Source organism: Ailuropoda melanoleuca, chromosome 2 (genome assembly GCF_002007445.2).
Source record: "Ailuropoda melanoleuca isolate Jingjing chromosome 2, ASM200744v2, whole genome shotgun sequence".
Classification (NCBI taxonomy): domain Eukaryota; kingdom Metazoa; phylum Chordata; class Mammalia; order Carnivora; family Ursidae; genus Ailuropoda; species Ailuropoda melanoleuca.
Window position 1 is genome coordinate 27,088,002 of NC_048219.1, and position 144,179 is coordinate 27,232,180.

The following is a 144,179-nucleotide window of genomic DNA, read 5'->3' on the forward strand; positions in this document are numbered from 1 at the left end:
GGCCTGAAGATGTCCTTATTTGACAACAGTAGGACGACAACAAGGACTTTTCTAAAGAAGAATTTTCCAAGCAGAGAAGTGAAGCTAAAGTATTTTGGCAGAAGAAAGAGTTTTTGCCATTGAGTGCTCCAAAAGAACTTAAGGAATGGTAGAAAATGGGAAATGGGTAGGTGCCGAAATTAGAAAGAGCTTCAAATGTTGTGCTATGGGGTTTGGACTTTATCCTTTTTTTTTTTTTAAGGCTCCATGTCCAGCACAGAGCCCAACGTGGGGCTTGAACTCATGACCCCAAGATCAAGACCTGAGCTGAAATCAAGAGTCAGACACTCAACCGAGTCACCCAGGCACTGCTGGACTTTATCTTTTAAAATAAAAGATTTTGAGGCAGGAAATTAACATAATTAGATCTGAATTTTATTTAGAAAGATCACTCTGGCTGTGATGTGGAGAATGGACTGGAAGAAGAGATAGGAAGCAGAAAAGCTAGTTAGAAGGTCTTTGCAGTGGTTCAAGTGAGTCCCAATAAGGATTTGAACTAGAGTGGTAGCATTGAGAATGCAGTAGAAACAGATTCAAGAGGTATTTAAGAGGTGAATTGTAGGGCATGGAGATGGATTAGAGGTGAAGAGATGAGAAATCAAAGATAACAGTTATGTTTCTGGCAGGGCTCATTTTCTCCATGTCCTCAGCAATTCAGCTCTGGCCCAGACTTGCAAAACCTTACTCAGCAAAACAAAATCTGTACTTACGACACCCATCATCTTTGGGGAGCATATAAATCTCCATCTCCTTTTGTTGAGCATGGTCTTTGGGTGTTTTACTCTTCACCTCAAGCAGCTTATCAAAGTATTCCTTCTAACCACATACAGTACTTCTCCCTAAGAGTTCTGGCAGATATAATTTTCTCCAGTTCAAAAATGAGTGAGCAGATGAATGAATGAATGAATGAATGAATGAAGAGATGGATGAGTGAGTGAACACATAGCACTGGAAATTTTAGGCACTACTGAGAGAAATCATCAGTTTGCCCTATCTACGCAGAAGCTTTGTGTGTACCTATGGAACACTTCAGCAGTATTTGATCCACCCCACCCCCACACACCCTTGCCTCAGCTTCCTGAGCTCCTCGGAGTCAACACCACAGATGAGACTCTACCCACCCATCTGTAGGCCAGGCCCCAAATCTTGCCCTGTAGGGTTTAGAATTTAGCCAACCATCCAGAGTAGTGATTTAGAGGCCCAGGAAGGATTTCTGAGCAGCTGCACTGCTAGCGAGTCTCAACTCTTCTCACTCCATCTGTGTTGTACCATTTCCCTGTGAGAGTTTTTAGTCCCCTACTTCTGACTGGAGCCTGGCCTTGTGCCCCAGCTCTTTGACACCCAACTGATGTCCAATGAAGCCCCATATTGGGTATAGAGATTACATAAAATAAAATAAATCCTGGTATGGAATAATAAATGAGCTTGGACATGGAATCAGTTTCATTTCTGTGCTCCTAGTACCCGGCACAGAGCTGTGCATACAGTAGGGATTCCATTACCACTTGCTAAACAAAAAGGCCACGTAGTTTTGAGATCAAGAGCATGGTCTCTGGAGTTTTGACTCCTGGGTGTGAATCCCTGTTCTACCGCTTACTATGTGGCTATGGTAGGCAGCCTCTAAAATGCCTCCCAATGATCACTGTCTCCTAGTATTTATGCTCTTGTGTAATACCCTCCTTGGGCAATTTGCTTTTTTGAGCCATATTCCCCTCATATATAAAGTGGGAATAAAAGCCGTACCTACTTATTGTGAAGATTAGGAAAGTTATTATATCTAAAAGGCTTGGAATGTTTGCAGTACACAGTAAGTGCCACAAAAGAATCAGAATTATTATTTCTGCACTTCCAGAGTTAGCCCCAGGAACATGGCCAGCTTCCCAGGGTCTGCCCAGCTGGAGTAGACGAGCTTCATGCTATGTGTCACTTCCCACTCATCAAACCTGCCCAGGACTGCCTCCAGCCAGAGTCTTAATATGATGCTTCCCTCAAAGAGTAGCAAATGGCCTGACAGAAAGGGAACAGATGAGTGTAAAAGTTGAGCAGGGTTTGGTCTGACTCCCAGCTCTGCATTCATCAGTTGTGTGATTTTGGAAAGCTTGTTTTTTTTCATCTTTCTGAGACTCAGCTTCTTCACATCTAGAACAGAAATAATAATGTCTACATTGTAGGCTGTTTGCAATTAAAGAAGTTTTTTTTAAAATGTCTAGCTCATAACCGGTACTCAAATATGGGAGTACATATCATTTTCATTATTACTTTACTCTTCTAAGCCTTAGTCTTCTCATTTGTAAAGTGGTGATAATAATACCACCCTTGAAGTACTTGTGTGACAATTATAGATAATGTATTTGTAGAGCCTGGCAGAATGCCAGGCACACAGTAGGTGCTCAGTAAAGCTCATAGTAGTTCCTGCTACTACTGTTGATACTGTTGTTATGCTTATTTCACTTGAAGAAAAGCAAGGTTGGAAACAACAACAATCCAGCTCTCACTATCCTGTGCTCAATGGAAAGTAGCCCAGAGAATTGCTCCTGAACCTCCCTCTCTCTTTTATTTTTAAAAATCACTTTGACAAACATTGATTCCCCTCCTACTGATGAGAGTCAGAAATAGAACCAAAGAGGAGACAGGAAGGAGGAGAAAGAAAGAGGCATGACTCACTGGCTACTTGAGGAAGGAGACCATGTCATCAAGAGCAATCAATTCACTTCTATGAAACAGGCATTCATTGAGCTCTTTATATGGGCAGAGCATTATGCCAGAGAGTGGACACCAGGTGAGCAAGCCACTGCCCCAGCCTCCAGCAGCCCCATGTGGCAGACAGATACATAGGGAAGGGGGAAAACAGCCAACATCAACTGAATACCTACTACGTGCCAGACATTTTGATAAATGCTTTATATATGGGATATCATTATTTACAGTAACAAAATAAAACTGCTAGTTGAGCATTGTTATATGCCAGGCACCATGCTAAGCACCTTTCCTATTTTATTTAATTATCAAACAGCCTTGAAATACTGCTATCTCTATTCATAGATGAGAAAAAGTTAAATAACTTGCCTAAGATCTTGCAACCAGTTCGTGGCAGACTGAGATTCAACCTGGGTCTGTCTGATACCAAAGTTTATGTTCTTCCCAGAATGCCCTGCATTTCACATCATTTCTCTTAATTATTACAGCAGCCTAAAGCAGGACAAGTTTGTTTGGAGCTGAGGATCACAGAGGTTAAATAAATTGCTAGAGTCACAAGGAGACAGAGTCAGGATTCAAATTCTGTTTTTTGACCACAGCCTGTGCATTTTCAACACAACCTACAGCCCAACCAGACTATGTATTCTTGATCCTCTCTTGCCCCCTAGGACAGGACCCAGCCTACTCTGTAGCAGCCCCCCACACCCCATAGGAGGTCCTCTACGTCTTCCTGGGGCGAACAATCTCCCCTCCACTAGAGGGTAAGGCTGTATATTACCCACAGAGCTTAAATGGTATCACTAAGCACTCAGGTGCCTCTCACTCAGGTGTTCAACCAATATTAGTTATCTTCTTTATCTTCCACTGAATCATCAACCCAACACAGACCCTTCATTTCTTTCTAGAGTTTTTTCATGGTCGCCCACACATGCCGCACTCATTTCTGCTCCGTATTTCTGTTCATTCTACTCTCCGCCACACCTGCCCTCCCTCAGCTCCTCCACTTGTCTTGACTACCAGACTGTTGAATTCTAAAGTTAAAAGGAAACTTTAAAAGTTATTCAATTTACCTTCTCACTCAAAATAGGAATTCATTCCACAGCATACTTGTATTGAGTGTTTCTAATGTTGGATGCCCACCACCTTTAAAGGCAGCGGTTCCACTGATGGACAGTTCTGATTATTAGAACGTCTCTTCCTTCTGTTGAGCTGAACTCTGCATGTGGTAATTTCTATCCATTGATTTAATTCTGTTCTCTGGAGACACAAAGAATAAATCTAATTTTTCACTCATGTGGCAGCCTTCCAAATATTTAAATCCTATGTTTGTTTAGCTCTTAGAGGTTATAAAGTTTGTTCTTATTATCTCAGTTAATTCCCGAAGAAATCCTATGAGAGAAGAACCAAATCCCCATTCCACAACAGAGGCAACTGAAGCTTGCAGAGGCGAAAGACAGTGAATGATGGAAAGGGGCTTAAATAAAACTGGGTCTTTTGGCTCCAAGGCTACATCTCTGTTTTAAATCACCTGTCACAGAGACCTGGACAATTAGTAGAAGGACCAGAACAGTGACAGGAACTTGAAACTGTATCACGGGAGGAACAACTACACGAAGGAAGATGTTTAGTACTCTGGGGAACAGCACTGCTCTCTTCAAATATCTAAAGTGCCTAACAGGTTTTCCTCCTATGCCTTTCTTTTCTTTCAAATCTTCACTGGGTGTGGCAGTGTTGGCTGGCCCTGAAGATCAAACGATGAATACAACACAATACTTGTTCAAAATTTGCAGGGGAAGGTAAGCAGGCATTGGATAGGATTCTGAAGCCTGAGGGGCTGTTCCCATAGAGCTTTCCTGCGCCTCTCCTTGAGGCAACACTCTTCCTTTGGAGCTCAGCTCAGCTCAGCAAAGAAGCTGCCCTGACATCCCGGCAAAACCAAATGTTCCAATTACATGCTGTCCTGGCACCATGTCCTTCTCCTTTGTAGCACTCATCCCCACTGTAATTTTGTATTTATTTGTGTAATTATTTGATTAAAGTCTGTCTCCCCTGCCAAACTGCAAGTGCCACAAGAACAGGATGTCTGGTTTTGCTTACTATTGTGTCTCGGTGCCTGGCATAGCACTAGCACATAAGGTGGGGGAGATTTCCAATAAATACTTGTTGAAAGGATGAATGTATTGGGTGTCTGCAACATTTTCAATAGAGCACACTGAATGTCAGATGGGTCTTTTCTAAAATCCAAACCCCATTATTTCCCTCTTGATCTCAATCCCTTCTCTGGCCTCCCACAGCCCACACCACAGGGTCCAAACTTCTCAGTAGAACACAGAGACCCTTCAGGATCTAGCTCAGGCTTCTCTTCCAGTTTCTTCCCTCTCTTACCTCCACTGAACCCATGAGTTCCAGTTTTGCCTAACTACTTGTGTGTCTTTTGCTGATTTGCAGATGTTTGCCTGGAATCCCCTTCTCTTTTATAATTCACAAACTCATTCAAAGTCATATCCTCTCTGAAGCTTTCCCTGACTCCCTCTCCCCTGACAAAGTAACTTCCCTCTCTGTTCCTTTATGCTTTGGCATTATATCACTAGACACATCACATTTATTATAGTTACTGGTTTATTTATCTGTCTCCTCTTTCAGATTATGAGCATCTTAAGACCCAATCTTATATTTAGCTAAATCCCAGGCCCTGGACTATAGAAGCTAACACATAGCAGGCACTTAATAAGAATGCTGAATGAAACTCAAGGGCTGACCATCTGCTGGATAGGGAAAACTTATTTAGAACTTCGAGATTGATTATAAAAGGGTCTGTGAGGTAGTACAAACCACCCCCTCTCACTGGTCCCTTTCCATGCTATAGACAAAGGGGGAGGCCCAGAGCAGTGACAGAACTCGGAAGGTCACACAACTAGTAAGAGGTCACTTCTAGGGACTCCAACCCTGGATACTGCCCGGTTGCATACTTTCTCCCCCAGCCAGACTCCTCCCTCCCCCCTCCTCCCTCTTCAATTCACTACCTCTGGGCCATGTTGGGAGTTAGAAATAATGAGCACCAGGAAGGCAGGTAAGGAGAGCTTCTGGACTGGCTTTCCCCACACCCCACCCTCTGACCCACAGCTACCAAGCTCCAAGCTCTTTGTATTTTGCAGCAGCAGGGAGCCGAGGCTTTATGTCCCATGGGAATGGGAGGAAATCAGAGGACTAAGGAACAGAGAAAGTGATCTCTTGGAGCTAACTTGGTGTTAACACCCATCTGTCCTCAGCAATACAGACCACACTATGGAGCACCTACAGTTTATAAACATTTTGGTGCATCATCTCACTGGACCCTGGATGCAGACTTTTTAGAGCCAAAAAAATCAATCTTAGCTCATCCTGACTCCTTTACTTTGCAGGTAGGGAAACTGAGACCTAGAGAGGTCTTTCCAAGGTCATATGGCTACTTGGCTGGTCTGGGACTCAAATCCAACTATTTGGATTCCACAGGATGTTCCTTCCAGCATACCACGTATTATTGTCACTACTGGTTTACAGGTGAGAAAATTAAAGTCTAAGGGCATATAGGTAGTAACTGATAGATCCTTGAGGGTGAAGGGCGGGAAAGAGGTCACTGGAATCCAGGACTGGGGATTATACAGTACTTCCCTGTCTAATATAGTCCTGTCTAACCTTTGAGGTCCAGGTCAAAGGACATCTATTCCAGAAAGTTCTTTGGGATCCGGCATCAAAATTTGTCATCATTCCTTCTAGGCTTCCATAGAATGTACATGGGATTTTATTTCAGTGACAGCAGAGTACAGAATATTAGAGCAGGAAGGCCCTTACGAGAATAATCAATCCCACAAATACTTATCAAGCCCACACTGTGCCAATGAAAACGATCCATGTAATCCCTGCTCTGAGAATTCTTGGTCTAGTGGGAAAGTTACCTCACACGTGACAAATCCCATGATAGGTACATATAGGGTCAACTTGCTCATTTTACAGATGGGAAGCCAAGGCCCAGAGAAATGAGTGCCCTGGATTCTTATTTTTGGCATTGGTCTCTTACACAAAACCCTCAAAACCTCAAAGCTCAAAATCTCTCAAGGATGTAACTATTGATTTCCACAATTTCCATTAAAATATAGGTGTTACATTTTACTTCAAGCAGATAAACTAAAGGTCATAGGACTTCCTTTCATTGTTCCTCAATATATCTGGCATGTCTTGGGTGTTCAATAAATATTTTCTGAATGAATGCACCCCAGCACTTATATCAGGGATTTGTTTCCACTCCCATCTGTATCTCCTCATTTAGACTGTGGGTTAGGGGCTATGTCTTTCATTTCTGTACCTTCAACAATGTCTAAATCAGTGCCTGGCACCTGACAGATATTCAAAAATACTAAATGAACAAAGAAATGAATGAAGGAGAGAAGGGCAGATAACGTGATCTCTCTGCTGCCCTAAATAACAAAGATAACATCCCCCAAACACTCTTCTTGAAACCCCTCCTTTCCTCTGTGTCTATGAAACCTTGCATCTCCAGTGTATTCCCTTTATCTCCCCCTGCTCTTGCTCTATCTTCTACATTGGCTCTTTATCCTCTCCTGGGCCCCTCACTTCCAAGTTTCAGATGGAAATTTCCAATTATCTGCTGAACCTCTCCACTTAGTCTGAATGCCTTTGAAATGTACCTGGTTGACCATCAATTATGACCTATGTCATTTGTGCCTTCTCTAGTTAATAAGCCCTTATCAGTACCCAGCACAGATCTGGGCACGTAGCAGGTATTTTAAAAGATACCTGCTGAACGAACCATCATCCATAAAATCCCAGTGCTTTGGCAAGGACAAATTTAGCACCAGAGTTGCCAACCTATTTCCTCTTCACCCTTTTCGCCTCCAAATTGACATCAGCACCATTCAGAGCACTCTAAGAAATCTCTCTGGGGAATTCACTTAATTTTTCACTTCCTGTATCTTTTAGGTGACTCACCCAACTCCCCTTCAAGACAGGAAGAGGTGGAGGAAGAAGTGAGGTAGGGAAGGGCCAGGAGGAAAAAAAGAAGCTTGGAACAAGATTATACTTAATACAATCCCAGGTCACAGCAAATAAAAGGAAATGAGAGTCAGACCTTGTACTGAGAAATTGCCAGTGATAAAAATAGGAATCTTGTCAAACAATTTGCTAAAACAAATGGTTAATAAATATATAGATGATTGTTCAATAAGTAATCAGAGAAATACAATTTGAAATGATGAGATAACATTTTCTACCTATTGAATTAGCTAAAATTAAATAATGTAATATTCCATGCTGGCAAAGATAGAGTGAAACAGGAATTTCACTATAGAAAATCTATTTAAAGGAAATAATCTGAAACCTAGGAAAAGTTTTACACACAAGGATGATCACTGATCACTGATAACATGATTCATAACAGTCCCAAACTGAAAAGTAGTTAAACGTTCAAATAATGGAGAACAACTAAGCTTTAAGAGGCCAGAGACTGTGGCTCATTCTTTTACCATGAGTTAGAGTGCCCAACACATGTAAGTGCAACAAATACTGTTGAATGCATGAATTAATGAAGGCATTTGGTGCATCCTCCCTATAACATACAATGAAGTCATTAAAAACATATTCATAAAGATTATCTAATAATGTTAGTTATACTTATGCTATAATGTTACATTTTTTTAAAAAGCAGGATATAAAATTGAATGTACAGTATGACTACAATTATGTTAAAAACTCATAGAAAAGAAACTGGAAAGAAACCAACCAAAACACCAATAATGTTTTCTTCTTTATGCTTGTATGTAATCTTAAAGTATTTTTTTAATGAGCATATATTACTTTTATAATTAAGAAAAATTAAGCCCATTGTAAGTAGTGGCAGTTGCTATTAATACTAATAGTCCCAGGAGAACAAAGTATGGAGAAAACATGGAGGATAGACTATAAGTTGATAATTGTTGCAGATGGATTATGGAAAGCATGTAATATTTAGTGTCCCTACTCGAGTGTGTGTTTGAAATTTTCCACAAGAAACAGTTAAAAAGGAAAAAAAATGAATAAATGAATAAACAAATAAATAAATAAANAAAAATGAATAAATGAATAACTAAATAAATAAATAAATAAATAAAGCCTGAAACAGCATGGCGTCTGGGGAGAATACAAGCGGTTCCATTTTCACTGAAGTATAAAATACTCAGAAGGATTCTAAGATGTCCATTTTTTCACATTTTAGCTTCTCTGAAATAAGAATACAAGTTACAATTGATAACATTTTAGATTCTCTGAAACACAGTACTTAAAATATCAGGTAGGGGATGAAGGAAAAAGCAAGGCTGGAGCTAGCTAGATCATCAAGGTCTCGAACACCAGGCCAGTGTCCAATGTTGGACATTGTCCTGAAGAGAACAGGGAGCCACTGAGGGGTTTGTGGTGCCCAATATATAGGGCCTATCACCTGGAAGACATTCAGAAAGTGTGTGCTAAAGGGTGAGTCCCCTGGGGATGGGGACACTGCTGCTTATGCCACGGGCCAGGGAAATTGCCCTTTGTGGGAAAAGTGTTTGAGGCCTTGCTCTGTCCCCCTCATCACCTCATGTCTCAATTCTCTTCAGCTCTGCAGGGCAGAACCATTGGGTTGTCTCATAAAGTTGTCTTTCTCCCTCCAATCCCTATAGTACTTCCATTTTCCTGAAAGGAAGAATCATTTCTCTAGAACCTGAGCCAGCACCACAGCTGAATAGCTGATGTGAATGTCCACAGGCCTGGGTTCCACAACATCTTCTGTCATGACATTTAAATCCCAAAAACTCAGCTTGGAGCCTGGCCAGAGACCTACTTATGAACTCATTTCCAAATAGAGTCACAAAGAGTTAAAGTATAGATGGCAGGTAAGAGATTAGAATAAACTCCCCAGGACTTCTAGGACTTAACAAGAAAGATAGTCCAGGACCTCTGCCCTGCCCTGGGCTGTGCTTTCTCTTTGGTTTCATAGCTGCTTTCTTTGGGGAGTTGGCCCAAGTCACCATAGCAGACAAGTCCCCTGAGGATCATTTGCATACAGGTGCCAGAGAGTTCTAAAAATAGGATAAACACAAAGCAAATGCCTTGAAATTTATTTACAAGGGAGGGGAGACAATCACCTGAAGAGGGAGGGAGAATCTGTCAGAGGCAGCCTGACAATAGTAAGGGAGCCACATCACATGGAGCAGGCTGGGAGTCTGGAGGCCTGGGTATGATTTAACTCTACCACTAACTTGCTTTGTGGGGTTATATATATGCCCCACTTTGGGTCTTGGGTTTTCCATCTTTGTTTTTTTTTTCTAATTTTTTAATTTAAATTCAATTTAGTAAACATATAGTGTATTATTAGTTTTAGGGGTGGAATTTAGTGATTCATCAGTAACCCAGTGTTCATTACATAAAGTGCCCTCCTTAATGCCCATCGCCCAGTTACCCATCCCCCCACCAACCTCCCGTCCAGCAACCCTCAGTTTGTTTCCTAGAGTTAAGAGTCTCTTATTGCGGGGCACCTGGGTGGCTCAGTCAGTTAAGCATCTGCGTTAGGCTCAGGTCATGATCTCACAGTCCTGGGATGGAGCCCCCACATCAGGCTCCCTGCTCAGTGGGGAGTCTTGTTTCTCCCTCTTCAGCACTTATTTGTCACTTAATTAAATATCATAAGAATTTAATGAGTGGGTACTGTGAGGGGCAGCAGTAAGAGGATGGATTTGGGGGTCGAAGACACCTGAGTTCAGATTCCAGCTCTGTCACTTCCTGGCACGTAACCTTAGACCAGTTATCTGACTTTCTGAGTTGATCTGTTAGCTGCAAAATGGGGCTGGTAGTAATAACCTTTTCCCTACACTGCTGGGAGGATAAAGTAAGTGTTGTGACAGAGCTTGGGCAGCTGTAAAGCTCTGTATAAACATTAGTCATGTTCATTCAATTTACAGCTTGCCCTCAATTATCTGCTGTTCCTCCTGGTGCTGCCTCCAGGGCCAGCGTCAGATTCCCGGAGAGCTGGAGGTGTGGGAAAGTGAGAAGGGGGAGGAGCCTGAGAAAACAGGGCTGGTGACTACCTGAGCAAACTTCCGCTGGAAGGAAATTAAAAGGCTAATTATGCCTCCACTGGCGGTAAATTTCCAGGCCAGCCTTTGGGCTCAATCAGTTGACACAGCAACACACCAGTGGGGGAGGACAGTATCCTGAGAGAACATTGTCTCTCCTCACCTCATAGGAGCCTGAACACAATGTCCAACCTTAGAATCTCCTCCGATTTCCTCTGTTCACTCTTTCTCTTCTCTCTTACCTCCCTCATCTCTTCCTCCCCAAGTCCTAGCTGAGGAAACTGAAGAGTTCAGCGCAGTCCTCTTTAAAACAGTGCCTGCAGAGGAGGCAGGGAGGTCCTGGGGTGGCTCCAAGACAGCACAAAGTTGTTGCTTGGGGTTAGATTTCATTTTTTATATGCAGAAACACTGTGATCCAGTGAGAAGAGCCCAGGTTTGAAGGTGAGTCACAAACGCCTGGGTTTGAGTACAACTTGAACCATTTACCAGTTGTGTGACCTCTGGAAAAGTACAAACACTCCACCTCCCTAGGCCTCACTGTCCTCTTGTGAGAGGATGACAAGACCTCCTCTCAGGATCAAATGAGATCGCTGATGCATCCAATGATCTAACTGGACTGGTGTCCACATGGCTCTGAGAGGAAAGCACGTGAGAAAGCAGTGTGCCTGTTCTACAGAGAGGCTAACCCAAGAGGAGTTTCTGACCTCCCAGCCACCAAGGGACAGAACCGACTAGAGGAGTTTCCTGGGGGAGGCAAACTTAATCTGGGGCCAAAAGAGGGGTCAGACATGCCAGATGCCGGGAGAACGACTGGCCTTGACTCGGAGAAGTATAAAGCTATGGCCTGAGCACTGACTTCCATTTTGCCAAGCTCTACTGAATGCTTACTCTTTGCCAGGCCCTGCTGGGCAATGGAATTGTAGACATGAATCAGACCTGAGCCTGCCCTCAGGGAACTTGCAGTCTGGGAGGAAGACCAGCGAGTCCCAAACACTTGGAGTACAGCTGCTAAGTGTGGAAAGTAAAGGTTGGGCCCTTAACCCAGGCTAGGGGTGAGGGGGGTCAGGGAAGGTTTTCCAGGGGAGGTTATATTTGAACTGCACCTTTAAAGTCAAATGGAAGAATGCTGGTGGAAAATGAGGGTCAGGGGGTGGGGAGGGGAGAGATGGGAGGGTAATCCCTAGGGAAAGGGAAAGCAAGACGCAAAAAAGGGAAAGCAAGACGCATCCTAACAGTCACAGCCAAGAGGAACCTAAGCAGGCATGGCAATTGAACACAGTATGGGATCTTGGAACAGAAAAGAGATATTAGGTAAAAACTAAGGAAATCTGAATAAACTCTGGACTTTGGTTAATAACAAGGTATCAATATTTGTTATAATTAGAACAAATGTACCATATTAATGTAAGATGGTAATAATAGGGGAAAGTGGGTGCTGGGTAAATGAGAACTCTTTGTACTATCTTTGTAATTTTTCTGTAAGTCTAAAACTATACTATTTTTTTAAAGATTTTATTTATTTGTTTGAGAGAGAGAGAGAGAGAGGGAGAGGGAGCATGACCATGGGGAGGGGCAGAGGAACAAGTAGACTCCCTGCTGGGTGGGGAGCCAGGTGCAGGACCCAATCCCTGGGATCATGACCCTAGCTGAAGGTGACGCTTAACTGACTGAGCCACCCAGGCACCCCTAAATCTATTCTAAAAAAAAAGTGTTTTTTGAGGGGCTTTTTTGTTGTTTTTGTTTTGTTTTGTTTTTTTAACTATCCTGTGTTTGGATTGGGGGTTTGAAGTGTGGACTGCCTGAAGGGTGAGTGACTGAAGATGGAGCTGGGAAGGCAAAAAAGGGCCTGGAGTGCCAGGAAAATGAATTTATTGGGTATCAGTAGGCAGCCCTTACCGAGTTTTAAGCAGTGGAGTGACAGTAATCAGAGAGCATACGGAGCGAGCAAGACTGGGGTCAGGGGGAGCCACTCGGGCTGCTGCTACGGTCTAAGGGGGAAATAAGAGGAATCTGAGGTAGGAAAGGGGCAGAAAGGAGGTTCACAGTTAACCCTAAATGTTTATGGAGCAGAACTGAGGAGGGAAATTTGGGAGACAGAATTGATAGTTCTCGTGAATAACTGGATGACTAGGACAAGAGCTGAGAGGAAAAAAGGAGGACCCTCCGTTTTGAGGTAGAGGCTCAAAAAGAGAGGGAGTATAGATACTACCTTGGACTTGGCCTCCCATCCTTTTCCCCTCTCGTCCACCTCCACCCTGGGGCCTGAGCTCAGAGCCTCTGCGTCATTAGCACAGAGTTGACAGACTTCACAGAGGAAGGTGAGAAGCACAGGAATACAGACAGGATAAGAGTTTCCAGCTGTCCCCTGGCAACCCAAGGTGTGGGGCAGTGGTGTGGGGGAAAGGGGAGGCTGTAGAAGGAAGGAATTATGAATTCTCTGCAGCATGGCCTCCCCTCCTCCTGCCCCTGACCTCAGCAACACATCAGGCAGGATCCAAGCAAACTAGGAGAATCTTTGAAGGCTTCAAATGCAACTGGGCATCTTCAGGAGCAGAGCATTGGGGTCTCTCTATCCCTCACTGAAAATGGGGGTAAAAGGTCCACGACTCATACCTAATTTCTCTGCTGACAGACTCTACCCTGTAAACCCCATGCCTTACAATCTTTGAAATGGTAGTAACCAAGATCAGTCACAACAGTGTGGCACAATAGAACACCCATGAATTTATCCCAGCTCTACACTCACTACGTGGCTTTGGGCAAGATTATTGAGCACCTAATATGTGACAGTCACCATGTTAGGTCCTTTCCTTATATTATCTCATTTAATCTTTACTGCACTACTGAGAAGTAGCCATTAATATTATTCCTATTTTACAGCCGAGGAAACTGGGGTTCAGAGACATCGTTATTTATCACATTGCTGGTGCCGTGTTTTCATTCTGCTTCTACCACTGCTGAACTAACCCAGCCCCACCCTTCCTTTCACTCTGCCAGAATGTGCAGCAGCTCCTTACAAACTACTGTGCTAAGTGCCAAGTCACTTACTTATATACATCAGTGTTGCACAACTTTGGATGCCCATCAGAATCACCTGTGAAGTTTCAGGGCGTGGAGAGAGGGAGTAGAGGAGGGCAGCTGGAAAGCTAGGAGGAGATAGTTTACAACACATAACCTCATCCCTTTCTGGGTGTTTGCTTGGAGGCTCCAAATTTCAGCCATGATATTGGCTCCCTATCACCCGTGTGGTCTTTGTGGTATCACAGGGCAGTGGGAAGATACAGGGGAGCTGGCTGTGAAAAGAATACAGGCTCTGGGACCCCTGGGTGGCTCAGTCAGTTAAGCATCTGATCCTTGGTTTCAGCTCAGGTCATGATCTCATGGGTTGTGGGATTGAGCCTGGATCCAGCCCAGATGGAGCCCTGAGTCGGGCTCCACGCTCAGTGTGGAGACTGCTTGAAGATAATCTCTCTCTGCTCCTCCCCCCACTCACTCATATGCGTGTTCTTTCTCTCTTTCAAATAAATAAATAAAACTTAAAAAAAAAAAAAAGAATACAGGCCCCAGCAGCAGATGGCCCTAATTTTGAATCCCAGCTGTGCCATTTACCAATCTTAGTAAGATTTGGTTAAGTTCTTTAACTTTGAATCTTAGTTTTCTCATTTGTTCTGTGCATTATAGTTGTCATGATTTTTTGAAAAATGCATGGAAAGCATTTGCACAATATATAGTTGCTTCCAAATAAACTACAACTCTTAGCAACATTTTCACCATCTATTGAATATTTTCTAAGCACCCAAGTTCTTACCCATGTGAAGATATAACAAGGAGGGTAGGGGCACAAAGCATAGGACATACAGGGGTTTTGAAGACAGACCTCAGTTCAAATCTGGACTATGCCACTTGCTACCTATATGAATTGAAGTAAGCTACCTAACTTCTCTGGACTTCAGTTTACTTATCTGTAAAATAGGGACAATAGCAATACCTAGCTCACAGAGTTTTGTGAGGATGAAATGGGTTGATAAAATCACTGAGCACAGGGGTACCTGGCTGGCTCAGTTGATGGAGCATGTGACTTGATCTCAGGGTCATGAGATTGAGCCCCACACTGGGGGTAAAGATTACATTTATTTATTTATTTATTTATTTATTTATTTATCTTATTTTATTATTTTATTTTTTATTTATATATATTTTTATTACATATATATATAAATATATATTTTTAAGGCACTGAGTACAGATGGCCATCAGCCAGTGCCACTGGCAGCTCACACTAGCCCTGTGAGAGGTATTATCAGCCCCATGTTACAGGTGAGGATATTTCACATAAATGGTGGTTGGGGAATAATTATTGATGTGTGAAATTGAGAAGGAGGCATTCCAAGTAAGAATGGCACCTCCACAAGCCTCTTTTTTTTTTTAAGATTTATTTATTTATTAGTGAGAGAAAGAGAGAGGGAGACCAAGTGCATGGGGGGAGGAGCAGAGGGAGGGAAACAGAGAATCCCAAGCAGACTCTCCACTGAGTGTGGAGCCAGATGTGGGGCTCGATCCCACAACCCTAAGATCACGACCCAGTTGAAATCAAGAATCAGAGGCGCCTGGGTGGCTCGGTCATTAAGCGTCTGCCTTCACCTCAGGGCATGATTCTGGAGTCCTGGGATCGAGCCCCACATCAGGCTCCTCTGCTGGGATCCTGCTTCTTCCTCTCCCACTCCCCCTGCCTGTGTTCCCTCCTCTCGCTGGCTGTCTCTCTCTCTCTGTCAAATGAATAAATAAAATCTTAAAAAAAAAAAAAAGAAATCAAGAATCAGATGCTTAACAGACTGAACTATCCAAGTGCCCCTGCACCAGCCTCGTGACCTCTAAAAGCAGGGATCAAGAGAAAGCAAGACCCTATGCCCCCTTGCCCCACAACCACTGTCTGTCTTGGTGCATCGGTCTGTATTTTAATTTTTTATGTTATACCTTTTATTCTTCTATTCATGTCAGTCATGACAAGCAGCCCAAATCTCTCAAGCCATCCTTGATCTCTGGACTCTAAATCCCATACAGCTCTGCACTTTGTTTTTTCCAACCCAAACCCCTTGCCTCCCCAGTGACACCTCTCCCTGGGCCTTCTGAAACCCACATTCAGTCATTAGAGAAATCTCTTTTTTCCTCTTCTCTAACGTTTTCTTCACCTCCTTGCTGTGACCAAAACCTGGCTTTCCCTGAGGACACAGCTTCTCCTAAAGCCTCCAATCTAATGGCGACTTCCTCCCTCACCACTTTTGAATCTTTAGGCCAGGAGGTGGAATAAATATTGCTGCTTTTCACCCCTGCTTCTAGATCATTCTCCTTCCCTTCTTCAAAAATCAAAACACCTCCAGCTTTGAATCTTACATCATGACAGTATGCCACCCACTTATCTGTCTACTGACCAGTCAACAACTCGTGGTTCATTCATTATTCTCTCCATAATTCTTGGTGATTTCAATGTCCACAGAAATGAGCCTTCCAACATCTTGGACTCTTATTTCCTTGAGCTTCTTTCTCTCAGTGATGTTCATGTCTAACCCCTCCCAGATCAGCCACTCACCCTCATACCTGCACCTTGTCATTGCCAATAGTCATTTCCCACCTCCCATTTTCAGGTCTCTATGATCTTTCTAGTTCATTCCTTCAATGGTCATCAGCTCCTGTGATTTTTCACTGTCCTTTACCCCCCTTATGTCATCACCTCCCTCTCTGCTCAGCTTGAATCTTATGGCCAATTATATAATGACTTCCCTGAACACACTCCTGACTCCCCTGGCCTTCTATTGTTTTGTCCATACTCAGAAAAACAAGACTTTCGTTAAATCCAACTCTCTGCCTATTCTATGACTGTATCCACAGAGCAAAACATGGTTGGAGAGAAACACACAACCATGCTTCAAATTCACGAATTCATGAATTTAAATTTATGATCACTAATTTGAAGTGGAGCCTTAATGAGCAATCAAATTACATTTCCCCAATCTATTCATTCTTCTGCCTTCTTAGATGATATTCTCCTCTCTCCTTGAATCTCCACACTTCCTGCCTCCCATCCTCATTCTCAGCTGATGACCTTGCTTTCTACTTCATAGGGAAATTATATCAGTAAAACTCCCACCAGCACATGGAGCCCCTAGCCATACCTGTGTCCATAATCTCTGTTCTTTCCTGTGTTGATGTGGATGCACAGCCTATGCTCCTAGAAAGGGCTCACCCTCTGCTTGTGATGCTACGTTCTCTCATCAATTCAAGGATATTATCCCAGCAATTCTCCCCTCTTTCCTGCAGCATAAGTTTTGTGTTGTTGTTTCTTCGTTGCTTGCTTAGTTGGTTGATCTCTATTGGATTATTCCACCAGCACACAAACATACTAGTACTTCTACCATCTTCAAAAAACAAAAACTTTTTCTGATTCACTTCCCCCTTCATCTTCAGCTGCCATCCATCTGACTTCTTTTTCCAAGAGCAAAAATCCTTGGAAGTGCCATGCATACTTGGCATGTCTGTCTTCTCTTCTCCCACTCTTATTAGGCTTTCATCCCTACTACTCCAGCAAACAGCTCTTATCAGGGTGACCACTGAACTCCATGTTGCTATATCCTGAATTCAATTCCCAGGCCTCGAATTCATGACTAGCAGTAGCATTTGATACAGTTGGTCTCTGCTTCCTCCAAAACACTCTATCTCTACTTTGGCTGCAAAGACACCATACTTTCCCTTTTCAGTTGCTCTTTTTCAGCCTCCTTCACTGCTTCTTGCTCATCTTCCAAACATCTTAGCATTGGAATGTCTCTGGGCTCGGTCCTCAGAGCTTTTCTTCTTTCTATCTTCTTTCTATCTGTTGATTTTGTTTGGCTTCATGGTTTTAAACACCACCTCTACGCTGATAACTTGCTAATTTAGATCTCCAGCCAGGGCTTCATATACTTATTCATCCAACAGCCTATTCTATATCTCCACTCAGTTTTCCAACAGGCATCTCAAATTTAACATAACCAAAACTCAGCTCCAATTTTCTCCCTGAATCCTGCTCTCCCTGCAGTCTTCCCTTCTTAGTCAGAGGCATCTTCAGCCTTCTGGTCACTCGGCCCAAACCCTCAGCATCATCCCTAATTCCTCCTCTTCCTTCTGTCTCCACGTTCAATTCGTCAGCAAATCCTGTCAGCAATATTTTCAAAATATACACAGAATCTGACCACTTTCACGACCACCACAATTACCACTCTACTTCCAGCCACATCATCCCTGGACGGATTCTTACAAATCCTAACTGATCCTCCCTGCTTCCGCCCTTTGTCTGTTTATAATTTATCCTTGAAATAGGCATAATCCTTCCTCAGAGCAATCCTATTAAATATTGAAGTGTAAGTCACTAAGATATTCTGGAGTTAGTAGTGATGGTTGCACAATTTTGGGAATACTAAAAAATCACTGAACTGTAAACTTTAAGAGGGTGAATTTTATGAGATATGAATTATATCTCAACTTTTACAATATGTTATTAAATATAACATGAATTGGGACCTGGAACAGTAAAATGACATTATTTGAGAGCTAGTGAAATCTAGATAAAGTCTATAGTTTAGTTAATAATATTGTACTAATTTTAATTTCTTAGTTTTGACAAATGCACCATGGTTATGTAAGATGTTAATATTAGGGAAACTGGGGGGCGCCTGGGTGGCACAGCGGTTAAGCGTCTGCCTTCGGCTCAGGGCGTGATCCCAGCGTTCTGGGATCGAGCCCCACATCAGGCTCTTCTGCTATGAGCCTGCTTCTTCCTCTCCCACTCCCCCTGCTTGTGTTCCCTCTCTCGCTGGCTGTCTCCATCTCTGTCAAATAAATAAAAAATCTTTAAAAAAAATATTAGGGAAACTGGGTGACGGATATATGAGAACTTGCTGTACTCTCCTTGCAAATTTTCTATAAATCTAAAATTATCCAAAAATAAAGTTGATTTTAAAAATGTTAGTTAGATCATGTAATTCCTCTGCTTAAAACCCTCCCAACTCATTCTGAGTAAAACCTGAAGCCTTTCCTTAATTTTTTGAGGAATCTCCAGATGGTAGGAATGCACCTACATTCCCACCAACAGTGTACAAGGCTAGAAAAGTGTACAAGTGGAACAATGGTTCCAATTTCTCCACATCCTCACCAACATTTGTTATTTTTTTTTATAATAGCCATCCTAACATATGTGAGGTAATATCTTGTGGTTTTGATTTGCATTTCCTTGATGATTAGTAACGCTAAGGCTTTTTCATGTATCCATTGGCTATTCGCATGTCTTCTTTGGAGAAATGTCTTTACAAGTCCTTTGATAGAACTGCCACATGATCTAGCAATCCCACTTCTGGTATGTACCCAAAAGAACTGAAATCACAATCTCAAAGACGTATCTGCAAGAACCATGTTCACTGCAGCATTATTCACAAAAACCAAGACATGGAAACAACCAAATGTCCATTGCTAGATGAATGATAAAGAAAATGTATTATACACATCTGATGGAATATTATTCAGCCTTTGAAAAAAAGGAAATTCTGCCATTTGCGACATACGAATGAACCTGGAAGACATTATGCCAAGTGAAATAAGCCAATCACAGAAAGGCAAACACTGCATGATTTTATTTATATGACATAACTAAAGTAGTAAAACTCAAAGAAGCAGAGAATAGAAGAGTGGTTCCCAGGAGTCGGGGGGAGGGGGAAATGGGGAGTTGTTTAAATGGTATAAAGTTTCAGTTACACAAAATGAGTAAGTTCTAGAGATCTGCTGTGCCTATAGTGCCTATAATTAATAATACTGTACTGTGCCCTTAAAATTTTTAAAAGGGTAAATCTCATGTTAAGTGTTCTTACTACCAAAAAAAAGATGTGGGGAAGGGGACACAAGAAAACTTTTAGATGTGATGAATATGTCTGTTATCTTACTTGTGGTGATGGTTTCACACATGTTTGCATAAATCCAAATTCTTCAAATGGTATACATTAAGTACGTACTGGTTTTTTGTGTATCAATTATACATCAATAAAGCTGTTTTTAAAAACCCCAAAGTCCAGTTATGGAATAAATAAATCATGAGAATAAAGGACGCAGCATAGGAAATATGGTCAGTGATGTCATGACAGCATTCTGTGGTGACAGATGGTAGCTACACTTGTGGTGAGCGTAGCATAATGCGTAGAGAAGTTGAACACTATGTTGTACACCTGAAACTAATGTAACATTCTGTGTCAGCTACACTCAAAAAAAATTTTTTTTAAACACCCAAGTGTTTACAAAGGCCTCTAAGGGCCTGCATAATCTGTCCCTCCCACCAACTCTCTGGCCTCATCTCTGACCATCTTACTATTCCAGGAATGTGCCAGTGATACCCCTGCCTCAGGGCCTCAGGGCCTCAGGGCTTCTGCATTTGCCATTCCTTCTGTTTCTTGTGGAGGGAATGGCTACACCACATGGCATATGGAGCAGAGGTAGGAGCTGTGACTGGTAGGTATTAGAGGAGTCCAATCGTCTCCCAGCAAAAACATCGCCCAGAGCGCACTACAACTCATGCCCTCCCTTAATGTCAACCCCCTTGCTTGAGATGTCTCCATGACACCCTTCCCTCTTCCCTGTCCTGTAGTGCCCCCACCCCCCACCCACCACCTTCCTCCCAGAAGCCTTTCTCACCCACTCTTCCCAATACTGAACTCTTTCCTTTAAATTTCCATTGCATTCACTCTGCACCACACATTTTAGTTTTTTACGGTTCTCTAAATTGTTTTATCTCCCCAGCTAAACTGAATATGCCATTAAGGCACAGCTCTGCAAATGGGGTCAGCTCAGTACTCAGAAAGAGTTCAGGTGGACGTTCATCAATTCCTAAAAGAAATGCAGCTGAGATCACATCCAGACTTCGGGTGCCACAAATCAATCCCTGAGAGTACCAGAGTTAATAATAGCAAAAACTACCAACCCATGATCATTTACTATGTGTCAGGGACTATGTTCAGCATTTTCTTATTTACTTCTCTCCACACTATGTAGTTGTTACTAAAATTATCCTTATTTCAGAAAGAAGAAAGCAAAGCACAGGGAGGTAACAGGACTTGAACAAGGTAACAATGGCAGACATGGGTTTGGAGCATGGGCCTGGCTCACCCCAAAGCCTCTGCTCCTAAGGACATGCTGCACTGCATCCTGAGCATGGAAATTATTCCAGGCAATACCAGAACACTGCCACTGAGTCAAAAACTGAGGTCAGCCTGGACCACAGAACTAGAAGAGTGAGACAGATAGCCTTGCCTCTGAGGATATTATCTGCTAGACCTGACTCTCATTTAAATAAGGCCACCTCCTCCATGAAACCCTCCCTGATGCTCTCAAGCTGAGAGGGAGCACTCCCTCTCGGAACTCCCTTAAAACATTCTGTATGTCTTAAGGCATCATTCATGTCCATAGCATCATTGATATTTCTTTTTTTTTTTAAAGATTTTATTTATTTATTTGACAGAGACAGCCAGCGAGAGAGGGAACACAAGCAGGAGGAGTGGGAGAGGAAGAAGCAGGCTCATAGCGGAGGAGCCTGATGTGGGGCTCGATCCCATAACGCCGGGATCACGCCCTGAGCCGAAGGCAGACGCTTCCGCTGTGCCGCCCAGGTGCCCCATCATTGATATTTCTATACATGTTATATCTGTCTTACTGCACTGAATGCCCCTTAGAGATAGGGATGTTGTCTCACCAGTCCCTGCAGAACCTATCACAGGCATATAATGGGTCCTTAAAAGCAATCATGCTTTTGCAAATGTCTTTTCTTTTGCTTGTAAAGATCTTCCCCAGCATTAACCTGAAAAACTCTGACTCATTTGCCAAGACCCAGCTCAAGTGTCCCCTCCTTTGTGAAGCCGAAAATAACTTCCCCAGGCAGAGGGTACATCTCCTTTCCCTTTCCTACAGTACTTTCTTTATCCCCTTATTACATCATTCACATTGTATTGTAGCTGTTTATTTGTCCTCTTACGACAGTGCCTGGAACGTAATAGGTACAGGTTTATTGAATGAATGAGTACATAAATGGCTTCTCCTACACCAATTAAGGTAGAGGTAAGGGGATGGTGGCCCCAAAGAATGGAGGCCCCTCGAATAGACAATAATGTCTTTCAGTTAATTCATTTGCAAATTACAAAGGCAGACTATGCTTGCGATTCTGATTTGCTTCCCATAGTCTTTGTTGTGATTTTAAAAATCAGATTAAAGCTCTCCAGCAGCTGGTTCCTACAGGCTTTGGGGAGATGAAAGTGTCAACATGTGTCTGCAGCCACACCAGGAAACTTGCTGCCTAGAAAAATCACTTCTGATTATCATAGAGCTACATATGAGATGTTGTACTCAGGAAGCATCTCCATATTCCTGGAGCCACAAGGCCCTGTCCAGTCTCCCACAGTCTCTCTGTGGGTCCCCAGTCTATGTTCAGGTGGCCAGATCTCACCTTCCTGAACTGGTAGGAAGAGCACTGAAAAATGTTAAGAAATCTCACTGTGGGTCCTTAATAAAGTCTACATCTCTCTCTGGACCTCAGCCTCCTGGTGTCTAAAATGGGAGCCTAAGATGGGATGAGCTCTGACCTCACAGGCATGTTGGCACCTAACAAGGTGACAGGTACTCTCAGCGGGCAGTGAGCCTAAGATGAAAACAGTACCTGTTTCAGGCAGTTAGCAGAGGGGACTCTCATCGGAGGAGAGGGAACTTGAGTTAGAGCCTTGAAGGATAGGGAGCATTTATATTAGATCTTTTCCGTTTTTTGTTTCTTTTTGTTTGGATTTTTTTAAAGATTTTATTTATCAGAGAGAGAGAGAAAGCACAAAGCAGGCAGAGGGAGAAGCAGGCTCCCCACTGAGGAGGGAGCCCGATATGGGACTAGATACCAGGACACTGGGATCATGACCTGAGCCGAAGGCAGATGCTTAACTGACTGAGCCACCCAGGTGTCCCTTTTGATTGTTTTCTTTTTGTTTCTTTTTTAGTTTTTATTTAAATTCCAGTTGTTTAATGGGGTATCAGAGTGGCTCAGTTGGTTGGGCGTCCAACTCTTGATTTCAGCTCAAGTTATGATGTCAGGGTCGTGAGATCAAGCCCCATGTCTGGCTCTACACTGGGTGTGGAGCCTGCTTATGATTTTCTCTCTCCTTCTGCCCCTCCCTGCCTCTTGCACATGCATGACATTGCTCTCTCTCTCTCTCTCTAAAAAATAAAGAAATAGATAGATAGATAAATTCCAGTTAGTTAACGTACAGTATAATATTAGTTTCATGTGTACAATAGATCTTTTCCATGTTATCAACAGATGCTGTTGTAGTCAGAGCAACAGCACCCCAAAAGATACTCACATCTTAATCCCCAGAACCTATGAATATGTTACCTGGCATGGCAAAAGGGACTTCACAAATGGGATTAAATTAAGGTTTGGAGATGGGAGATTATCCTGATTATTCAGTAAGCCCAAGATAATCATAAGGGTCCTTATAAGAGAAAAGCAGGAAGGTCAGAGAGAGAGAGCGAGTGAGAGAGATCAAAAGATGTTTTATCTCTGGCTTTGAAGATGGAGGAAGGGGCCACAAGCAACGGGATGCAAATGGCCTCTGGGAGCTGAAAAGGCAGCTTAATGGTTCTTCCCTAGAGCCACCAGAAGGAACACACACCTGCCAACACTTCAGTTTTTAACTTAGTGACACCAATTTTGAAACTTAGAGCTCCAGAACTGTAAGATAATAAATTTGCATTGTTTTAAGCCACTAAGTTTGTGGTAATTTGTTAGAGCAGCAGTAGGAAACTAATACAGATGTCCATGAGACAGCTGCCCAATCTCATATAATAATCCATTATTACAGATACTTAAATTCTTGGGAAAAAAGTCTCTCTCTCTTGATGTCCTAGTTTGTTTTCCTTTACAAGAACAAGAGAACTATGCTACTCATTTTATTTCACTTTTGGAGCTCAGAGGTAAATCCAGTCTCACTAGTTCTGGAGAGCAGAGAATGTGTCACTCTTTGTATTAATTTCTCTATCCCCAATGTAAGCCATAGTAAATATCATTAAAAGACTGCTTAAGAGTCACAATCCTTCTTAATGTAGGTTTCTAGTATGATTGTATTTCCCCACATTCCTAAGCTCCATTACATTTATTGCACTTTTCTTTTTTTTTTTTTTTTTTTTTTTTTTTTTTTTTAGAAAGAGAGAGAGAGAGAGCAGGGCTGGGAGAGACAGAAGGAGAGGAAGAGAGAAAGAATCAAGCAGGCTCCATGCAGCATGGAGCCCTATGCAGGGCTCAATCTTACTACCCTGAGATCATGACCAGAGCCAAAATCAAAGGTCAGACACGTAACTGACTGAGCCACCCAGGTGCTCCATATTTATTGAATTCTTTTTTTTTTTTAAGATTTTATTTGTTTATTTGACAGAGAGAGAGACAGCCAGCGAGAGGGGGAACACAAGCAGGGGGAGTGGGAGAGGAAGAAGCAGGCTCATAGCGGAGGAGCCTGATGTGGGGCTCGATCCCACAACGCCAGGATCGCCCTGAGCTGAAGGCAGACGCTTAACCACTGTGCCACCCAGGCGCCCCCAAAGCTAGCCTTTTAAATTGTGAATAGAATTTGACCCTGAACTCCAGCTGCAGCCCAGGGATGAGATTTAAGTCACAGTTCACTGATTCCAGAGTTCTGAGTCCCAGGGCCTGAGTTTGAAACAAGTCTATTCTTTTCCTTCAGGGCCCTTACCACAGATAAAATTCATTGTTTTTTTTTTTTTTTTAAGATTCTATTTACTGATTTGAGAGAAAGAGAGAGAGCACATGCGTGCAGGGGGGAGAGGCAGAGGAGGAGGGAGAGGCAGGGGGAAAGAATCCCAAGCAGACTCATGCCAAGTATGGAGCCTGACATGGGGCTCAATCTCACGACCCCAAGATCACGACCTGAGCTGAAACCAAGAGTCCGAGGCTTAACTGACTGAGCCACCCAGTCACCCCCAAATTAGGTATTTTTTATTCATGTACTCAGTGTCTATCTCCCCTCCTAGAGGGTAAGCTCTGTGTGATCAGGAAGGTTGTTTCCCCACAGCTAGTACAATGCTTGGCACAATGTCTACAGAATGAATTAAAGAATGAAGTTTACAGTTTGGCTCCACATAACGAGCTTCACATCTCTGACCTCAAACATCCATTCTTTACGGAGATAACTATCTCCCTGGGTCAGAGGGAAGGTGGGAAAGATACAAAGAATGACTGAAATCACGTACAAGAAGAATTCACACGGCTGACAACATCCACAATCCCCTGATCTCCTCAAGGCTTCAGAGTTCTCTTTAGGCTCTCCTTTGCATTTCCTCACTTGGTCATAACAACTCATGAGGCAAGAAGAACAAGGATTATTTTCTCCCTTTGATAGTTAGGGAAACAGGCCCAGATCATATGACTAGAGGGCAGAGCCAGGACTGAAACCCAGGACTCCAGAGTCCCAGGTCAGCTCAGTCCTCCTACAGACCCCAAGATTCTTCCCTTGACCAGCACCAGACCCAAGATTCCCTGCCGTGGGCCCCAAATGGAAGAAGTGGAAGGCCCTCTCCCACTCATCTCTTCCCACAGGCTTCCAGCCGTTGCTTGGCAACCAGCACCCAGCAGTAAATGGCCTCTAGTCAGGTCTGTTGCTGTGGAGTTACCAAGTCTCTCTCCCTTCACACCTGTGCATGCTCTCACTCTCTATTAATGAGACTTCTCCCCTACCCCCACATCCCCAGTAAGATTCTCTTCTCTGATCCACAATAATTAACCTCTCATGAAACAGAAGGGGCTCTCAGGGACCTATGTAGCCAAGGACCCCAGGGAACAAAGCACTCCAATACCTTCATCACCCAACATCCTCCAGAGATGACAAAAACTCCTTTTGTGAATGGTCCTGCTCAGCGATGCTCATAACCTCCTCTTACTCCCTCTCCACCTTCCACCCTGACAATGGCTTTCTGAAAACCCGAGAGATCAAATTGGCTGGAGGAATTTAATTGAACACTTCAGACGGCGCCTGTCCTGTTCCAGCACTCCTGGAACCACAGGTGGAAAACCTGGGAAGGGACCCAATCAGCCTTTGCATACGGATCAGAAGCAAAGGAGAAAAGAAACCTAACATTTATTGTGTTCCTAATACAAGCCAGGCACAATACTATGTTATCACATGTAGCCCCTCATCAACAAACTTGTGAGCTTTTTACAGTTGAGGATACTATTCATAGAAATAAAGTAACTTAACAAAGCTCACACAGTTTACAAAATAATCACAGAGCTTTTGTTTACAGAAGTAAACATGTGTAAGTAGATTTATATAAGTAGATACGTGCTCCCCCTTCTTCCTAAACAATTAATTGATCATCAAGTTCTGTAAATTCTAGTCCTAAATCTCTCTCCTCATTTCCATCCCTTGGATCATTTTGTCACTGTCTTATTATTATGTTCCAAATGCTGTATTCTCCCAAAATTTATACATTGAACCCCTAACCCCCAATGCGGCTGTATTTGGAGATGGGGATGCTAAGTTAGTGATTAAGGTTAATTGATGCCACAAGAGTGGGGTCTTGATCTGATAGGATTAGTGTCCGTATAAGAAGAGATACCAGAAAGCCCCCTCACTCTCCATATACAAGCACCAAGGAAGGGCCATGTGAACACGCAGCTAGAAGGCATCCATCTGCAACCCTAGGGGAGAGCTCTCTCCAGATATCAACCAAGCTGGCACCCTGATCTTGGACTTCCAGTCTCTAGAACCGTGAGGAAATAAATTTCTGTTGTTTAAGCTACTGAGTCTGTGCTATTTTGTTACCACAGCCCCAGCAGGCTAATACACTTAATTCATGCCTTTATGACTTACCCAAACCACTGACTTCTTTGCCTTGCTTCCATCTATCCTCCAAACTGAAGCAAGGGATCTTTCTGAAATGCAAATCTGACCTTGTTAAAACCCTTCTATGGCTCCCCACTGTCTGGTAATGGTCTCCAAATTTAAACCCCTGTAAGTAAGACCATGTGAGCACATACCCACAATATTCGTATATTTACTTAGATCATATGTACATATATAACTACTTCTGTACACAAAAGATGTTAAAATAAATAAAAATGACATAACTAATATTTCAGTGTTTATATTTTAATGTATTTATGAATAGTATAGACCTTTTTTTGCTATAGAAAACCACATATGCCCACATGCACAAAATCTCTTTGCTAAATTTTTTTTTAGCAAAAGCAATGTGATTGACTATGTCAGATCTAATTAGATCATCACTGATTTTACCTCAAAACATGTTTGACAATGAGCTTGAGCTGGGAGTCAGAGAAACATCAGTTCAGCCATTTTCCATGCTCACTTGGGTTCCCTATGATAAGTGTAGTCTTCAGGCAGAAGTTTCTTTGTAGGACACTTTGAAAACCACATATCCATCATAAAGGTTTATTTAGTTAAATTAGGTGATATAATCAGTAAATCCACTGCAAAAGCTCACAATGGCTGAACATAAGGAGTGAGGGAGCCACCATGGCCAATCCCTTAGAAGGGCAGAATGTTTTCCCCTACTTGAAAACTTTTTGAATTCGGGATATGTGACCACGTGATGTGGAGATCACATGAAGACATCTATGTCAATCCACACAGGAAATATTAGTAAATATGCATTTTATCTTTGTAGATAAAAATAAATCCTGATAGTTTCTTCAGCTCTCTCAACAATCATCAGGTAGGTAAACTCTGGCCCATGACAAGAAACTTCTGTTTGCTGTGCAAGGTCTCCCAGACCTTCAAGCTGCTGCCTGATATCCTCTCCAGCAAATTTCTCTCTCAGCACCCCTCCCTGCTCTTCGAAGCCGTGCTCCAGTTCCCTGTATTGCTCACCATGCCCCAATATCCTGTGCTCTCATCTCTCTGTGCATTAGCTGTGAAGAGGATGTTAGACAGCATGAGGGGAAGCACTCGGCACAAAATAGGTACTAAATAAATGCTTATTGATTCTCACCATGAGATCAGCAAACCAAACAGTAGTTAAACCAAAGTGGTTCTTCAATTTTAGCCTGCCTCAAAACCACCTGGAAGGCTTGTTATAACATACACATTTTTGGGCCATACCTCGGAGTTTCTTATTTAGTGGGTGCCCAGGGAGGGGCATGAGAATTTGCATTTCTAACAAATGTAAAGCTGATGCTGCTGACCTGGAGACCACACTTCTAGAACCAATGAACTAAGTAGTCTGTTTATCTTCTCACATTTCTAATAACTCATAATTCCTCAATACTTTTAATAGAGACTACATGAACAAAATAAACTTTTATCTCTATGTAAATTAATACTTAACATTATCATAAATGGTAGTATGGGCTCTGTAATACCTAACAGGCACAGTGTAGAGAAAAGAGCACATAACTTGGAATCAGAAGGTCTGAGTTGGAATCCCACTTTGCAACTGTGTGGTTGATTTAAGGTGAGTAAATTACTGAGTCTGAATTTTTTCCTTCTGTAAAATAGGAGTGAATTAAAATAATATTTGCCCCATGGGGTTAATTGTAAGATAATAATATATGGAGATAATTTCTAAAAAGAAAAGTATTGTATACAGCCAATAAGATATATGCACAATGTATAAATGTACATTTAACAAGTTGAATGGAAAGATAATAAACAACACATGCTTTGAATACTTTAAATCACTAATTTTTAAAATTTCCAATCCTGGTACTAATTCATTATTGAAAAGTATATGATCTAAATTTTACTATATCATCTCAAATATATATATATATATATATATATTTTTTTAGTACCACTCTACTAATAAATTGGTAGTAAACACCAATAATAGTAGCTGTGGTGGCCAAGCTTCTAAGATGGTCCCCAATGATCCTCACCTCCCAGGATTCACACCCTTGTCTACTTTCCTCCTACACTGAATCAGTGACCAATAGAGTACTCTAAGCCTAAGTAATAAGAGACATTGCCACTTTCTCTCTAGTTTCTTGGCTCTCTCCCTCTGGGGGATGCCATGAAGATACTAAAGCAACTCCATGGAGAGAACCACATGGGAAAGAACTAAGGCCTCCTGCTAACAGTCAGTACCTGATGCGCATGAGGAAGCAGCCCCACTCAAGCCTTCAGATCTGCAACCTGAGCCAATATCTGGCTGCAACCTCATAAGACGCCACAAGACAGAAACCAAGCTACTCCCAAATGTTTGATCCACAGAAACTGTGTAATAATGAATTATTGTTGTTTTAAGCCATCAAGTTTTTTTTTTTTAAGATTTTACNTGGCTCTCTCCCTCTGGGGGATGCCATGAAGATACTAAAGCAACTCCATGGAGAGAACCACATGGGAAAGAACTAAGGCCTCCTGCTAACAGTCAGTACCTGATGCGCATGAGGAAGCAGCCCCACTCAAGCCTTCAGATCTGCAACCTGAGCCAATATCTGGCTGCAACCTCATAAGACGCCACAAGACAGAAACCAAGCTACTCCCAAATGTTTCTCTATCCCCAATGNAGATTTTACTTATTTGACAGAGAGAGACAGCCAGTGAGAGAGGGAACACAAGCAGGGGAGTGGGAGAGGAAGAAGCAGGCTCATAGCAGAGGAGCCTGATGTGGGGCTCGATCCCAGAACGCTGGGATCACGCCCTGAGCCGAAGGCAGACGCTTAACGACTGCACCACCCACGCGCCCCTAAGCCATCAAGTTTTGAAGTGATTTGTTATGCAGTGACAGATTATGGGCACAGGAGCTAACATTTACTGTGCATTTACTACATTCCAGGAACTATGTTAAGAACCAACAGCCCTATGATGTAGATGCTATTATAATCCCCAAAGAGGAAAAGGGGTCCTAGAGAGGTTAAGTCATTTAGTCAAGATTCCATGATTAATAAGTGGCAGAACTGGAAGCTGAATCCAAATTTCTAACTCCAAAGCCCAGATTCTTGGTCACTCAATTGTATGGGCAGGCTAAAGTCTCTCAGACAGTTAAGCGGCAGAAGCAACTGAGCCCCCAAAGGAGAGAAACTTTTATAAAATCAGCAAGGGGCAGTCCAGGGGCCAGACTTTCAACAGCACTGGTGCTTGATGCCATAAGATCCAGAAGTTCCAAACTGGCCCTCACCTCCTAGCGCTTCTACTAGCAGACTAGTCACCCTGAGATAATCCTGTGCAAGGTGCCCAGGACTCACCCAGATCTGCAGCTTCACTCGCTTCTCATGGCGGTAGACAGTCTTCACCTTGAAGTCAATGCCCACAGTGCTGACGAAGGCCGGAGTGAAGGTGTCGTCGGCATAGCGGAAGAGGAAGGAGGTTTTGCCAACGCTGCTGTTGCCGATGATGAGCAGTTTGAACATGTAGTCAAAATTCTGGTCGGAAGCATCTTTGACTCCAGTTTTACTATCAGTCACTGAAGCCATCTGTAGGAGAGACCTGTGGTCACTCAGGAACACATTTCCAGTGTCATCAATCTTTAATGGTCACTGCACCGTTCACACACATACTCTCCACCCAAGCATCACTGAAGAAACACACACATCACAGGATCACCCCAGTACTGCACCTGCTCCAAATGTTGTCTCAGGGTTGGGGTGGAACCTGGTTCCTCCCATTCATTCCTTCTGCAAATATTTACTAAGCACGTTGCTCTGGGTCAAGCCCTGTGCTGGTTATAGTAGGGGTTACAAATATGAATCAGACATGGTGTATGACCTCTGAGCGGCCACAGGTTAGAGTGAAAAAGCATGTAAACACAGGGTAACAGGGCAGTAGATAAGTCATAAGACAGAGGGAAGCCTTGGCCCAGGAAGCCCACAAAAAACATCTAACATTTAACCCAACTTGAAGGTATGATGGTCAAGGAGAGTCTCCTAGAGGAGGCAGCTCCTGAGCTGAGTTTTGAAAAGGAAAAGCCAAAACAGTAAACACATGATTATTCCAGGAGAGGCTCAGCACAGGGCTATCATTCCCCTGTTCCAAAAACATTCACAGCTCCCCATGGCTCTAACGATCAAGCCCAAACTGTTTTCCTTGACAAAGAACCAAGTAACCAAAGAATAAACTCTCTAAACTTTATCTTCCACTAACCCTTCTCCCTACCAACCTGTGCCACTTTTATACCAAATTACATACTTTAAATATGCCATGTTATTTCTTGCTTTGCCCCTTTAGACTTGTATTCTTTCTGTTTACAACACTCTTCTAATAAACTCCTCTTCATCCTTATAGATCCAAATGAAGTCTCACCTTCCCTGTGCATGGCAGAGGCATGCCCTCTTGCCTCCATGCCACCAGAGCACACTAACAGCACTGGTATCATTTCAAAACTGTTTACTATTCCAGCTCCTCCTTCAGACCAAGCATCTTGGACTTGATGTACTTCATTTCTGCATCTCTAGCCTCCAGCACAAGTCCTAGTACATAATCAGCACTCAGTAAATGTGTGCTGGATTAATAAAATTTACATCATCCCTCTGGGACTCAATCTCATCATCTGGAAAATGGAGAGGACAATTTCTGCCCTGCTTTTCTTACAGGGCTGTTACAGCAAATGAGATAACAATAAGTAAGACCTTAATAAACTGGTAAATCCCACACAGCTGTGAACATAAGTCATTATTGTTCCAAATCCTTTAAAGCCTCGATCCTTTTTTTATTTATTTATTTGCTCACTCATCCATTCAGCAAGTATTTATTTATGTGCCAGGCTTTCCCTGAGATCCCAGCTCTCTCAAACCTGCCACTTTCCTAGAACACTTTGAATCAGAACCCCATAATCCAGCACTCGGTCCTGTAGTCCTATTGGAGTAGTAGGTGCCCTACTTCCCCACCTGCAGTCTCTCCTTATGCTCAGCACTGGGTTCTTGGACAGGCTGTGTAAGTGATCAGAGGTGGGTGGGAGACAGACCTCACATGAGATAATGTCCAGGGTGTCACTCTCTTTAGAAATTCCTGTTTTTGAAGGAAACAGTCAACAAAACCAAATGACAACCAACAGAATGGGAGCAGATATTTGCAAATGACATATCAGATAAAGGGTTAGTATCCAAAATCTGTAAAGAACTTATCAAACTCAACACCCAAAGAACAAACAATGCAATCAAGAAATGGGCAGAAGATATGAAGAGACATTTCTCCAAAGAAGACATACAAATGCACAACAGATACATGAAAAAATGCTCAACATCACTCATCACAATGAGATACCACCTCACACCAGGCAGAATGGCTAAAATTAACAAGTCAGGAAACAAAGATGTTGGTGAGAATGCAGAGAAAGGGGAACACTCTTACACTGTTGGTGGGAATGCAAGCTGGTGCAGCCACTCTGGAAAACAGTATGAAGGTTCCTCAAAAAGTTGAAAATAGAGCTACCCTACCACTAGTAGCCGCTGGTGGCCTCTGTTCTTCCTTCTTCTCTTTCCTCTCAGCTCTCAACCCTTTATCTGAGACCCTTGGTCCCATTCCTGTATCAATCTGCCCCATGACAACACTCGCTAGTGAGCGTGGAAAATGTGGACACATGGAGCATCTTCATGGAAAAAGAAAGTGAGATTGGAGGGGAGGGTGCCATTGCTTGCTTAAACTGTGTCATAGCCCTAACTTTTCAGCTTTTCATGGTACAAGATGCAGAGCCTGTTTCAAGAATTGGCCATTCAAAGGAATTATGCTTTTTTTCAACCTAAAACAAGGGAAGCAACCACAACAGCCTCACACCATCCTCTACTCTGCTGCCAGTCGTTTTTGTTTGTTTACAAGAATTTCTGCTTTGAAAGTATATATTCATTATAAAAAATTAGAAAAGAACACAAAACACGCCATCCACTCAGAAACTGCCATTGTTAACATTTAAATGTATTCCCTCCCTTATTTTCTTATGCAGCAAAGTACCAGCTGTTTTTAAATTACATTTTATTATTTGTTGATTTAAATAGTAGTACATACATTGAAAATAAGTCAAACTTTTACTGTTTATAAGAGTTATCTTATCACCATCTGTAGCTGGCATTATTTTCTTAGTTTTTACCCTGAAAAATAAGTAATATGTAACCTAAAGGTTTATAGTGAAAAGTTCACCCCTGATTCCCAGCCTCTGTTCCTCTCCTCAGAGGCAAGTTTGTTACCAATGTATGTATCCTTCAGGGTTAGTCTTTGCATATATATAAACATAGAGGTTTGTTTATACTTTTTATCTATGTGTAAATGATAGCATGCCATATATCTTTGTCTATTATCATCTATGTATATTCTAATAGCTGAGATCATAGTTTCCATTAGTTTTGTATCCTGCTCCTTTTCACTTAACATTATATCATAAATATTTTTTTCTGAGACTTTTAAAACTCTTCATAAATATCATTTCAATTGACTACATTGTATTCCATCCTACAGATGTGTCATAGGATCAATTCTTTAACATAGTACCTTTATTTTTCTATTTTTAGTTATTATAAATTAAATCAGAGTGGTCATGTCTTTATGTAAATATTTGTTCAGTTTCCTATTTATTTCCTTAAGAAAGATCCCTAAAGATGGAACTGCTGGTCAAAGAGTAACTTTACTGAAACACAGATTTGATCCTTACCTCATTTCACATCCTCTATCTCATTTTATCCTCTAAACCTGGGAGATAAAATTAGATGGACAGATATTATTATTCCCATTTAATCAAGAAAGAAACTGAGGACCAGAAATTAAGGATTTGCTCAAGCCTCACAACCAACAGTTGAGACTAGACCTAGTACCGTGCATCATTATAGGAAAGTTCAAAATCCCTGTTCCATTCCTCAACTGAATTTTTGGGCAAGTCATATCAGCTCTCTAAGTCAAGCATTTTTACTTTAAAATAGAGAAAATACTACCTACTTCTCAAAGTTGTGGTACAAATAGAATGAGCAGTTGCTATATGTAATTAATCTAGCATGGTTTCTTGGCTCTGAGAGGTACTCAATAAACATTATTTCACTGGCTCCTTTAATTCACTTCTGCAGTCAAATCTTGTTCAGCTGCTNGGGGGAGTGGGAGAGGAAGAAGCAGGCTCATAGCAGAGGAGCCTGATGTGGGGCTCGATCCCATAACGCTGGGATCACGCCCTGAGCCGAAGGCAGACGCTTAACCTCTGTGCCACCCAGGCGCCCCACAATAAACATTATTTCACTGGCTCCTTTAATTCACTTCTGCAGTCAAATCTTGTTCAGCTGCTCTCTTCCTATTCTGGACTATATTGTTGAAGTTTGTTTTACAATGAGCTGTCTACTTCTTCTGGATTCACCTGAGTTTTATCCATCCTTACACCCTGTTAACACTGGACCTATAGCAAATCTTTAGGCCATGTTAGTCCTTTCAATAAACATTTACTGAGCATTTGTCATGTGCCAGACTATTGATGTAAATGTCCTATTATTGGTCTTCATTTTTTCTGATGCAGCTGTTTACACTCTTAGATTTTTGGAATAAGAAGGGATTTGGGAGTGGCAGCTTTACCATAACAAGAAGCCTGGCTCCTGGTCCCAGCTTTCCTATAATTCAATGTATGAACTTGCGCAAGTCATTTAAACTCTGAACCTCGATGATCTCATCTATGGTATGAGAATATTATCTACTCCCAAAAGCTGCTGTGGATTTTAAGTAAGAGAATGCATATAAATGTGCTTCATACACTGTGTTGAGAAAAACGCATGTGGCCTCGTGGAGAATCAGTGGGGAAACCGCCTGACTTTATGAGCTATGTCTGCCACGGGGAGTGAAGGAAGAGTAAAAACTAGTTTTAGTCCTAATCTAATGCACTTCCCTTCATTTCACAGGTTTAAAAAAAAAATTGAGGCTCCATAAAGAGAAGTGATTTGTCCAAGGTCATACAGCAAGTCAGTTATTGTATCATGACTAGACCTTCTGTTATGTAATGACTCCCAGACCAGACTAGGCTTAGGAAAATTTAAAACTTTAACATTTTTAGGGTGAGTAAAGAAGCATCTCCAGCACCCTGCGCAGCTCTTTCCTACCACTTGCTATACTGTACTGTCAACATCTGTTGATGTGCACACAGAGTAGCCTTCCCAGTAGGTGGTGTGAGAATAGGGAGAGGTGGAGGGCAGAGAGGCTCGGTTGAAAGGCACATTCAGATGCAAGCCTCCAAGGGAATCTTTTCAGGAAGGTGGCAGGGGCTACACAGACATTTGGAAGAGAGGCAAAAAGTATCACAGCAGGCAGCTGCCTGAGGCAGATAGGAGCAGACAGTTTACTGCACAGTGGTGAGTGCAGAACGCATTTGTAAGATAAGTATCAATCAGATCTTCCATGTTTTTTGTGACAGTCACATAAATGATAGAGCTGGGTAGCTCACCGTCTCCGTGACAAGCAATAAAGATGAAGGCCCAGGGACCATCTGGGAAGTCATCTATGGTCCCAAGCTNTAAGTATCAATCAGATCTTCCATGTTTTTTGTGACAGTCACATAAATGATAGAGCTGGGTAGCTCACCGTCTCCGTGACAAGCAATAAAGATGAAGGCCCAGGGACCATCTGGGAAGTCGTCTCTGGTCCCAAGCTGGGGGGGAGAAGGAAATGGCCCCTCTGAGGATTGGTAAGAAAAACAAATAAGGCTTTCAGACTGATAGGCAGCAGAAATAAGCACCTAAGGAAGAAGCTAACTCCAGCTAGGAAAGAGAGGAGAGAGTAGGAGCTAGTCCTAAAATCTAGTAAGAGATCAACTCATTACATGTAGTAAACAAGTGAATGAATGAACTTCTCTCTCTCTCTTTTTTTAAATTTTACTTATATATTTGAGAGAGAGAGAAAGGGAGGGAGGGAGCACAAGCAGTGGGGGAGGGACACAGGGAGAAGCAGGCTCCCCACTGAGCAGGGAGACCGAGGCTGGACTCGATCCCAGGACCCCAGGATCATGACTTGGGCCAAAGGCAGACGCTTAATCAACTGAACCACCCAGGTGCCCTGAACTTCTCTTTTGATAGAGCACAAGATTGAGTCCAAGAGACCTGGGTTGAGCCCTGGCTCTCTCAGCAGTCGTGAAACCTTAGGCAGATCAGTTTTCTCATCTATAAAATGAGTTAATAAAAGACTTCCTGGCAAACTGTTTTAAGAATTAAAGCCAATATATGGGAGAGTGCTTTACAAACCCCTTAAAAATTTTTTTTGGTCTGTCTGCTTCATGTTTTTTTCTACCAAGTCATCCTAGGTAGTAGAAATAGCTTAGGGTTCCAAGTCAAACACACTAGATTCAGTTTCCAGGTCTGTCATTTATTAGCTGTGAGACCTTGGCAAGAATTTTTTTACATGACTAAGACATATTTTCCTAATTGGTAAAACAAGCATTGTTGGGAAAATTAGTCAATGTTGGTAAAGCATCTAGATAATATATGACATACAGCAGGTGCTCAATAAAGGTACTCCATCTTCTCATTGGAAACATTTATTTAGTGAGGATAGGAAAGGAGTTGAGCAAATGTGGACCTCACCCTATTATATGCAAACTCCTCCCTAAAGCCATACTCTACTAACTTTTCTAATTCAACCTTTCTTGAGACATTCCCCAACGCAGCCCAGCCAGTCTAGCCCAGCCCACCTCCTATTTCCCCAGGTCTCTTAGAGCCACAGAAACTGTATCATAATAGCTACCATTTATTGCACACCTACTAAATGCCAGGCACTCTACTAATTGCTTTTGATGCATTCTATCTCTTTCTTACACTGCTTTATAGTTTATGAAGCTCTTTTCACCCATGTTACCATATTTGCTTCTTACAACAATTCGGTGGGGTGGGGATGAGTGAATTGGAGGCAGGAGCACCAGCACAGGTCAACTGTTCACTGAATCAACATTCACTGAGCACCTACTGTGCACCATACCCAGTGCTGTACTCTGGGGAGATGGAGAGGAAACTTAAGGAGTTCTGAGATTAGGGGGGAAATCTTTAAAACATCCTCTGTAGGTTATTGGTATCTCTCTTCACATCATATTCTATAAGAAACTGGAGATTATTTTTGGATTGGAGATCATTTTAGAGTTTTGCCTTTTCCCATTGCATTTCCTCTGATAGGAACACATTGTCCTCCACTATTGGCTAAATCCTCCATGACCAGAAAGCCTTCCTTTACCCATCATCTTCTGGCAAAATGTCTTTTCTGGCTAACACAGTGCCAGGACTTCCCACTACCATAGCCAGGGCTTTTCATGGTATTCCATGGTCCTTCTCCCTTTATATGCACAGAACAGGCGGGCATCCACCTGTAAACACACACTGCTTTTACTGTCCTCAACCCCTTTCCATCTGAATTCCAGGAAGTTGGGATGGAAGGCCCTGTCTTTCTCCCACTCCCCTCCACACCTTTATTAGCTTCCAAAGGCTGCCACCCCGCCCTCCCCAAAGTCCTTCCCACATTTGGACTCAGGAACAGAGGCAGCCAGTGGATGAATTTTTTTTGTCCAAAATTCTCTTCTTGTCTGTGATCCCAGGTGGTGGTGTAACAGAGTTCAGTGCCTGTGCCCCCTCCTCAGCCTTCTGAGTAGCTAAGACACGTTTAGCACCTGGGTGCCCATGGACTCCATACCGGCCCCATTATCTTCCCGCCCTCACACAACCCACACCAGGTTCCTCCCCAACCTAACCCAATACACCCACTACCCTAATCTCTCCAAGCTCCCAGACAATTCCTCCACCCCCAGCCACCAGACCCCTGCTCTATTCCAGTGCCTCTCCCCCCCCCCCCCACCCCTAGCCAGAAGTCAGGCGCCCACTGCCCATATCCAAGGCCACTGCCCTCTCCCTCCACCAGCTCCCCGCCCCCTTCCTCTGCAGTCTGTGTTGACCCAGCCTCGCCTCCCACCTTTCCATTCTTCCAGGCTTCCCTCCTCCGAGCCCCACCCCCCAGCCGCCACTCACGGTTATCCCCAGTGCCCGCGCCAAGCTGGCCTCGGGCTCCGCATCTTTTTCGATCCCAGCTCTCGATTCAAATTCCCTCACCCTCTTCCCCTTTCCCCGACCAACACCCCCCTCTGCCCAGAGCCCCTTTCCCTCATCACCTCACTGCTCTCCAGCTCACCACGACCCTGCGGACCCCGTCTACTGCCCTCCACGCCGCCCCCTTGCCCTCGCTGTCCTCAGTGCCCTCGCTTTGGCACCCTCTTCACGCCCCTCAGATGCCTGGCACCCTCTCCACGCACTGCCTCTCTCAGTCCCTCCTTACATCTCCCCGCCCCCAACGCCCCGTGTTTCCCCCAGCGAGCCCCTACTGACTCCAGTGGCCGCTCCTGCTTTCCCACCTCCCGCCGCCCCCTGCCCTCGGAGCACCCCTCACCGCCCTCGCGGTCTGGTAGACCTCCTCAGCGCCCTTCCCCAGGCTACGCGCCTCCCTCCCGGCCATGGTGCCCCCTCCTCAGCAGCCTCCCCCAGCCCCTTATGCTCGGTGTACCCTCCGCTGCCCGCACTCCTCAGCGCCCGCTCGCTGTCGCCAGCGCCCCGAGCGGGGGTCGGTCCCAGATTCTCTTCCGGCGGGGTGCCCGGGCCGCGCCCCTTACCTGGGACTCTGGGTGCGGGACGAGCGGCTAGCTCCTGGCAAAGCGGCGGGACGGCGGACCTGGCGGCACGCGGCAGAAGGCGCAGCCGGTTCGCGGAACCGGGCGGTGCGAGTCGGTGCGGGTCGGGTCTGGTGCCCACCGCGGCTACTCAGGGCTGAGGCTCTGGCAACAGCTCGGCTCCGCCACAGCCGCGTCCAGGCCCCACCCACGCCCCGCCCAGGGGCGGAGTCCGCTTTCACTCCGCCCGGGGCTCCAGCTGCCGGCAGGTGTAGGAAATTCGTTATCTTGGGCCTCCCGCCCTCCCTCCACCCCCGGTTCGCCGATATCTGGGTGACTACCTTGATTTATCTTGTCACGTCTCGTTCCACAGACTGAACTTACTATGGTGATCAGAGAGCTTTGATAATAATGTAGAAGATGTGGGTACCCAGCTTTGCCACTCCCAAAGCACTCTCCTGTCATATTGCTTCGTGCTCACAAAAGCCCAGGGAGAAAGGCAGAACCTGGACCGCTGACTACAAGAGGAAACTAAGTCAGAAACCTGGGCATTGTCCTCTACCCTATGCACTCTTTCATGTCCCTCATCCCATCAGTCTGGTAATAACACCTCCTTAACATATCCTATCCCTGCCCTTCCTTTCTACCTCCACAGCTCTTACCCTGGTTCAGACCTCATCACTTCTTGCCTGGACTAATGTAACAGCCTCCTAATAGATCTCCCTACCTGCACTCTTCAATTCATCCTGTACACCAGCAGCCCGAGTGATTGTTCTAAATGTCACCATGTTACCATCAACCTTATTAAAACAAAACAAAATAAAAACTTTCAATGGCTCCCCATTACTGGCAGTAGCTTGGAGTGAGAAATCGTTATTGCCTAGTCATTAGGAAGTCCCAATTCTGTTAGAAGAGGCAGGTACAAGAGTCCAATTTGACCTGGACGTCACTTTAAGTCTTCCCGAGGTCATAGGGGTAGTTGCCAGCTTTGATTTAGAATCATCATCCTTCCCCACACTCTTCTTCCATTTCAAATCTGAGAGGTCTGAGTCAGATACCAAAACCATTTTCCCCCAAGTTCCATTATGACCCTATCTGCAATTTGTCTCTCCAGCCTGGGGAAGTGCCCGATTGATAGTCCCTCTTGTTGTCTAACTTCTCTCTCAGACTCACCCTTATACATTTCTGAGCTTCTCCATCCCCCTCCCTTTCACTCACCTTCCCATTGTCCACCTCCCTGGCAGACCTTTCCTCTGTGCCCTTTAGAACCCTGTTCTTTTATCAATAAACTCTCTTACGTCCTCTGTTTCTTCACAGAGTTTTCAGGTTACTTCTTTGCCTTTGTTGAAACTTGACCCTGACCTTCCAGAGGTCTTGTAGCCCTCTGCAAGAAGGCTTCTCACTTTCCCTCAGGTTCTCCCCCACAGCTCGTTCTCTCTCTCTCTTTCTCTCTCCCTCAAATGAATAAATAAAACTCTTTTAAAAATTCCTTCTCCTTTGCTCTTCAGCCATACCACCTTCTACTCCTTATCATCACAAACATTACTGGCCCCCAATTACTCCTTATGCATTGAAAATTTCAACCCCTGGCTTGTGGTTATCCTCATTAGCCCCTGTTCTGCCATCCTGACTTCAGTAGCCATGTGGTTTTCTGATCCTTCAGTCCTTGGTCTCCTCTTCACATCACTTTGGCCACTGGCTCCCATGGTCACATCCTGAACTTTTTCCTAACCCCAAACAAGTGCCTCTGTGATCTCAAAAATCAAATATCCTATACTACCTGTTCCCTCACTCCCTATCTCCCACAAGGCCCTAGTTTACTCATTTCAAAATGGGTGTAATGATAATGACTATTCATTCTTCACAGCAATAATGAGATAACATATAAAACTGACCTTTTAAAGTTGTGAAACAATGTGAGAACAGATGGTGCTGTCTTTATGTAGCCTCAGGTCTTCTGATTACTTTCTCTTTCTCCTTCTCCTGGAAGGCCATGTAGTAAAATGGAAAGAGCACAGAATTGGGGCCAGCTAGATCTGGTTTTCGATCCTTGTTCCACCAGTTGCTTGTAGACCTCAATACAATCATGCAATGTATGAATTGTAATCCCCTTTTTATAAATGAGGAAACAGAATTCAGAAAGTTCAAGTGACTTGCCAAGGGTATATACATGGTAAATGGCAGAACCAGATACCAAGTCTGTCTGCTTCCAAGTCTAGGACTCTTTCTTTTTTTTTTTTTTTAAGATTTTATTTATTTATTTGACACAGAGAGAGACAGCCAGCGAGAGAGGGAACACAAGCAGGGGGAGTGGGAGAGGAAGAAGCAGGCTCACAGCAGAGGAGCCTGATGTGGGGCTCGATCCCATAACGCCGGGATCACGCCCTGAGCCGAAGGCAGACGCTTAACTGCTGTGCCACCCAGGCGCCCCTAGGACTCTTTCTATTAGACCCCAGAATTAGGGTTGCTCAGTGAACACCACTGTGCTTGAGAGTCCTACAAACAAAATTTCCTTAAATCTTTTCTAATTGCCAGAGTAATCAGCCTTCTCCAGCTCCTGGTTTTTATATGAAATATAATATTGAAGCTTTTTATTGAATGAGAATCAATCACTTAGAAAAGGTAGTATCATGAGGGTGGATATCATTTAGAATGTTCAAATCTTTACAAGGTTCAAATCCACACCTCAGTGTGAGTCCCTCATGACCAGCCTAGGAACTTAGGTTTGTTGACAGGTTAAGTGTTTTCAACTGACTCTGTCAGAGGTTGCTTCACGCAATGAAGGAGCTAAAGCAGGTGCCAGAAGTTCACCAGAACCTGGGAAGCAGCTCTAGAAACACAGGGTTCAATGAAGAGGAGTGGTGGAAGACAGAACTGAGAAGGGGGGGGGGGGCAGATGATCTTAAGGTCTCATAAATCATGTTAAAGAATTAGGAATTTACCTGGCAAGCAAAAGACTTTAAACAATGGAGTAACAATGGAGTTACTGATTAGTAACATGGTTACTCCATTTGCATATAACAAAGAATGCTCTGATTGTGGTAGGTGTGACAAATTGAATGGGAAAGTAGGGAGCAGGCAGACAGCACTCAATAAACAGGGAGCACAATTAGAGATTGCTGTGATAATCTAGATGAGAGATGAAGAGGATCAGAGCTCATGTCCTCGCAATAGAGGAAAATGAAAAGTAGAGAGATTTGATATGTATTTAGGAAGGATTAAACATGAGATATGAGGGAGAGGGAACTGGCATAAACAATCAGGTAGACAAGGAAGCTATTTACTGTTAACAGGAGCACAGAAGTTGTTTTAGTTACCTATTGCTGCATAACAAACCACTCCCAAAAATTCATGGCTTAAAACAGCAGTCATGTATTGTTTCTCACAATTCTGTGGATGGCTGAATGGATTAGTCTGCTGGTTTATTTGAGATCTGTTGGAATGCCACCTGGACCGGTAGGTCTAAGACAGCCTCAATCATGGGTCTGGCCTTTGGTTCTGGCTGAGGGCAGGTGCCATGGCTCTTCTCCAATTCTAATCTACCAGTAGGCTAGACCAGCTTCCCTGGTGGTCTCGGGACACCATTCTAAGAAGGTAAATGCAGAAGATGCATTCTCTTAAGGCCTAGCCTCAGAAATTGCATAACATGAGAGGCGCCTGGGTGGCTCAGCCGTTAAGCGTCTGCCTTTGGCTCAGGTCATGATCCCAGGGTCCTGGGATTGAGCCCGCATGGGGCTCCCTGCTCGGCGGCAGCGGAAAGCCTGCTTCTCCCTCTCACACTCCCCTTGCTTGTGTTCCCTCTCTCGCTGTCTCTCTGTCAAATAAATAAATAAAATATTTAAAAAAAAAAGAAATTGCATAACATGACATGTACTTTATTCTATTGGCCAAATCAAGTCACAAGCACAGCCCAGATTCCAGCTGGGTGTTGGAATAATAGGTGGAGAAATAAACTTCACCTCTGATTGGGAAGTACAGCAAAGTCACATCACAAAGGGGCATGGAGAGGATACAGAGAAGAGAGAAATCTATTGCCTTTCACCAATCTACCACAGGAGTGGGAACAGATTTAGATAATGAGCGTCTCAAATGCCACTTCATGCACTAATCATTCCTTCCTTCTCTGTGCTTCAGTTTCTTCATTTGTAAAATAAATGAATGTGCGTGGCCATTCTCCCCAGTAGCGTAAGTTTATAAGTGAATTTGGTTAAAGTGTACATTGAGGACACTACCCCATCATCTGGGCATACCACAGTCAGCAGGAGTGCAATTTGAGACACACAGGGAAATATTCAAGATGTGAATAGTCAGAACCCAGGTACCACCCACTGCCCTCTCCGTCTTCCTTCACCCACCCTGTCAGTCCTTCACAGAAGCTGATCCATTCTACCTCCTGAGAGCTCTCCATTCCATTCCTTCCTCTTCTTTCCAGGGCCACAGCCTCCTCACTCTCCTGCTACCATAGCCTCCAATTTCCCCTGTAATCCAAGCTCCACATTGCATCAGCAGAGGGCTCTCCTGAAACCCAGTTTAAAATCCCCTACCACAGGGGTGCCTGCCTACATGTGACTCTTGATCTTGGGATTGTGAGTTCAAGCCCCTTGTCAGATGTAAAGGTTACTTAAATAAATAAAATAAAATATTTAAATAAACAAATAGACAGAACCTTGCTTATTGGGAGGTTATCAATCCTAGGAAGGAAGACAAAGGAATAAGTGAATAAAATACATAAGATAATTTCAGCTAGTGATGAGTGCACTTAGGGAAATAGTCTAACAAGATGATGGAATAAAAGTAACTAGGAGAGGGGATTATTTTAGAATGATTAAATAGGGAAAGCCTTTCTGGGGAAGTGACCTTCGAGCCTGTTGGAGGAGAAGGTGTCAGCTCATTTCAGAGATGAGAAACTTAAGGGCCAGAGAGGACAGGTGATTCTCCCAGGGTGAGACTATGGCTAACTGACCAAACTGAAAACCTCCCATCTTGCAGGATGTTTATACAGCAGTGGCATGGGCACAGCGATGGTCTGTGGTCAGGGTCTTCATGTCCATAAGCCCACTCTGGGCACAAAGTCCCCCTTGGTCTCATCGATTCTCTTTTTGGACCATCTCTGTTAAATAAGGGAATTGAATTAAAATAAACCCCAAGGCTTTCTAAGGTAAACCAGTGTGGAATGATCAAAAGTACATAAGCTTTGGAATCAAATCCAACTTTCACCATTTGTAGTTATGTGCTTAAATTTCTCTTGATCACACAGGTTGCTCATCTGTAAAAAGGGGGATGAGAATTATTTCACTGGCTCTTTGGGAGAGTTAAATTAAAAGTGGTAATGTGTGGAAAATAGGTAGTGTATAATAGGATATTCAAAAGACCAGCTACTTTAAGGGATCTGATAGTTCTTTTACCTAAATCCGTCATGCTTGCTGATGGTTTCCCCCTTCAAATACACGTCCAGGAACCTGAAAAACAGTTACCACTTACTTAGAATCTTTAAAATAAATCAGGTTGCTTTTCTAGTTTTGGAAGAATGTCTCCTCTATTTGTCTTTCTCCGAGGGCTTGGTAAGGGAGGCTAAGTCGGCCCTGTGACCCTTTGCAAAGGTTCAGTCTCATACTCCCTCTTGTGCTCTAAATGGGAACTGCATTCTCTCAGGACACCAAAAGCCATGGTGCTGATACCAACCTGATTATAGGGGCGAAAGAAAGGAACTAACATTTTTTTAAAGTAAAAAAAAATTACATTGGGGATACTCAGTGTGGGGCTCAAACTCACGACCTGGAGATCCAGAGTCACGTGCTCTACTGACTGAGCCAGCCAGGCACCCCCAAAGGGAACTAACATCTGATAAGCATCTACATTATTCCTGGAACCTCGAAGTACCTTCCATGCACTATTTCATGTCTCATCAGCCATTCAACAGAAAAGGAAACTGAAGCTCAGCAAGGTTAAATGACTTTTCCAAGTATCCGTGGATAAGAGACAAAGCAGTCCTAAATAAAGGAAAGAACTAGAAAAATCAGTGGTGTTTGTTGCACTATAGAATAAAATTCAACCCCTTTAGCGAACTGATCAGATCCTTCTTTCCATTTTCTTCTCTCACCACTAATGCTTTTGGGCCCTGCTCTCTGGACACACAAAATGACTTTAAACCTCAGTGTTTTTGCACAGGTCTTTTCTACCTTGCGCGTCTTCAATACCCCTCCTTTATCCAGAAAACTCCTTACTCATCCTGCCATCCATCCCACCCTTCTTACTTGGAGATAATTTAATCACTCCTTCTTTGTACTCTTTCTGGACCTTAGGCTTGCTGTTGGTACTGAGAGCTGAGGTAGAACGTTCAGCCCTAGGAAATTAACACTGCCCATGCTTTCATTCAACAACTATTCATTTATGGTATATAGGTATGGTTGCAGTCAGAGCACTAGAAAAACAATAATGAGCAAACAGATATAGTCTATTCTCACAGAGCTTATGTTTTAATGAGGAAATCAGACATTAAATAATCACATCAATAATTAACATTGTGATGATTGTTTTGAAGGAAAAGCAGTGGGTCTAAAAAAGAAAAGGGCATTGTGGTGGCATGATCAGGAAAGGTTTTACAAAGTAACATTTAGGTGGGATTTCTGAAGAATGAGGTAGGTGAAAATATGCGGAAGGACACTCCAGTGAGGGAAGAGCATGTATAAAGGCCACGAGGAACTCTGAAAAATGGAAAGAACACAACTGTGGCTGGAATGCTCGATGATAGAATGAGAGAATTACATGCATCGAAGATGGAGAGAGACATGGGGACCAAATTATACCATCCACTTAAACAATATTATTGATTTTGGATTTCATCCTGAGAGTAATGGAAGAGAGACAATAAAGAGTTTCAAGCAGGGAAATGATATAACCAGAATTTTAATATAAAGAGAGTAGTCTCTGCAGAGAACAGCTGGAGAGAGGGGCAAGGATGGATACAAGGACACCATCTAAATAGCTATTCATTTATTTAGCTGTTTCATTAATATTTATTGAAGGCCTGCTATGTACCAGATTCTATCCTAGGCTTTGAGGACATAGCAGCAAATGAGATAGATAAAAGCCCTTCCCTGATAGATCTTACAATACTGCAAAAATGTAGGCAACAAATGCTGCTGGTGGTGGTGATAGAGATGAAGAAGGAATGTATTAGTTGGCTTAGCCTGCCATACCCGAGTACCACAACCAAGTGATTTAAATAACCAAAATTAAATTCCTCACAGTGCTGGAGGCTAGAAGTCTGAGATTGGGGTTGGCTTCTTAAGGTCTCTCTTTTTAATTTGTAGATAGCCATCTGCTCCCTGCATCTTCTCAAGGTCTTCCCTCTGTGTGTCTATGCCTTAATCTCTTCTGTGAGGGCATCAGTTTTACTGGATTAGGGTCCACCCAACATGACGCCATTTTAATTTAATTACCTCTTTAAAGACCCCATCTCCAAATACAGTCACATTTTGAGGTCTTGGTCAACATATTAATGGAGGGGGGACATAATTCTGCCCACAATAAGGAGTGAATAGATTTTTAAAAAATATTTAGGAGAAAGAATGAACAGTAATCAATGACTAAGGAATAGGGGAGAAGGAGATGTCAAGGATGGTTTCAGGGGGCTCCTGGGTGGCTCAGTCTGTTAAGCGTCTGCCTTCAGTTTGGGTCAGGATCCCAGAGTCCTGGGATCCAGCCCTGCCTCAGGCTCCCTGCTCAGCGGAGAGCCTGTTTCTCCCTTTCCGGCTCCTCCCGCTTGTACTCTCACTCTCCCTTTCTCTCTCTCTCTGTCAAATAAATAAATACAATATATTTTTTTTAAAAAAGGATGGTTTCAGGTTTCTGACATGTAAAACAGCGGAGGGTGGTGTTATTTGCTTTGATAAGGAATACTGGAGGGAAGTTCACTGTTAGGCCCCTGGGATCCATTTCCTCCTTTTTCAGTGGTTGTGATCTTCTGTAAGTCCTAAAGCAATGTACAAAAATACAGTAGTTTGGCCAGCAGCATATCAGGGTATTTATTGGCACATGATATCAAATATGCATGGGGGGGTTGGATCAAGCATTATCCATGCAAGTCTGAATTAGAAAGAGAACTTTCAAAAAGAATTTTATCAGCCAAACTTCCCTCACTCACCTCCCAACCCCATATCTTCTCCCTTACCTTAATAGGAGCCATATAGGTGGCACTGTAAAGGGTTAGGCCAGAGTGGAGCAAGTAGAAGGTAGAAGAAAGGATAAGAGGTGAGGAAAGATTGACTGCACAGGTCAGGCTGAAGAGACACATTAAGTCTACAGATTGTTTTTATTTTTTATTTTTTTAAGATTTTTTTCCTGTAATCTCTACCCCCCAACATGGGTCTTGAATTCATGACCCTGAGATTAAGAGTTGTATGCTCTACTGACTGAGTCAGCCAGGTGTTCCCAGATGATTTTTTAAAAGATTTTTTCATTTATTTGAGAGATAGAGCACATAGGGGGAGAGGGAGAGAGAATCCCAAGCAGACTCCACACTGAGCCCAGAGCCTGAAGCAGGGCTCGATCTCCCGACCAGGAGATCATGACCTGAACTGAAACCAAGAGTCTGGTGCTTAACCAACTGTGCCATTCAGGCACCCCAGATGGTTTGTTTTTAAACAAGAAAACCAGTGTTTGTTTAAATGTGTATAGGAATGATCCAATAGAGATAGATGGATGCTATAAAAGAGGGGAAATCATTTATGATGGGAAAAAAAATCTGAGGACAAGGAGGGAATGGTTCCAGAGCTCAGTGGAAGGATTAATCTCTGTTCAATAGGAGCCATCTCTTACACAAACAAGAGGGAAGAAGGAGAAGATGGGACAGATGTAGGGAAGGTCTACAGATTCACCAGGGGAAAGTTGAGCAGGTAACATCAGAAGATCTGGATAAGGTCAAAGTGTAATAGAAGATGTCAAAAGGACAAATAGGTGGTTGTGGTCAAAAGGACAAATAGGTGGTTGTGGTCAAAGAATAGAATTTTTGGGTTGAAGATTTCAAAGGTAGAATGGTTTTGAGTGATAACAAGATGAGACAATTGGAGGGGGTGGCTGAGATAGAGTGGAGGTCATTGATGATGAGAAAGTCAAATAAATGAGAGGCTAAGATGTTAGAGGATGGTTTTTCATTGCTTTTCACAACAAGTAATAGGAAGCTGAGATTCAGCTGTATTAGATATAGGGGAATGTTACCTCACATATCTCAAAGTCCAAAACCAAAGTGGAATTCAAGGTTGACTTAATCCATTGGCTCCATTCATGTTTCACTGCAGTTTTCTCACTGTGTCCCCTCCCTCCATGTGTCAGCTTCACACTCAGTCTGCTAACAAGGACAAATCTCTTTCTTGGGAGACCTCCCAGAAGTTCTAAAGTATTCCTTTGAATTATGAATCATTCCAAGAGATACACTGCCATCCAAACTTAGTGAGCCATGGACTCTTTTTCTGGGAGACTAGTGTTCCATGAAATATACTTTTGAAGATGCTGCTATAACCTTTTATTTTTTTTTTAAGATTGTATTTATTTATTTGACAGAGAGAGACAGCCAGCGAGAGAGGGAACACAAGCAAGGGGAATGGGAGAGGAAGAAGCAGGCTTCCAGCAGAGGAGCCTGATGCAGGGCTCGATCCCATAACGCTGGGATCATGCTCTGAGCCGAAGACAGATGCTTAACGACTGAGCCACTCAGACACCCCCTGCTATAACCTTTTAAACAATGGTTATTGACAGCCGAATCAGTCACAGTTAGTGGCTAGCCACAGAAGCTTACTCTGGATTATTTATGGAAGAAAAGAACTTATTATATAACATTGAATAATATATCATAAAATATCTGGGGAGGCTGGAGAACCAGAACTACACGTTGCAGACATGCTGGGGAAGACTCCACGGCTGTCACCACTAAGCACTATGCCTGTACAGCCAACACTACTAGCTTCCAACCTTGCACACCACGATGGTCACTACAACCCTGCACACCACCATGGTCACTACAACCAACATTCTCCCAAGAACTCAGTCAAATTTCTGCTACAGAAGGTGTATCTGATTGGCTGAGTCTAGGTCATGTGGTGATTGTCTAGCTGCTGAGGAGGCTGAGAAAGCAATTATCTGGTATTTCTAACTTCTAAAATGGAGAGGGGGTTTTGTCTCCCTTCAAAATTTATAAGGTGAAGGATTTCTTAAATCCAAGAATGGGATTTTAATCCAATGGTCAAAAAGAATCTTAAAATGTCCATATAATCCATTAATATATTTGCCCTGCATGAACTCTATCCATCCCCCCTGCTCCATGTTTACACTTCAGAAAAATCTCAATTAATATAATGCAACTCAAAGTGCAATTACCCACTCACTAAAGGTGGTGCAACCCAAAGTCTCTTCATTGACTACATCCAGTTGAAAATCTAGAACCTCTAAGTGATGACCTTGGAGTCACATCTGTATATGTGATATCTTAATTAGAAAGTTTACCACTATAACCAGCAAGGTTCTGTTGTAGTTAATAGGAGCCATTCTAACTATTTTAATCAGAAAAGCATTTAATACAGAGAATTAGGTACTAAAAAAATCAGCGCAAAGGGTATAGGAAAAGATCCTGGGCTGGACCTCAAGGAATGACTCCCATAACAGCATAGACTGTCCTGAAAAAGGACATGAAATTTTTACAATAATAGAGAAGGTGGTGAACCAGGAATCTAGCCTTCTAGGTTCTGGTTCCAAGATCATATCACCTTGGCTACAATCTGGGAATAAGGAAGCCACTGTCCTCCTAGAATACACTACCATAGGTACAAGCTGAGATCAGGAAGATGCTGCCAGAGCTGTTAGCTCCAGAGCCATGTCTCACCTGCAAGGTCATGTCAGCAAAATGGAGGCCTCATACTGTGCCAACTCTTCTGTGCTGCCCACAGTTCCCAGTTCAGGTCTCACGTGCAAGCATCACTGTAAAGTGAGTTCATTGCTCAAAGGCAATATTAAGCAAGGCAGCATGATAGTCAATAAAACAGTCTGTAAATCCACCGGGGTGAAGCTATAGTAGAAAGAAGCTTGGTGGGAGAGAAATCCAGATTAAGACTCTCTTCCAATAAAGTCAAATCACTGCTTCGTCCATGATAGGAGGAAAACAGTGTCAAGTGGAGTTTGATTCAGTGCCTGGCTGGAGCCTCTGGATTGTGGCACCAAGTCCAGAGGCTCAGTGTTGGTGCTGCTGCTGGCAAGGTGAGCACTCAACAGTGTCAGTCTCGGAGAAGCTGCGTCAATGTGAGCAGTAGCCCTGATGCCATTCTGCTCCTCGTGTCCTTGAGTGGCCCAGGAGGGGAGTCACATTTTCCTGCCCACAGAAGGGAGTGGAAATGGTACTGAGGAGCTGATGGAGCCAGAGGAGTCTTGCTGACAAGATAAAGTAACAGAGTGAGGGGACTGCCCACTGGAGGCTGATAGGAAAATAGACATCTCAGTCGATGCTTTCGTGGAAGGATGTACCAGGACCAGGTATGATACGCTACATCTCAGAAGATGTCAGCACGGGCAATGTCTCCTATCTGAAGTCATGACATTGCATAATTCTCTGAGATTTAGATGCCACCCAAAGGAGAAGAAAATAAAAATTTAAGGGGCACCTGGGTGGCCCAGTTGGCTCAGCATCTGACTCTTGATTTCGGCTCAGGTCATGATCTCAGGGTTGTAGGTAGAGCCCTGTGTTGGGCTCTGTGCTCAGCAGGGAATCTGCTCAAAATTCTCTCTCTCCCTCCACACCTCCCCACTAAAATAAATAAATAATCTTTAAAAAAAGAAAAGAAAAGAAAAATTTAAAAAGCTGGGACTTTAAACTTCAAATACCTGAAAAATCTCGGATCTGACTATAAAAAAACTTCTGTTTTCATGAAGAAGGGGGGTTTGAGAAAGAATTTTTGGAATATATAATTACATTTCTTTTTGTAATTGTATTCATTATCCTGAAAATGTAGACCCACTATGTAGCATAGGTATTGATGCATTCCTTGAGTTGGTTGACTAGAAACTGCATCAAATGATATAGTGGTTAAAAACACAGATCCACCAAACTGCCCACATTCAAATCCCAGCTCTGATAGCTATTAGCTTGGGTGAGTTACTTACCCACTGTGTGCCTCAGTTTCCATACCTATAAAGCAGAGACGATAATGATAGTAATAGAACCAAATCCATCAGGTTGTTACTAGGACCAAATAAGTAAATATCACTGGAAGGTTTAGAACAGTTCCTGGCACATGCTGCTATATAAATATTTGCATTATCAGATGAAGAATGTTTGGAATCAAACATTAGTCAAACATAGTCTTGAAGCAAATTTAGGTTGAATGATCCTTGAAAGAATTTTGGAAAACTATGTACTTTTAAGTTGACAGCTTTAACTTGGTATTTCAAAGTTTCATTATTTAAATAGCTTCCAAGGACATAATTTCTGGCATACTGTAAATATTAACATTTAAAAATAAAATTTATATCACTTTTCAGAATGTAACCACTAGAATTTAAGTACCACAGAAATTTTATACCCACCTTATCCACTCAAAACTAATACACGCACAAGCTCTTCTTAACAGTTGTAAATTTGGTATCATAGTTCCTCCTTAAACTTGTATTTTTCTCACTCTACTCACAGAATTTTAACCTAATGAAATGCTTTATATACTTTAAAGTATTTTATTGATCACCCTGCCATACTTCTCTATAGTAAAAATATGTACTTAACTGGAATTAAAATGTTAAAATTTCCTTTGACTATAAGAAGCTATGTTAGATAACTTTCATACCTTATTTTACAATCTTTTGCCCTCTTTCTTTCCCCTTTAGCTGTTGCTGTGGTGACCTGCTATATTAGAAGATTGAGGACCGGTAGCTATAACTGCATTCCCCTATCTCTTTTTCAAATTTTTATTTAAATTCTAGTTAGTTAACATACAGTGCAATATTGGTTTCAGGAGTAGAATTTAGTGGTTCATCACTTACACACAACACTCAGTGCTCATCACAAGTGCTTCTCCTTAATACCCATCACCCACCTAGCCCATCCCCCATCCACCTCCCTTCATCAACCCTAAGTTTGTTCTCAATTGTTAAGAGTCTCTGGTTTGGGGGCGCCTGGGTGGCACAGCAGTTAAGCATCTGCCTTCGGCTCAGGGCGTGATCCCGGCGTTATGGGATCGAGCCCCCACATCAGGCTCTTCAGCTATGAGCCTGCTTCTTCCTCTCCCACTCCCCCTGCTTGTGTTCCCTCTCTCGCTGGCTGTCTCTATCTCTGTCGAATAAATAAATAAAATCTTTAAAAAAAAAAAAAGTCTCTGGTTTGTTTTCCTCTTTTTCCTCCCCCCAACCCCCATCCTATATGTTCATCTGTTTTGCTTCTTAAATTCCACATGAGTGAAATCATACGGTATTTGTCTTTCTCTGAATTATTTTGCTTAGCATAATACACACTAGCTCCATCCACATCATTGCAAATGGCAAGATTTCATCCTTTCGGATGGCTGAGTAATATTCCATTGTATACATACCACATCTTCTTTATCCATTCATTCGTCGATGGACATTTGGGCTCTTTCCATAATTTGGCTATTGTTGAATAATGCTGCTATAAACATCAGGTGTATATACCCCTTTGAATCTGTATTTTTGTGTCATTTGGGTAAATACCAAGGAGTGCAATTACTGGATTGTAGGGTAGTAAAAAAAAAAAAAAAGTGCTGCATTTCCTTATCTCTTGCTTTCTGCCTCAAGGCTCTCTGTCACCTCTGTATGTATATTCCCTCAGGAAATTAACTCCACTGAGGCAATCCTCGACCAATAAACATAACCAGTTCAATAATAAACCCTATTTTAAGTATCCCTCCTGTGCTTCACTCTCCCCAGTTCCCCACTCCCGTTCTCCTAGAATCTCTTCCTGAAATATATGACCTGTATAGAAGACCTTATCTTAGTCCCCGCTTCTAGGGGAACCTAAGCTAAAAACATAAGAGTTAACAATTTTTTTAATTAAAAATTTTTAAACATTTTTCCAGATACAATTATCACTATAAGAATCATTAGTATGTCGATCAAAATAAGCATTCAAATGCTGATAATTATTAAATATAAAAGTAAAACTCTATTGAAATTGACACGACTTTCTAAAAACGTGGTTCATTTATCTGTGGGAAGAATGTATACTTATGGCTAGCAGGATTCAGCATTAACTCTTTTATATCAAAAGTAATTCTCAAAATGTTAACTTCTCAGTTTCTGAGCACATGCCACATTTTTTATTAACTCATTAATGAGGATCGGCAAACTGACAAAACCAACTCAAAGGAGGATATAAGAAATGTACATATTTATTGTCAGTAACAAAAAGGAATCCTGAAATAAGACTGCTAGATCAAATACTTAACTGGTTAATGAACCTAAAGTCAATAGAGCCATCACATTTAAGGTTATCTTCTCCCTGGGAAAGAAATCATTTTCATCCTATTAGTTTTCTTATAGGTTAACATCTAACTCCATTGAGTTGTAAAATGTCTGTACCCTATTTAATAGTAAATGGTAAATCAAATTAAGTTATATTCTCTTGGAAAATCGGATAACCCTTTATGCAAGCGTGTTACAACAATGCTCGACAAAAACATTAAGAGTTCCAAACAATTAAAATATGATTTTAATTTACATGCTGTTTTTAAACCCCCTTTTTGTGCACATAATTTTCTCAACACTACTTAGTGTTTTTAGAAATATAAATGCTGAGAAATGGTCACATAAATAAACACATGGGAATGGATGGAGTTTTGTTATTGCAATGGCATTAAATTCTTTCAACTCTTAACTGACTTATTGTGCCCCAAAATCACAGTGATCTAGCATCAAAAATTTCAAATGAAATTTTACATCTTTCAATCATGTAAGCAAAGAAATAGAAAACATCTACTTTGTGAAAGAATTTGTTGCTCATTCATTAGTCATTCACTTTCTCAATTTCTGGGAGGTATACCACAAAGACTTATGAAATACTTGTTAACTACATCTCAGACTTTTTCATTTGCCTTTGAGGTATATTGTATAACCCAATTCCTCCTCAGAAATAGCTAAGAAAATCTTTGCCAATCTGATATACTTTGAGGGGAGGGGGACTAAGGAGGGTACTTGTGAAGAGCACTGGGTGCTGTACGTAAGTGATGAATCACTATATGGTACACCTGAAACTAATATTACACTGTATGTTAACTGGAATTTAAATAAAAACTTAAAAATATATACTTTGAAAAACTCTATTTGTCTTATGTGATTTAAGTATGTTTTAATCAAACATTTGGCTTTCATTCAATTTATAGGGAAAGTCTTATGTATTACCTAATTGGCCAAGTCAGTCTTCACTGTTAAATCAATCAGCTGCATCAGACTTTCTTTCAGAGACTTCAGTTTGGAGAGTTGGAATAGGTGTTTTAAAATCAAATGTATTGACATATAAATTACATACAATAAAATGTAAGTTTACAGTACAATGAGTTTTGACAAATGTATGCACCTTTGTAACCAACACTTCCATCACCACAGAAAGTTCCCTCCTATGCCATTGCAGTTAATTCCCTCCTGTGACCCCCACCCCCTGCTATCCCCATCCCAGGTAATCACTATTTGATTTCTTAGACTATAGGTAAGTTTTGCCTGTTCCGAAACTTCATACAAATGTACTCTTTTTTATGGTCTATTTTATCACACAGCATATTTTTAAGAATGCATCCATGTTGTGGCATGTATCAGTAGTTTGTTCTTTTTTATTCTGAGAAGTATCCCTTTATATGAATATCCCACCATTTATCCATTTATTTGTTGATAGACATTGAGGTTGTTTCCAGATTTTGGATATTATGAATAAAGTTGTTATGAACATTCTTGTAAAAGTTTTTGTGGGTTTTTTTTTTCTTAAGATTTTAAAAATAATTTATTTGACAGAGAGAGAGCACAAGCAGGGGATCAGCAGGCAGGAGAGGGAGAAGCAGGCTCCCTGCTCAGGGAGCCCAATGCAAGACTCGATCCCAAGACCCTGGGATCATGACCCGGGCTGAAGGCAGCCGCTTAACCCACTGAGCCACCCAGGTGCCCCTACAAATTTTTGATTTTGTTTGTGGACCTCTGTTTCATATAATCCATATGGTCATAATCTTGGAATTGCTGGGTTACACAGTAAGTACATTTTTAATTTATAAAGTTAAACTCCCAAACTGTTTACCACAGTGCTTGTATCATTTTACATTACCACCAGCGGTATCCAAGAGTTTCTCCACATCCTCTCCAACACTTGGTATATCAGTCTTTTTAATTTTAGCAATTCCAGCAGGTAGGAAATGGTATCTCCTAGTTCTAATCTGCATTTCTCTGATGCCTAATAATATCACACATTGTCTTATGCTTATTGGCTATTCATATATCTTCTTTTGTGAAGTATCTATTTAAGTCTTTGCCTGGTGGCAACACTGTAATTCCATTTTTCAATTCAAATAAACATGTTAACATGAATCTCTGTTGACAACTATCCTAGCTCCAAATTCTAAGATTAATTCTGAATTCTAAAAGGTGAAGACTTGTCCTAGATGACTTCAAACTTTCCTCTATGCTCCCTTAGAATTCTCCCTTGGGAGAGACCCTTTTTAAAATAATAATTAGGGACTGGAAGAAGCAAATTTTCATTTCCACTATACAACTGTCTGAATTCAAAACATCTCCAAATGGTGCAAATTGCCCATTTCTAATGTCAAATTTTGCTCCTAACAGAACTATGCTTAAGACAGAACTATGAACACGACAAAAAGCCTTTAATCATGGAAGCTTAGTACTATTTCAGTATTTATTTATTTGTTTGTTACCCCAGAGGTTTTTACATAACAGAGCAATGCACCATATTAAGATTCAAGGTGAGAGGTATGCTCTTTTCCTATAAAGTGGGGAAAGGTGAATAATGAAAAGGGAGGTGAGAGTGATAACATTTCCTGGGGAAAAATTTTTTTGATTGTGGTAAGATATATATCTAAAAGTTACCATTTAAACCACTTTTAAGTGTACACTTCTATGGCATTAAGTACCTTCACATTGTTACGCAACCATCACCACCGTCCATCTCCGGAATTTTATCATCTTTCTCAACTGAAATTCTGTAAACACTAGCTCCCCATTCCCCCTTCCCTCAATACCCGGCAACCACATTCTACTTTGACTATGAATTTGACTGGTACGTCATTGAGTGAGAGTCATACAATATTTATCCTTTTGTGACTGGCTTGTTTTACTTAGCATAATGTCTTCAAGGTTCATTGCTGTTGTAGCATGCATCAGAATTTCCTTCTTTTTTAAGACTGAATAACATTCAATTGTATGCATACATCACATTTTGTTTATCCATTCATTCACGGATGGACACTTGAACTGCTTCCATCTTTTGGCTATTGTGAAAAATGCTATGAACATGGGTGTGCAAATATCTATTCAAGTCTCTGCATTCAATTCTTTTGGGTATATACCCAGAAGTGGAACTGGTGCTTCATATGGTAATTCTATGTTCAATTTTTTGAGGAACCCTGGGAAATAACTTTTAAGAAAATAAAGATCTGAATATCAATTCACTAAAATTTCTGTGTTCAAGTTATCTCTTATAAAGTCTATACCCCAGATTGAAAACTCCTGTTCTGAGTCACACCTTGGAACATAAAGGAGATAATGCAACGTGTGGTGGGAAAAAGCATGAGTTTGTGAAGTATGAGAGGCATGGTTAGAACTCAGTATTTACTTAGTCTACAAACTGCAGGCAAGCTAATTTGCTCTCCATAGTTTCCTTTTACATAAATGTGGCTAACAATACTTCTCCCACAGAACTATAAAGACAATAGATGAAAGGAACCTACCAGAGAGGTTGACAATTCACTTAAAGCTACATTGTTCTGGGATCTTGGTACACAGGGCAGAGGAATAACCTTTGCTCTAGAAAAGCATGCCACCTGGTGTCAGCCACAGATGGGCAGAGAACTACAATATAACATAGTGTGGGGCCAGGACTGATGTGCTTGCGGGAGGAGGTACAGGGGACACTTTATCCTCAAGAGAAAGGTCAGGAAAGACTCTCAGCAAGAGGGGGCAGTGGAAGCAAGCCAAGCAAAGACACAAAAGCATAAAAAAGCATACTGTGAGGGGAACTTGAACAAATTTGGTGTCACCACAACACAAAATGCAAAGATGTGCACAGGAACAAACGCAGTTGAAGAAGCAGGCAGCTTCTTAAAGGCCATGCCAAGAGCTTGACTTTCCTCTCTGCCTCGGTTTCATTGTATACTTCAAATTCTTCTGTAAAATGAAGATTGTTATACATCTTTCTCATAGGGCTGTCAGGACTAAGCACAGCCAAAATAGGATAACACACACACAACACTTGGAAGAGTGCCTGGCACATACTGAGGCCCAAATATCCTTATGGTAATACTACTGTCTTGAGGTGGCAAGAAAGGCTTTGAGCAGGGGAGTGATGCTGTCACATTTGCATTTTGAAAAGATCAGTGGGGGAAACAAGAAGGATGGACTGTAGAAGGAGAGAGTGCTGGACATAAGTAGGCAAGTTAAGAGGCTGTCACAATAAATAGTCTAGGAAATAGAAAAAGCCTGCCCTGCACGAAAACAGTGACAGTGAGGATAGAGGGAATTCAGCTATTTAAATAGCAGAAGAGATGGGCTCTGATGCCCATCTGAATGTGGGAGGAGCAGGAGTGGGAAGAATCCTCCCAGTTAGTTTTCTTCCTGAAGTGATCTCCATCCCTCCCTCCATTCTCCAATAACAAAAAGGCCATCACAACACATTTCCTTTCAAAATTTTATTAAAGTTTAATGGAACAATTGATATTTTTAAATTTTTTTGTTAACCTCAGTACAAAAATACAGTTAACGACTTGACAAAAATGGCTCCATCTAGGCCTCGAAGGTTTCTATTTCTGTAACAGTAACAGGGAAAAGCATGCTTCCAGCTGGGCTGAGTCCAAACACACAGCCATTCCTGCACACACATGCGTGCAAACAGGGAAGCCCAAGCAGGAGAAAAGGATGGAAGTTGCCGGGATTCAGGAAGAAGCCCAAGATCATTTCCAGGAGAAAAGGAGAAGAAACGCGTTGGTCTCCTCGGCGGGGGTAGAATTACTGATTTACATTTAGGTTTGTTTTTTGAAATGATAAACTATTTCTGCAATTTTGATACTGTAGAAAAGATGCGACTGGTCTCCTTTCACCACCGAGGTGAATAAAGCGGGAGGAAATGGAAAAAGATTCAAATATTGAAGTGTGAGGAGTACACCTCCAAATGGCTCAAGTTTTGTGTCAAAAGCTGTCATTCTTGACGTTCCATGACAAACAAACATGTAGGAGGGGGGCTGGAGAAGGAAGTCTGCCGCGCTCTACTGGATCCACAAACGTGGAGACCAGCTACGGTCTGCAGAAGTCTTCCACAGTGAGAGCGCTCCTCCCCATGTAGGCAGGAGCAAGGTTTCCTGGTTGGTTTAATTGTTCTGAGCGATTCCTCATTACTCCCTCCCCTCCTGCTTTCCTTCCAGAACACTATCTCTGATGAAAGAAGGGATATAGTCATGTTACAACTCATCTTCAAGATGTTTCTCTCTGAAGGCATCCCCCGTCAGCCTCTCCTGAGCTTCCTTCATCCCCTGAATAACTGTGAAATAAAGGTTGGGGGGAGAACGTATGAAGTAGGTTTTTAATATCTGACATTTGACAACTAACATAGATTTTCATTACAAGAGAAATATGACAGGAGCACAGGATCTGGACTCGAGATCTAGTTCTGGATTTTAGTCCTGGGAAGTAATTTACCTCTTTGAATTTGTTTCCTCATCTATAAAATGAGGTAATGCCATTTACTTCACACAGGATTATTATAAAAATTAAATGAATGGATAATAAAAGACCTTTATAAATTATGAAATACTACAAAAAATACTACTAGTGACTATGGCTCATCCTCCAGGATTAGGGCTGAATCCCTGTCACAGACTACAGATGTTCATTGTTAAGGGAATAGAAAACACCCTCCTACCATTCCCTTGATATTCTTTTGATGAACGCTGCATTTAAATCATTTCCTGTGGAAGTTACAGGAGAGAGTGTGCATGTGTTCAGAGTGGAAATGGTCTTCAATGGAGGAAGCAGTCATTTCTAGCATCAACTCTACAGAGAAGCAACCAAATTCTCAGTAAAAAAAAAAAAAAAAAGAGCTGAACTATCTCAGGACATCTCTCTTGTCGACTTAGCTTCAAGGAGGGCAGCTGTTTCGGTACAGGCTCTCTGTACAGCGACAGGCCAGGAGCTGGGTTGGGCCAGAGTCTGTAAAGCCCAGAAAGCAAGCCTATAACCTCGTAAGATCCAGGCAGTGTAGTTCGTTATTTCCCATTTGCTGTGCCTAAGCCTTTGGTAAAGCCACGCTTGATGTTCGAGTTTCATGTCCGCTGAGCCTCAGGGGATTCAGACAAGCATCTTGTGTCCGCATTTGGACTAATGTGTTAAAAGATGATGGCAGTGGGAAGTTGGATGAAATTCTAAAGGGAAGGTGAATCTCCAAGGTCAAGAGTTGGGGGCCTAAAGTCTAGCTGCCCTTCCCATGTGGGAAATTTCCCTCTAATAACAGCCTCCAGTGATCTGCATTTGGGTAAGGAAGATCACATTTTCCTTACCCATGGGAAGGAGATAACCTCTCCAGATCTCTTTCCTCTCCCTATTCTGAGAAATGAGTTCCAAGGACTCAGACATAAAGTGAGCAACGACCTAGCAGCATGGCAATGCGGGACACATGGTAACTTGGCAAACAACCCACTCTTATAGATGACAGGAGGAACTTTGGTAGGAAAACAGGGACAGTACTTAGCATGAATTCCAACCCCTGCCTCTAGAATGATTGTGCTCAAGGATTCGAGAACAAGAAGGCCTGACATGATTTCGACCTTCCTTCACCTGTTTGTGCTGATGCTATTCTCTCCACCTGGAACATGCTTTTTGCATTCTTCTGCTGGCTAGATCTCATTCTTCAGGATTCGGTCCAGTCACTGTGTCCCCCAGCAAGCCTGCATACTCTCCATGTTGGGCTACACCCCCCACCCTTGCTTCCATAGCTTGAAATGTCCTCCATCTGCCCATAGAGACAAATTCCTATCCTTCTAGGTCCAGTTAAAGTTTACTATTTATGAAACCTCTTAGACTTGATCACATAACGGCACTCCCCCTCCTCTGAATTCCTATAGGAAGAGCAGCATTACCACAGTGGGAAAAAACTTAAGTTCTGGACTGAAATTCTGGCTCTGCAACTTAATTTTGAGACCACAGGCAAGTGACTGTCTCCATGAACCTCAGTTCTTCAGTTTCCTGTGGTTCAGTTAGCTCCAAACTGCACTGTAAGCAGCTAGGGAAAGGGCTCAGTCTCATCTTTCTCCTATATTCTACACAGGTTCTAGCCAAAAGCTAGTCATGCTTGAGATGCTCAACTAACACGCAGCATCTAATCTCCTCCCATAGACCTTGCATGTGGTTCGTCCTACTTAAATTTAGCAGCAATTCTCCCCCCACCCCCAACATAACCATACCTTGCTCAGCACTGATGTAGAAATACTTGTAGCTGGGGTTTCCATTCTCATTGATGATTTCAGGATGCACCTTGCCACTGGGATCTATTGTAGACAAAATGGCACAAGGATTGCAGTAATTATAACAGAGAGGTATTTCAAATGCTATATAGTATATTAGGCCTTCTAGAAAATGACACTTGCCCATCTTTCTAGCCCCTTATCTCACCACTCTACCCCTTGTGTTTTATGCTATAATCACAATGAATTTCTTGCAGCTCCCTGAACTCAAGTCCCCCATGCCTTGGCATATATGCTGTTCTCTCTTCCTGGCATGTTCCCTTTCTTCTTGATGATGGTGGGATCCTACATTTCTGTTTGTCTCCCCAAAAGAATCCAGTGGAATGCTGAGCAAAGATTTGACGGTCATTAAATTTAACATCTTTTATAGTTTGTGGAAAGACATTTGTCTGATTTTAGTATTCCACTGCCTCAGTTGCACTGTGAGGTCGAGGGTAGGAACTGTAGCTTATCTCTGTCCCTGTAGTGCCTAGCACAGTGCTTGACATAGGCTGATACACAAATGAATAATGGATGATGAGTACTCTGTCACCGCTCACAAAAACAGTTATTTAATGGAAAACATTTTCCTTCAGACTTGAAGTTCTGGCATTCGGAACTCCCCCACTCTCCTGAAACTGGCTTTTGTTTGTTTTTGTTTTTAACCATCCTTGTATAGTTTCACTAGATGGGGTCAGTGCCTTGACTCCTTAATCTCTCCCTCCACATCACAGATCCCCAGATTAAGGTCTTTCACCTTACCCAGGAAAAGGATTCGTGGAATATAACCTCCATCAGGGCTGAAATCTTCATCCTTGGGCTCCTCTTCATCCTATTAAGTGTAAACCTTAAGTCAGATCATGTCCTTTTCTCTTCAAAAGCTTTCAGTGGCGGGGAGCCTCATGGCAACATTGGTTGTGTGACCAACTCTTGGTTTTGGCTCAGGTTGTGATCTTGGGGTTGTAAGACTGAGCCCCAAGTCAGGCCCTACACTCAGTGCAAAGTCTGCTTAAGACTCTCTCTCCCTCTGCCCCTCCACCGTGCTCTGTCTCTTTCTTAAATAAATAAATAAATCTTAAAACAAAACAAAACAAAATAAAAACCTTTCAGGGGCTTCCCCTCTCACTCAGGGTAAAACCCCAAGTCGCTACAGTGGCCTAAGAGGCCCTACATAATCTGCACTTCTCTAACTTTATGTCCTACCCCTTGTCCAGTCTTTTCCAAGGATGCTAACCTGCTTGCTGTTGCTGTCCTTAAACAAGCCAGGCGTGCACCTCACTCAGGCCTTTGCACTTGCTCTTACCCTCTGCCAGGACACATTTCCTCCATTATTCACAGGGCTTACTCCCTTTTTCATTTCAAGTCTTTGCTCAAATGTCACCTTTTCTAACCATGTATTTGAAATTGCAAAGCATCCCCTCCACCCTTCATTTTTAGCCATAGCATCTACCACCATTTGACATATTTTGATTAACTTATTTGTCTATCTCCCCATATTCAATTTCCCATATGTAATTTCAATAAGGGTGGGGAATTTTGTCTGTTTTTCCATTGCTGATTCCCAATACCCACATCACTGACTTGCACACAGTATTTCTTGAATCAATGAATTAATGAGACTGACATTTTAGCCATAATTATGGAGTTACAGTCCTCCCAGGAGATATGACCACATAGTTAGCTTTAGTTTAAAGAAATGTCTGAATTTGGAGAATGCTCACGTAAGACATTTCTGTTTCCTTCGAGTGGTGATTCTAACTTAGAAAGTGATGAGAAGTTCATATGCATAAGAAATTAACAGTAATTGTTGTCATTTTTGGTGTGGATCCCATTTCAGGAGTTAAACGGGATTTCTTCAAACTCCAATATAATTTTGACTTGAGTGAGGTGTGTCAGCATTCAGGCTATCCACCAGTTACGTAAGCAATCCTTTACAATTCCTTAGCTGCCTCAACATTTCCCGTTAATATGCTCAAAAGATTTCCCGTCCTAAGTTTAAGTAAATATTATCTTTACAGAAACTTAGGGCTCGAAGTTTCATCATAGAGCATCCAAGCATCCCTCATTTGAAGAGCACAGCCTAAAAGGCAGCACAGCTAGGTCAAGTACCTATTCTTAATCACTTATTAGGCTCTATGATCTTGACTAACTCACCTAATTTCTTTGGTCCCAAGATGTTCAAAATGGAGATAGTCCCAATGGCCAAAAAATCCCTTCTAAGATCTGATATTCTAATTTGAGATTACAAGATGTATAATCTATGTCAAGTACATAAAGGATATCTAATGAAGAAATAAGAAGGCTGTATACACAAGCCCAGCACAAAGAAGGGGCTCAACTGCATCACATTTTGCAGGAATCTGTGTCCTGCATGTGTTTTTATACCTTTAGTTCAGCCATTAAATGATGTAAAACATGTCGTAATTATAGACTAAGATTGAAGGGACCTTAAAATGTAGTCATCTTATTTCTCTTCCTCTTCCTCTGACAAGTGGAGGCTAGATGGCCTTCTACAGCTGACACATAAGCCTTAGTATTAGAGGTCAAGAGGAAAACATTTGTATACAGGAAGCCAGCTCTGCTGAGTACGATTTTACATCATTAACGAAGATAATTTTAGAACAGCGAAGACTGGAAATCACAGCAGAAAGGAGAAATTCTCAAAGTCTTACCTCAAGATTCACCATCACAAAATTGTGGGAAAGTTCTGAAATTTCTGTAGATTCTGCAAATTTGGGCTTTAAAGCTAGGAGGGGAAAAAAATTTTTAGAATAGATGAAAACATCATCGTCATACCCAAACCCTAATTGGCTGAGTTGATTCAAATAAATGAAAAAAAATTTTTTTTTTAACTCCTAAGAACCAGAAATCAGGACACCTGAATTCTGGTCATGCTTCTGCCACTTACTCACACAGGTATGTCACTGGAGTGACTGACTTCATCTCTCTGAAGCTTTTATCCTATTTATAAAATATGGATAATAGCATGCAAATGAAAAAATTATTTCTATTTGCTTTTTATAGCCACATTTCAAGAACTTCTATTGAAGTAACAGACAAAAGAGTAGCATTACAACATATATATATATAATTACATTATTTACACTAATCTTGTACTCCTTTTCCAACTAGGATTCTGTTGAGTGTAACATACCAAACAAAAGAAAAAACCTGATTGGGAAGTAGCAAGGTGGCGCAGCAGAAAGAACACATGCCACAAATAACCTTGAGCTCTAATTTGGTTGCCACCTCCTCCAGGAAGACTTCCCTAACCACTTCTCATGTCTCTGTATATTTCAGTTTCCTATATTTACTGTCCATACAACTACCGTAGCACTTAATCCTATATTCTCCCTAACCATATCTCAATTGCTTTACCTTCCAACCCCTTGCAGAGGTAACTGCAAACGTCTTGAGAGCAGGGAATCTATGCCATATATTTCTTTGGTATTCCTTAAAGCTATCAGCAGTGCTGGGACAAAGTCTGGCTAATATTTTTAAGTGTTAATATTTAATAACACATTGGAGGTTTGATTATTTGCACTTACCTTTGCAAGCTCCACACCAGGACTTGTGGATAATCACCATCAGAGGCAAGCCACTTAAAAAGAAAACAAAAAAATTACAATCTAGTAATTCCACTTAAGTGTATCCTAACAAAATGACCACCTTATAAAGACAAAGTTTAATGTACAAAGACGTTCATGTAGTATGATTCAGATTAAGAAAATTTGTAGACAACCTAAATATTAAATATAGGTTATTGCAATAAAATTATTGGTAAGTTCTGACATTCCTATAAATTCTGCAAATTTGTGTATTAAAGCTAGGGAGAAAAGACTAGAAGAGAAGAAAACATTAAATTACAGTATTTCTAAATGTTATAGTTCTGTAACCATTGAAAATGTTAATAAAACTTTTCATTGGTATGTCAAATTAAAAACTAGAATGGGGTGCTTGGCTGGCTCAGTCAGTATAACATGTGACTCCTGATCTTGGAGTCGTGAGTTCAAGACCCATGTAGGGCATAGAGCTTACTTGAAAATAAATTTGAAGAACAAATATAGGGGTGCCTGGGTGGCTCAGTCAGTTAAGCATCTGCCTTCAGCACAGGTCATTATCTCAGGTCCTGGGATTGTGGGACTGAGTCCTTTGTCATATTCAGCAGGGAGTCTGTTTCTCCCTCTTCTTCTGCCCCCTCCCTGTTCGTGTTCTCTCTCTCTCAAATAAATAAATAAAGTCTTTTAAAATAAATAAATAAATCCTCACAACAATCCTAAGGTATATACTATTAATGTTCTCATAAAAGAAAGGAGAAAACGTAGACTAAGATTCCTAAGAGATTAAATATTTGGCCACACAAAATCTAGGTTCCGCCACTTACTAGCTAATTCATTAATTCTGACTCCAAAACCAATGTTCTTTCTGACCACTATTGTCTACTTCAATTTAGGACGACAATCCACAACCAATAATCAACTAACTTTGAATCAGAGAATAGAGGTTGGAAAAGGCCTTAGAAGTTGCCTAGTCCAAGCCTCCATTTCACCCAGAAATTCTAATATATCATCTAATATATTATATGTAATTACAATACATCCACTATATCTAGTATAACAAAAGGTGATCCAATTGCCTGATGAACAAGAAACACTTCACCAACCAAGGCAACCCATCCTTTTAATAGCTCCATGCACTTAGAGCAGTTAAGGAAACCTTGCTCCCTCCTCTCTCCCAAGCAAACTCCTATTTATCTTTCTAGAGCAGAGATCAGCAAACTATAGTCTGTAGACCTGATCCAGCCCACTGCCTGCTTCTGTAGAGTGGTAAGATACAAATTTTTTTTTTTCCCTAAAAGGAAATGAAAGAAATGTACCAAAACATAATAGTAGTTATCCCTAGGTAATGGGATTGTGGATTTTACTATACTTTTTCTGTATTTTCCAATTTTTCTATAATTAAATGTAATTTTTATAATTAAGGAGGAAAAAAACTTCTTTTTTAAATGATGAGCAACATAATCCACCTGAACCACTCTTGGCCAGATGAAGCTCTTAAGCTCTCAAGGCTCAAATGCCAACTTGTAGGAGAGTCCTACGTAAGCAGCCATTGACTTTCTCCATCTTCCAACCCCTGTATCACCACACCACCATACACTGTATAAGACGATCACTGCATTTACTACAGTGAACTCTATTACTTCCCTGCCTCCCTGCAACAGACTTGGGAGTTTCATCTTTAAATGGTTGAAAAACAAATCTAAAACATAGTACCTTTTGATGTTAAAATTCAATATAATTCACCCTTCAGTGTAGTTTTATTGTCATTATTATCATACTCATTTGTATACTTATTGTATATGGCTGTTTTTGTGATACAATGTGCTACAGTTAATAAGCTGCAACACAGACCTTATGGCCTACTAAGCCCAAAATATTTACTATATTATATTTACTTTGTTGACCAATGTTCTAGAGTGAAAGTTCAAATGTTAACTACATGACGCCTTCTCAAAACTTCTTTCTCTCAACAGCTAATTTTCCTTTCCTCCTCTGGGGTTCCAAAGCATTCTGTCATCATCCTGTAACTACCAACCCTTTTCATCCCATAATCATGTTTACTTGTTTGTATTTTTCACCAAACTATTAATTTCTCTAAGGCAAAGACTGTATCTAATTCATCTCTGAAAATCACAAATGCTGGCAAGGTACGCACCCACCATCTGTTTAAGGAAATCAATGAAAGAATGAAAAGAAGCTTAAAGTGATATTTGCCCTGAAATACAGAATAAAGCACAACAGTTATAGAAGTTGTCATAATTATTCTAGCTAGACCAAAATATCTAGTCTCTCACTAAGCACTATCAAAGTACTATTTTGGTCAGAGGCATAATAAGTGATATTCCTGGATCTAAATATTGCATAATGTAAATTACATGAAGAACATTAAGTTACATTAAGTGAAAAAGATTCCAGCAGACTTTCTTCTTCTAAAAGATTTTATTAGATGAAATAATCTAGTAGTTATGTCTTTCACTTCCACTAAAACCAAAACTTCCCAAGGACAGAAACCAGTGGATTTATCTGTGACCCCCTGGCCCCAGGACAGACTAGCAAGAAGTAGGCACAGTACTCAAAAAACTGTTTGTGGTATGAATGAAGGGACAGTGCAGATGCAGAACTGAGCCATCTTCAGTTCCTGCTCATAATTGTTTTAAAACAATTCACCCATCCAGTCTGCTCTCCCACAAGTGGAGAAATCATCAATGTGTGACATCCCAAGTAGAATCCAATCTAAACGAACCGTGTCCACCTGAGCTCTGTCCCCTGGAGAAATGTGCCAACAAGCCAGTTCTCCATTTTTTTCTAGTCTCAATTTATGCTGTAAACTCAAGGCCTGGCACAGAGCAAAGCGCGAGTAAATCAGTCACAACAGCTCTAGTATCACACACCAACATACTCTGCAGACCTTGAGACTACTCTATCAAGAAAACCAGAGAGCAGTGGAGGTTAGACGAGGAGCCATGGCTTGCCCCCCCCACTCCCTCTGGTTAGTGAAGGCTCTGGCTCAGATACTGCAGAAACATGTTGGCCAGCTGAGGCAGGTTCTCATTGTTGGGATGCATTTTGGTGTAGGAAATAAACTGGCGACGGAGGCGACTCAGTTCTGCCATGGTCAAAGGCCGGGTAAACTGCAGGTGCTCGGTGGTGCCAGGAAGCTTAAGAAAGTCTCCAGGGACCGCGCTCTTCTGCGCTTCCATCAGTCCCGCCAACACCTGGCTTGTGACCTGATCCAACTGGTGCAGAAAGTTGCCAGAGGCAAGGGGCTGGGACTGTGTAGACTGATGGGGTGGGGGAGCCTGGTTCTCAAACAAGGCAGCCCGTATCTCTGCCAGGGGCAAAGGCTCCTCGAAGCCCACCAAGGTGAACAGGGGCCGGTCCCAGCGGTTCCGAGAGTCTGGAGCCTCAAAGCGCTGCGTTAGGGCCTCCATAAGTTCAGGAGGGTAAAAGGCACTAGACACACGCTTTGCAGATTTACCGAATTCTGGAGTCACAAGAGCTGGAAGATCTGGCGCCCTGGTTTCCTCCTGCTCCAGTTCCTTAGGTACGTCGGCCTGGGTTCTTGAACTTACTACAAAGTCCATTGCTTGGGGTTCCCTAAGGACACTGCTGCTGGCCGCCAGAGGTCTCCCTCCTTCCTCAGTGCGCGGCCTCCAGCTCACACTGGCGTTCTGGTGGCTGTCTGCCGCACCCGCCGCCCGAGGTCCCCCGCTCAGACCACCTGGCCGTACGCAATATACCAAGCAGAGCGGGGTGCGCGCCGCCCGCGCGAGGCAGTAGAGCTCGTAGCGGAATCCCTTGATGTAGTTAAGGGAGTCGAGGATGACCACATCGTGGCGACTCAGGCGCCGCTCCACCGCAGCTCTCAGAGCCCCGCGCAACGCCTTCTCACGGGCCGAATCGCCGTACACGGTCGCGTCCTCTGTGCCCAGCACCGCCGCGTCATCCACCACGTACACCGCGCGGCCCTCGGCCTCTAGCGCCCCACGGAGCTCCTCCGTGCGCCGGCTCTTGCCGCTGTACGGCAGCCCGCAAAACACCACGAGTGGCATCCTTACAGGGCGCGGCCATATGCAACCGCGCAGCGTCAGCTTCCGGGGTGTCGACGTCACGCTCACAAACCGGAAAGGCAAACTGCACTTCCTGTTCCTCTCGATTCTTAAAGGACCTACTGTTGCTATGGAAACGCGAGTTCTACTCCATTAAACCTAGGCCCTGCTCTCTCAGAAAGGTGATGGAAACTAGAATGACATCAGTTATTTATGTCAAATAGGCATCAAAAGAATGTGATTCTCCTTGTGGCCAAAGACTATGCCCAACCATTTATAATGGGGCCTTAATGAGCATTAAACATTGCAAAAACAATCAGCACTATATTTAGCATACAAAAAGACCATTCACAAATGCTAGTTCCCCTTCATCCCTTACACCTAGTGACTCTCAGTAACTGTTTACTCAATAACCATTTCAATCATTAAACTTCTCCACGACTGGGAATTCAAAAATGAACATCAAACATTTCCCCCATAGGAGGTTAAGGGTCTGAATGTGAAAAATCAAGCACCTACAAGCAGAGTAAGATAATACTATAATGAATAGAGTAGGTTGGGATGTAAAAGTAGAGAAGAGAAAAACAAACTGCCCCCCAAAAAGACTTAAGACTTTATCTAGGAATAGTCATTTGCTTTAGAACTTGAAAAACTAACAAATTTTTCTCCTGGGTAAGGTTGCCTGATAAAATACAGGATGCCTAGTTAACCTTGAATTTCAGATAAGCAACAACAAAAAAATGTTTTTAATATGTCTCAGATATTGAATGGGACGTATTTAAAATTACTTCTTAGTCAATACCAGCGCAGGACACCTGGGTGGCTCAGTCGGTTAACCATCTGCCTTCAGCTCAGGTCATGATCCCAGGGTCCTGGGACGGAGTCCCACACTGGGCTCCTTGCTCAGTGGGGAGTCTGCTGCTCCCTCTTCCTCTGCCTGCAGCTCACCCTGCTTGTGTTCTTTCTCTCTCTGCCAAATAAACAAAATCTTTTTTTTAAAGTAATAAATAAAATAAAACTATTTCTTATTTACCTGAAATTCAAATTTAACTGGGCATCCTTATTTTTATTTGTTAAATCTGGCAACCCCATTCTACAGAATGTGTGAGACTAAAAGCCATGAAGCTGTAGGATCTGTTCTAGCAAAAACAAACACAATACAGTTGACCCTTGAAAAACATGGGTTTGGATTGCACAGGTATACTTATAATGCAGATTTTTTTTTTACAGCACAGTACAATAAATGTATTTTCTCTTCCTTATAATTTTCTTAACATTTTTTCTCTACCTTACTTTGTTGTAAAAATACAGTATTTAATACATATACAAAATATATGTTAATGGCCTGTTTATGTTATCGGTAAGGCTTCCAGTCAACAGATTACTGGTAGTTAAGGTTTTGGGGACTCGAAAGTTATATGCAGATTTTGACTAAGCGGGTGGTCAGCACCCCTAACCCCCAGCATTGTTCAGAAGTCAACTGTAAATTTTCTAGGTGCAGAAGTGTGTTTCTGTCCAAGTATGCGTGTATATAAAGTAAATGCACATTTATTGGGTCTTTCATCTCTCCGGTACAGTATAGTGGAGAACATTCAAGTATTGGCTCTGTCACTTACTAGCTGCGTAATCTATTGACAAGTTATTTAATCACTGTGTGTCTCAATTTCCTCTCCTGTAAAATAATAACAGTATTCTTTCACAGGCTGAACCAACCCCATTAGTTACAAGGATTAAATAAATTAATGCATGTAAAGCACTTAGATCAGTGCTCTAGCCTTCTCTCCCCTGCTCTCCCTTTTCTTTCTCCTTTATCAGTTATTTGCATCAGTGCATAGACTGAAACTAATTGAAAGTTAAGACTATTCAACTTGAAACTGTTAGGCACTGTGGTTTACTGGTTGAGTACGGGCTCTGAAGCCAGAATGCCTGGGTTTGAATCTTGGCTCTACCACTTACTAGCTGTGTGATCTTAAGCAAGTTACTTAACTGCTCTGTGCCTTAGTTTTCTCATCTCTAAAATGAAGGTAACAGCAGTATCCAACTCAAAACAGCTGTTGTGAGAATTAAATGAGTTAATTCACATAATTCAGTGTCTGATGCATAATAAGCACTTAGTAGTAGTAGTTATAGTAGTAGTATTGTCTGTTTTGGCATAACCCTTCACCTGAAATTAATGTTAAGTTGATGGCTGGAAAATGTCTTACCAGCACAAATAACCTATTGAATGTATTTTTTTTAAAAGCAGTCTCCAGGCCCAACATGGGGTTGAACTCATGACACTGAGATCAAGAGTTGCATGCTCTACCCAACTGAGCCAGACAGGCACCCCCTCCACCATAAATAACCTAAAACCGTATCTTGTACCTGGCAGCTGCTTCCTTCTTCCCATCTTCTAGTGTCCTCCAATGAATGTGATCTCCAAAACCTGGAAGGAAAGAGCCTTATAAACATTCACCCGTAAACAAAGGGCAAAGACCCAAAAAAGGAACATGCCATGTTCACAAGATACGCATAAAAAAGTTTTCCTCTGTCTAGAGCATGGTGTTCAAGTCCCAGCTCCACCACTTTCTAGGTGTATGGGACTATGAACAGTCCCATACCTCAAGCCTCAGTTTTCTTTCATACCTATAAAATAGAGATACCACCACCTATTCATAGTTTTTAAGGAGATTAAACAATGGCTGTGAAAGGCTTTGTAAACTAACACTGAGTATGCAAATAATACTATAAGAACAAATGAGAATTTTCCACAGAGTAAACGTAAAGTGGGTCATACAAATCATTACTAGTTGGAGACAATATAGCACATAGATTTAGATCATAAATACATGGGTATGTGACTCCACTTCCTATTAAATGTGTGAATGTAGTAAATTCCCCGAGTCCCAATTTCTTCATCTTTAAAGTCAAGATAATAATACCTACCTCCAAGTGTTGGTGTAAAGATTAAATGAGATAATGTATTTAAAGCTACTCTTATTATTTCCCTCATTCTGCCAGAGTGATCTTTTAAAATCATATCTCTGCTGGGTAAAAACCTTTCAGAAGCTCTCCAATTACCTAAAAAGAAAGGTCAAACTCTGGTAGCAAGACTTACAAAGCCTTTCAGAATATGGCATCTGCCCATCTCCCCAGGCTCACTTTACACGCTTTTTCTAAAATTCTATATACAAAACTATTTTCATTTCCTCAAAACTGGCTGCCTCCTTGGTCTTTTCTTCCACCCTCTCTTCCAATTCATTCTTCAAGTATAAACTTAGAGGGCATCTTTACTTCTGGTAAATCTTCCCTGACTCCCAGGCATCCCGGTGGCTCGGTTAAGCATCCGACTTTGGCTCAGATCATGATCCCACGGTCCTGGGACTGAGACCAGTGTCAGGCTCCCTGCTCAGTGGGGAGTTTGCTTCTCCCTCTGCCCCTCCCCCTGCTCCCGTGAGCATGCACACGCTCTCTCTCTCTCTCCTTCTCAAATAAATAAATAAAATATTTAAAGAAAAATCTTCTCTGACTCCCAAAGCACCACCTTCTTGCCCCATCATAGCACTTCCCAGGCTGAACTGTAAATGTTTATATGCCTGTCTCCCTCACTCTAAAGGGAATTCCCAAAGGGCTGAGACCGTATCTGTCTTATTCCTTCCAGTTTCCCCAGCATTGAGCACTACACATGGCCATAGTAAGTGCTCCATAAAAATATTTATTGAGTAAATGAATCTTATTTTGGCCATATCATGTAAATGACTTAATTTTATATTTGGAAGATGTTGAGTGATCATTATAATGCTGTCATTTATTGGTCACCTTATATGTGCTCGTGTTAAATACACATCGTTTCATTTAAATTTGGCCTGAACAATAACCCTTTCTATATTTCCCTATACTTCTGTTTTCTCATTAGTAAAATAGGTATAATAATATCTATATCTCATAAGATTATTACTGAATATTACATAAGAAAGACTATATATATTACCTTAGCACACTGCTTAGCATTTTATAAATGATCAGTAAATAGCAGCTTTGTTTGTTATTCTTTATAGCTTGAGACTTCTAAGGCTCAGAGAAGTTATACAACCTGTACCAGGTCACATAGCTGGTAAATGGCCACGCTGGGATTTAAACTTCAATTTTATGACTTCTCTGTTATTATACTATCTTTGGAGCCTTTCTTTCCCTGAAATAAATTCAAATTTCCATCATTGTTACCGCAGGGGAATAAAGAGATCATCCAAATTACCAAAGGGAGGCAGTGTCCAAACTAATCATCATCATTTTTCATTCCCAACAGCATGAATTGCTAGCCAAGAGAAAATGTGTCGTTTGCCCAGGGCCCAAAGTCCAATCCTGATGAGTCAATGATTAAGTGAGAGTGAAACTCTGAGAACTGGAAGGTGCCTAATGTGACTGATCACCATCATTCTACCTGCCAATAGCTAAACTCAGCCAACTGAATCCTGCTTTGGTGGGAATGCACAACTAGACAGGCTGGAGGGATATCCACCTACAAAACAATAACATCCCAGATAAAATGGACTTTCAAAATGTACTCACTGGACTCACAGTGATAAATACAAACACAAAATAAGCTAAAACTGGATGAGGAATAGTGAGCAACAACAAAAGGGAAGACTGACCTGAAAGGAACATCCATTACAACAGAGCAAAACGGAGGAGATATATCTGAGACTCGATATTAAACCAACTCAAAAAAGACTAATGTGATAATACCCCAGGTTTCCAGATGAATCAAATGCCAAACCTTTTAGAGGGAAGTAATCCCCTCTTTAGGCCTCCAGAATAGCCACAGATGAACAATTATGAATTCACAATCCTAGATCCCCAGGCATGTAAGAAAACAAGCCACCACAAGTAAGAATCAGAAGAAGCAACAAACAGAGTTAGACCCCTAAGGACTTTGGATATTAGAATTAGCCATAGGATACAAAATAACTATGTGTGAACAGCTGAGGAAATAATACACGGGATCACAAAAATGGGAAAGCAATACAGGGAATAAATAGGCAAATCTATAAAGGCACCAAATAAAACTTTTAGAAATTAAAAATATAGGAGTGCCTGGTAGTTCAGTTGGTGGAGCATCTGACCCTTAGTCTCAGGGTTGTGAGTTCAAGCCCTACATTGGACATGGAGCCTACTTTTATTTATTTATTTTTTAAAGATTTTATTTATTTATTTGACAGAGAGAGACAGCAAGAGAGGGAACAGAAGCAGGGGGAGTGGGAGTGGGAGAAGCAGGCTTCCTGCTGAGCACGGAGCCCGATATGGGGCTCGATTCCAGGACCCTGGCATCATGACCTGAGCCGAAGGCAGACACTTAACCGACTGAGCCACCCAGGTGCCCCTGGAGCCTACTTTTAAAAAATTTGTTGGAGCTCCTCAGTGGCTCAGTTGGTTAAGTGTCTGACTCTTGATTTCAGCTCAGGTCATGATCTCAGGGTCATGAGATTGAGCTCCGTGATGGGCGTAGAGCCTGCCTGGGATTCTCTCTCCCTCACTCTCCCTCTGCCCCTCCCCACCTCCCGCTCTCTCTCTGTCTCAAAAAAAAAAAAAAAAATTGTTGAAATATAAAATCAATGGACATTCAGTGATAAAAAGAAATGAGCTATTAAGCCACAAAAAGACACAGAGGAAACTTACATGCATACTGCTAAGTGAACAATGCCAACATAAAAAGGCTACATAATATATGATTCCAACTACAGGACATTCTGAAAAAGGCAAAAATATGAAAACTGTAAAAAGATCAGTGGTTGCCAGGGGTTCACGAGGGAGGGAGGGATAAGTAGGTGGAACACAGAATTTTTATAGCAATGAAACTATTCTGTATGATTCTGTAATGGTAGATATATGTTATTATGGACTAAATTGTGTCTACCCTACCAAATTGGTATGTTGAAGTCCTAAACCACAATACCTCAGAATATGATTGTATTTGGAGACAGGGTCTTTAAAGAGGTAATTAAATTGAAATGAGGTCATTAGTGTGGGCCCTAATCCACAATAACTGGTGTCCTTTTAAAAAGAGATTAGGACATAGACACATATAAAGGGAAGACCATGTGAAGGCACAGAAAGAAGACAGTCATCTACAAGTAGAAACCAATCCTGCCAACCACTTGATTTTGAACTTCTAGCCTCCAGAATTTGAGAAAATAAATTTTTGTTGTTTAACCAAGTCTGTAGAATTTGTTATGGCAGCCCTAGCAAATTCATATATATCTTATTATATATTTGTCAAAACCCATAGGATGTAGAGCACAAAGGTGAACCCTAATGTAAACCATGGACTTTGGTTAATAATAATGTATCAATACTGGCTCATCAATTTTTATCAATGTACCACACAATGCAAGATGTTAATAATAGGGAAAACTGGGTAGTGAAAGTGAGGGGAACTCTATTTTCAGCTCAATTTTTTTTATAGACCTTACACGGCTCAAAAAATAAAATATATTACTTTAAAAAAATTCTATGGAGGGGTGTCTGGCTGGCTCAGTTGGAAGAGTGAATGATTCTTGATCTCGGGGTTGTAAGTTTGAGCCCCATGTTGGGTGTAGAGATTAGTAAAAAAAAATAAATAAACTTTTTTTTTAAATAAATAAACTTTAAAAATATTTTAAAAGTTTAAAATTCAATGGATAGGTTAAAACAGCAAATTAGAGACAGATGGAGAGATAAATCAAAGGTTATCCAGATTGCAGCACAGAGAGATAAGATAGAAAACGAGAAGGTGAGGCCAAGAGATATTGAGTAGATTAAGAAAGCTAGTATAAAAAAAGTTGGGAGTTTCAGGAGTGTCTCAGAGGCTCAGTCAGTTGAGGGTCAGACTCTTGAATTCGGCTCAGGTCATGATCTGAGAGTCGTGAAATCAAGCCCCACATCAGGCTCCACAATCAGCAGAGTCTGCTTGAGATTCTCTTCTCTCCCTTTCCCTCTACCCCTCCCCCTGCTTATGCTTGCTCTCTCTCTGTCTCTAAAATAAATAAACAAATAAATAAATAAGAGACAAAACTAAAACACTGAACACTTGCTTATAAGTAAAGAGGAGGTGATTGAAGTTGCAATGTTCTAAGAACCTCTTACCATTGGAGGGTTAAGATATTAATGTTATATTTTGTAAGTATGCAAGTAAAATTTCAAAAGTAACCACCAAAAGAATAGAACTACAGTGCCAACTTCCAAACTAATAATGGAGATAAAACAAAAAAGAACAATTAAATACTCAACCCCTGAAGTAAGGGGAGGAAAAAAGCACAGAAAAATCAGTAGTAATGCAAACCAGATGAGAGAAATAAGATCAGCTCTGTCAGGGTGCCTGGGTGTCTCAGTCGGTTAAGTGTCCCACTCTTGATTTTGGCTCAGGTCATGATCTCAGGGTCATGGGATGTAGCTCTGTGTCAGGCTGCACACTCAATGCAAAGTCTGCTTGTCCCTCTCCCTCTGTTCCTCCCCCCAGCACTTGCACTCTCTTAAATCAATCAATCAATCAATAAAATCTTTTTTAAAAAGGCCAGCTCTGTCAAAAATCACCATAAATTAAGTGGACTAAACTTGCCAGTTAAAGTTAAAAGAAATTGTCAGATTTTAGTTTGTTGTTTAAAAAAAAAAACAAAAAAACAAAAACTACCCCTATAATGTTTAGAAGAGCATCTAAAACAGGGACTTGAAAAAGTTCAAAAAAAGTTGATTGAAACTATGTGTTGGGCAAATGTCACCCCCCCAAAAAAGTCAGAGAAGCTAGATTAATATCAGGTAAAATTAAATTTCTCCACAAACCTGAGCTACTAAGAAGTTAGCTGACAGAGCTAAAAGTCATAGGAGGTTATTACTAAGAGAGATTCTGTTCAACCACCGTTCAACAGAACTTTCTGCAATGATGAAAATGTTCTTTATCTACATTGCTCAAGATGTTAGCCACTAGCCACAAGTGGCTACTGAATACCTGCAATGTGGCTGACGCAACTGAAGAGATGAATTTATAATTTTAATTAATTTAAAACTTAAAGGTGCCATGTGGCTAGTGCTACGATATTAAAACAGCACAAACTTAGAGATTAGTGCAATCCTCTCATATCCTCTAGGAAGGGCTAGAAAAAAGAAGAGGCTACCCAAAGCCACAAAGTAAGCCACAACCAGTATTCAGATCTCCTGATTCCTAATTAACCTGTTTTCCCAGTGCTCCAACATGTGCCTAGCTGCCCTTCTGCATTATCCCTAAGACTAAGCCTAGAGGTATAGTTTGCAACAATTCACCTGGCAAGGGCAGTGCAGTTCCACTAGGAGGAAAGACACTTGAAAATCAGTGCAACAGGTCCCTCCCCCAGAAGATCAGCAAGAACGTCTGGCTAGGATCAAGTTTACCAATCACACAGAACTGCAAAACTCCAGCGCTAGGGGAAAATAGTATATAAAGCAAGAACATCAGGCTAGGACCAAGTTTACCAATCACACAGAACTGCAAAACTCCAGCGCTAGGGGAAAATAGTATATAGAATTAATGGTTTTTTCCCATGATTCTTAAGTCTTTCAATTTTAATTTTTTTGTTCTCTTTCCTTTTTCAGCCAATTTCTTATTTTATCAACTCTTTTTTAAAAATCTTTGTTAATTTTCATTTTTACAGTTACATTCTATCCTTTCATTGTATTTCATTTTACTTTTGTATACATAGAAGTTTTTCTTTCTTTACAATTTTAGAATGTAGTTTCTTCTATCAAACAGATCAAAATACACTCCAGATATAGTGTATTGTTCTATTCACCTGTTTATATTCCTTCCTTTTTTTCTTTTTATGCCTTTTAATTTTCATTTTTACAGTTACATTCTATCCTTCATTATATTTAATTTTATGTTTGTACATATATAAGTTTTCTTTCTTTACAATTTTGGGATCTAGTTTTCTAACAAACGGAACAAAATACACACAGGACTGTCCAGTGTATTGCTCTGTTCTGTTCACCTGTCTCATTATATTTTTTTTTCCTCCCTGATTTCAGGTCTCTTCTCATTTGTTTAGCGTATATTTCTTTATGGTCATGGTTGCCATTTTAGTATTTTGTTCTCTTGTTCGTCTATTCTTCTCCGGACAGAATGACAGGATGGAAAAACTCACTTCAAAAAAGAGAACAGTACTGACTGCCAGGGACCTAATCAGTACAAATATAAGTAAGATGTCAGAACTAGAGTACAGAATAACAATTATAAAGATACTAGCTCGGCTTGAAAAAAGCAAATAAGACACGGAAAAATAAAAGAACTAAAATCAAATCAAGTCGAAATCAAAAAGGCTATTAATGAGATGCAATAAAAAATGAAGGCCCTAATTGCTAGGATATATGAGGCAGAAGAGGGAATTAGTGATATAGAAGACGAAATGATGCAGAATAAAAAAGCTGAGAGAAAGAGAGATAAACAACTAAATCACAAGGGGAGAATTTGAGAGATAAGTGACACCATAAGGCCAAACAATATTAGAATAATTGGGATCCCAGAAGAAGAGAAAGAGAGAAGGGGGCAGAAGGTAAGCTGGAGCAAATTATAGCAGAGAATTTCCCTAACCTGGGGAAGGAAACAGGCAATCAAGTCTAGGAGGCACAGAGAACCCCCCTCAAAACCAATAATAGGTCAACTCTCAGACATATAATAGTGAAACTTGCAAATCTCAGAGACAAAGAGAAAATCCTGAAAGCAGCTCAGGACAAGAGGTCCATAACCTACAAGGGTAAAAACGTTAGACTGGCAGTAGACCTATCCACAAAGACCTAGCAGGCCAGAAAGGACTGGCATGATATACTCAGAGCACTAAACGAGAAAAATATGCAGCCAAGAATACTTTATCTGACTAGGCTGTCATTCAAAATAGAAGGAGAGAGAAAAACCTTCCAGGACAAACTGAAACTAAAAGAATCTGTGAACACTAAACCAGCCCTTCAAGAAATATTAAAAGTGATACTTTAAGTGAAGAGAGAGACCCAGATTTAACATAGACCAGAAAGGAACAGAGACAATATACAGAAACAGTGACTTTCCAGGTAATACAATGGCACTAAATTCATATCTTTTTTTTTTTTAAAGATTTTATTTATTTGACAGAGAGAGACACAGCGAGAGAGGGAACACAAGCAGGGGGAGTGGGGGAGGGGGAAGCAGGCTTCCTGCTGAGCAGGGAGCCTGATGCGGGGCTCGATCCCAGAACCCTGGGATCATGACCTGAGCCAAAGGCAGATGCTTAACAACTGAGCCACCCAGGTGCCCCTAAATTCATATATTTCAATAGCTACTTGGAATGTAAATGGGCTAAATGCCCCAATCAAAAGACAAAGGGTATCAGATTGAATAATAATAAAAAAAAAACAACAGGACCCAATGATATGCTGTCTATGAAAGACTGATTTTAGACCCAAAGACACCTCCAGATTTAAAGTGAGGGGGTGGAAAACCATTTATCATGCAGTGGACATAAAAAGAAAGCGAGGATAGAGATCCTCGTATCAGTCAAACTAGATTTTAAACCAAAGACTGTAGTAAGAGATGTAGAGGGACACTATAACACACTTAAAGGGTCTATCCAACAAGAAGTTCTAACAACTGTAAATATTTACGCCCCCAACACAGGAGAAGCCAATTATATAAATGAATTAATAACCAAAGTAAAGAAATATATGGATAATAATACATTAATAGTAGGGGACTTCAACGGCCCACTCACAGCAATGCACAGATCATCTAAGCAGAAAATCAACAAGGAAACAAGGGTTTTGAATGACACACTGGACCAGATGGACTTCACAGATATATTCACAACATTCCATCCCAAAGCTACAGAATACTCATTGTTCTCAAGTGCACATGGAACTTTCTCCAGAATAGATCACACACTGGGTCACAAATCAGGTCTCAACCAATACCAAAAGACTGAGATTATTCCCTGGATATTTTCAGACCACAATGCTTTGATACTTGAACTCAATCACAAGAGGGAATTTGGAAGGAACTCAAACACTTGGAGTTCAAAGAGCATCCTGCTAAAGAATGAATGGGTCAGCCAGGAAATTAAAGAAGAATTTTAAAAATTCATGGACACTAATGAGAATGAAAACACACTGTTTCAAAATCTCTGGGATACAGCAAAGGTGGTCCTAAGAGGGAAGTACACTGCAATACAAGCCTCTCTCAAAAAATTAGGAAAATCCCAAATATACAAGCTAACCTTACACCTACAGGACCTGGAGAAAGAATAGCAAATAAAGCCTATACCCAGCAGGAGAAGAGAATTAATAAAGATTAGAGCAGAAATCAATGAAACAGAAACCAAAGGAATAGCAGAACAGATCAACAAAACTAGGAGCTGGTAATTTGAAAGAATTAATAAGGTTGATAAACCCCTTGCCAGACTTATCAAAAAGAAAAGAGAAAGGACCCAAATAAATAAAGTCGTGAATGAAAGAGGAGAGATTACAACCAAACCAAAGAAATACAACTATAAGAACATATTACGAACAACTATATGCCAAAAAATTAGGCAATCTGGAAGAAATGGATGCATTCCTAGAAACATACAAACTACTGAAACTGAAAGAGGAAGAAATAGAAAACCTGAACGGACCCATAACCAGCAAGGAAATTGAAGCAGTAACAAAAATCTCCAAATAAGACTCCAGGGCCAGATGGCTTTCCACAGAAATTCTACCAAACATTTAAAGAAGAATTACTACCTATTCTTCTGAAGCTGTTTCAAAAAATAGAAATGGAAGGAAAACTTCCAAACTCTTACGAGGCCAGCATTACCTTGATCCCAAAACCAGCAAAGACCCCACCAAAAGGGAGAAATACACACCAATATCCTTGATGAACATGGATGCAAAAATTCTCAACAAGATACCAGCCAATAGGAGCCAATAGTACATTTTTTTATTGTATTTATTTATTTGACAGAGAGAGAGAGAGCACAAGCAGGGGGAGTGGGACAGGAAGAAGCAGGCTCCCCATTGAGCAGGGAGCCCGATGTGGGGCTTGATCCCAGGACCTTGGGATCATGACCTGAGCCAAAGGCAGACACTTAGCCGACTAAACCATCTAGGTACCCCAGGATCCAACAGTACGTTAAAAAGATTATTCACCACAACCAAGTGGGATTTATTCCTAGGCTGTAAGGGTGGTTCAACATCTGCAAATCAATCAATGTGATACATTACATAAATAAAAGAAAGGACAAGAACCATATGATCCTCCAAATAGATGCAGAAAAGGCGTTTGAGAAAGTACAGCATGCTTTCTTGATTAAAACTCTTCACAGAGTAGGGATAGAGGGAACATACCTCAATATCATAAAAGCCATCTATGAAAAACCCACGGTGAATATCATTCTCAATGGGGAAAAACTGAGAGCTTTTCCCCTAAGGTCAGGAACATGGCAGGGATGTCCACTGTCACCACTGCTGTTCAACATAGTACTAGAAGTCTTAGCCTCAGCAATCAGACAACAAAAAGAAATAAAAGGCATCTGAATCGGCAGAAAAGCCAAACTCTCACTCTTCACAGATGACATGATACTCTGTGGAAAACCCAAAAGACTCTACCCCAAAAATGCTAGAATTCATATAGGAATTCAGCAAAGTGGCAGGATATAAAATCAATGCACAGAAATCAGTTGCATTCCTATACACTAACAATGAGCAGAAGAAAGAGAAATTAAGAAGTCAATCCCATATAAAATTGCACCAAAAACCATAAGATACCTAGGAATAAACCTAACCAAAAAGGTAAAGGATCTGTACTCAGAAAACTAGAGAACACTCATGAAAGAAATTGAGGAAGACACAAAGAAATGTTAAAATGCTCCATGCTCATGGATTGGAAGAACAAATATTGTTAAAATATCTATGCTACCTAGAGCAATCTATACATTCAATGCAATCCCTATCAAAACACCATCAACTTTTTTCACAGAGCTAGAACAAATAATCCTAAAATTTTTATGGAACCAGAAAAGACCCCAAAGAGCCAAAGGAATGTTGAATCAAAGCTGGTGGCAACACAATTCCAGACCCTCAACTCCATGGTCGACTAATCTTCTACAAAGCAGGAAAGAATATCCAATGGAAAAAAGACAGTCTTTCAACAAATGCTGTTGGGAAAATTGGACAGCCACATGCAGAAAAATGAAACTGGACCATTTTCTTACACCATGCACAAAAATAGACTCAAAATGGATGAAAGACCTAAACGTGAGATAGGAATCCATCAAAATCCTAGAGGAGAACACAGGCAGCAATCTCTGTGACCTCGGCCACAGCAACTTCTTGTTAGACACGTTGCCAAAGGCAAGGGAAACAAAGGCAAAAATGAACTATTGGGACTTCATTAAGATAAAAAGCTTTTGCACAGCAAAGGAAACAGTCGACAAAACCAAAAGACAACCGACAGAATGGGAGCAGATATTTGCAAATGACATATCAGGTAAAGGGCTAGTATCCAAAATCTATAAAGAACTTAACAAGCTAAATACCCAACGAACAAATAATCCAATCAAGAAATGGGCAGAAGACATGAACAGACATTTCTGCAAAGAAGACGTTTAAATAGCCAAAAGACACATGAAAGAGTGCTCAACATCACTTTGCATCAGGGAAATGCAAATAAAAACCACAATGAGATACCACTTCACACCAGTCAGAATGGCTAAAATTTACAAGTCAGGAAACAACAGATGTTGGCGAGGATGTAGAGAAAGAGGAACCCTCTTACACTGTTGGTGGGAATGCAAACTGGTGAGGCCACTCTGGAAAACAGTATGGAGGTTCCTCAAAAAGTTGAAAATAGGGGCGTCTGGGTGGCACAGAGGTTAAGCGTCTGCCTTTGGCTCAGGGCGTGATCACCCGTGATCCCGGTGTTATGGGATCGAGCCCCACATCGGGCTCCTCTGCTATGAGCCTGCTTCTTCCTCTCCCACTCCCCCTGCTTGTGTTCCCTCTCTCGCTGGCTGTCTCTATCTCTGTTGAATGAATAAATAAAAAATCTTTAAAAAAAAAAAAAAAGTTGAAAATAGAACTACCCTACAACCCAGAAATTGCACTACTAGGTATTTACCCAAAGATACAAATATAGTGATCTGAAGGGGCACTTGCACCCCAATGTTCACAGCAGTAATGTCCAAAATAGCCAAACTATGGAAAGAGCCCAGAGGTCCATCGACAGACAAATGGATAAAGATGTGGTGTATATATACAGTGGAATATTATGCAGCCATCAAAAAATGAAATCTTGTCATTTGCAATGACGTGGATGGAACTAGAGGGTATTATGCTAAGCGAAATAAGTCAATCAGAGAAAGACAATTATCTGATCTCACTCATGTGGAATTTAAGAAACAAAACAGAGGATCACAGGGGAAAAGAGGAAAAAATTAAACAAGATGAAAGGGAGGTAAACCATAAGAGACACTAAATCACAGGAAACAAACTGATGGTTGCTGGAGGGGAGGGGAGTGAGGGAATGGGGTAACTGGATAATAGACATTAAGGAGGACACGGGATGTAACAAGCACTAGGTATTTTATAAGACTGATAATCACTGACCTCTACCTCTGAAACGAATAAAACATTATATGTTAATTAACTGAACTTAAATAAAAATATTTTTTTAAAATGTTGGAATTTTTCATAATAGTAATAACCAGCATCATTTTTGAATGCCTACTTTGTGATAATCACAATAATACAATGATAACAACAAGAATATTAATAATGACTAACACTCATATGTCATTCATTATATGCCAGGTACTGATTTCCATGCTTTTATATGTGTCAACTTATCTTCACAATAAATTTATGAGGTAGAAACTCTAATTATCTCCATTTTACAGATATGGAAGCTGAAGTTAAACAGCTTGCCCAAGGTTACACTGCCATTAAATGACACAGCTAGGATTAGAACCCAGGTGGTAAAGTTCTAGAGTTTGTACTTTAACCACACACTATACTGCCTCTCTAGCAAAGGTTAAACGAACAATTTAATGAATATGGCCTCACCAAAGCAGAATGCAAACACCCACTTCAGATCTGAAAAACCAGGTGCTTTTGTTTCCCTTCAAAAATAACCTGAAAGGGTACAGTGTTAACCTTGTTACTAAAATCATCTACTTTGGATGCCTGGGTGGCTCAGTAGGTTAAGCGTCTGCGTCTGCCTTCAGCCCACGCCATGATCCCGGGGTCCTGGGATCGAGTCCCACACCCAGCTCCTTGCTCACAGGGAGCCTGCTCCTCCCTCTTCCTCTGCCTGCTGCTCCCCCTGCTTGTGCTCTATCTCTCTGTCAAATAAATACATAAAACCTTTAAAAAAAGTTCACCTACTTCCCTGACACCACCCATGCATACACACATGCCACCGTGGAACGCTGGAAGTAAGTCCAACTTCCTGAAGTGTCACATGCACAGCCACTTAACTTATACCGCTATCTGCAAAGTGAGCTGAAGGCTCCCACATCCAGTTGCTCTTTCCCTAAAACATTAACATTACAAGGGGGGAGGGGAAGGGACCATTTCTAAACACAGCATTTACGTCAGAATTCCCAAGCCCTTCATCTTAAAATTGTTTTTATCAATGTAAGTGAAAGACACCAGAAAAGTATTATCCACCCCCTCCCGGGCTGACGAAACAAAATATCAAGTGTCAGAGCTGGCAGCCAAGCTTCTAAAACAAGCAACACTGTACCTGAAAGGTAGAATAACACAGTGGCTAAGAAAGGAGGGTCCAACTGCAGTGGAGCAGACCTGGGTTGGAAGCCTAGTTCCATCCTGACTGTTCTCACAAATGCAAAATATAACTAACAAATTATCTATCCCATAGGGTTATTGTGAATGCGCACAGTGTGGGAGATAAACACTTTGTATATGTCAGTGACAAATTTTTATTCCAGAGACTTGAAATGAAGTCATCTATCTCTGGTTCAGGCAGGAGAGCACACGAATCGCCCCCATCAACAGCTTTATCATTTCTCCTGTGAAGTTTTCAAAGGAGTTTCTGCACTCAGAGGCAGGAATGGTGTACTGGTTAAAAGCACAGTCTCTGGGATTTGTATCCAGAGAGCCCATTTACTAGCTGTGTGGCCCCTTCCCCCATTTTACATTCTTCATCTGTGAAATGAGGATGGTGAGAAAAAAATATGACCCATCTTAGAGGGTTATCATGAGGATTAAACCAGTCAATACATGAAAATACACAGTACAGTGCCTGGAATAGAGTGCACGTACAGAAAATGTTAGTCATTACAATTCTCCCCATAGGGGATACATTCCAAATTTTTAGGACACAGAGAACAACAAAATTATAGTTGACCCTTGAACAGCATGGGCTTGAACTGCATGAATCCACTTATACATGGATTTTTTTACAGTACAGTACTATAAATGTATTTTCTCTTCCTTACGATTTTCTTAATTTTCTTTTCTCTAGCTCACTTTATTACATAAAAAGTGTATAATACATATAACATAAAAATATGTGTTAATCAACTGTTTATGTTATTGGTAAGGCTTTTGGTCAATAGAAAGCTATCAGTAAAGTTCTGGAGGAATTATATGCTGATTAACTATGGGGTGTGGGGGGATCAGCACCCCTAACCCGTGTTGCTCAAGAGTCAACTGTATTTGAGAACACTATGTTAGAGCTGGAAGGACAATTTCTAGTTCAATACTCTCATTCAATAAAAAGTCTCCAGGGAAGACCAGAGCTGGCTACCTGGTCTGTCCAGCATTAAAACGCAGGCCTCCTGATTCCCATCCAGTGCTCAAAGCACACCACTGTATTTCCTGTTCTGAATGAAAAGAATAGGGTCATTTAGTCTCTCCTCTCTGAAAACCAACAGGCCATCTTCTGGAAACACTTGGGAAAAATCTTAACTCATCAAGATTTTCAGGAGCCTTGCTTCAGGTAGCACATTTTGGGGAGGTGGGGTTCGAGGGCTATAATTTATTTCCCAAGATTCCATACCCAAGAGACACAAAAAACAAAAGTTTGAAAAATTATTAATTCCTTTCAGGAACAAGTAAATATTCTTCCTTGGGACGGCATAATAATAAATATAACTAAATACTCTCTCAGTTTGTAACACAATATGAAGTGCCTATCATTTTTTTCATTTAATCTTCACCACACAGCCCTCCTGCCTCAAACTGCCCTCCTACATCCTCCTACAGGAAATGCCTACCTGGTATTTCCCTGCTCACAGTACAGTGTATGCAACTGCCTGCTTACTTGTCTTGACAGTCTTCAGACTATAAGCTGAAAAAAAATACGGATCTCAATGATCAGGTGTACCATTCATTTCTTCTTCCAACAACCATTCCTGGGCATGAATGAGACAGAAATGGTCCTGGCTTACTGCGGCAGACTCTACTTGCAATAATCTCTCACTCCACATGCTTTTTTTACAAAGTGACCTCACCATTCCTTCCATGGAGCTCCTTCCCTTGAATATGCCCTTACAGTGGAAGTGATGCTATGTGACTTTGTAAGGCTAGATGATAAAAATGCAACACATTTCCACCTTGTTCTCTTGGGATGGGCACTCTTAGGACTGTCGTACTGTGAAGAAGCCCACATCTAATCCATGAAGAAAGACCCTATGGAGAAGTAACCTGCTCAGCTGAGGCCCCAGACATGGAACCAAGGGACATACCTTCCCCAGTGTGCCTTGTTTGCATTCCTGGCCCACAGAACCATGAGCATAATAAAATGATTTCTTTACACCACTTTTACACCACTTTACACCAATTTTGCCGTGGTTTATTATGCAGCAACACAACTAGAACCACCACACAGGACTTAACGCCTAACAAGGAATAAAGGTACTAAACAGGTGACTCCAAGGTATTGCCTACACCTAACAGTAACTGGAACAGAATAAATTATTTGTTGAGTGTCTAAGATAGTTATTATTATGCCCATTTTGCAGATGAGGAACTGAGCTTTGAGAGGTTAAGCAACTTGCCCTAAGCCTCTCAGCTGGTCAATCGCAGAAGAAAATAAAGCTCGGATCTACGCTCACACTCCTAACACCATATTCTGTCTTCCTTGCTACTTATAATTTTGTGCTAAATATACAGTAATCTATTTTAAAATGGGATTGTCAGTATTGAAAACATTCTGGCCCAGTAGAATTCACCGTGAAGTTTCATCACTGAAATGGAAACCTATATACCACCTTCTCAGAGAAGCCTTCTTTGGCTTCTAGCTCATGTAATGCTGGCTCCCTTATCCTCCCCAGACATCCTACTCCATCACAGTTTCATTTTCTTCCTGGCACTAATCCCTAGCTGAAATTATCTTGCTTCTTAATTTGTTCTTGTTCATGTGTCCACTCTCCGTATCTCTGACTCTAATAAAAACTGTGAGAACAGGAACCTTATCTGTCCTGTCCACTGCTATCTCTCTAGTGCCTGGGGCAGTGCCTGGAGTATAGTAGGTGATTAAAAATTATTTGCTGGAGTGACCACATTCAGGCACACTGAATGTCCACCCAACTCATCACCTATCAACAAATGCGCAACTAGGGAGGATATAGAAGAACTTAAAACAGCAGGACTGCATCAGAATCATTCCATCCAGTAAGGTCAGCGCAAAAAATGAAAGGAAAGGGGAATCCATACTACCACTCTTCCACTTAGGAAAAGCACAAACCCTGAGTTCCAAAGAAGATGTAGGGAAGGGGATGGAGTAGGGGATCACACCTCTTATCCCCCATTCATAACCACTGTCCTCTCAGTCCTCAAAAAATTTCAGTTTCGGGGCACCTGGGTGGCTCAGCTGTTAAGTGCCTGACTTCGGCTCAGGTCACGATCCCAGGGTCCTGGGATTGATCCCTGTATCCCGCTCCCTGCTCAGGGAGGAGCTTGCTTCTCCCTCTCCCTCTGCACCTTCCCCTGCTTGTGCTCGCTCTCTCGAGCGCTGTCAAATAAATAAATAAATAATCTTAAAAAAATATATCGGTTTCTTCAGACACATTGACTTAAGCACACCAAGGACAACTGTTAGTTACCCTCTAACATCGACCCTCTAACACCTTTCATCTGGCCAGTCACACCTTCCTGGTATGCAGGTCCTATTCTCCCCAAGGCACAGAGGAGGCAATAACCCAGCTCTTCAGAGAAGAGGTAAGGAGGGGGATCTCAGAGCCAGGGAAAGGATCTCTGCATATGCTGATGTCCAGAGGCCCTATTTCTCCCAGAAGAGAAGGTGATTGAATGTTCCTGAGGACTTACCAAGTGCTAGACACCTATGCTGGACTCTTAAACATGCTTTCCCTAATTTAAGTTATTCCTTACTCCCAACCCAAGAATTTAGGGAGGCCTCCAGCACAACTTCCTCATCTCAACATTCCCCAGACCCGCTATTCCCTACCCGCAAGAAATTCTCAAAATTCAGGAGCGGTTAGGGAGGATAAAAAGAAACCTGGCGTGGCCTAAGAGAACGGGAGGAGGATCGTGTTAGCACAAGAAGAGGGTTATACTGGGCTGGGCCCAGTATGAGTATAAATTAAGATAAGAAGTTGGTCTGACCCTTTCCAAGACCAATATGTCCATCAGAAGAGGTGACGAGAAGCAGGAAACTGAAGCCCAGCAAATAGGTGGCCCCGAGATGAGACCGCGGTTCCATTGTGGTAGATGCGCGGGGCCACTGGGCTGAGCAGGCGGAGGAGAACCAGAGCCCTAGCAGAAGGTCCGCGCCGTTCCCCAAGTGCGGCTCAGCCCAACCCCTCGCGTTCCCAGATTTCCCCCCCCCGCCACCCACCGTAACCCTGGAGGAAGTGATGTTAGACGGATGTGGGTGGTGCCTCCGGGGTCTGGTTTGAGATGGAGTACGTTTAAAGGTACAGATCACGTAGAAGGGTGCGGGAGTTGCTTTCCCGCGCGAGCGGCTTCCCCTCGATTCTGGGTGTTCAGTCGGAAGATCGAGAGGGAAAAGGTGGACGGGACAGCGTGGGTGGGAGGTGGGGAGAGGGTTCCGGAGAACTGTTGTTGCTTGCGTCCGCCTGCAAACGAGCCCCTCCCCCCCAATAACCGCTGCACTTAATATTCACGACTTAAATTATTGATCGGTGAAGTCAGTGGCTCCCAACAGTGGACACGTTGCCATCGGCCTCCCCTTTCTTGCTCCGCAAATAAAGAAAGACTAGACAACCGGATTCATTAAGTTCCCGCCCGGGCCGCGAGGAGACCTGGAACACCTGTTGTGCAATGCATGGTCTCGAGCCTTACAAGAATGCCCTCTTCCTGCTGGAGAAGAAGCGCTGGACCTTTTTTTTTCCTTGAAGCCGCAGTTCTTCCACTCAGGGATGATGCAACCAACTGATGCAAGCTCCGAGAAAACAAAACTTGGGATCTCTTATTGCAAAACTGACCTAGCTCTTCAGGGAACCGGGACAAAAGTCACTGCAGGCATTTAAAGTTAAAGCTTCTTCTGGTTAAATCTACTTGTCTTGTTGTTTTTAAACTTTGTGGGTTGAGTATTTCTTTCTCAATTTTTTTTTAAACAAAGAGGTCAAAATTTCCCGTCTCCTCCCTGAAGGGATACTAGTTGAGTCTCCATACTGAGTCGGCAGTAGTTAAGTCCGACAGTGCGGAGTTAATGCTAAGGAAAGACACGCGACAAAAGTACACACCCAAACAAAAATACACACCTCTTTTTTATTAAGATCCCTACAAATTTGTAGGCACAGACACAATGGAATTCTCGGGAGACTGCAAGCTCCAGAATGCAGTGCGGCCCCCTGCACCTGCCGCATTTCTATTGGGAGGCGCAGAGCAGGCTGGGTTTTGTAGTTCGTATATGCGTTCCCCGGGATAGGCTGCTCTGGTGTGAGAGACAGAGAGGCGGAGCCGGTTGTGTCACGTGGGCCCCGCTCCCGCCGCCACTGCTGCCGTCGTCTTTCTCTGTCTCGACTGAGTCAGCCATCTTGCTCTTGCCGCGTGCTGTTGTTGGAGGACCCTCCCTGCTTCAGGTGAGACCCCCGGCGGTCCCGCCACTCCACGGCCATAGGCCGCTGCGCACGGTCTCCCCCCGCCCTCTTCTTCCGACACCCGCCAACTACTCGGGCTGCCACTTCCGCCGTGGCGCGCTGAGCGGGGGCGGAGGCGGCTGGTTTGGCTTGTCGGTTACCGGCGGCGCAGCTGGGGGTCGGCACCTGAGGGAAGGTCCCCAGCACCACCGCTCCCTGTGGGGGCCGGCGGGGCTCCGCGCTGTTGCCGCCCAGAGTCAGTCCCAGGAGCCGGGTGGTCCCCCGCCTCTCTCTTGTTACTCTTCTTTATTCACAACAACAATGCTGTGACAACAGCCTATCTGTTGTCATCTCATTTGATCCTCCCACTCCACAGATAGGGAAACTGAGGTTAGCAACCCCTGGCCCCCAAGCGCTTGGGACTGAATTCCGTTGCAGCTCTTTTCACCTCGTAATGGCAGTATTTGTTTACAGATCTGCTTCCCTCCCTGAGAAATTATCTTGACCATCTCGGTAGCCCCGTCACACTGCCTGATGCATAGTAGGCTGTCAGGAAATTGATTGACCGACGGGCACCGTGTTACACAGCCAGTGAATGGCGGTTTCAACTTCCGTTCCCACGTTCTTTCACTTACACCATAGCTGTCCCCTCGGGAGTGGTAACAATAGTTACCAGTTTCTGAGTATCTACTGTGAGCCATACCCTGTGCTTGATAACTTAACCTTTAACCCTTAAATCAACCGCGTGAGTTGTGTAGTGTTAAACCTTTTCTAATACAGAAGGAACACAAGTTCAGAAAGTAAAATATCTTTCTGAAGTCCTAAGTGGTAGAACCTTGATCCGATTCCAAAACTTGTGCTTCTCTTAGAGGAACCTCGCATAATAAAAAGTTGGGGCTAAAGGTTGAAATTATTTTATCTGTGCATAAACATGCTATGTAAACATGGTGAAAGTGCCTACCATAATGCTTGGAACTTAGGCACTCAGTAAATACTGATTATAACCTCATTATTTACACCTTTCTTGAGTCCTTGAGTAAAGGACAAAACAGTCCTAGGATCCTCAAGGAAAAATTAGTAATTTATGTTCTTAGGAAGGTACTGCTCCCTTTTGGGTCTGGGAAGTGACTTCTCCCTTTTGGACCCTCATTTACAAATCTATTAAATTAGGAGAGAGGTGAACTATTTTATTTGTTTATAATTTACTTATACTCTGCTGTTGCTTGCAGGCATTTGAGATGGCCTCGCATACAATACAGAAATAATGGGTAAAATGAAGTAAAGGTAGATTGAGGAATAGGGAATTAAATCAGGTGATCTTTGAGGTCTAGTCCAGATTCTCAGGTTGCCATCTCATCTCTCATAGACTGAGTCCAATCCTCTTTACTACTTCAATTCCACACACCCCAACCTGCTAGTAGACAAAGGACCACCTTTCTTCTCCCCACCCCCCTTGAGTTTACAACCTCCCTAAAATGCTTTTTCGCTGAGATAATTCTTGGGAACAAGTTTTCTGTTGTACTGATTACATGGAATGGAATCTGTTCTTTCATCTACACATTGATAAAAAGAGTTAATTTTGTTTTTGCTTTTGTTTCAAACAAGTCAAGGCTCTTCATCTTGACTTCAGTCTCCTGTCTTCCATCTCTTCTTTTGGGGATTATTACTTCAAAATGCGGAAGAGCCCCAGAAGGTTTACCCTGTTCTAGTTCTAATATTTTCACTTAGCCCCTTTTTTGTTAAAAAATTTTTAGGTTCTTCGTTAGTTTACTGTACTTTCATGACCACGTTCCTTTGGGAAAAGTGAATATTGGTCCTTTTCTGTGGATATTGAGTATAGACATTGGGATTTGCATCAGCAAATTGAAGTCTGTGGCCAAGTTGAGATTGGCACACACCTAAGCCTTCTGGCTTTGTATTCCTCCTGTAAAGGAGTGTTTTTAGCTGCTGAGCATTGTGATACAGTGCTGGGCAAAGATTAAGGAATCATAAATTCTGAATGTTATTTGGAAACTGGACTTTATTTAGCCTTGAAGCATATATATAGAGGTTAGTGCTAAAGTACAGTGTCAGAATACAGAATAGTTAGTGCTTATATAATCTTTGAATCTCTTTCATCTCTCAAAGACATTATCTTCTTCAAGTGAATGATAATTATAAAGAGGTTAGAGAATTGGCCATAAAAATTTTTGATAACCGCTTTTATTCCCTCTCCCACATCTTAGTAATGATGTGTTGGTCCACAGAACAAGTAAAACAAGACTTTTAACCTTGGCTTTTATTACTATATTATTATTATTATAGATTTTTATTTATTTATTTATTTGAGAGAGAGAGCATGAGCAAGGGAGAAGCAGACTTCCCGCCAAGCAGGCAGCCCGATGCAAGGCTTCATCCAGGGACTCTGGGATCATGACCTGAGTCAAAGGCAGACGCTTTAGTAGCTGAGTACCTGGTTCCCCGTAACTTTGGCTTTTATTTTTATATAGTGTGAAATGTTACAACCCATTATAAACTTAAGAACTTTTTTGTTTAGTAGGAATATCACTCATCAGATTAGGATTTATGACTGCAATTTTCTTAGAATTTCCAAAATCAAAATTAGCCTTAAAAAGCTTAGTTTTAAAAATCTCCTCCCCCCCCAAACACACACAAAAATTTAGAATTAATGTAGCAGAGATGTTTTTATCAAATTGTGCAGTGAAGTATCCTTACCGTGTATGCAAGAATATCTTGGCAAGTGTGACATACTATATCAGTGCAAGATATTGAATGAATTCTGTAGAAAGGGCTACTGAAGTGCTGAATGTCTGAAAATCTGGCTCTCTTTTCCTGTTATTAATATACCATCTGACCTTGAATAGAAGATATGACTGCCTCATATCTTGACAGCTAGAGAGCCTATTGTTGAATTTCTTCTTTGTCCAACTTTTTTTTGGGTGGGGTTCTATTTGTGGTTACAAGGTTATATATGTTTCATTTATGATTTGGGGGAAAAAAAAGTCTACTTAAAGGTTGTGCTAATAACATTTAGTAACTGCTTTCTGCTATAAAAATCTCTGGAGGGAAAAACTGGCTTGTCTAGAGATTTTATAATTGGGTAGGTTTTACTGAATGCCAAAGAACTGAATTTTGATGTGGGTTTTTTTGGGGGGGGGGTCTAAGATTTTATTCATTTATTAGAGAGGGAGAGTGCGCGCATGAGCAGGGGGGAGGGGCAGAGGGAGAAGAAGTAGGCTTCCGCTGAGCAGGGAGCCTGACTGGGCCTCCATCCCAGGATGTTGGGAACATGACCTGAGCTGAAGGCAGACGCTTAACTGACTGAGCCACTCAGGCGCCCCATGAATTTTGTTTTTAAGGAGGGATCTTTAAATAGGTAACTTTGAGTCCCATTCTATTTTCTATTCATATGTTTGACTCCCTGTGGTCTTACTTAATTTTGGTTCTCTTAATATCTGGTTTATGAAGCTAGAACAAGCTATTAATATTAAGAATATGTAGACAGTATTAATATGATCGTGGTAGTGATGCATTTTGCAAGCCTAGTGAACCAGAAGGTACTGTTGTATAAACAGTTATTTTATTTTGGTAAAACAGTGACTTTAACAAATCTATTTTTCCCCCCCCTAGATTTACCAACAGCATGAATCAAGAAAAGTTAGCCAAACTTCAGGCTCAGGTCCGGATAGGGGGCAAGGTGAGTGTGGCATAAGAAAAATTGAGAGGAGAATGTATTATTACCAGATAGTAGTAGTATTTTGGATTTGTGGTCATTGAAAATCTAAAATCTTCTCAATAATCAAGATTAAACCACATTCCAATTTGACAATAACTTGTCTACATTTAAAATAGGTAACTAGAAGACACCTCTGTCTGGTGGTGCAATGGAAGCACCCACCTTTGTTTTAATCCTCTTAACATCTGATAGTTACCTGACATGAAAAAATTATCCAACCTTGTTAGGCTTCCATCTTCCCATCTGCAAAACAGAATTAATCCTGCATAAGATGCTTCTGAGGATTAGAGAAATACTTGTAAAACACCTAACATGGTATCTGGCACAGAGTAGATACTTAATAAACTGTAGTTGTTATTATGTTAGACTCATTTGCAGGGCATCCTAGATGTTGAGGTTACCTCATCTTGACTGGATACATCTACTTCTACAGTTAGGTTTATTAGGTTTAACTGGAAATGCTCAAGCTGATGTATGTTTTGTTCATTGCTAGGTTTTCCTGCCAAATTCCTGCCTCTTCTTCTTTGTTGGTCAGTGTGAGCACATTCTTTTTCCATGAACTTTGAAGCCTAAGGAAGAGCTCATTCTGAGAATCTTTGATTCCCTTCGGCTCTAGCCCCCAGCTCAAGGAGAATACTCTGCCCTTATCTCTGCCCAGTATAATCTTTGTAGAAGGAAAAGTGAGAGTAGAACTCAGCTCAGACCTGGGAAGGGGATAGGTAGGACACTATGTAGCAGCTGTACTTTTCATTTACTTTGATGATAACCACAGCTCCTAGGGATGGAGATAGAAGGGGAAGGGAAGAAGTGACTAGTACTTTCTCCTTCCATAGTGATACAGTTATACGACCCTGGAGTCATATTAGTACATTCATGTAACCAAAGTAGTCACATTGTAGCATAAAGTATAATGTAATATACCATTGCAAAAACTAGGGATATTCAGGAACCATAGAATATACCTGGAAGAGCTTGATTCATCACATCTACTATTATATATTTTAAGTCAGGTGGTTGGCACATTCATTCATTTAACTAGTTTGCTGTGCACCTACTATGTGCCAAGCACATAGTAGATAAACTAGTCAAGGTTTTCTTCTCTTGACACAGCTTAGCTTGGAAGAGAGACATGCTCACAACTACACTACAAAATAGTAAATGTTAAAATGAAGTACAAGGTGCTGTTGCCTAGGAGGGACAAGGAAGTCATCACTGAGCTGAGATTTGGAGAACAAACAAGAATTTATTACTAGGTGGATAGGCGAGGGTGAGTGAGTAGAGTAAAAACGGGATCATCATTCTCACATGTGCTAAGGCACCTAAGATGCTGTGAGAGAATGCTGCTTAATAGAATGGCTTGCTTGTACAGTAGAGTTCGGACTACATAATGTTTAAAGAATGGTAGGAGATGAAACAACCAGGTTTCAGGGTTGTATCATAGTCTTATATGCCATATTAAGGAGTATAGGATTTTATCCTACAGGCAAGGGACAACTGTTGAAGGATTTTAAGAACAGTTATTTTAGAAAGATAGGTGCTGGCAACCTGGAAAATGGAATGAAATGGAAGTTTGGCACAGAGGAGAACAGTTGAGAGGCTGCTGCTGTACCATATGGAACACAGATTTAGGAGTTGGAATGACAAACTCATATGAAGAGGAAGAAGAGTCTGGGATGACCCCCAGATTTCTGGTTTTAAAGACTAGGTGTATGGTGGTACCACGAGCTACAAAACTTAGGAAATATAGGAAGAATAGTTTGATGGACTGATAAGCTTTTAGACATGTTGAATTTAAGGTGCCTGAGGATCATTTCCTTTGAGGCATACAGCAAGCAATTGAGCTATCCCTGAGTAAGGAACACTTCATAAATAAATGATCATCTATGAAAATAGTCATCCATAGTCCATCCTTCAGCAGCCGGGTTTTATCACAGCCTCTGCTGCTACTCACAGAACTCTCTTCCACTCCCACCAGCATTGCTGAGACTGAAGCCCCTAACTACTCTCTGTAAAGCTGATTCCCTCATTACTGCAGGAATTACTCAGAAATGGAAACTTCGCTTCCTTTCCTCCTGCCAGGTCTCGGAAGGATTTAGCCCTCAAGACTTAGGCTTCTTTTGGTAATGTTTTATTTCTGCTTTAGGTTATACTTTTTTAAATTCCCGAGGAATTTAATCCATTATTTTAAATAGTTTTTCAGTGGAAATATATATTTAGAGTTTTTAAAGTATCCATTTAGAAATGAGCTCTTTCTCAGTGAATAGTATAATTGTCAGACTGTTTGCTCGGGCCAATATTCTAAGCATCATTCTAGATTCCTTTTTCCCTCGTATCCCATGTCCAATCCATCAGCATGTTGGTTCTTCTGACCGTCTAAGCTCTCACCATCTCCACTGCCAGAACTCTCCTCTCTCATCAAGCTACTCTGGTAACTTCCTGATTGATCTGATTATAGTCATTTTCCACAGCAACTTCAGTCATCTGTAAAAATCATAAATGAGATCAAATCATTCCCATGCTTAAAACTTTTGTATTGCAACTAGAATAAAGTCCAACTCCTCCCCATGGCATTCTAGGCTATGTGATTTGGCCCTTGCCTATCTTTCTGATTGCATTTTCCTCCTCCTTCTCCTTTGTTCACTCTGCCAAAACCATGGTGACCTGCTTTCTCTCTGTAGAAACAGTAGGTTCTCTCTTGTTTCATTCTGCTTGGATCACTCTTCCCTTAGGTCTTCCCATGGGTCTCAGCTCATAATGTCACCTCTTCAGAGGGCCTTCCCTGAACATTCTAATAAAGTAGTGCTTTGGCCCTACCCAATAAATACTCTTACTACTGTGTTAAGGTTTCTTTCCTTAATACCCTTATCCTATTTGAAAGGATCTAATTTGTTTATATATTTATTGACTTTTCCATCCCACTATAATGTATGCTTCTTGAAGTAAGAACTTGATTTTTTTCATTCCTAGATTCTAGGAATGTAGAACACTCAGTTGTAGGCATTTGATTCTTCATTATGTCAGAATCTTCAAAGTTTCAGAATATCTTTAGATTTAACTCTATTAAATTAAAATAATTTAAAATAAAATACCAGGGGCGGTAGGTACTGAAAAAGTATTCCTTGTAATGTTTGGGTGTTGTTATAAAACACACAATTGTATTGTTTTATTTTTTTATTAGAAAACTTTTGAAACATAATATATTGAGATGATAAATGGATATTGGAAAAAATAAGAACTGAGTAGAACTGACCCTCAAAAATCTGGGTTAGACCGACAGTCACAACTCTGAGCAGTCTTCTTAGTCATTACTATTAAGTCAGCAATTTCTTACGTGGGTTTTAATTAAAGTATTGTGAATAGGAAGACATGTGACTGCAGTTGCCAGATGCAAGGCATCCTAACACTTCTGTTTGGTTATTTTTCAGGGTACAGCTCGCAGAAAGAAGAAGGTGGTACATAGAACAGCTACAGCTGATGACAAAAAACTTCAGAGTTCTCTAAAAAAACTGGCTGTGAATAATATAGCTGGTATTGAAGAGGTATGATCATTTTGTAAATTGTTATTGTTTTGTAAATTGTTAAATTATGTAGACAAGTAGCACATTCACAAATAATTATCTATACTTCTCAAATGTAAAATTTCAGCTTAGAAGAATTAGTCAGGTATCTTTGAAGGACTAGATGTTGAATTTGCTTATTGTATAAAATTTGCTTGTATAAAAATGGATGATTGTAAACTGATTTTAGTTGACAGATAAGAAATTCATCATACTTTTCTGACTCAAACTATTTGGCATATGTGACAAAATTATGGAACTGCTCTTGAATTTTCATACAAAATAAGATTTTTTTTTCTAATATAGAAATAAACTCCAGGATTTCTTCAAATAAGGTGGATTTTTTTCCCTTTCTACTCAACAGTATCTCTTTATTACCTCAGCCAAGAAGCTCTAGCAATAGCTTTACATGAATTGGATTTTAATTAGACCTTTTCTGGAAATTATTGGTTAAATTTTTTAAATCAATTATTATATTTTGGTAATACTGCTTTTCTCAAATATAAAGCCAAAGACTGATGTTATTTCAAAAGATACTCAAGAAAAATGATAACATCAGCCATTTATGATCTGTTACCATCTAGATTTATTTCTACCTGATAATTCCATTTCTAATAGTAACCAGTGTTTAAATTTTCACTGCCATAAATTAAATTGAATGTTTAAGTTAAATTATATTTAATGATATCATTACTATGTGTGGTACCACCTCACATGGTACCAATCACATAATGATTTTTAATAATCATTAATGCACATGTGCTATAAAACGGATCAGAAATAATGTGGAGGCAAGGATCACTAATAAATAGCAGAGTACCAAAGAAAAGGCAGTGAAATGGCCACATGTTCCTTCTACAGTGCATATATGAATAAATATTAATACATCATTTAAATCTGCTTTGTATTTTCAAAATCAGTATACGGATAAAATAGTAAAAAATGTAAGATACATGTATTTTTTCTTCCTTTTAGCTTGATGTGCCTATGCATTTTTACTCTGATAAAGATTAGAACTTCATTTGCAAGTCTTGAAATTAAGCATTTTATATGAATTTTTTTCTTCTGAGCTATTGAAAGCTTTTATATATTTTTATTGACCTAAAATAATTTTCAGAGAGATCATTCTCTTTATCTGGGTTATGTATGAGGAAAAACAAAAATCTAAACCTCTCTTTAAAAAATCCAAAGCTTGGCGGAAAAAAAAAAAAAGTAAGTTGGAATAATAGACAATAACTCTGATAATGTTAAACCTAAACAACTTATAAGTGTGGCAATCTTATGTCTATGCCTACATTTCTACTTTCTGACTCCCCCTCCCCACCCTGCTACCTCAGCGCTATTGACATTTTGAACCAGCTAGTTCTTTATTGTGGGAACTGTCCTATGTATTGTAGGATGTTTAAGCAGTTTCCCTGGCCTCTACCAATAGATACCAGGAGTCCCCACTTACCCCCCCCAAGTTATGACAACCAAAAATGTCCTCAGACTTTGTCACATGCCCCCTCAGGGACAAAGTCACCCTTGGTTGAAAAACACCTCTTTACAGAGGAGAAAAGATTCTATTTATACCTCCTTGAGGTATAGATTTAACTATATAATATCTCTAAGGGCATGTTTTTCTAAATGTTTGTTTTTGTTCAGATTTGGAACATTTTGTGGTTCTTATAATTAAAACTTTTTGTGGTCAGAGAGCATTAATTGTATAAATGTTTTATAATAAAATAAGGAAACCAATCAGTTAACAGTCTTTGACCTTTTCAGAATACAGCCAAACTTGTTACAATGCATTGCTGAGGTGATGGTATTTTTGTATTTGAAATTGTCCTAATAAAGCAATGATAGTGAACACTTAGTGGACATCTACTGTGTGCCAAGAATTTTGCCAAGGACTTGCTAGATAGTAGTTCATAAGTTATTATTCATAGTCTCTGTCCTTTGGAGCTTACAGTCTAGTAAGGAAACTAATTAGATAATGAGACAAATACGTGTTATCCCATTTCAGATTTACAGTATCTCTTTGAGTCCGTTGTTATTGGTTATAGAGGAGAAAGCTGAGACAGAATTAGGTACCTCCCCAAGATCACTTAGCAAGTAAGTGCTGGATTCTAAGTGTTAAAACCAGAGTTCATTCTGTTTATCAATTTATCCTGCTTTTGGTCTTTTCATTTGCACTTTCTTATATCCTCTCTTGGCCTTTTCCTCTCCTCCTGCTCCCCCCGTATCCATCAACTCCTGACCATAGGAAGAAAGTATCTTCTGCCTTATACCCTGTATTATTGAACACCTACCATGCAGAATTCATTAGTTACACCATTGCATGTAAAAGAAATACCTATCAGTATTTCCAAGGACCTTGATGTTTCTCTTTTTTCTGGTCTTAATGCAGGCATTATTTCTCCCAGAAGCCTTCCTGATTGCACACTTACACATTTGTGTAAAGAAAGGTCAGATGCCTTTCCAATGTGCCTTCATAATGCCCTGCATTTACTTTTATTATAGCATTTATTAAACTGTGGTGTGAATTCCTTTTTGTTGCTACTACTGATGGCAGCTCTAACTTTTTGAGGAGTCATAGCTCTAAAACATTGCACAGAAAATTAACGCTACAGGGGCGCCTGGGTGGTCTAGTCGGTTAAACATCTAACTTCAGCCCTGGATCGTGATTCTCAGAGTCCTGGGATCATGCTCAGCGAGGAGTCTGCTTGCGCCTCCTCCTGTTCTTCTGTCTCTCCCTCTCTCTCCCTCCCAAATAAACCTTAAAAAAAAATTTTTTTTTGAAAAAATTAATGCTACAAAATAAGCACATACACAGTCATTGCACCCTAACCCTGTGTGTGTATGATATCTTCCAGCCCTCACAGACTAATTACACAGAGAAAATATGCATAAAGATAATTAACAATGCAAGGTAACAGCTATAAAATTTCTGAGTATTTGAAGCTAAGATGGGAAGGAGTTTTACTTTTTTCCTTCTTTCCCTCTTTATAAAATTGGTTTTTTGAGAGCTAAGATGTTTGTACTTTATATAACACTTTGCAGATTTTGTGTAGGAATATCTAGTATACTATATATAACCTGGCTTGCCTCAAACATTATGTTTGTGTTACTAAGTTTAAAGTAGAGTTTTTTCAAAATTTTTTTAAAGAAAATGATGACACACACTTAGTTTAAAAACAGCTCTTTGGAAGGAGAAAAGAAACTACTGCATTAAATGTAAGCATGAAAACATCTATACAAAAGTTTTCAGAAACACTAAGATGTGAAAAAATATATCTTAGAATAGAAGAAACACATTAATTACAATTCTGTTATTTTTTATTTGGAATATTTGAAACTTGTTTCAAAGTGCTGAACTCTGGGGCACCTGGCTGGCTCAGTCAGGAGAGCAGGCAACTCTTGATCTTGGGGTCATGAGTTCCAGCCATTGGGTGTAGAGTTTACTTTAAAAAAAAAAAAAAAAATTCCTGACCTCCGAGGAATGTACTATCTTTCTGGTTTTCGCCAGTTTAAGAAAAGCATATAAAAACTTTCAAAAAGAGAAGACACCATTGCCATTGTTGTAAAACAAAAAATATTACTGTGTTTTTTGTACTTAGACCTTTGGTGGGTGGGGAACAGGGAGATCAGTGGTGGGTTCCAAAAATTCATGGAATGTACTTCTGCCAAGTAAAGTTCTAATCTTACTTTCTAAGCTGTTGGTATTGGTGATTTTTCCCCCTCCCAAAGCTTAATTTATGTCCTCTTTAGAAACTTTAAAGACTGAAGTACTGTTTGGATTAAGACAAGCTTCTCTGGTCTTTATGTATTCATTAATTTATTGATTTAGTGTAATAAATTAGTCATAGATTTCTTTTTTTTTTTTTTTAAAGATTTTATTTATTTGACAGAGATAGAGACAGCCAGCGAGAGAGGGAACACAAGCAGGGGGAGTGGGAGAGGAAGAAGCAGGCTCATAGTGGAGGAGCCTGACGTGGGGCTCGATCCCACAACGCTGGGATCACGCCCTGAGCCGAAGGCAGATGCTTAACCACTGCGCCACCCAGGTGCCCCTAGATTTCTTTTACATGTTACCGAAGACAGAGAAATCCAAAGCTGTCAAAAAGTAAGGGGCATGGGAGTGTCAGAGACTATTTCATACAAAAGCCTAGGTTTTTGAAGGGAATTCCTAGGAAAACCCCAAGAGATTTATAATCCAGAGCTAAATTTCTAAAAATGTTTTATATTCTATGACATTTGAAGGTATTGGTTGTTGTTATTTGGTAATGTAGTTGAATATAGTGACCATGCTGTCTCACCTGTCGTTACCTGATAACATAAATCTATCAACAATGGAATCTGTTCCATTCCTCAGAAACGATTGATTTTATCAGATTTATTTGGTAAGAAATGTCACCAAAAATCTGAATTTCTGATCCATTTGGTCTAGTTGCTCATAGTGTTTTATATTCAAAGGACATCTTCTTTTGTAACTAGGATATACTTCTGCCTCTGTGAAACTTTTCCTTTATTTCCAGACCTAATTAATTAATCAGCCCTTTCTCTGTACTTCCACAGCGTAAATTGCTCTGCTATAATACATTTATTAATGACAACCTCATATTGTGGGGTACAATGGCTTATTATTAACCAGTTAGTCTTTTTTTCAGATTATAAGAGTCTTGATATCAAAGACCATGTTTATTTTTTATAGTCTGTAGCATGCTGGCTCCCATGGTGAGTTTGGGGCCTATTAAGTTTAAGGGATACTGATTATTTGAGATAGAATTATTCTCAAGAAGTTAGCCATTGGGGGGCCTGGCTGGCGCATTCAGTGGAGCATGCAACTCTTGATGTCAGGGTTGTGAGTTCAAGCCCCATGTTGGGCACAGAGATTACTTTAAAAAAAAAAAAAAAAGTTAGCCATAGGAAGCTGGAGCTCAGGAAAACAGGGCTGAGAATGTAAATTTTATAATTGTACACATAAGTTTTACTGTTTATATTTTCCTCTTCCTAGTTCTTACTTTTCCTGAACCACTTATACCAGAAGGAGGACCTTGGTTGACTCTTAGCCACAATTCCTTCTTCCTCCAACCAGAGCCTCAGGTGCCAGTGGGTGGACAGCTCTGAGTACAGGAGAATAAAAGGGAGACACCATGTCCCATTCACCTTATCATTCTATAGCAGCCTTACTTTATCTTTTAAGATCCTGCTTTTTGGGTTTTTGTTTTATTTTTTACTATTTTTTTATTGTGGTAAATATATGTAACAAAATTTGTCATTTTAACCATTTTTAAGTACAATTCAGTGGTACTATATTCACAGTGTTGTGCAACCACAACCATTATCTATTTCCAAAATTTTTCTTTTTTTTTAATTGTTTTTTTAAGATTTTATTTATTTATTTGACAGAGAGAGAGAGAGCACAGGCAGGGGGAGCGGCAGGCAGAGGGAGAGGGGGAAGCAGGCTCCCCTCTGAACAGAGGGCCCGATGCTGGGCTTGATCCCAGGAACCCTGGGATCGTGACCTGAGCTGAAGGCAAACACTTAACCGACTGAGCTACCCAGGCACCCCTATTTCCAAAATTTTTCATCATCCCAAACCAAAACTCTATATCCATTAAGCAATAACTTTCCATCCCTTCTTCCTCAACCCCTGATAGCCTGTAACCTACTTTTTGTCTTTGTGGATTTGCCTGTTGTAGATATTTCATGTAATACAGTGTTTGTCCTTTTGTGTCTTGCTTACTTCACTTAGCATAATGTTTTCAAGGTTCATCCATGTTTTAGCATGTATCAGAACTTCACTTTTATAGCTGAATAATATTCCATTATATGGATAATACCACATTTATCCATTCATCTGTTGATGAACATTTTCTGGTTTTATTTATTTATTTTTTAAAGATTTTATTTAGTTAGTTGACAGTGAGAACACAAGCAGGGGGAGCAGCAGGCAGAGGGAGAAGCAGGCTCCTTGCTGAGCAAGGAGCCCGATGAGGAACTCGATCCCAGGACCCTGGGATCATGACCTGAGCCAAAGGCAGATGCTTAATTGACTGAGCCACCCAGTTATCCCACACATTTTCTGTTTTTATTTTTATTTTTTTTTAAAGATTTTATTTATTTATTTGACAGAGACAGCCAGCGAGAGAGGGAACACAAGCAGGGGGAGTGGGAGAGGAAGAAGCAGGCTCACAGCAGAGGAGCCTGATGGGGGGCTCGATCCCACAACGCCAGGACCACGCCCTGAGCCGAAGGCAGACGCTTAACCGCTATGCCACCTAGGCGCCCCTTCATTTGCTGTTTTTAAAATAGCTTCCCCCTTCCAATATTTTGTCATTGTGGGGGCACCTGGGTGGCTCAGTTGGTCGAGCATCTGACTCTTGGTTTTGGTTCAGGTCATGATATCAGGGTGGTGGGATCAAGCCCCGTGTCGGGCTCCATACTCAGTGCGGAGTCTGCTTGAGATTCTTTCCTCCTCCCTCTCTCTCCCCCTTTGCTCCTTCCCCTGCTCATGCACTTGCAGTCTCTCTCTCTCTCAAATAAATAAAATCTTTAAAATATATATATAGTTATTGTAGGAAGTTGTGGGTTTACAGAAGAGATGAAGAAGATATTAACATTTGATCATAATCCCCACTACCCAGAAATAACTACTATTAGTTTTGTATTTCTTTCCCATCTTTATATGCATGTACTTTTAACATATTTGAGACTGCAGCTAGGTGCACAATTTGAAATCTTTTTTCCCCCCAAGTAGCATTATATTATAAAAATTGTTTTATATCGTTAAAAAACTCTTCTTGGGGCACCTGGTTGTACAGTCATTTAAACATCCAACTCTTGGTTTTGGCTCAGGTCATGATCTCAGTGTCATGAGATTGAGTCCCGTGTGGGACTCCAGACTCAGCGTGAAGTCTGTTTGGGATTCTCTCTCCCTCTACCCCTCCTGCTCATGCTCTCTTGCCTCTCTCTGTCTCTAAAATAAATAAATAAATCTTAAAAACAAAAAACCTCTTCTTAATCATCAGTGTAGATATCTACATATATTCCAATAAATGGATATACCATAATTTAACATTTCTTAATTTATAATATGTTATAATGCTTTGATAATAAAAGAATCACATATTTAGGGGCGCCTGGGTGGCTCAGTTGTTAAGCATCTGCCTTCGGCTCAGGTCATGGTCCCAGCGTTCTGGGATTAAGCCCCACATCGGGCTCCCTGCTCAGCAGGAAGCCTGCTTCTCCCTCTCCCACTCCCCCTGCTTGTGTTCCCTCTCTTGCTGCCTCTCTCTCTGTCAAATAAATAAATAAAATCTTTTTTAAAAAATCACATATTTAATTTCAATATACATAATGTGTATCTTTGTCTCTGATTTCCTTCAGAGAGATTCTTGGAAAGACAGTTACTGGCTGAATGAGCATGAACATTTTAGAATTCTTCACCCATGTTGCCAAATTGCTTTTTCAAAAAGGTTGTGCCATTTTATACTGTCTACAGCATAGCTGTGGAGAATCCATCTCATTAGACTCTTGCCTCCAGAGCATAAGAGAAAATGATCCCAGCATATCATACAGTTTAATGACAGCTGTTAGTTTTAGCTCCTATCAACAATAATAGGTTATGTTCATATAGCCTTTAGAAATAAGCAGGTGCTGAGCTTAGAAGGACTGAGTGTGAAAGATACGTATGGAAGTATGCGCCAAGGCCATAATCTTCAAACTTTTACATCCTTTAGCCTCACAAAACCGCAGACACTTGTGTGCCTTATTCTTAAAATGTCTATTATTTCACCCCATTAAGATATAGGAGTAAGGCAATAAAAGATGAATTTCCTGATAAACATTTAAATGCCATTACAGGGGCGGCTGGCTGGCTCAGTTGGTAGAGCATAAAACTCTTGATCTCAGGGTTGTGAGTTCAAGCCCCACCATGTTGGGTGTGGAGATTATTAAAAATACAGTCTTTTAAAAATAAATAGATAAATAAATGCCACTACATACAGGAAGGAGTAGCAGTAAAACTTGATTTTTAAGACAACTGTCAATTCTCAGAACTGCCAGCTAGCCAGTCTAGTGGGGGCTTGGATAAAAAAAAAAAAATCACATGGAAGAATTTAAACTTCCTCTCTGAACTGAGAGGGCAGTTATCAGCAAGAGCTGTAGAGTCAGTGGTAACTTTGTGAGCCTCCTAGAGCCATAAAAACTTATTGCTATGTAGGACTAAGCAACCATTAGATTTACCAGAAAGAAGGTTGCTGTGATTAATACTACTCAGAGGTCAGCAAAGGCAGGGGTTGTTAAGGTTTTGATGACAGCATAATGGAGCCACCGAGCTGTTGCCAAGAATGACTTAAAATGCCCTGAATTCTGTAGGGCAATCAGGCTGATTCTGAAAAGTCAGAACAATAGGAAAAGTCAAGCCTAAGATATAGCTCAGGAGGTTTTGGGCATCTTCATTAAGAGCACTACTGGAGCTATTTCTAAAACTTGAGATGACCCCTTTATCTAGCATTTGAGGAGTTGAAGTCTGACAGCATCCAAGATTTTAAAATAAATTATATTTGAGGTGTCTGTTCAATTGGCAAATTTGAGTGACTATTATGTATTGGACACTTGGGGGCATATTATGTCTAGTAAGGCATGGTCTCTGATCAGAAGATGTTTACCTTCTAGTAAAGTCAAAGACTTGCAAACACAATTATACTACAAGACAATTCTATATAATTGCAGTACCCGTCAAGTACAGAAAGTACATAAACCTAAGTTTTCACAGAGAAAAAAGCATCTGACCCAAGTCTTGGATCACTGGGAATTTGCAAGGTGAAGAAGCAGAAAAATGTTCTAAACAGTGAAAACAGCATATGTAAATGTACTAGGCATGAGAGACAACATTTTTTGATAGCTACAAAACATGTCAGTGTTAACTTGAGCAAAAAATAAGAGCAAGGGCATCTGGTGGTGTGGACTGGGGTCTCAGAAATGCTACTTCCTCCATAGCTCAAATAGCATCCTTTACTTCAGCTACCTGTTAAAGTGGAAAAAACATTTTGATATAAAGCGGTTGTTTGATTGGAAAAGGACCTGAGCTGGACAGTAGCTAGTTTAATAGTTTTGTTTCCTTGTCTGCTTCCTATTTTTATACTGTATATAGATCGTATTACTTATGTTGACCACAGAGCAATAAAATCACTAGAAAAATGAAGTCTCCATATGAAATGCGTACAATTTGCTTTGTGAATTTAACAAGTTCCTTATCCTTTCTTTTGCCTCTAAAAAGGTGGGGGAAGTGTCTAACTGATCTTGCTCAGCCCAACCATTCGTCCTTTGATAGTCTCTTAATAGCTTGCATCTAGGAGCCTTATATAACCATGTTATTTGCTCAGTAGAGAGGAAGGAATGGTAGATAGAAATAAAATATTCTAGCCTTTAACTTCTAATACTTCATTCTCTATTCCAAAATTAACTAAACTCTCCACCCCTTTCTGGACCTTTCTATTCACAAAGCTACATCTTTTGTGCAACCCCATTTAAAACAACCATTTATAAATTTATTTCCATTTCACAGCCTGAGATGGAATTCATCCTGCTTTTCACACTAAACTCAACGTATTTCAAACTACAAAGACCTTTATCAGGTTGTAAGATATGATGTAACATTTAACCTTTTGTAAAGAAGCTTAAACAGAGGAAAATTCACGATTGGGGGTCGGGGAGTGCTGTGTTAGCTTCTTACTTGTTTTGTAGCCAGTAAAATATATATTATCTATATGTCTGTTTGGGGTTTTTTCGCATTCTCCATTTAGCCTATATTCTGAGATAATTCTCTGGCAAGCTTTCACGAGGCCACAGAATTGAATTTTTATAGGCAAATAAACATTTTTAAGAATGAGAATGACATGACAGGAAGGAAACTAAACAGAAAGTTGGGGACCCAGGTTCAGGTTCTAGGTTTGCATATAACTAGCTATTTGTCCTTGGATACGTTGCTTAACCAAGAGTTCGTCTTTAGTATTTATTTCTCTAAAAGGAATTTGAACTAGAAAACCTCTAAGTTCAGCAAATATATGGCCTGACTTTTGGACCAATACTGATTTCAAATCTCTTGTGACTTTAACATTTGTAAATAATAAATATCTCAAATTCTAATATTTAAGACTCTTTTCATGCTTTTATTGTAGAGATTTGGTCTTGATTTGGAATAGAGAATCCTACCATGTCTTTATTCTTTTTCCATACTGGAATTATGTGACTCTCGGACAGATACAGAACAACAGTCCATTCTATATCCACTATGCCATCTTCTCAATTCATTCCTCTTCCAAATTTTCAGCCACTTTACTGTTAAACTTTTTACCTGAACTATAATTATCTTCAGAACTATATAATTTATCTTTTTCTAAAGTCAGCATAAATTGTTTTTAACTCAAAATGGTATATGTTCAGAACAGCTGGATTGAATGTGTACTGTGTGTAATATGTGTAATGGAACCTTGATTACAATACTGATACAGGGAATGGTGTAGAATTCAGATAGTGATTTTTGTCAGAGAAAATTTGGGAAATTATTTGTAGATCTTAGTTACAGTTTTCCAGGGGATTTGCCTTTATTTTCTCTGTGTTCCAGGTCTTGCCTGAAATTTAGAAGCCCCTTTGTTCCCCTTCCTTTCTGGTTCTATCACTGGTGGTGATCCCCTTTGAGGAAGAAAAGCCCACTTCCACTGACCATGGAGAACACTCAGCATCTCTGCTTGATTGTGACAAGGGCAGTTTTTGGATGGATCATGAAATGCTTCTAAAGTAGCCAAGAGTTAACTTTCCTAACCTTTTTATATAATAAGCATGTTACCATGAAGGTAACTTACCCAGTGGAATCAACTACTAGTGGAATCACAGTATTTATACATTTAACTTATGCAAATGCAGCTTTACTAAAACACAATAAGAAAGTGCATGAGTGAGAGAGAAAAATAATATTTTAAATAGCGCATGTTTAAACTTCCTTTTCAGGCAATGGATAAAATCAAATCTGAAACAGTTGATGTTGGTGAAAGCTACCAAAAGAATGTGAGGATGATTTTAAAGGTTTCCCAGTGATTGATAAAACATGCTCAGGTGGCCAGGCAAGTGGGTTGGAGAACTTCTTTGACATTTACAAGGCTTATCGAAAGTTGTTGAGAAGCTATACTTAAGAGTTAGAGGAACTTACAAAATCTTTTATAAAGAATGACATGATGGGGCGCCTGGGTGGCACAGCGGTTAAGCGTCTGCCTTCGGCTCAGGGCATGATCCCGGCGTTATGGGATCGAGCCCCACATCAGGCTCCTCTGTTAGGAGCCTGCTTCTTCCTCTCCCACTCCCCCTGCTTGTGTTCCCTCTCTCGCTGGCTGTCTCTATCTCTGTCAAATAAATTAAAAAAAAAAAAAAAAAGAATGACATGAGAACAAATTGAAATTTTTGTAAATTTACTAAGTGTTCAGAGGAGTGAAACATCTGTTTAAATTTCTGAGTGTTCTTTATGGATTTTCAGTGGTTATTTTTTATCATACACTATTACCCCTTTACAACCTGTTGCCGAAGTAAAATGCTACCCCACCTACCAAGTGTACCAATGTAGTTTGATAGTGTAAATCGGGTTAGATAATGGGTAATTCACTAAGAAGCCAGTTCTTTCTTGGCTGATAAATCCATTATTTTTAAAATGTGGCATGAACTTCTTTCTCATAGTAGTAGAAGTCTTTGAATTTAAAATCTAGATTCTATAATAAAATGACTGTTTCTTGACTATCCTAGTAATTTGTGCCAGCTACACCATTTTACTTTGTTGCTACTAGGGTCTTTTTCCACCCATATCTACTGCTTAGACAATTACTACCTTGGGATTGTTAAAAAAAAAAAAAAATTGGCTAAATTTTTATTTAAACAGATACTGTTTTAGTTGTTCCAAATATGTGAAGTACATTTTTCTTCTGTGATCATACAGGTGAACATGATTAAAGATGATGGGACGGTTATTCATTTCAACAATCCCAAAGTCCAAGCTTCCCTTTCTGCTAACACCTTTGCAATTACTGGTCATGCAGAAGCCAAACCAATCACAGAAATGCTTCCTGGAATATTAAGTCAGCTTGGTGCTGACAGCTTAACAAGTCTTAGGAAGTTAGCTGAACAGTTCCCTCGGCAAGGTAGGTATTTCAGTTTAGTATCTTTCCTTCTCTACTGTAATCTAAAGAACCTAATGATTTAAAAGGTATCCCATTTTATATTTACTTGTATGTTAATTTTACTTTTAAAAATGTTGCTCATATGCTTCATAAATTTTTGAATCTGTTTCTTTAATAATTGTGCAGTGTAGCATATAGAATATATGGATACATTTTGGTAATAATAGAGTTGAGAGGTAATTACCTAAAAGATGTGCAGACCACAATTTACAGACAGTATTTGATATTCACTTCTGACTAATGACAAGAAGAAGATACTGTTATTAGAGAACTGTATTGTTGTTTAATACTGTTGATTGAACTATAGGCGCAGCAACTGTAAGTTCTGAATTTCCACAATAGCCCTGGTTTCAGGTGTGTCTTGTCACTCCTAAAAATCAAAGAGCCTTTTACATCAGTGCCCATACCACATAGCTAGATACTTTCTTGCACCAGAAGAGATGGAAAGTCTTGAATATTGATTTTTGATTTCAAGCATGTGGAATTTATAGAATAAATTATAATGTCTTTTTATTCCAGCTCATCAGAATTATTTCATTTTCCAAATAAATTTTACCTTCACTGCCCATTGAAACTGCTAGCTATATTTAGTATATACCTAATAAGCTAAAGTGTTACTGATTTTAGTGTTAAGTAAAAAATATGGTATTAGGTCAGACAATCTTAGTTTTTTCTGAACAACTATATAAGATTTAGACAGGAGAAAAGAATAAATATAGTAAGTGTTCTATAAAGGCCTTTGTTCTCAAGAACTAATTTTAAAATAAACATTTTCTAGTGTTGGATAGCAAAGCACCAAAACCAGAAGACATTGATGAAGAGGATGATGATGTTCCAGGTAAGTGACATTTCTTTAGCTCTGAGATTTTTAGGAGCCTGTTTATCTCGTTTAATTCATCGTATAATGACTTTCAATTTTTGTTGATGGTGAACTCATGAATTTAAATTGATTCACAATAGTATGGATACAATCTAATGAAAAATAATAAAAGTCCTCCCATTTTGAACTTAGAATCAGAAATTGTCACACAACGCTCTGCTGCCTGCATTTGTTAAATTAGAATCACTGTGATTTTAAATTTGCATAGTTATTGTTACAACATTTCCGTAGGAATTGTGATTGACATATGAAAATGTTGTTCACCTTAGTTTGCACAGACAAAAAAAAGACTAACATTTCCTTAGGATTGCTGCTTTAAAAGCAGATAAATGAAGCATTGTTAGTGAAATGCCACCAGTTCATTTCTGCTTCTTGTCCTGTATGTTTTCAGGCTAATTCTAATAGCCACAGTTTGGTTTTTATTCGGGTTAGAAGTTAGGAATTTCGGGGCGCCTGGGTGGCTCAGTCGTTGAGCGTCTGCCTTCAGCTCAGGGCGTGATCCCGGCGTTCTGGGATCGAGCCCCACATCAGGCTCCTCCACTGGAAGCCTGCTTCTTCCTCTCCCACTCCCCCTGCTTGTGTTCCCTCTCTCGCTGGCTGTCTCTATCTCTGTCAAATAAATAAAATCTTTAAAAAAAAAAAAAGTAATTTCATTTATCTCTTTTTTTGTGTGTCTTTAACTCATTTACTTTTTTTTTTTCCCCAGATCTCGTAGAAAATTTTGATGAGGCATCAAAGAATGAAGCTAACTAAAATTTTTTCTGGAGTTTGGAAGCTGGCATGGACTAGATTTAACAAATCAGCTATGTGGTTCCAAAGTTTTACAGACATGGAGAACATCACCTGTTACTAGTTCAGTAATATAAATATTTTGTATATTAATAATGCTGTTTGTTCAGCATTTTTCGGTCATTTGATTTTGCATTTTGCACTTCCTCCCAGGATCTATTCTTTTGGTCAAAATACGAAGTATTGGTGCAGTTCGAGGGTGTTTTGGTGTTTGATTTTCAGTTTTCTGGTTTTTTTTTTTGTTGTTGTTGGGGTATTTTTGGTGTGTGTATGTGTATGTATGCGTGTGGGTATGTGTGTATACAGTGGAGAGCAAATTGGAAAACAATTCTATTTATCCTCCTCCTTCCCCCAGTAGAAAATAAAACAAATCTTTACATTTGTTACTTTTTATTTTTTTCTAATAATGCACAGAATTAATGAAAAGTGAGTGTCTTGGATTTCAGATCTGAGGAGATTTTACCTTTGGAAGTTTGGTTTTAATTTGCTTTGTTAACATATTTTTTATACATTTCTCTGGGTTTAAAATGTCTTGAGATACTTTGCCAGCAGCTCTATGTTGGCATAGTGGGTAACATATCTTTGGTGCATTTGCCTTAGATTCACTTACCTAGTCAAACCCAGAAGATTTTCTTCCAGCTTTCTTCCTAAATGCCTTTTTCCCTCTCCTTTTGGTCTCCCAGTGGCCTGGTCAGCCTTTGGTAATGCTCTTCCTCATCTTCTACCTAGCCTGAGAAGGATGTTCTCCATTTAGAGTTAAGCGAGTGCCTAATCCCTCTTTGGTAAGACATTTTTCCCTCTTAAGGAACAACAGCTCCATCTTCAACTTTTTATTTCCCCCTTGATTTTATAGTTTGGTAGATTTCAAACTGGAATAGCTAGCATGTGCTTGCTAAGTAATTTTATGCCAGCCTTATCCTGTATACTAGCTGTTCTTAATAGCAGGTGCAAAAATGCCTGTTTTCAGCAAGGTTAAATTAGGAATGTCCTTTTGAGTCAGAAAAAGATAGGCCATTGACTCATTCCCCAGCACAAAGGGTCATTCTATGAAGTGGTACTGGCCCCAGGAGGATATCTTCAACCACTCTCCCACTCTTGGTCTTGAATCTATCTCTGGATTGGATCTTACTGTTGTAGCTGCTCACAGCATCCTCCTGCATGCTTAGAGTAATGCTTTTGGGGGAACACTGGTAAAATACAGTATTTATTTTTTTCACCTCCTTTCAGAGGACTTGGAGGTAAGTTGCATTCATTAATTCAAGTTTCCCTCTTGCTCTCTGATGATAAAAGCTTGCATTTTGCTATGTCAGCATTTGTTATAGCCAGTATTTAAGGATAAGATTTAGAATATCCATCATTTCCTGGCCCACCAGCAAACTAACTATGGCTTAACCTTGCAGCATATCTACTTTTGTTTCAAGCTAGATATCTTTATTTGATATCTAAAGTGCAAGACCAACAACATATCAAGAGATCTATAGACAAGAAGGCAAAGCTCTTGTATTTTTTTCATCGAGACACTTCAATTTATTTTATAAATTTGTTCATTTTTCCTGTTCTGTTTTATATAATATATGGACTTAACTACAAAATAAAGTAACAGTAATAAAATAACAAAAGAGGATAATATTTCCTCTTGTGCTTCTCTTATTATTGTCGACAGAATTTCCTTCTTTTGTATTTCTTCTCTACTCCCCAACCCCAGACGAATTTCAGCCCAGTCATTATTTGAAATAATGTTTCATCCATTGTTAGGTTAGTAGCTCTAAATGGTCTACATAATCCAGAATTCTTTTCCTCTGACTGTCCCCAGTGGGCACATTGTGGGACAGAGAGTTATGGAGACTTCCAAGTGATTAAGGACATAGTATAGCAAATGAAAAAAAGAGCACTCATCTGGAAGTCAGGAAACCTGGGGCCTAGTCCCGGCTTTGGCATTAACTATGTGACCTGGGCAGGTCACCTAACTACTCTGAAGTTCATCATCAGACAAGTGAGATGTTTCTAAAGCTTAACATTTTTTCTGCTCCTGTAGTTCGGTGAGTCTCATTTCTGAAAATTTTCGAGGAACTGATTTTATATATTTTCAGAAATATCTGTTTTTATCAAGATCCATAAAACTTTTTTGCATGTATATACTGTTTCCTCTTTTTCCTTTTTGATCACATCTTAACTACTCACCCAGAGGAGCTCTGGTCAATATTTTCTTTTATCCTATCAACAACAACTCTTAATGGCTGACCTCCCTTGGGTGCAATAAGCCAGTATTCTTTTTTGTTTTGTGTTTTCATACCTTCCCCTTTCCTGGAGAAAGCATATCTTGACCCAATACAAATGTTCCTGCCTTCGGTGAGCAGGCATGGATAAGAGTATGGATGAAACTTTTGTAAATAGTGTTCTTGGCATAAATATTAATTACACAGCTTTTTAATATATGACATGGTAACTAAATGTGTACTTTCTATGAAGATCATGTATTTATTGCCAAGATAACTATAGAATAAGCATTTTCTGGTAAAATTCATCTTAAAATTTGGGGATAATTCAAGAAATGTCTGTACAAAATTGATTGATGGTCTTAGTTTTTGTGATTAGTTCTTTCCATTCACGTGAAGGTCCTCATTTATCTGTCTTGGGGAAGCCCAAAGTAAATAATTGGGACCCTATACTTGTTTTATCCTACTTTCCCTATTAAGTAATGGTTTAAGAATTGGGATGCCTGGGTGGCTCAGTCGGTTAAGTGTCAGCCTTCGGCTCAGGTCATGATCCCAGGGACCTGGGATTAAGTCCCACATTGGGCTCCTTGCTCAGCAAGGAGCCTGCTTCTCCTTCCGCCTGCTGCTCCCCCTGCTTGTGCTCTCTCTTTCTCTCTGACAAATAAAATCTTAAAAAGAAAAAAGAATACATCAAGCACTTTGATTTGTTGCGAAGTAATTAGTATTATGGGATTCCATTACATTAATTTTAATATGCATACCAGGTTCTTGTGAAGACCCATACTGGGCTGTGTTTGATTTGTTTCTTTGCTGTAATTCAGTGCTTAACTTAACTTTGCTATATATCCATAAATGATGTCATGATTAGACATAGTATGGTATAGTAGGAAATGCACAGGTTTTTAGATAGAGGTCAGTTCCATTACCTACTGTGCTATAACCTTTCCAATATGGTTGCTGCAGTGCACAATTTCAGGGGCCATCATTCATATTTGTTGTGTTCCAAGGAGCCCCTGTAATAGTGCAGTGATGGCCTTGCTCTCTGTACCTGTTTCCTCGCCTGTAAAATGGTGCCTATAAAATGGTCAAACAGGGTTCCTTAGAACCCCTTACATGGTTAATGTGAGAATGAAAGATGATTCAAGTGTGTTATCTCCCAAGCCACGGCAGAAAGTTCATGGTTCTAGGCACAGCAAGGCTCATTCTACACTGCTACCCTCCAGTTCAGCCTTTATTGCTCTGCCACATAAGAGTTTGCCTGGATTATCATAGCCTCCCCATTGGTCTTGCTTATGAGTCACTCCCTTCAGTTCATCCTCTACACACGAGACAAACTACCTAAATTTCATATCTGAGCATGTCACAGCCTTAAACATTTATCTCCAACATGCCATTCTGTTTCAAGCTTCCATTTCTTTACACGTTTTTACTATAGTACAATATTAAGATTATTTTGATTTTTTTTATACTTTGCCCATCTAGATCGTGAGCACCTTGAGAGCAGATGGGGTGTCATACATCCTTTATCCCCAACATCTAGCATAGATACCAACATGTAGTCTACTCATCATAATAACTAATACACAGTGAATATTTAACTGTTAGATACAAAGTTATCTCCTTGAACTCTCAAACAGTCCAGTGGGACAGATATTCTATACTACTTCTATTTTTTTATTTTTACTTACTTTTTAAGTAAATTCTACACCCAACGTGGGGCTTGAACACATGATCCGAGATCAAGAGTTGCATGCTCTACTTTCTGTGCCGATAGCACTCTTGCAAGCATGGTGAACGTTCCTAAAACCTGCAAGACTTTCTCCAAGAAGTGTGGCAAGCACTAACCCCACAAAGTGACACAGTACGGGAAACACAAATTCTCTTTATTCCCAGGGAAAGCCGCATTATATGACGGGAAGCAGAGTGGCTATGGTGGGCAGACTAAGCCAATTTTCCATAAAAAGGCTAGAACTACGAAGAAGATTGTGCTGGGGCTTGAACGTGTTGAGCCCAGTTGCAGATTTAAGAAAATGCTGGCTATTAGGAGATGCAAGCATTTTGCACTGGGAGAAGATAAGAGAAAGGGCCAAGTGATCCAGTTCTAAGCTCTATATTTTGTTTTATTATGAAGATAATAAAATCTTGAGATTGTGTTAAAAAAAAAAAAGTTGTATGCTCTACCAAGTAAGCCAGCCAGATGCCCCAGTCCTACTTTAAAGAGGAAGAAAAAATGGTTTGTGGAAGGTGCCAAAAGTTATAAAACTGGTGGAAGAACAAGGATTCCAATCTAGATCTGTCAAATTCTAGAGTCTAAACATCACTCCACACCATTCAACAAATGTTTATTGAAATGAAAATTATGTGTATGTGGCCTACAGACAGATAACCTCATATATACTCAAGTATCACTCAATATTAGCCTAAAAGTCAAACCTATCTTAAGACTTATTTAAGAAGTTTGGGGGCTCCTGGGTGGCGCAATCCTTAAGCGTCTGCCTTCAGCTCAGGGCGTGATCCCGGCGTTATGGGATCGAGCCCCACATCAGGCTCCTCTGCTAAGAGCCTGCTTCTTCCTCTCCCACTCCCCCTGCTTGTGTTCCCTCTCTCGCTGGCTGTCTCTCTCTGTCAAATAAATAAAATCTTTTTAAAAAAAAAAAAAAGTAAGTTTGAAGCTTTTTTAAAGTAGGATTTATAATTTTTTGTATATTCAGGAATTTATAAACTTAATAATTAGATATATTACATACCTGGGACAGGATCTTTAGTTGGAAGTGTTTGGGCAAAAATTCTTAGGTTTAACATGTTGATCTCCTTGACACTGGTGTTTCTTCTGAAAATTTTGCCACCTTTTAGGCATACCTTGTCAAAAATACTCTGTAAACTTGAATAAGGTGGTGATGAATTTATCCTGCAGACACACTTTTTCTGTTTAAAAATCAAAAAATACGTCTAAGGGTTCATGGCTGGCTCAGCTGGAAGAGCATGTGACTCGATCTCAGGGTCATGAGTTCTATCCTCGTGTTGTGTAGAGATCATTTTTAAAAATAATGGTAATTAAGTTCAGTAGGTTAAGCAACCGACTCTTGATTTTGGCTCAGGTCATGATCTCAGGGGTGTGAAATTGAGCCCTGTGTTGACTCCACGAGCAGCAGGAAATCTGCTTCTCTCCCTCTCCTCCCTCTCCCTCTGCACCTCCTCCTGCTCGTTCTCTCTCTCAAACAAATAAATCTTTAAAAATAAACTTAAAAAACAAAAACAAGTCTACAAAAAAAGTTAGAACTAATAAATTTGGCAAAGTTGCAGGATAAAAAGCCAACATACAAATATCAGTTGTATTTCTATATACTAACAATGAACAATCCAAAAAGGAAATTAAGAAAACAACTCCATTTATAACAGCATCAAAAAGAATAATATAGTTAGAAACAAAACTAACCAAGGAGGCAAAAGACTTCTACACTGAGGGGCACCTGGGTGGCTCAGTCGATTGAGCGTCTGGCTCTTGATTTCAGCTCAGATCATGATCTCGGGGTCCTGGGATTGAGACCCACATCAGGCTGCCCACTCAGCAGGAAGTCTGTTTGAGAGTTCTCTCCCTCTGCCTCTTCCTCTGCTCCTCTCCCCACTCTCTCTCCAAAAATAAATCTTTAAAAAAATACTTATACATTGAAAACTACAAAACATGCTGAAACAAATTAAGATATAAATTAATGCAATGACATCCCATATTCCTGGGTCAGAAGACTTACTATTTTAAGATGTAAATACAAAACAAACAAACACCTGCAGATTCAATGCAATCGCTACCAAAACTCCAATAAGATCTTTTGCAAAAATCGAAAAACCCATCCCAAAATTTATAGAGAATCTTAAGGGGCCCTAAATACCCAAAACAGTTGAAGAACAAAGTTGGAGGACTCACTTCCTAATTTCTAAACTTGCTACAGCAAGCAAAACAATGTACTGGCGTAAAGACAGGCATATAGACTGATGGAAGAGGATAGAGAGCCCAGATATAAATCCTTACATGTGTGGTCAAATGATTTTTTGACAAGGGTACAGAGACCATTCAATGTGGAAAGGATGGTCTTTTCAGCAAACGGTACTGGAAAAACGGGATATCCATATGCAAAAGAATGAAAGTAGACCCTTACCTTACACAATAGACAAAAATTAACTCAAAATGGATCAAAGACCTGAGCTAAGACGAAAACTATGAAATTCTGAAAAGAAAACAGGAGGAGGCTTCATGACATTGAATTTGGCAATAATTGCTTGGATATGACATCAAAAGCACAGATAACAATAACAACAACAAAAAGATAAATTGGACTACATAAAAATTTTAACTTTTGTGCTTTAAAGAACTTCAAGGGTGAAAAAGCAACTCACAGAATAGGAGAAAACAGGGGCACCGGGTGGCTTAGTCGGTTAAGTGTCTGCCATTGGCTTAGGTCGTGCCCCTAGGGTCTTGGGATGGAGCCCCGCATAGGGCTACCTGCTCAGTGGGAGCCTGCTTCTTCCTCTCCCTCTGCCCCTCCCCCTGGCTTGTGCTCTCTTGAGCTCTCTCTCTCAAATGAATAAATAAAATCTTAAAAAAAAAAAAAGGAGAAAATGTTTGCAAGTCATATATCTGCTAAGGGATTTGTGTCCACAATATATAAATAACTATAACTCAATAACAAAAAACAACCTAATTCAAAAATGAGCAAAAGACTTGAATAGATGTTTTTCCAAAGGAGATACAGAAATAGCCAGTAAGCACATGAGAAAATGTCCAACAGCACTAATCACGAGGGAAGTGTTGGGGCACTTGGGTGGCTCAGTTGGTTAAGTGTCTGACTTCAGTTCAGGTCATGATCTCAGGGTCCTGGGATCCAGGTCTCTGTCAGGCTCCCCACTCAGCAGGGAGTCTGCTTGTCCTTCACACTCTGCCCCTCCCCCTGCTCACACACACTCTCTCTCTCTCTCTCAAATAAATAAAATCTTAAAAAAAAAAAAAAACGTGTTGGCAAGAATGTGGGGACATTAGAACCTTTGTGCCTTGTTGGTGAGATTGTAAAATGATGCAGCCACTGAGGAAGACAGTGTAGTGACTCCCTCAAAAAATTAAACAGACATACCATATGATCCAGCAATTCTACCTCTAGGTATATACTCAAAAGCAGAGAGTGAAACAAATATTTGTACACCCACGTTCATTACAGCATTATTCACAATAGCCAAAAAGTAAAAACAAACCAAATGTCTGAAAACAGACGAAGGAATCAACAAAATGTATATGCATTTAATGGAACATCATTCAGCCTTCCTTAAAAAGGAATGGAATTCTGGTACATGCTAAAATAAGGATGAACCTTACTTAGTGAAGTAAGCCAGACACGAAAATACAAATATTATATGAGCCTACTTATATGAGGTAACGTAGGGTAGTCAAATGTATGGAGACAGAACAGTGGTTAGTAAGGGCTGGAAGAAGAGGGAAATGGATGGAGTTTCATCTGGGATAATGAAAAAGTTGTAGAGATGGCTAGTGGTGGTGGTTGCACAACCTCAATGTACTTGAGACCACTGAACTGTACACTCACAAATGGTTATAGTGGTAAATGGTATGTATATTTTACCACAAAATGGCTGTTGGTTAAGCAACCGGCATTTGATTTTGGCTCAGGTCATGATAGGGTTGTGGGACTGGTCCCCCGGTCTGGCTCCGTGCGGTGCTCAGAGCCTGCTTAGGATTCTCTCCCTACCCCTTCTCTATCTCCCCCTCTCTTAAAAAAAAAAGTGTCAGCATGCCTCTCAGTACCCCGTATTTAAGAGATCCGCTAACAATAGGTAAGTGTAACCCATCACAAATACTATGAATACAATTTACCTCAGTATCAAGTTGTCCTCAAGGCCACAAAGTTGAGAGCCCTTGGATAGATGCTCTGAGGGACAGAGATGGATAGGAGCAAATCCCTACCTCTGTGATACTTACAACAGGTTAGAAAAGAGAAAACACAGAAAATAAAAGATCATACTATGAACCAGGTAAGTGCCACAGACTTTAAGTGTCATCGAAGATATTCATCCTTATGTTTTCTATACAAAGTTGTTACCACAGTGTGTTAAACCCAGCTCACACCTCCCTCTGAAATTGTTTCACATCCATAGATCCTGCTCAAACCCAGACAGCCATGTTTTCAGGGTGACTCCACCCCAGGCATAGGTGGTCAGACCAAGGGTAGAACACTGATCCAAGATCCAATCCATAGGTTAAGCTGGGCCAATTAATTTATTTCTAAAGATTCTGTACTAAAATTAGACTGAGTCAGATAATAATGGACCCTTGAACTAAAAGGTCAACGACGGGGCTAGAGCACTAATGGTGCGTCATGTGCAAGCTGGAGAAGGTGGTAAGAATGAGGCAGAAATGGTAGGTTAGACAATGCTAGAGAGAGAACAGCCTCAGAAAATGGCTTCAAAAGTCCTGTCCTCATGAAGCCTAGCTGTCCTTTTTCCGTCCCTGGATTGTTAACTTGCCAGTGAGATTTTTGCCACCATTACGGTTTGTTTAAGCTGGCTTGAGTGAGCACTCCCTGTAACTAAATGATCCTAGAGAGAAGACATTTCCTCTGTAAGAATCTCCTGATCATGGATGAAAAGGACAGCTTTGAAGAGCTCACTGTCACTGGAGGGTGTCAGATGACAATCTAATGTTAAATGAAGGATTTGGAATAGATTAAAGTATTTTCAGACCACTATGACCACTGAAAGTAGCATGAAGGTAGTATGGTGTAATGGTAAAGAGGGTTTGGGGTGCCAGCAGTGGTTGTCCATTCAAATCTTAGCTCCACCACTCTGTATATGACTTGGATGATTTACTTAATTGCCTAGACTTCCATTTTTCTAGTGGAGAGTGAGAGATGATAACACCTTGCAGAATTGTTGGGGAAAACAAATGTATATGAAGTGTATGCCCATAGTAGGGGCTCAGTAAATGAGTTTTTATTATTAAAGCATGACTAAAAGGGCTTGTTTAAATCAAATCATGGTGGTCTTGGCCCAATTTGTAGTATATTTTTATTTAATAGACTCGTTCTCAAGTTTTTCACGTATTTTTCTTAGACTTTGGAGATCTACATATATATAACAGTCATGTTATCTTCAAATAATAATATAGGTTTACAATCCCTTATCCACAAGTCCAAAATCCCAACTAAATTCAAGATGGTTTGAGGGGGCCTGGGTCGCTCAGTTGGTTAAGCATCTTCCTTCAGCTCAGCTCATGATCCCAGAGTCCTGGGATTGAGTCCCGCATCGGGCTGCCTGCTTGGCAGGGAGTCTTTCCTTCTCCCTCTCCTCCCTGCTTTGCTCTCTCTCTCCCTCTCTTGCAAAAATAAATAAAATCTTTGAATAAAAAAAAAGATGGATTTTTTAAAAGTATATTTTTAATAAATTTGGTACAAACTGCAGAAACAAAAAAATGTTGGATTATAGGGTACTGCCTCAGACTCACCTGGGGTCTTACTTGTATGACCTATGTCCTATGTTACCTTTTTAAATCCAAAAAAAATCCTAATTCTGAAATAAACCTGGCTCTGAGCATTTTGGATACAAAATTATGGACCTATAGCTACCATCTGTCAATGTGTAAACCATACACATGTCAAAAATAATCCTTAACAACCCTGAAACAGGGATTTGCTTTCCCCATTTTTCACATGAGGGGTCAGAGGCACAGAAAGGTTAACTCACCTGAGTAATTAACTTACTCAAAGTCACAAGCTAATGAATGGGAAAGTCAGATCTGTGAGACTTCAAAGGCTGGTTCATCCCATTACACCATGCTGTGTCTGCTAGTGAAATTTCTTGTTTATGTAATGATATTATCTTTCAGTAATGTAATGTTTTTGCAAAGAGCACTGTGATTTCTAGGACCTCTATTACCTGAACATATTTAAAAATCACTATATTTGATCACTTTAATGATCTTTTCTACGCCCTTGAATTCTGTGTGATTCTGTAAATTCTAAGCCCACTGCCACTGGTGAATTACTACCATTGTTATTTAACATTTACAGAGGGTCAGTGCTTCAGCTTTGCACAAAAATGTCAGCTTTCTATTTTACTCATTAGCATTTATTCCTCTCACAGAATACTTTTCATGGGATTTAGAGAGGACTGCTTATAAATACAACACGGCCAAGTAAAATGAAAAAGGGTCTGGGAATTAGACATAAATTCAAATCCCGGTTTTGCTCCTTCATTCATTCAATAACTTACAAAGGAACTATGTCACTCTGAGGCACAGGGGGGAAATCGGTCCTTAGATGCCAGACTTCTATTTTACTGTCAGCTTTCTATTAGGACTGAATACCAGGTGTTGGATTTTAGTATATGTCTTCCTCATTTTTGCAAAATGTATACCAAGAAATAAAAGAAACCAAAGTTCCTTTCCGCAAATAACAAAAAACTTTTGTGTGAGTGTGACATTTGTTTTACAAAATGGGTACAAGAACATTCATATCTTATGTATTCTTTGTGGAATGACTGACCACCAAGGTCAGATTATCCTGACTGTGACTGAATCCAGAGAGCCAGAATCTAGGCTGCTTTTCTTCTCAATATTCATTTTGTCTAATTAGACCGTTTAGTGGTATGGGGATATCTTGTCGACCCCCGCCTCCTAGAACAAATGGAACAGCAAATAGAACGCCGAGGTGGCTCTGTGTTGCATGGCTTCCTCAGTAAAACTCTCTGCTGTCTGCCAGAGGCACTGGTTGCCTGCACCAGGGGCTAGACACCCAGCCCCAACCTTCATGAAGGGTACGAGAGGATGCTTACCTTGCCCCTTGTTATTTTGCCTCTTATCTGCCTTATCTTCCTTCCCTCAGGGGCTTGAGGGATGTTTTCTGCTGGTGGTAATAAAACAGAACAATGAAACTCATTTGGCAGTTGCTTGTGAGAGTCATTTCCTTAACCTCGTCGCCTGCGCCTAATACCATAGAACTTAAACTTAAGGATGTGAACTTTCCCACAGCGTTGACTGTGCCCTCTCCCCCAGAACATGATCCAGTCATGACCTCGAATATACATAGTTACTTTTTGTGACGACCTTGTTCAATGAATTAGAATTTGATTTTGATTTATTTTAGCTTTCAAGTTTGCTTATAGATCTCCAGGCACTTTAAAAGTCTTTTTTTGGAGGCAAAATCAGAAGTGGCACTGAGTTAGAGGCTTGCAAGTCACATTCTCATGCCTACCACAGGAAGGTAATCAGAAAAAATATTTTGCAGTGCATACATACACGGGCAGGCATCCACTTTCCTTTTTTTTTTTTTAATCATCATCTAATGTGAGATCAGATAGGTTTATACCCATCATTCTATTTAATTCCAACAGATAGGTACTACTATCCGTTTTATCAGTGAGGAAAATATGGATCAGAGAGGTTGAGTACCTTGTCCAAGATCACACAGCTTGCAGGTGTCCTAGCTGGAATATAAACACAAATAGGTTTGTCTAACTCCAAAGCCAACGTTGACAGGTATTGTGTTTGGGCCTGAGTTAATGAATAAGATAAACAGGACAATCTTCAGGGAGTTTACAGTACTGTTTACAGTACTGATAATCCTCCCAGTAATTCCTCCCAGGAATCCCAGTTCCTCCTCTGCCCTCCAGCCTTGAAAGCTACCATTTAATGATTGCTTCTCTGTGTTCATCACTACTCTAGGCACCTTATAGACATTATGCCACTTAGTCCTCCACAGCTTCCCTGTTGAATGGGTATTACTAGCCCTCTTTTACATATGAAGAAACTGGAGTTCAGAAAAATTAGAGTTATAAAGTACGGCTAATAATTATTGATGTATAAAGCATAGCTCATCTTTCTGGAGTTCTCACAACAACTGTATGAAGTAGGTGCTCTCGCTTCCATGTTACAGATGGCAAAGCTGAAGCACAGTTAGTCTGGCAGCCTTGCCAAGGAAACAGAGCTAAGTAAGCGGGAGAGTCAAACCTAGGTACTCTGGTTTCAGAGCCTGCTTGCCTAACTCCTGTGCCAAACCGCCTAATGCCAAGAGTGCTGGATTCGTATCCCCAGTTTGTCTGATCCCAAATTATTCTCTGTCCAGGCCATATATTGCTCTTCTGCTCAATTGTTCCATATTCACTTCTTTTGTTTTGTCTTTTTTTTTTCTTTTCCAGAATCATCCACTTCCTCAACAAACACTCATTGAATACATACTGTATATGCTACGTACTAGGGAAATGGGAGACCCAGCCAATGAAATATTATGCGGCCATAAAAAAGGAAAGATCACAGTATACTGGTAGAGTGTAACCTCTGGGCTATATTGTTAAGTGAATAAAGCAAGGTGCAGAGGAGTATATGATGTATACTTTTTTATGTGTAAGAAAGAAGGGAACTATGGAACAAATGGCCTAAACTCTTCACAAGTGTTGGTGTGATGAATGACAAAGAAAGGTTAAAGGGTGAATATTACAAGATACTAAAGAAACTTGACAAAGGAAATGCAACATGTGATCCCCCGATAAGATCCTGGCTCTGGGGAGGAAAAAGAGCTTTAAAGTGTTAAGTGTTCCACACACAGGAACACGAAACCTCCAGATCTGAATTGGAGAAGACTGTTTTTACTGACACAGCAATCTTAGCATCTGTTTTCTATGCTCTGTTTTCCCATAGGGTGACAGAAAAATGACCTGGTATCTATCACCTGCTTATACAGTGGAGTTTTTACTATGTAAGAGAAACTCCAAAACTGTGACTCTCAGAGCTTATCTGGAATGGCCTTCATAGCTGCCCATCCTTCCTTCCAGAGATGGATAGAGAGATCTTGCCTCTGCAATCTAAACACATCCTATCTGGGGAAAGGTGGGGAAGATCTCGACTTCACCTTCATGGAATGTTAACAAGTGGCTGAGGAGAGGGGAAGGTAAGACTTTTTATCTCTCCAGAAATCTCTCTCTTAAGGGTTGCTATTCAAACCAGGTTTTACAGGGTTTTTTTGTTTTGTTTTGTTTTGTTTCCTCAGAAAGCCCTAACCATGCAGAAAAGTGAAAATATTTGTGGAGAGTTGTTTTTTTGACCTAAGGGACATCAGTGGGACAATGAGTGAAAATTAGGTAAGTACTATATATTAGACAAAAATATTTAACAAATGTTAAATTTCCTGAAACTGAGAATTGTATTATATTTGAAAATGTCCTTTTTCTTAGGAGATAAATGCTGAAGTTATTTATGGGTAAAAGGTCGTGAGACTGCAACTTGCTCTCAAATGGTTCAGCAAATAATAATAATACTACCAGCCTAAGATCAAAAATACAACAAAAAACAAGTGTTGGTGAGGATGTGGAGAAGAAAGAACACAATCCTTGCAACATCGCTTTAAGGAAGGTATCATTATCCTCTTTGCATACAGGAAGAGACTAGCTAGAAGATATAAAGGGGCTTGCTTATTAGCATAGCTAGTCAGTTAATGTGCCTTTTTTTCAAACCCAGGATATCTAATGCCAAAGTCATTACACTTGTTTTTCCACATGATTACCTCAGGGGCAGAGACTACTTGTGATTTTTCTTTTTCTTTCTCCAGGGCCTCCGTTGTGCCTGCTGAGTAGTAGGCACTCCATAAATACTTCTTTGCTGAAATAGTGCTAGTGCATATACCATGTTTGATCATACTTCCATATTTTCTTTGAGTATTTTCCCACCTGACATGCCCTGCCTTCTTTTGCCTATTTAAACTCTATCTACCTTTGAAATGCCTTGAAAGGTTCCTCTGTGGGGCCTCCCTGACTGTTGCAGCTTATACTGATCTCTTTCCCTCTGTTTGAATAATGCCAGCTCACACAGTTTAGCACTGGATTACATTCTGCTCTATACTGGTCTTGTCCTGTCTTACTCATGGCTAGCTTCTCAGGACGAGGGCAGGGTTTTCTCTTTGGAATGCCTCCGAGCACATAACAGAGGCCTAATCACATGGCTCATTGATCGGAAGACTACTTTCATCTAGAGCCAAATGACACTGGGAGGTTACATTCAATTCTATACACTTCTGAGAGTAGCAGTCAAAATCCCACTCTCTGATTAAGAGTCCTCCCTCATTGAGGGGCGCCTGGCTGGCTCAGTAGGTAGAGCATGTGACTCTTGATCTTGGGGATGTGAGTTCAAGCCCCACGTTGGGTGTAGAGATTACTTGCAAATAAAATCTTAAATAAAAAAATAAAAGAGTCTTCCCTCAGTGAACAGGAAACAGTGATTGTTGCTGAGGTACAATAAATTCACTATTAATATAGGATAGGGGTTGGAAACGGAGATGAAAACTAAGTACATCAAGATTCCATCAATATAACTCCAAGGTCTATATTCAGTCCCAGAATTCTTCAATGGCAACTCTAGATTGTTCTACTGGAACTCCCAGGTTCTACTCTGTGAACCCTGGATTCTACGATTGGACCTCCAGGTCTGAGAATACCTGATTCTACTGCTAGAAGTCCATGTTCTACCATCATTCTACTGTCGGACTACAGATTCTACTACAGGAACCTAATAATTTATGTTAGAAACTTCAGGTTGTATTCTTTGAGTCCCAGATTCTCCCATACAGCAAACAAATTCCTCTATTACAACCCAAGATGATGCTTTTGGAATTATAACTTCTGTTTTAGCAACTCCAGATTCTATTCTCTAAATTGCAGAGTCTAATACCCTAATAATCACAGATTTTATTGCCAAGGCTCAAGATTCTAACATTGGAATTCCAGGTTCTATTTCTGGAATCACATATCTCACTTTTGGAACAAAATGTTGCACTCTTCGAACTCAAGATCTTTATATTGGACATTACATTCTGCTACTGCAATTTAAGATTTCGTTATTGGAATCCCACTTTTCAATCTTGGAACTCAAGAATCTACTTTGATGATTCTATATTCTACTATTAAAACCCCAGGACTTTATCTTCCCTGAAGGTTCTATTATTAAAACTCAAGTTTTGGGTACCTGGCTGTCTCGGTCTGTTAAGTGTCTGCCTTTGGCTCAGGTCATAATCCCAGGGTCCTGGGATCGAGCCCCGCATTGGGCTCCCTCCTCAGCAGAAAGCCTGCTTCTGCCTCTGCCTGTCCCTCTCCTCACCCCCTACACCGTGGTTTCTCTCTCACAAAAACAAAAACAGCTCAAGGTTTCAGGAGGCCTGGGTGGCTCAGTTCATTAAGTGTCTGCCTTCACTTCAGGTCATGATCCCAGGGTACTGGGATGAAGTCCGGAATCTGGCTCCTTGCTCAGTGTGGAGTCTGCTTCTCCCTCTGCCTGCTGCTCCCCCTCTTTTCCTGCTTGTGAGCTTGCTCTCTCTCTGACAAATAAATAAAATCTTTAAAAAATAAAATAAAATAAAACTCACGGTTTCATTCTCAGAAACTAAAATTCTACTATAGTAACTTACACTTTAGTCTCAGAAACACAGATTCCATTATTGGGATTAGACCTGAAGGTTCAGAGTTGAGGCTGAAGTTCTGGTAGTAGAATTTTGGACTCTCATTATTGATATTAAATCGAGGTCCTTCATTGGGAACTCTAATAACAGAAATGAATAGTTTATGTTTGGAAATCCAAATTCTATTGTGTAAGTCCCTCATTCTATCATTGAACATAAAGATTATTCAAGGTGCTGTTATTGCAATCCAGAGTAGAGTAATTCCAGGTTCTATTCATTAAATCTCAAGGTTTACTAATGGAATTCAAAGTTCTAGACTCTAGTATCTAGAGGTACTTACCATAGTGGTTAAAAGCATGAGTTCTAGAAGCACACAGCTTGTGGTCAGATATTATCGCTGTGCTTCCCAGGTGTGTGACCTTTGGAAAGTTATTTAACCTCTCTGTGCCTCAGTTTCTCATTTGTAAAATAGGAATAGTAATAATAGAACTCACCTGGCAGATTTTTGTGTGAGCATTAAATGCAATCATAATAACAATAATAATAATATATGTAAAGCACTTAGAACAATGCTTGGCACATAGTAAGCACTTGATAAATGTTAGCCATTAGCATTATTGCTGATTCTAATAGTAATCTAGTAAGCTAGATTCCAATTTCAAAATTTGATAATTTAATATTGCACCTTAAGGTTCCATTACATCACCTCAAGATTCTCTACTGAAATTCAAGATGTGCTATCTGATTCCCGTATTTTATACTTGTATTTTAGGCTAAGCCTTCAAACTTCAGTACTGTATTATTGGAACTTAAAGTTCCAATCTCAAAATCTAAGATACTAATAATATAATTCCATGTTCTAATCTTGTAACTCCAGGTTCTAGTTTAGGAATCCTAGGTTCTTTCTCTGAAACTGAAATTCTATTGGACCTCTAGATTTTACTCTCATGACCTGACATTCTACTATTAGAACTCTAGGCTCCAAATTCAGAGTCTGAGATTTGGATACTGAACTCCAATATCTACTACTGAAACTTTAGGTTCTATTCTCCGAACCTGAGCATTCTATCAATAGAACTCAGCTGCTACTTAGAACCCAAAATTCTACTACTGAAAGTATAGGCTCTACTCTTTGAACTTGAATCCTATAATTAGATTCCTTTTTTTTCTTTTCTTTTCTATTCTTTTTTTTATTTTTTTATTTTTATTTTTTTATTTTTTAAAGATTTTATTTATTTATTCGACAGAGATAGAGACAGCCAGCGAGAGAGGGAACACAAGCAGGGGGAGTGGGAGAGGAAGAAGCAGGCTCATAGCGGAGGAGCCTGATGTGGGCCTTGATCCCAGAACGCCGGGATCACGCCCTGAGCCGAAGGCAGACACTTAACCGCTGTGCCACCCAGGCGCCCCAATTCTTTTTTTTTTTTTAAAGAGGGGGAGAAACGTGGGGAGTATGGAGGGGCAAAGGGAGAGAGAGAACCTTAAGCAGGCTCCACACCGAGTGTGTAGCCCGACACAGGGCTTGATCTCGCAATTTGAACTGAAATCAAGAGTCAGGAACTTAACAGACTAGGTTACCCAGGCACCCCTTCTAATTAGATTTCTAAATCACAACCAGCAATTTAACTTTAGAAATTTCAATAATGGCAACTCAAGATCTATATTTAGAACACCACGTTCTAATCTGTGACTTTTGTATTTTATTTTTGACCTCCAAGTTCTATCAAAGTCTGAGATTCTAACACTAAATTACAGGTATCAAACTTGGAACGGCAGATTTTACTATTTTTTTTAAAGATTTTATTTATTAATTTGACATAGAGAGACAGCCAGCAAGAGAAGGAACACAAGCAGGGGGAGTGGGAGAGGAAGAAGCAGGCTCCTACCGGAGGAGCCTGATGTGGGGCTCGATCCCAGAACGCTGGGATCACTCCCTGAGCCGAAGGCAGACGCTTAATGACTGCGCCACCCAGGCGCCCCAGATTTTACTATTTTACTCCAGATTTCATATAACCCCAGATTTGACTCTCCGTTTTCTAGTTTCTGTCTAGAGGATGCTCAGAAAGGTTTCTTGAGAATTTCCCAGGCATTACTACTTGATTATACACTGTCTTAATTGTGTTCTCATATTCCTAAGATAGCAAATTCCTTGATGAATGGAGTCCTCTGGCAATGGCTACAGTAATAGGGAACCAGCTTGGCCCATGATAAAATTATTAAGTTAATGAAACTTCCTACAGTTCCCCTTCCTTCCCCCTACCTACTGTCTCATCTCTGAGGCTCTTCTTCAGGTCCCCAGTTCCCTTATGCACTTTCAATGCATCCATCCAACCACTTAGGTCAAGTAAGTGGCTCTCAAGAATACGTTTGAAACTTTTTACACTAAAGTACAAATGAATTAAAATATTTCATACATTCCCCTTCCCCTCTCCTCTATTTATTTTTTTTTAAATTTATTTATTTATTTTAGAGAGAGAAAGCATACACACAAGTGGGGGGAGGAGCAGAGCGAGGGGGACAAGCAGACTCAGTGCTGAGTGCAGAGCTTGAGATCATGACCTGAGTCAAAACCAAGAGTTGGAGGCTTAACCGACAGAGCCAGGTGCCCCTCTCCTCCATTTAAATATTTAAAATTTTAAGCCTCCGCCAAAGAATTGAAGCTCCTAATGTGACATTTCACATACTTTCAAGAAATAAGAGTGGTAATTTGGAAAGGAAATCACAGGGCCTCTGGAGGACCTTGAAATCACCTTATCTGGTTGATTGGTATTATGTTCCAAAAAAATTCTGGAATTTGGAATAGTTTCTTCATTTCCCTTCCCATTTGTAAAATGGGGATAAAAATTTATGTAGATAATATATATAGAAGAGCTTTGTGAATATTATGCAATAATGCAATGTTGGTTATTGTTATTACCCCTCTCCCTCACTCTCTTCTAATGAGCAGTTCTCTAGCTGCTTTGACCGTGACTGCTGTGCCATGTGTCGGACATGGCTTGAATTACACTGTTATTTTTCTCCTAAGCAACGCCCAACAATCACTTTAGATTTTCTCTGGCACACTTGAAGACCCATTTGAAAGAAAACCCCCTTGATTGGTTTCACTGAATTTATAATAAATGATTTGCGATTAGTGAGTTCAACAATTACCTATTGAACATTTACCAAGTGGAAAGGGCCACGGAGATAAAGATGGAGAAGTCTTAATGCCTAGAGTTGAGGGGATGAGGGATATGCCAGTATGTTAGGGAAGACTTCACAGATCAGATGATCTCCTACCTTGTGAAAGGAGTATAATTTTGAGAGGGGAATAAGAGCACTCCAGGCAAAGAGAACAATATGAACAAAGGCAGAGAACTGTAAAAGTGCCTTTGAGAGGGGCGCCTAGCTGGTTCAGTTGGAAAAGCATGTGACTCTTTTTTTTTTTTTTAAAGATTTTATTTATTTATTTGACAGAGAGAGAGACAGGCAGTGAGAGAGGGAACATAAGCAGGGGGAGTGGGAGAGGAAGAAGCAGGCTCCCAGCAGAGGAGACTAATGTGGGGCTCAATCCCAGAACGCTGGGATCACGCCCTGAGCGGAAGGCAGATGCTTAATGACTGAGCCACCCAGGTGCCCCAAGCATGTGACTCTTGATCTTAGGGTTGTGAGTTCCAGCCCTACATTGGGTGTAGAGATTACTTAAATAAATAAACTTTATTTAAAAAAATTTTTTAAGTTTTTTGTTTGTTTGTTTTCAAGATTTTATTTATGTATTTGACAGAGAGAGAGGCAGCAAGAGAGGGAACACAAGCAGCGGGAGTGGGAGAGGAAGAAGCAGGCTTCCCGCTGAGCAGGGAACCCAATGTGGGGCTTGATCGCAGAATGCTGGGATCATGACCTGAGCCAAAGGCAGACGCTAAAGGAGTGAGCCACCCAGGCGCCCTTTTTTAAAAGGTTTTATTTATTCATTTGAGAGAGAGAGAGCACGGGGAGGGGAGAGGCAGAGGGAGAGGAGGAAGCAGACTCCCTACTGAGCAGGAAGCCCAACGCAGGGCTCGATCCCAGGACCCTGAGATCATGACCTGAACCGAAGGCAGACACTTAACCCACTGAGCCACCCTGGCACCCCTAAACTTTCATAAACAAATAAACAAACAAACAAATAAATAAAAGTGCCTTCGAGGGGTGTCTGGGTGGCTCAGTCAGTTGAGCGCTTGACTCTTGATCTCAGCTCAGGTCTTGATCTCAGGGTCATGAGTTCAAGCCCCACAAAGTGCTTTTGAGAATGATAAATTTCTCTGTTAATCAGAGCATCAGGTCCATGGAAGGAGGAAGTGAAAACAGTGATTAATAGCCAATATTCACAGCCTCCCCATGTACAAAGTCCTTTTAAAAAGGAAGGCTCAAGGAAGACTTTATAGTACAATGGTTGACACTAGCAGCTAGACCCAGGTTTAAGTCTGTTATATTTGATAATTGATAAATTTAATAATTATTTAACTTCTCCAAGTTTCAGTTTTCTCTTCTGAAAATAAAAGTGCCCACCTCTACTGGATTCTTGTCAGGATTAAAAAATCTGTCAAATTCTTATACACTAGCTGACACTTAATAACTGCAATAATTAATAGCTGACATAAACTACTATTATTTAATCTATAAGGTAGAAAGTATTATCCCAGCACTACAGAGAAGGAAAAAGGTTAAGTGGCTAAGGTGGGATACCAAATCTTATGCTTGCTTGTTTGCTTGCTTGCTTGATTGATTTATAACTATATCAGAGGCTCCAGATTGCAAAAGCAAGTTGGGCCCAGAGTGTTAAGATCTCTAAATGACAGTATAGAGTTTGGGCTTTATACCATATAGATTATGAGGAGCCACAGAAGATTTTTCAGCCGGAGAGAGTTTTGAATCAGATTTGTATTTCAGAGAGAATTCGGAAGCTTCTGAGTAGATTCACTGGACTTAAAATCAACAGTTGTAATTCTAATGATAATAAAATGTATCGAGCACTAAGTATATATTAGGCATATGGAAGGAGGAAACACTTTGCACTGCATTATGTTTTTATTTTTTTTTATTTTTTATTTTATTTTATTTTTTTTAAAGATTTTATTTATTTATTCAACAGAGATAGAGACAGCCAGCGAGAGAGGGAACACAAGCAGGGGGAGTGGGAGAGGAAGAAGCAGGCTCATAGCAGAAGAGCCTGATGTGGGGCTCGATCCCACAACGCTGGAATCACGCCCTGAGCCGAAGGCAGACGCTTAACTGCTGTGCCACCCAGGCGCCCCTGCATTATGTTTTTAGAAAATAAATTGTTACAACTAAAGAATCATTGAACACTACATCAAAGACTAATGATGTACCATAGGTTGGCTAATTGAATTTAAATTAAAAAAGGAGAGAGGGGGGAAAAAGAGAAGGAAAAAAAGAGAAATTTTTAAAAATAAAAAATGATGTTTATTTATAACCTAACCTTGTCTAGGAAGGATTAAAGATGATTTACAAAACTGTATATAATTCAACAAAATTTTTTAAAAGCAAGGGAAGGATTAAAAAGAAAATGAATGGGGGGAAAGTAAGCCAGGCCTAAAGTGAGTTTTCACATGGTACCCAGCTGACTCATTTGGTAGAGCATGCAACTTTTGATCTCAAGGTTGTGAGTTCAAGCCCCATGTTAGGTGTGGAGCCCATTTAAAAAAATAATAAAAAATAAAGTGAGTTTTCACATTCAAAACAAAAAATGTAGAAGGATCTTTGGGCCTATGAAAGAGATGGCAGAGCTTGGTTCTGTGGGAACTGTGGGCTGGGAAACAGAAGACCCAGTTCTAGCCCCAACTCCACCACTATCATTCTAAGTGACCCTAGCAAGCTCCTCCCCATCTCTGAACTTTAGTTTTTAGTTTTCTCATCTGTGAAGTGGGACGCTTGTATCCTACTGTCTGTAAGGAGTCTTTCAAACTCTATCAGTCTATAGTTTTATCTTTCTGGGGCCTAAACTATTCATGTTGCGCAGCAATAGGAACTTCCACACTGACTGGAATCTAGGGGTACCGATGGCCTGATTTTGTGCTAAGTCACAAACACAGTTCTCTAGGTGATGTAATCTTGTCTAACCACAGAAGTTCCCTAGCTAGACAGACCTCTCTCTTGTGAAAAATACTGCCGTCTTTTAGACAGAGGCTTATCATGCTAATCACCCAATACCTACTCTGGGTTCAGAATATCCATTTCCTTACTTGGCAGATAAGATGATGCATTTTTTTTTAAGCATTTAAAAAAAAATTCTTTTTAAGTAAACTCTACCCCAACACGGGGCTCAAACTCATGACCCCAAGACCAAGAGTCTCATACTCTACCAACTGAGCCAGCCAGGCACCCCAAGGTGATCATTGTTAAACAGAGGGAAGCATGATATGGAAGCTGAACCTCTCTGAATCTCTACCTCCTCATCTATAAAATAAAAAATCTATGAAATACCTACATCACTGGATTGTTGTGAGGCTTAAATTAGAAAATATATTTTACAGTATCATCCTCTCAAAGTTGTCCTTCTCCACTGTTATTACCTGAGACCTTATCCAAGCCGCCATCTTGCTTGGATTTCTGAAAGAATTTCAAATCTTATTTCTACAATTCCATTACCTCTCAGCAGCCAGTGATATTTTAAACATAAATTGAATCACATCCCTCCCTGATTGAAAACCCTCCAACACTTCCCATTTTTCTTAAAAAAAATCCCAAATCTTTACTATGGGCCGACAGTCCTTTGTGACCTGACTTTTTGCCCACTCTCTTGGGTCTCATCTCTCGACACTCACTCCTTGCTCAGGTCACTCCGGCCACACTGGCTGACTCTCAGTTCCCCTGGTGCTTTTTCACATCAGGCCATTCCACATGCTGTCTCCTGGCTAACTGGAACTTGACCTTCAGATCCCAACTTACAAGTCACTTCCTCAAAAAGAGTTTCTCCGAACCCTCTTGAGTAATTGTTTCTCAACAATCTCCCTGCTCCCATTATGATCTTCCCTGATGATCTCATAATATTCAAGAGCTTAAGAGTATGACCTTCGGAAGCTGAAATCTGGGTTCAGATCCTTGCTCTGACATTTCTGCTGTGTGATCCAGGATGCATTCCTTAAACTTTTTGAACCTCGGGTTCTTAATAAATAGGGAAGTTAGCATCAACTTCAGAAGGTTGTTATGAAGATTAAATGAGAATGCAAATGAAGCACTTAGTGCAATGAGCAATAAAAACTCATAAATTATAGCTATTATTATTGATAACTGTCACTAGTAATAATTCTGTAAATGCTTCTAGGCCTGTGTTATAGTACTTGGAAGACAACTACAATTTATGTCAGTATTCCTAGGTTTCAGTCCTGAAACTGATTCCATGAACTTGGGCACGCTTGGTCTTTGAGCCCCATTTCTTTACCTATAAAATAGGTTTATTAACCCCTCCCCAACTCAGTATAAAGGGCTATTATGGGCCTCAAACAGTACGGTACATGTATAAAGTCCTCGTAAATTGTAAAGGACTGCATGCAAAAGTAAAGGTCTGTTATTATTAATAATCTTTGGCTCACCTCGTAAACATATGCTGAGTAAATAACACTGAAGTGATGTTCTAAGTTATTGAGGCCAAGGAGAGAGCTTTGGTCTGGAGGCCAAGTTTGCACCTAATCCTTTCTGTTGGGGCTAAACCTGTCAAATCCCCGAATAGCTCCCCGATCTCTTGAATGCCTCAGGGTGTAAGGAAAGGAGAGAAAAGTCCAAAAGTAAGACCTGGCTTGTTTGCCTGCCCTATTGCTGTCTGCCCAGATAGGGAGAGGGACCTGATATGTCTCTTCCTGCGTCCTGATTCTCCTGACTCCTCCTGCCAGGTACACAGCCTTGGTAGAACACTGGAGAGAAGGGCTTACTAGCTAAACTAGTGACAACTGTTTCACATATCTTCACTGCCCATTCCACTCTGGTGTATCACAGAAAACATATTTTCCTAGATACTCAGGTAGGTGGGTTAAAATGTGAAAGAACAACACATGATTCAAAGGGTTAGTATCCATCCATTCACCTGTATGTGACGTAGGGCAGGTCCTGGGTGTAATGCCCTCATCATGTAAAATGGAAGGAGATGCTGAATTCTAGGATCACTGATGTTCCTGGCTGGAAGGATGGTAGATGTTTAATTAGATAATAAGTAAATAAATAAATGTAATAAGTAATTAAATAATATGTAATGACTGCCTCTCCAAGTATAGTTCTGAAATGAAGGTGAATTTTTTGTTTTTGAGTAAGAAGAACGTGAAACAATGAAGACATCTATTGGAAATTCACTCATTTGTCAATAATATGAATGATTTATTTGCTAAATCAGATCATAGTTTTCTTCTTTTTTAAGATTTATTTATTTATTTGAGAGAGAGAGCGAGAGAAAGAGAGTAGGGAGGGGCAGAGGGGGAGAGAGAGAATGTCAAGAAGATTCCTCGCTGAGTGCAGAGACCAATGTGGGGTTTCATCCACGACCCCACGACCCCACAACCCCATGGCCCAGAGATCATGACCTGAGCCAAAATCAAGAGTCAGATGCTCAACCAACTTAGTCACCCAGGTGGCCCCAAATAATAGTTTGAAGGGCTAGAAGAACACTTTCTCAATTTTTGTTGTGCTTTTTACAACATAAGAGCTATAGATTGAACATAATTTTAAGTTTAATCTACATTATTAACATTTAACATTTGCTCTATCACTTTCTTAAATCTAGACAATTAACAAAACAAACCCTGACATGTGCCATTTGCCAGTTACTGTGGTATAAATATTCTCACCATGGCCAATTTACAAAGTTTTAAATTTTGATGAAGTTCAATTTATCTCTTTTTTCTTCGGTTGCTAGAACTTTTGGTGTATTATCTAAGAAATCACCGCCTAACCCAAGGTCACAAAGATTTATATCAATGTTTCCATCTAAGAGTTTTATAGTTTTAGCTTTTACATATAGGTCTTTGATCCATTTTGAGTTCATTTTTTTTCTATGGTATGAGGTAGGGGTCCAATTTCATTATTTTGCATGTAGATAACCAATCGTCCTGGCACCATTTGTTAAAAAGACGATTCTTTCCACATTGAGTGGTATAGCACACTATAATTTAAAATATTCCAAACACTGAGAGTTAAGCATTTTATTTCTTAGTAAAAATTATCAAGAGTAATATGACTGACCAACTTTCCCATGCTTGGAACGTGCTCCTACTTCTTTCTAAGTTTGAATCAGCTTTCAACATTTTATTCTTTGCACTTTCAACATTATGAAGCATCTCCAATAATTTTAAGGTGAAAAACATCTTCATTTTTTTGGTCACAACCATTTTCCTCCCTTATATCAGTAGGTTTGCTTTCATTAGGATCCTTTGGCTGTATATCTAGAGTCTTTCAAATGGAAAGTATGTCAATATTCCCATACTAAGTGATTTCTTCTATAATTCCATTCACATTCAATTGAAGTTTCACTTGTAGCCTTATCCCTTTTTGTTTCTTTTTTTTTCTTTTCTTTTTTAAAAAAGTTTATCTATCTATCATCTATTTACATACCTACCTACCTACCTATGTATCATGTAATCTTTACGCCCAATGTGGGGCTTGAACTCATGAGACTGAACTCAAAAATTGCACTGAACCAGCCAGGCACCCCTCACTTTTTGTTTCTTTGCTTCATTTGATCTTTTCTCCCCCCTCAAATCCCTTGTTTGAATATTCATTCCTTTAAAATGTCATGTGGTTTTTATCATTGGTAGAAAAGAAGTAACACAGGGGCGCCTGGGTGGCACAGTGGTTAAGCGTCTGCCTTCGGCTCAGGGCGTGATCCCAGCGTTCTGGGATCGAGCCCCACATCAGGCTCCTCCGCTATGAGCCTGCTTCTCCCTCTCCCACTCCCCCTGCTTGTGTTCCCTCTCTCGCTGGCTGTCTCTATCTCTGTCAAATAAATAAATAAAATCTTTAAAAAAAAAAAAAAAGAAAGAAAAGAAGTAACACAAATATATAATTTATTGTCTGTGTTAAAATTGAAAAAAAGATGACCAGTCACTGACAGACTTTGAAAGAAGTGATTAAGGGGCACCTGGCTGGCTCAGCTGGTAGGGCATGTGACTCTTGATCTCTGTGTTGTGAGTTCAAGCACCACATTGGGTGCAGAGCTCCCCCCCGCAAAAAAAAAGTGATGTGATTGGTCACTGAACATGATGTGAATCTATTATTTACATAGTGAATCATGGACTGAAGAGATAGCTGCAATATTTGCACTTTGTGCAATTACTTATAGTTTAACATACTATGATAACTGAAACTTGGGGGCACCTGGCTGGCTCAGCCAGTGGAGGATGCAATTCTTGATCTTGGGGTTGTGAGTTCGAGGCCCAGGATGGGTGTAGAGCTAACTGAAAAATAAAATCTTCAAAAAAACCCCCACAAAAACTTGAGTTGTGTTTTTGGGGTATGTTACTTAACTAAACTGTGGTAACTAATATTTGCACATTTCAGAATTGTGCAAAGCCAGGGCTGCTTGTATTTAACTCTGTTTTTAATATAATGTATTCTATTATAATTTTATATAATTTAGCTTTTTAAAAAATTGCTGTGTTTAACAACTGGCTCAAAAAGTTTCTTAAAATTTAGTAATTGGCTCTCATGATCCAAGCTGGCCCCAGCCCATCACTGTTTTCAATTTATATATTCCTCAATTCTATAAATCCAATCCTTTCTTCCCACAGCCAAAACACAGACACACACACACACACACATAAATACTTTCAAAATAAAGAAAAAACCTTTTCAACTCTGTATTCTTGTAGTGGCTGGATCATAGTTAGAGCTCAGTGTTTGAAGAGTTCAGGTGGATTCACATTCACGTGAGAATGCACACATAAATTCAGTTATTTCCTCATATGCATACTGTCATATGATTGGATATGCCATGATAGCATGCCCAGATAAAATAACCTTGTGAGTCATCAGGTTTTAATGGATGCTGACTACTTGGGCTGGTCTACTCTATGCCTGCAAATATTTTTTCTTTACTTGGTTTTCTGATTATGAGAGAATATATGTACACTGGAAAGAAAAGGGAAGGGTATAAAGAAGCTGTTAACTCTTTTCTAGAGCTTTAGAGCTAGAGATGAGGTTAAAAGATGAGGAAAGGCCAGAGGAAGAAAATTAACTTTGTGTGCTTACTTCGTACCTGGCACTTTGTTGGTAACACATAGAATAGTGTACCATACAAATGAGAAAAGTAAGACCTAGAAAGCGTAAGTGACTTCCTTCAGTCAAACAGCCTGAAATTGGTGGAGCTGTGAATTGAACTCGTATCACTTAACTCCAAAGTGCAAGCTCTTTCCACTATACTGTACCATCTCCGTACAAGGTGGGTAGCATGGAATAGGCTGGTAGGCTAAAGGAGACCTGACTGAAATGGACACCGTAAGGAAAGGCCCAGAAATTCAAATGCCTACCTAACAACTTTCCTCCTCAGTCCAGTCCATATTTACATCATTAGAACCCAGGTGTCCAGGGTCTTTCTACTGTACCATACATGCTGCCTCATATGTAATTCTTATGAAAAATACATCATAGGGGTGCCTGGGTGGCACAGCGGTTAAGCGTCTGCCTTCGGCTCAGGGCGTGATCCCGGCGTTGTGGGATGGAGCCCCACGTCAGGCTCCTCGGCTATGAGCCTGCTTCTTCCTCTCCCGCTCCCCCTCCTTGTGTTCCCTCTCTCGCTGGCTGTCTCTCTCTCTGTCAAATGAATAAATAAAATCTTTAAAAAAAATACATCATAAACATTCCCCAATGTCAAGTATATCCTAATACTTTCCTTCTGGGACCAGAGGATGGCAGTGCGAGTCACCATGAACAGCGTTAATAATAATGTTTATGCTTATGGAAATACACTCTTGTGTTATTATTCAGTCAAATTTGATGTATATGCAGGCATTTCACTTACATTATAAATGCTCGTGGTGTTTTCCCCTTCCCGGTGGTTGGTGCACCTTCCCATGCTGAGGGTAGGAGGAGGCACGGCCATGCTGAAGCAATAAGGATATGGGTAGTCAGATGGACCAGGGTTGGAATCTTAGCTCTGCCACTTACAGTCACCTTAGACAAGTAACTTCACCTTCCTGAACCTCAGTTTCCTAATCTGTCAACATGTTGAAACAGCACTCATTTTTTCCCTCAAGTCTGCTCCACCTCCCCTGCTGTCTCCCTCCCTGATAGCGCTGATTACCAAGCTGCCCAAGCCAGAATCCAAGTGTCACCTTTGACCTCTCCCTCTTTTTCACAAGCCAATCTAATCATAGTTTGATGATTCTGCCTCCTGAAATCTCCATTCTCCCTATACCACCCTAACTCAGGTCACCGTCACTTTTGCCTGGGTTATTGCAATAGACACTTATAAATGGCTTGTCTCCAAATGTGTGTCCTCTAGCTTCTATGCAACAGGTAAAGTGATCTTTTCTAAAATCAAACCTGCTAACACCACACTAGTTTAAATGCTCTAATGGCTTCCTATCACCCATAAAATAAAATCCAAAGTCCTTAATATGAATTATAAGACCTTTCCTGATTTGGCCCCTTCCTCCTTGGCTGTCACTGCTCCCAACCTTGCCCTCACTGCCTCAATCAAAACTGCCCTCTTGCTTCTCCAGACACATCATGTTTTCTCTTGCCTCTAGGTTTTGTTTGTTTATTTTAAGATATATTTATTTGTCAGAGAGAAAGTGCACAAACAGGGGAAGCTGCAGGCAGAGGGAGAAGCCCGATGTCAGACTCAATCCCAAGACCCTGGGATCATGACCTGAGGTGAAGGCAGATGCTTAACCGACTGAGCCACCCAGGTGCCCTTTGTCTCTAGGTTTTTGAACATTCTATTTCTGCTGCCTGGAACATGTTCTTTTCCTATCTATTCCCTTCCCACTCCTCCATCCAATTTACCTAGCTAAGTCCTAGCCATTCTTCAGGTGTCTGCTTAGGTATCATTGCCTCTAAAAAGTCTTGCTCAACCCCTGAGTTTAGACTAGATGCCTCTGATCTGTATTCCTAAAGCACGCTATGCTTACCCTCTACAATCGTAATTGCCTATTTTCTCATCTGCCTCTACCCGTAGAGTCTACACCTCTTAAGGGCAGAGACAATACCTTGCTTACCACAGAACACAGTGCCTGGTAAATAGTAGTGTTCAGTGACTGTTGATCAAGTGATTGAATTAATGAACTGTTCTTTGTTTTCATTGCCCAGACCCCTGGCTTTGCACTCTAGATTTCAGCATTTGCTTCTAACCTCTTTTCTGGCTTAGGTGACCTGCTCGTTTCTTGCACCCTAGGTACCTTCCAAGGCAACTCTATGTTCTCTCTTATTGTCAACATCCTCTGTAGTTCCAATTAGTATAGTCCACTCTTTTTTTTTTTTAAGATTTTATTTATTCATTTATTTTGGGGGTGGGAAGGAGCAGTAAAGGGAGAGAGAGAATCCCAAGCAGACTCCAAGCTGAGCTCAATCACGACCCCAAGATCATGACCTGAGCTGAAACCAAGAGTTGGGCGCCCACTGAGCCACCCAGGTACCCCAGAATAGTCCATTCTTTTCCCCCAAGGAATTCAGGATATCTGTGCTTGTCAACCCTGACTACCACTCCTACCTGCCCAGAAAGATTCAGATAACAACCATTACCATTTAATGAGCACGTACTCAATTCCTTGTATAAATAACACACATTAGCCTCATCTTATTGATGAGAAAACTGGTCCTTCTGTTCACATCTAGTAGTTACTCAGGATTTGAATCCATGCTGTCTTGTTCCAAAGCTTTTCCGACTACATAGCTTTGAAAGTGTTGTATCTCTTATTGTATTAGGTTTGACAGAAAATATATTTGTGTTGGTAGGGGAGAGAGGCAGTGTTAGTGGTGAGGCACAACCCTTGATAAGGGGAATTTGGTAGTATCTAACAAAACTACATATGCATTTATCTCATTTATCTTCTGACTCAGATATCCCACTTCTTTTTTTTTTTAAGATTTTATTTATTTATTAGACAGACAGAGACAGCGAGAGAGGGAACACAAGCAAGGGGAGTGGGAGAGGGAGAAGAAGGCATCCCGCCAAGCAGGGACCCCGATGCGGGGCCTTGATCCCAGGACCCTGGGATGGAGTCTGATGCGGGGCTCGATCCCAGGACTCTGGGATGAGCCAAAGGCAGACGCCCAACAGCTGAGCCACCCAGGCACCCCCAGATATCCTACTTCTAAGAATTTACCCTAAAGATACATCTACAACATTAGAAAAACACACATACATAAAATTATTCATTGCAACATTGTTTGTACTGCAAAGTATTATAAACAACCTAAATACCCTCACATAGGGGAATGCCTGAGGACCCCAGAGTTCTCTTGTTTATGTGGACTATATCTACTGATATTTATAACCTTTCAAATTAAAGCTAAGAAAACGTTTTAAACAATTATTCATTTATTTAAAATAACAATAGTGAACTCACCATATGTTAAAAAAATAACTCATTTTAATAAAAAATAACAATATTCCAATACAAAAACATAGTAAGAAGAGTGACATTATTTGCATTTTTGCAAATCTCTTTAAAGTTAGTCCACTAGAAGATAGCTGGGTTATCATATCTGCTTCCTATTCAATCTGTTGGGATGTGTTGTTTTACTTGAGGTATACAAAGAAAATCTTTCCTGTAGTTAGAAAAGTGAGGAGTATTTAAATATTAATTTCAGGTATTTGTGGATATTTTCTTTGATACTTATCAAAACTTGAAAGTGGCAATTTCTTACAGGTCAACTGCAACGTGGAATCTGAAACCATTATCAATGAACTTTTTGTACTTCGTTCCATTAAAATCCTTTGGTCTATATTACACTTTAAGGGGATATTTTACCCATGTATATTTTTGTAACATCATGCATTGATCATTTGAAAAAATAGTAGCTTACTGAGTTATGCAGACCTTCCAAATGTTGATACATTTCACTATACAATAATTTTTTAAAAACCACTCCACAACATTTGTTAATATCACCACCTATATCATCAGAAAAATTTGGGAACCTGTTGAGTTCATGGTGGTGAAGGCAAGTTTTCCAAAATTCTAATTTTTACTTGAAAGCCAGAATTTTATCATTGGCAACAAATAGTATTAGTTCTTTTCCTTGAAGTGACAGTCATACTTCATTTTTATTTTCTAGAAAATGTCTGCCAAATTTCCACATCTGAATAATGACAGTTTATCTGTTGTTCTTTAAAGTAAAAATGACGGGGCGCCGGGGTGGCTCAGTCGTTAAGCATCTGCCTTCAGATCAGGTCATGATCCCAGGGTCCTGGGATCGAGCCCCACATGGAGCCCCACATCGGGCTCCCTGCTCAGTGGGGAGTCTGCTTCTCCCTCTCCTTCTGCCTGCTGCTCCCCCTGCTTGTGCTCGCTATCTCTGTCAAATAAATGAATAAAATCTTAAAAAAAAAAGTAAAAATGATGTTCAAGTAAAAGTGAGGTGTGTGTGTGTGTTTTCTAGATTTACTCAATGAGAGAGCTTAGAAGCAATGGCACTGTGGGGCACCTGGGTGGCTCAGTAAGTTGAGCTTGGGTCATGATCCCGGGGTCCTGGGATGCAGCCACATGTTGGGCTCTCTACTCGGCAGGCAGCCTGCTTCTCCCTTTGCCTGCCGTTCCCCCTGCTGTGCTGTCAAATAAATAAATAAAGTAAAAAAGAAGCAATGGCATTATAGTGGAAATGAGCACACCTACTACCCAGATCTTGATTTTTATTTTCATAAGAGTTTTATTATTTTTTAAAAGATTTTATTTATTTGCCAGAGAGAGAGCACAAGCAGAGGGAGAAGCAGGCAGAGGGGGAAGCAGGCTCCCTGCTGAGCAAGGAGCCCAATGCAGGACTCGATCCCAGGACCCTGGGATCATGACCTGAGCAGAAGGCAGGTGCTTAACTGACTGAGCCACCCAGGCATCCCTAGATCTTGATTTTTAAACATCATTCTTCATTAAATGGAACTATGGTTATGGGAGGAAATGGGTGATTCTAGGGGCTGGGAAAGCACAAAGTCATTCTGGGATGTAGTGCTAGAAAGTAAGAGAAATGATTAAAAAATGATGATAAGATGATAAAAGAACATAGAAGCCAGCCAAATCTGAAAGTATGTTTACAGTGATTATACAATTCATAGAATAAAATAAAAACTGATGAGCTCATTCTGATATAAATCAGTAAGTTGATAAATGAATAAATGGGGGAGAAGCAAGAAACTCTCCTGTACAGCAAGAAGACAAATAAAAAATGTATAAGGAATGATAATGATGAATACAAAATTACCATTTGGCAACGACTAGTCATACCTGTTTCAAGCAAGCATTATCAATAAATGTTAAAACCTGTGTGTAGTCTCAGATGATCTCCCTACAAGATATTTATTAATTACAAAAAGCCAAACTAGCTACTTAACACTGGATAAACCTGGCAGATACTACCTTAATTAACCAAGTGAAAGAAGTTGTTATCACCAGTGAAGGGACACACGGGTATCACATGCCTCCTGATGCATTAGGAAAGACACAACATCAATTCTGCAGTATTCCTGCCAAAAGTGCGTAACTTGAATCTAATTCAGAAAAAATATCAGACAAACTCAAATTGAGGGGTATTTTACAAAGTACTCTGTATTCTTTAAAAGTGTCAAGGTCATAAAAGACAAAGACTAAGAATCTGTTCCAGATTAAAGAAACTTAAAGAGATTTAACAACTAACTCTAATGTGCGATCCTGCACTGGATCGTGGACCAGAAAAAAAAACAATTATTTTCTTTTTGTAAAGGAATATTAGTGGGACAATTGGCAAAATTTGAATAAGGTCATAGATTAGATCATAGTATCGTATCAATGTTAAGTTTCTGATTTTGCTAATTGTACTCTGTTTTGAGGAAATGCATTGAAAAATATTTAGGGATAAATGAGTCGGAAAATAATTACAGTAGTTTGTTTATACATCTATAAGTGTATCTCTCTATAAAGACAGAAGAAAGAGCAAGAATCACAGGAAGGGCAAGAAAGTGAGAATAATAAAGCAAATGTGGTTAACATATGGGTGAGAGAAATATAGGATTTTTTTGTAGTACTTTTGCAACTTTTCTCTACATCTGAAATTATTTTTGAAATTTTTTTTTAACCTTTCCTTTTTAAGATTTAAAAAAATTTTGGGGCGCCTGGGTGGCACAGCGGTTAAGCGTCTGCCTTTGGCTCAGGGCATGATCCCGGCGTTATGGGATCGAGCCCCACATCAGGCTCCTCTGCTATGAGCCTGCTTCTTCCTCTCCCACTCCCCCTGCTTGTGTTCCCTCTCTCGTTGGCTGTCTCTCTCTGTCAAATAAATACATAAAATCTTAAAAAAAAAAAAGTTTAAAAAATCCCATAAACATAACATTTTGAACTATTTCCTTCTAAATAAATATATAAAAACATAATTGGGATCATACAATAGTCTTTTTTACTAAACATTGTTTTTCTTTTCAAAGATTTTATTTATTGAGAGAAAGAGTGAGAGCGAGAGGAGAGATAGTGAGAGAGACTGAGAGAGCACAAGCGGTGGGCTTGGGGGGCAGAGGGAGAAGCGGGCTCCCCGGTGAGCAGGGAGCCTGATATGGGGGCTGGATCCCAGGATCATAAGCTGAGCTGAAGGCAGACACTTAACTGACTGAGCCACCCAGATGCCCCTTAACACTGTTTTTCTTTTTTTTTTTTTTAATTTAATTTTATTATATTATGTTAATCACCATACAGTACATCCCCAGATTCCGATGTAAAGTTTGATGCTTCATTAGTTGGCGTATAACACCCAGTGCACCATGCAATACGTGCCCTCCTTACTACCCATCACCAGTCTATCCCCTTCCCCCACCCCCTCCCCTCTGAAGAACAGTTTTTCTTAATTTGATATTGAATCATGAGCAGTTTTCAGTGTTATTTAAAATTCTTTAAAAACACAATTATTAATGAATAGTATTTCTTTGTGTGTACCATAATTCACCTAACTCATTTACAGTTTTCCTTATATTTTTGTTATAAACCTACAGTAAAATACATAATAAACATCTTTTTGCATATATCTTTGTTCACATATTTAATTACCTATTTAATGTTTGATTCCCAAAATGGGAATTGCTTTGTTCTTTTTTAAATGATTCAAGTGACCTACCAAGCTCCCAAATGTGCCCCACAGCCTTTTTAAGTTTGTGCTGCTTTACTGACTTACGGTCTGCTCTAGGGCTTGTTTGGTAACATTTTGAATTCTGGGCTTCACTCCTGGCTGTGGTTGGTGATTGCAGAGGGGTGTAGAGGACCTCAGGTGGCAGCAGCAGGCTAGGGGCAGTTCGGGGCTGCAGGGCCATCACCTGTTGAAAGGGAGACTCTTTGGTGGGCCCTGAAAGCTAAAGAGAAAGACCTAAAAAGTCACTGAATGGGTGGAATGCACTAGTTTAATGAACAAGCCTAGCTCGGTTTCACATTCTCTAAGCTGTACTCTGTGCTGAGACTGGTTGTGGGGACACAGAGATGAATGAAA

General features: G+C 40.6%; 4 protein-coding genes and 1 pseudogene across 6 annotated transcripts in view; 2 read left to right on the forward strand and 3 right to left on the reverse strand.

The window, feature by feature from the left end:
* Window positions 1-40,580, reverse strand: part of RAB3B (RAB3B, member RAS oncogene family) — a 67,988-nt gene extending 27,408 nt beyond the window's left edge. The window contains exons 1-2 of one of the 2 annotated variants that reach the window (XM_002915722.4): window positions 38,421-38,680; window positions 30,079-30,306 (exon numbers count right to left, since the gene is read on the reverse strand). In XM_002915722.4, coding sequence (XP_002915768.1) covers window positions 30,079-30,306 — 228 coding nt within the window. In that variant the 5' untranslated portion in view covers window positions 38,421-38,680. Of the gene's footprint in view, window positions 1-30,078; window positions 30,307-38,420; window positions 38,681-40,312 lie in introns of those variants that run through there. The other variant, XM_019795830.2, reaches the window with a different exon arrangement.
* Window positions 40,581-57,300: 16,720 nt separating this feature from the next.
* Window positions 57,301-87,525, reverse strand: TXNDC12 (thioredoxin domain containing 12). Its single transcript, XM_002915723.4, has 7 exons — window positions 87,297-87,525; window positions 70,086-70,146; window positions 63,661-63,713; window positions 62,785-62,858; window positions 60,875-60,944; window positions 60,074-60,157; window positions 57,301-58,155 (listed from the first exon to the last, which is right to left on the reverse strand). Exons 1-7 carry the CDS (start codon window positions 87,391-87,393, stop codon window positions 58,076-58,078), a joined length of 519 nt encoding a protein of 172 aa, XP_002915769.1. The 5' UTR covers window positions 87,394-87,525; the 3' UTR covers window positions 57,301-58,075.
* On the reverse strand, window positions 66,097-68,564 carry KTI12 (KTI12 chromatin associated homolog). Its single transcript, XM_002915728.4, has one exon. The coding sequence runs from the start codon at window positions 67,722-67,724 to the stop codon at window positions 66,663-66,665; it is 1,062 nt and encodes a 353-aa protein (XP_002915774.1). The 5' UTR covers window positions 67,725-68,564; the 3' UTR covers window positions 66,097-66,662.
* Window positions 87,526-88,590: 1,065 nt separating the features above from the next.
* BTF3L4 (basic transcription factor 3 like 4) lies at window positions 88,591-110,097 on the forward strand. 2 transcript variants are annotated; one of them, XM_002915725.4, is made up of 6 exons: window positions 88,617-88,738; window positions 92,366-92,432; window positions 95,897-96,010; window positions 107,997-108,198; window positions 109,016-109,075; window positions 109,824-110,097. In XM_002915725.4, exons 2-6 carry the CDS (start codon window positions 92,379-92,381, stop codon window positions 109,868-109,870), a joined length of 477 nt encoding a protein of 158 aa, XP_002915771.1. In that variant the 5' UTR covers window positions 88,617-88,738; window positions 92,366-92,378; the 3' UTR covers window positions 109,871-110,097. The 2 variants fall into 2 exon arrangements, with proteins under 2 accessions (XP_002915773.1, XP_002915771.1); XM_002915727.4 differs by lacking the exon at window positions 92,366-92,432 and having other exon boundaries at window positions 88,591-88,738.
* Window positions 110,098-110,240: 143 nt separating this feature from the next.
* On the forward strand, window positions 110,241-114,636 carry LOC117800050 (annotated as a pseudogene).
* The last annotated feature ends 29,543 nt before the right edge of the window (window positions 114,637-144,179 follow it).

Coding starts and splice junctions, on each gene's coding strand:
- KTI12 (XM_002915728.4), bottom strand. CDS start 67,724: ATGCCACTCGTGGTGTTTTGCGGGCTGCCGTACAGCGGCAAGAGCCGG.
- TXNDC12 (XM_002915723.4), bottom strand. CDS start 87,393: ATGGAACCGCGGTCTCATCTCGGGGCCACCTATTTGCTGGGCTTCAGT. Junction 70,147..87,296: donor ACATATTGGTCTTGGAAAGG/GTCAGACCAACT, acceptor CTTTCCTTCCAG/GTTTTGGAGATCACATTCAT. Junction 60,945..62,784: donor TTGTGATGGTGAATCTTGAG/GTAAGACTTTGA, acceptor TACACTTAATAG/GATGAAGAGGAGCCCAAGGA.
- BTF3L4 (XM_002915725.4), top strand. CDS start 92,379: ATGAATCAAGAAAAGTTAGCCAAACTTCAGGCTCAGGTCCGGATAGGG. Junction 92,433..95,896: donor AGGTCCGGATAGGGGGCAAG/GTGAGTGTGGCA, acceptor GTTATTTTTCAG/GGTACAGCTCGCAGAAAGAA. Junction 108,199..109,015: donor TGAACAGTTCCCTCGGCAAG/GTAGGTATTTCA, acceptor AACATTTTCTAG/TGTTGGATAGCAAAGCACCA.